The sequence below is a fragment of the Podarcis erhardii genome (assembly GCF_964252035.2).
Source record: "Podarcis erhardii genome assembly, chromosome: 11".
Classification (NCBI taxonomy): domain Eukaryota; kingdom Metazoa; phylum Chordata; class Lepidosauria; order Squamata; family Lacertidae; genus Podarcis; species Podarcis erhardii.
In genome coordinates, this window is record NC_138501.1 from 25,678,338 (window position 1) to 25,822,516 (window position 144,179).

Here is a 144,179-nt window from a genome sequence, read left to right on the forward strand (position 1 = left end):
AAACAGAGGGATCGATAGCTGACCCCACGGTTTGGCCAGTGCTTTATTTATCTGCCCGAGCAATGATATTATCAGCCTTAAACGTTATATACAGCAAATGTCTTCCTAAATCAACACACAAGGATATCTCCCAGCAGCCAAGCTGCTCTGCCTTCAAGAAGTTCGCTCTGCCTCTTGCCCTCTCCTCCGCTTTCCACAACAACCGGGGCCCGTTTTACACCCCGTAGTTTTCAACGGGATCCTCTATTTGAAGCTTGATGGTGGGCTCTGCAGCCAAGAGCTTGTAGATACACGATTGTACAACCCCGCTTGCTGTTTCTTCCAGGGATTCGCTTGTCAGCCTGGCTGGGCTGCTTAAAGGCTGCTCAACGCTATCCCTTTTTTTGTAATGGGGGTGGGGAGGAGATCTAATTTCCCACTGTCCTCTCTGTTAATTGCTTTCTTTCCTTGCAATTATATGTATAAACCGATTTGCTCCTTTCCATGTTATGGCTTTGTGATTCTAATGCAAACCACTTGAGGGGGTTTGGGGGTGGGGAGAGAAGAGACCAGCCATCTCCCCCCACCACACACAGGCAAAATGCATCCCACCCCTTCTTAGTCGTGAGAAGATGCGGCGGTCCTTAGGGCTGCAGTGCATCTCTGTCTTACTTGGGAGTAGATCCCACGGCATTTAGCAGGATGTGCTTCTGAGCAAGGCGGGCAACACTTATTTTCAAATGTATGGCAGCCAACCAGATCGGGGCCTTCCGGTGAAATTCACCATACCCCAAAATTTGACCCAACACCGAATTGCGCCGGCATGGTCAGACAAAGGATGGGGACCCTCAGGGCAGCTCATCTGCCAGTCCTACTCCCCATTCACATTCATCTCCCTTGGCTCCCTCTACAGGTGGCTGCCCTTGGCACCAGAGGAACAGAGGTGCCCATGCGGGCGCCCCTAGTTGATCTATCAAATCGCTCCTTCCTTTACCCGTTCTGCCAGCATGGCCCACTGGACAATCCCAGCCCATTTTATTCCACTTGTTTCTGCAACCTTGACAAGGGTGCAACGCTAGGTGCGCGTTTGAAGCCCTAAGTAGTAGGCAAAATGACTGGCAAAGCCATCCCCACCGAGCTCAATGGAGCTCATTCGGAGTGCTCGCGATTGCCGACTCCGTGGGAAGGCAGCGGGGTAAAAGAGGCTGAGAGTCCGGCTGAAGTCCTTGGAGGGGCTTCCGCCAACTTCCAAGCCTCAGAGTGGGTGGAAGGCGAGAGGGGAGCGGAGAACGTGACGCAGCTCGGGAGAGAGAGAGAGAGTCACCTTGCCTTCCTTTCAGCTTCTCTGCAAATTTCTCCTTCCTTTCCAGCTGTTTTGTGCTGACTCTTCTATGTGATGTGCTCGCGGGGTGGGGAGAAAAGAATTGGGAGGAGGGCATTGAGGGAGCATATTTTAAGTCCAGAATCCTCAATGGTTTCTTCTCTCTCTCTCTCTCTCTCTCTCTCTCTCTCTCTCTCTCTCTCTCTTAAAAGCCACACAACCCAACTTTGAAAATGGATTCGCTGACAAGTAAGGATAATAAATTAGAGGCGCTTTCAGATAGATATCTCAGACGTGAAATTGCGCCCAGCTGGTTGTGTAAGCAAACAAATAGCCGCGGTGTTCGAGGGCTCGCGGCTTGATGAATAGAACACGACAGAGGTAAATGGCTCTTTAACTCATTTAGGAATAAAACTCTCCGGCTCCCCGAGTCAAAGAGCCCCGGAACGGCGTGGATCCTGAGCGAGCCCTTTTAAACAAGAGTTTTATTGGTTTCCACTTGTGAGCCCTCATCTTTCCCCAATTCCTCCCTCCCACCCCCGCAGGGAGGCCTCGTCAAGGCACCAACTGACTAGTTTAAAAAAAAAAAAAAGGAAGAAGAAGACAAAAACTTGTCAGGTTCCGAAAGGTGTAGTAGCCACATGGCAAACTTGAAAATCTGCCAGAATTATCAGGGCTGGCTCTGGCTGCCTGGCTGCCTGCCTTTCCCGCTAGAAACTCAATAGAAAATATGAACCGACTGTATTATTATTTTTCTTTTAAAAAAGATTTCTTCCCTAGCATCAGGACGATATTGCATTTTCTTTCTTTCTTTTTAATTACACCCATTTATGTAAACTGGAGGGGGAAGAGGGACAGAATCCATTTCTCCAAAGGTATTGAGTCTCCCCTACCTCGTCTAGAAGCCCAACCAGCAGAGAAGCCCCTTCTCTTTTACTCAGACTTCACTCTGGGGAAGGGACACCGCAATCTCACGCCACAAATCAGTGAGACTTACTAGTTTCAGGCAAATCTGCTTCGGGCCGAAGCTTTAGCTCCAAAAGGTCTTCTCATTACTAGGGAGGAGCTGGTGTAGGTCTGTCTGTTCTCTGTTTGTTTGTTTGTTTGTTTGTCTGCCTGTCTCTCTCAAGATTCACGAGGCGGGGAAGGGATCTCTCTCTCTTTTTCTCTCTCACGCCACCCGTAATTCCTGGGGGAAACTTCTGTCCGACCCCCATCCTCTGCCTTTTAAAAAAAAATTTGGCTGGCGGAGGGTTCTAAAAGCAGCTTGAATCTACAACACTTTGCAACCACTTCAAAGAAATATTAAGCTCTCCCTCTCCCCGAGAACGTTTTGCTTGCAAAAAACGAACCCTTTGACTTGCACATCACGCACGCATGCACATTTAAAAGAGAGGGATCTATGCCAAAAAGAGTGACTTCGGATTAAAGCATTCAGATCTATGTTCTTATTGATGTCTAGAACGAAAAGGAGTTAACCCAAGTTGCCTTTTCCCAAGGAGAATGGCCCACAACCTCAAGCTTTCGACCAAAATGCTTTCTCGGTATTATCGATCTCTGCCAGAGCATCCTTACATGGAGAGCTGCGTTTGAAATAAATTTATTAACCGTTCCCCCTCCCTTCCATGACGTTAAACGTGACTCAACAAAGCTCTCTCTCTCTCTCTCTCTCTCTCTCTCTCTCTCTCTCTCTCTCTCCTTTCTTCATTCCTTCCTTCCTTCTTCTCTCACCTAATTTGGTAGACATCCACATGTGGCTCCTAGATTCTTATAATAGGAACAAATCTGTTATTCGTTGGCAGGTGAACCAGAGCGCTGTGAAGCCCTGAGACACATTCCCTCTTCCCTTGTAAAAAAAACCTGTCAGGGCTCTGTCGTCTGCCCAGTTGGGCTGAAGTCATTTCATAAAGCCGACCCATAAACACCTTACGTTTAAATCAAGCCTCACAGATGATGGGAGTGGAACTCGCTTGCCAGATCCCTTTTCCTTTCCGGGCGAGCGATCATGATCCACACACAAGACACTTCCAAGTACATCGTTTTAGGCCACTACATTCCGCTCTTATATATGAACATTCCTGACCAAATGCGCAGTCCCATTAACATCAGTGGTGGGTCTAAATCCGTCTCACACCAGGGCACCTCCGCTTTTGGGGGGTTGTTCTCGTTAAATGCGACTGAAGACTTCAAGGCAGCCACATGTCCACATTGCAGAACTAGTTGTTTATTATTATTATTATTATTATTATTTCACAATTATTATGTACATTAGGAACTCTGCAATTCTCAAGCTCCATCGCCAAGGGAGCCCCAAAATTAGATTGACTAGAAAAGACTTAGCTGGGATGTGGGAGAAAAGGAGGTCAGCCACCCTGAGAGTAGGCAAAAGGCGATGCTTATTGTGGCCTAACGCTTTCGAAAAGCGAGTGAGGTTTGCTTAGGATGCCTGTGTGAGAGAGTGTGCGTATGAGACAAGGGAAAGAGGGAGAGACCTAGCCAGTTTATTATTATTATTATTATTATTATTATTATTATTATTATTATTATTATTATTGAAGGTCTTGTAACTGCAGCAAAGAGGAGCAGATGAATCATGACAAAGCAGTAGGCAGATAGTATTCTGGTCTTAAACAGGCTCTAGAAGAAGGCGTATCCCAACAGAGCATCCATTTCTGTAGAAGGGCAACGGATTCGTGACTGGTCTAATGGAGAGAACGCCATGTGAGAAAGGATTGGTTTTTAGTCTCAGATTGACTAACAGATTCATCGTAATATGTAGGGTAGGGTCCAACAACATCAGTTAGTTCTTTAGCGCTTTATACAGCCTAATTCGTGTTAAATCGTTGGGCCAAACTAACGGAAAATCTCCACCAAGCATCATCTGAATAGTGAACACCCTTCTCAAAGGAAACGGTCAGGATTTGTTGCGCTCGTCAGTAAGGAAAATGCGTCCAGAATATCAACTTCCTTTTCTACACCTTGTCTAGAACTGGAAAGATTTCTCCACTCCCGGCATTATTGTGTTACAAAATATTATTTAATATCATCGTTCCCCAGAAGGTCGAAAATGAATGTGGGGTGGGAAAGACGAAGCATTACTCGGGTTTCACCAGGGGTGCATGACATACCAGCGCTTAGATTTACTTCTGGTGCGAAGAGGACACTTTCTGCGGCCTTTTCGCAAGGATCCTAATCCTATCCGGGTCTAAATCTTCAAGGGCTGTCTGGTCTTCAGGGCGTTGAGGTGACCTTTCCCTACCCGGTCTATGCAAAAACAGGGCTACCTCCGGCTTTGGCAGCTACATCGGTTTTTTCAGAGCTCGTCCTGGCTAGTTAAGAGCCAAAATGTGCATTCTTACAGCCTGCCTATTGAAACTGACTAGTCCATAGACTGTAGCTGCTGGCAATGTTATTATGCAGCTGTAAGTGACCGCCATATAGAAAATGCGTTCTCTCTCTCTCTCTCTCTCTCTCTCTCTCTCTCTCTCTCTCTCTCCAGGGACCTACTGCGTCTAGAATATTAAAAAACCCCAAGCGGGTTAGGCTGAAGGATCTTGTTAATGCAAAATAAAAAAGTAAAAAAAAATATGGGGAGTGTAGACAGCAAATTAACAGAAAAAACACTGCCAGTGACTCCTCCAATTGAAAATCCTGCCTCATCCTGGATGTGTTTGGAGGGCGAGGGAGAAACTGGAGAATGTGAGGCGGGGGGCGGAGGGGGGGGAGACACACACGAATGTTATTTTTAAAGATCCGGCTTTATTAATACGCTAAGAAAGAGCTCCCTTGGCAGTGTGTGTTCTTACAGCTCCGTCTCAGATCCTATAAAACATTAATGCACTGAAAGCTGTTACAGAGATCTGCAGCGACTAGCTCCAAGCTCTGGGAAAATCTTTACCTTCAAAAGGGGCTCCACTCGGAGAACGAATGGTACGTTGGGGGGGGGGAATGTGTGCGTGTGAGAGTGTGTGGGGGTGTGTGGGGGGGTGTTTTTGGAAAGCTGCTCCGACAGTCATTTGAAGGAGACTAACAGCTTTAGGATTCCATGAGCCCACGGGAATAGGGGTGCACGCGTGTCCTTGGATCAGTACACACGACCAGACATATGCACCTCCCTCTCTCTGAGGGTGGCTTTAGAACTCAGGGGAAACTCACCAGCCCGGAGGAAAGACCTGCACCAGGAGGAAATTGCCCGCACCTGACACAGAGACCTTTACAAAGTGTAAGGGGTGGGGAAGGGAAATAAGAGCTTCAGTCCAGACGTGACAACACAGTGCTCCAGAGGAGTGGAAATTTACTTTCAGGACAGGCCAAAGACATTTCGCCACCCGAGGCAGAATAGTTCACTTCGCCTTACCTTTATTAGGCATTACAGGCAGAACAGCAAATGGATCTCCTCTCAATTAATCCAAGGTGCAAACCCAACGAGAAAAACAAAAAGCCAACTAGCACAAACGCCTCTCGCTGGGAGCAAAAATATAATACTAATAAATTAAAAACAACAGCAACTATTCACTGAGGTCCTTTCAAGGCACCTCAGAATCAGCTGCCTGAGTCACCCTCCTTTCTCTATCTAGTGGTAGGGCTGGCCCTGTTTTCTATTCCGGATTATTCTCATAGAAGGCCAGTAGGCTCACGCAGAAGTTTAATGGGACTCCCTCCCAGTTAAATGAACGTAGGGTTGCAGCCTAAGGGAATTCCTCTTAACTGTCCCCCCACCTCCATTTCGTCAGCATCAGTCACCAGAATCGCATTAAAACCAGGCAGCTTGGGAATACTGAGAGGTGTGTGCACCTTACCAGCAGCATGACCACTGTATTTATTTGTTTTTGAACAAAGACCCCACACCTTGGACCTCTTATATAAGGCACAAAGCCTTGGGGGGCGGGAAAGAAACCCACCACCCGCAAACCCAAACTTTAGGTCTGCTTCAAGGAACAAGAACTCATGGATTGGCGTGGGAATCTGTGTTGGATGTTGCGCTTGGGTTGCCTTTGTAATTATTATTTTTTCTAAATTCTTTTATTTTTGTTTAAATTCTCACTTCAATTTTAATTCTTGAAGAACAGCTTCGACAACATATATCGCACTCAATATAAGAAGCAAAGGGTTATATAAAAAATTATTAGTATAGAATCACAGGAAGCCTGGTTTGGAACCAGAAAGAAATACAAAACAGATATAGATACATACACACAGAACAATTCCTTGTTGTTTTTTTAATAATTATTTGGAAAATGTTATTTTTTCCCCTCCCCTAATTCTTGTTTGTTTCTTGTGGTGTTTTTTCCCCCTCCCCTCTCGCCTCCTTTATGCGCATACGATGTTTTAAATTTTACAAAAAAAGTGAAAATAAAGACTAATATCTTACAAAATGAAGAACAATGTTCGTGGAAAGTGTTTCGCCTTTGGGTCCCCCTCCCTCTTTCCCTCACCCCGTCCACCAGTTCAATTCGGCTCCAGGTTTTTGTTTGTTTGTTCTGTCTCTTAAACTGTGTGTTTTGTTTTGCTGTACAGACGATAGATCCACCTCAGTCCATCCATCATAAATCCAGGGAAATCCGTTCTAGTCTTCTTTTTTTAGGGGGGAGTTTTTGTTTTAATCTCTTCGGTCCTTTTTTTAAAATGGTTTTTGTTTAAAGTTTCCCATCTCAGTGTCAATTGTTTGTTCCACAAAATACGAGGTGTCCATTTCGCCTTCATCATCATCATCATCATCACCGCCTCTCTCAGCCGGGGTCTGATCCTAAGCGAGTCTTTCGTGCAGTGTCTGAGGGGTCTGCTCCTATCTCTCTCTCTCTCTGTCCTCCTCCCCCCTTTCTTTCTGCTTCTCTCTCTCCCCGGATCCCCCCACCCGGCTGCGTGCGCCCCCAAGGTGGTGGTTGTCTGGGCCGGTCTCTGGCTGGGCTGGAGGCCTTCCTCCTCCTCCTCCTCCTCCTCCTCCTCCTCCTCTCAGGGTCTCTAAGCGGGGGAGCCCAGGAGGTGCTCTATGAACACTGGATGGACATGTAAGGCCAGTTGAAGCTGCTGCCGGAGAGCAGCATGTCTCGAATGAGCGTCTCGATGGGGGTTTTACCTACCAAGCGGACGAAGAAGAGCTGCTCGATGACCGACGACGAGACGGTGCGCAGCGAAGGCAGCCGGAGGAGCAGTTTGCCGAAGCGGCTGGGCTGGTTGGGGTACTGGCTCCGCACGTATTCCTCCAGGGCGCACTGAGACTTCTCTTGCAGGCTCTCGATGTGCGCCGCGTCCGAGAGGCCACAGGCATCTGCCACGCAGCGCCGGGGGGGGGGGACAAGGAGGAGGAGGAGGAGGAGGAGGAGAAGAAGAAGAAGAAGAGACACCGTTAGCCAGGGAGGTACCAAGGCCCACAAATCTCCCCCCCCCCAAAGCGCAGCAGCAACAGCAATAACCAGGCAGCAGGAGCAGCAGCAACCCGGTCTCCGCGACCCCGGACGCCCCCTCCGCCCCCCTCTCTTTGTGCAGCTTCCTCCACCTTGCAAATAAATAATGGAAGACGCGGAAAGGCAGCCGGGAGGGGAGCCGGAGCCATCTTTCCCCAGCCAGCCAGCCAGCCAGCCAGCAACCTGCCCCCCCCCCCCACATCAGCCAGGAAAGGACGGAGGCCTCGGCTGCTGAATCCTATTGTTACATCCCATTGACATATACCATCTCCCAAGACAGACAGACACACAGATACAGCTAGCCGGGAGGGATTCCGTTTCTCCCAAGTACTTTCTCTTTCTCTCCCCTCCCTCCAACCTCCCCACCCCCACCCCGCCCAAGACAAGCACACGCAGCCTCGTCCTCAGCTAAAGGAAAAGGGCTTCGGGGTGCAAGAAACCGGGCCAGGCGCGCGCGTGCGAGAAAGCCAGGCGAGGATTTGGAGTCGCTCGCACGAAAGGCGGCCGCGCTTCCATTTCCGATCGTGGGGGGGGGGGAGAGAGAGAGGGAGAAGGGGAGGCCCTGCTTTGTCTGGGGATCTCCCGGATCGAGTAATTGAAAATTGGTCACATCTCTGTAAGCTATATAATCATCGCCGGGAAGACGGCTCGGTCCGGGCTGCCTCTTCCAGCCCCGCCAAACTGCCCCCCTCCCGCACCCCAAGCCTGCGCGCTAAGCAGTCTGTCTGCAGCTGCTCTCGCCCTCGCTCGCACGCACAAAGCTGCTGCGCCGGCTGCGTCGCTGGAGCTGCTGCCGCTGCTGCTAAGGCTCGATCAAGCTCGCCAGAGAGCAAGGCAGGAGGCCCAGCTCTGGCGCTCAGGACCCCGAGATCCCGGGCATCTGGCTCAGCCAGCAAAAGGCGCAGTAAGAGGAAGGACACCCAACTCCCTCGCCAGATATTTCTCCTTCTGTCATAGAAGTCCTAGCAGAAAGTGTTAAGGACTATTCAGACCCCCTCTCCCCTGCCTAAACGCACACACAGACACCACATAGTATTTTGGGGGAGGGAGAGAGGAAGTCCCCCCCCCACCGAGGCGGTGGGTTCTTTGAGCTCAAGCATACGCAGGCCGCCTCCTCCTCCTCCCACCCCCGGCCTGTTTTTCTTATATTAATAATAAATATTTCAAAACACCCGGATCACAAGGCGGCCGTCAGCTAGCAGGACGGTTTAGCGCAGATCAAAGGCGGCCTCTGCTAATATAGAAATCTATATAAGAATTAATCGCAGAGTAATGGCCCCCACAAGGAATTCACGAAATTGCCCATGTAAAATAAGGATGACCCTGCAAAGGCGCTCCAGATTTATTCCTCATAGCAATCCATTAAAAAGGGGAAACTGTGGCAAGTGGACTTCGTTGTTGTTGTTGTTGTTGTTGAACTTGCGGGGTGGGGTAACCCTCTCCCTAGTTTCCAAAAGTGGCTTGTAAAAAAAGCATGTCAAACACCTTCATCTCCATGCCTCTGGCCTCCAGCGAAAACAGAGAGCAACCAAGCTGTAATTCTGGCTCTTCTGAGGAAAAGACCCCCATGACCCCAGCCACGGCCTAAGGAGCGCTTAGATCTGCAATTACCTACGCCTGACTGTTGTGCTAATTTCTACTTTTGCCTTAAATGCAGTGATCATTTGCAACATCTAACGGGTGGGCGAGGAGGGAGCCAGCTTGCAACCCACACGCGCCCAACAGCGGAGGCCTGCCCTTCTTCGTGGTCCATAGCCGAGAGAGTCCCTGGCCTCCTCCGACGGGGATTGCTAGAGATCACCAGCTAACTTCTCCTTTGCTATTTGCCTTGTATTGCTACTCGTCCACTCAGGCGAAAGGTTTCTACCCAACTTTTAAACACGGCAGGACTTCAGGGCCTGACTGCCTCTTCCTCACATTTATCTGGGAGGTCCCATTCCTTAGGGAGGGGGTGAAATATTTATCCCGTCTTTCACCTCCGGCGCAAAGACCACCACCGGATCTTTGAGAAAAGGCACAGACCAGATAGAACGGAGATTCTCCTGTCGTATTTCCAGTGCATCTTCTATCAGCTAGCTTCTTCAGCCTGTCTCTCATTTTATATTATAAAAAAGAAAGAAAGGTCCCCTCAGGTATATATGAGAGGCACGCTTGGATTTTATTCCGCACCCCCTTACTCGAAACACCATCTCCCCCCCCTCTACATTTCAAACAAATAGCGCTAGGATCAGGGGATGCTTTCAATCTCCACAGCGAAGCAAGAGGATCTGAAAATTAATTAAACAATCTATGCTATCTGATCGATTAGCTGATTGAGTTAAGATGAAATAGACCAAAGAAGGGAAAGCGATGCATATTCACCTTCTGTGAATTACATCTCAGCAAGGATGAAGTGGGCGGGCGGGGACGGGAGAAGGGTGGGTTTGGGTGGAAATTGTGCGTGTCCCACTTTTTAAGATGATCATATTTCTTCCTGCAGTCATTATTTCTCAATATTTCTTCCTCCAGTCTATGGCGAAGAAATGATGTAAATAAATAATCATTACTGTTCAGCACACGCCAACCTGGGCCTTTGTAGTACAGGGAATGTATTTCATGTAACGCATCCAGGAGAGTTTAGTGCTCAGAAAATATAGACGTAATCAGCTCGCATATAACGAGAAATCAAAGTTCTTATGGCGCAGGAGATAGATTTATTGAGCTGATCTTATCTAACCTGGCCCCTCCGTGGGAGATTTTATATATCGAAGTGCGGGGCGGTGTCAGAATTAGAAAGGCAATTCTTTAATGGAGTTTGCATATCTCTCTGTGTGGGAAAACAACAAATCAACCAGCGCTACTTTCAACACAATGCTCCTTCCTGGGACAGGCTCCAAACTTTTGTGGATGGAAAATAATATCCGGAACCCAAATGGGCAGGAGGTGGTAGAGGAAGAAGAAGAAGAGGCAAGCAAGAAACTAGAATAACTTCCAAGCCAGTGACCCCTGCTGATCTTAAACACCAGTGATCTGGAAGCATTTTACGTTTGGGATCAGGTTGTTGAGTTAAAGCCCCTGGGACCAGGTGGCTAAAAATGTCTTTTCCATCCATCAAAGTTTCCTTAAAAAGTTGGAGGACTTGGCGAAAGCTGGGCCATCAATTACCTTCTGGCTAGCAATCAAAACAAGATCAGGCCCAAGTGGAAATGGGTGTAGGGGGTAGAAGTGGCGGCGTTTGAGAGAGGAGGAGGAGGAGGAGGAGGAGGTGGTGGAGGAGGAGAAAGACAGAACATAACTAGAGTGGGAATTCTGTGTCTCCGCCATGGGGGCTTCCACCCCATCCGAGTGCTAGAAAATGCTATTATTATTATTTCAGCTTATATTGGGATGTCGCCAATTTGCACTGCCTCGATTAAAAAAATAATGTTGCATTGTGTACCATCAAAATATATGGACACACATAAATATAGCAGATGCAGCTAGCAGTATTCTAAGCCATCCTGGATTTGAGAAAAGAGGAAGAAAGCGCCTTTCGAGAGGGCGGAGGGGGGGGGGTCAAACCTTTTAGGCAAGGGCTTTTGGCGGTGAAGTCAATAAAGCAGGCCGCCCTCTTTCTTTAACGCTGCGGCCTAAAAGCTGCATTTTCCAAATGGCCGGGCTATTCCCGCCCAGTTTAGATCTAACCGCCCCCCCAATGAATAAACGAGTTAACAAAAAAGCACGAGGGGCTGCGGGAGGACCCTCCAGTTAAATCACCCTGAAAAATGCCACCAGGGTCTCTTTTTGTCAGTTCTGAAAAACACGTTTCCGTCAGGCAAGGCTCCTGAAGATAAAACGCACCCTAACGTCTCTGCGGCTGTTCAGTAAATCTCCCCCACTTGTTTTAAGACCTGTACTTGATTCTCTGCGAAAAAAGAGCCCGGCCTTTTTCCACCCTCGCTCTGGCCTGCATTTGCAGCCAGAAGAACAAGGGGGGGCAGTCACAGTCCATGTCTACCAGCACCACGCATACCAATGAGATCCCCCTGTCTAAATAAATTATCCGATGTTCAAATCGATATTAATACTACATTTGCTACATTACAATATTGTGCAAATTTAAGAGTCATTTGACTACAATGTAAATACTATTTCTCATGCATGAAAGGCAACAAATATTGATGGGTTTCTCCCCTCCAGCCAGACCCTCGGAAACAGCTTTGTTTTCCAAAAAGCTTTGTATATCTTTTCGGGCCACTTTTAAACGGGGTTAGCGGTGGGTGGCGGATTTAATGGTATAAGATTCTGAAGGATACACACACACACACACACATATATGTGTATATATATATATATACATATACACATGAGAAAAGTTTTGCAAAAAGTGCTCGGTGAACAGACCAGCGCCGCACCCCTCCACCCTCGCAAACACAACGCCCCCCCCGTCCCAAACGGCTCCGCCAAGTTCCCCCTTGTCTTTGTTCCTTATTCCTTGCAGGTTGATGTGTATATATGTCTCTCCCACAGGTTACAATAATAAAGGATGTCTTGTATTCTTATAGGCTCCAACCGGAGCACTTCAAAGGCGACGTTAATGCACTCTCCTGCAAAGTTAATTTGAACCATCTATCATAAGCAAAATTGCTAACATGCACGTTACCCCCGCCTACCCTTAATTTGATATTTTTGCAGGCAATCTGTTACATTTCCCAGTGTTTGCGTGGTTTTGCATTGTTTAAAAAAAAAGAAGAAGGGAGGGAGGAAATGCATCTGCAGGTTGGTACTCTAAAGCCTCAGGCTGGGTCTTATTTCCTTTATTTTGAAGGAGGGAAGTAAGTCCTTTTCTGGCGCTAGAATCCAGTTTTACGAGCGTCACTAACCACAGCAAGTGCAAATATGAATGGCTTCCGATAAGGGTGGGGGTGGGGGGATCAGGCAGCAATAAAGCAGTATTATTTATGATTTATTTGTGCTCCTGCCTGCCTTATTGGAACAAGATCTGGCGAGAAGCCCTTTCAGCAAGGCCTAACCACTCTCTCCTCCCTTCCACAAACAAATAAACACACAAACGCACGAGGAAAGGGTGTGGGGAATTTATGCTCCTACCGCACCCCCCTCTCCCCCACCTGAGGCCGAATACCACCTTCTACAATGAACACAACGCTACACCTTCGAGTTAGTCGATTTCACCCAAGGCCTACCGGAAGCTGCCAAAGCCACCCGCCTGCCTAAGGGGAACAATCCCACGAATGCTTAAGAAGACTGAGAGCGCAGGAGGAAGCTGCAACCGGGCTGCGGGGAAGGCAGGGATTCGTTTTCCCAACACAAAGTGAATTTGGATGAGGCTCTGGTGCGTCTACTGCACAAACCTTCTGCAGTAGGCTGGCAGGTTTGGCCTCAGCAGGCCCTGCGCGCCTTTCATTGCTCCAGACTATCCCGGGGGACTATCCCCAAACCAGGAGAGGAAGGTGCCTGGGCTTGCGTAGCCACGCTCCCCTGGTGTTGCTGCTCACCCCCCCCCAACACCCCCGTTCCCTCCCGCCACTCCACTGACCTGACGTGAAGAGGACGATGGCTTTGAGGCAGCTGTACTCGGCCGAGTCGACGTGCAGGGCCTTGAGCTTCTCCACTTGCTCCTGGAAGATGCGGATGTGGTCCATGAAGGCCACCACTCGGTCTGCGGACATGGGCGAGGCGTGGAGGCCTGCGGCGGCCAAGAGGGGCGCCACGTGCAGGGGCATGGAGCACTGGGCCGCGTTGAGGACGAAGAGCTCGCTCCAGGTGAGGCGCAGCAGGGCCACCTGGTCGGTGATCTGCAGGTCCGGGAAGAAGGGGATGTTGCGGGCCCACTCGACGGCGCTGAAGAGCAGCCGCGCCGCCAGCTCGCAGATGTTCTCGATGCCCATGATGTTGTTGGGCTGCATGCACTGGCTGCCGTAGCGGGACGTCGGGTAAGGCTCGGCGCGCAGAAGCAGCGAGATGTAGCCCGACAGGTAGCAGTGGCCGTTCAGCGGGTCGCCGTTGGTCAGCGCGTACTGGCCCGGGTTCGGCTGGCTCGGAGGCATCCTTCCTCGCTGAACCGCTGACGAAAAGAGGGAGAGAGAGAGAAAAGGAGAGGAAATGTGCATCCAGCAGCCTTGGCGAAACCCAGCCCGCTAGCCGCCGCCGCCGCCGCCGCGCAACAAAGCGGAGCCTTCTTCCCACAGCAACGCGCGCACACAGCGCGTACACAGGCGCACAGACACACACACAGGCGTCGGCTCCTTCTCTCACACAGACACACACAAATCCGGCCGGGAGGGTGGCAAACACGCACAATGCAAGCCTGTTCCCCCCACCCACCTCAGCTTGCATTGTTGTGCAAATGGAGACATGTATACTGCCTTACAAGACTGCCATTCTCTCTGTGTAGTAATAGTGATAATAAGAGGAATGATGAAAATAGTGGTGATGATGATGATGAGGCAGTCCCCGAAAGAACTCTCCAAAGTCAGGGCCCACCTCCAAGTTGCTCCCTCCTAGCCTTGCCTGATAGCCAGGTAGCCATCCTTGGTCACCTCTCGGCCGATTTAGCGCTCCGAGGATTGGGAATCCGGAAAGGCCATCCCGCGCAGGCTACCCGCTTTATTTGCCATTCCGGAGTCCCACTCAGCAAATAGGCTTGCAAAAGTGCTTGGAGTGGGGGTGGGGTGGGGTGGGGTGAGGTGAGGTGAGGGGTGGGAGAGCTACCCCCGCGCCGTCTCCCTAAACAGTTCCCAGGTTCAGCTGAGGAAGCTTCTCTCCTCTTTGCAGCAGAGTTCTTTCTCCGTGGTTGGAGGAGGACGGGGGGGGGGGGAGAGGAAAGGTTTGACTGCTGTTATTGTTATTAAAAAAGAGGTCAAAATGAAGATTTCGATTTACGGAAGCCAAACATGAGTGTGAGGAGAAGGGCGAATTATTCTCTGCGTGGTTCCAGATGCATGAAAATGAAAATTAAAGGAGGGTGGGAAATATATGCCCACGATCTGGCCAGTGAAAACACACGTTTGCAACTGTGCAAAAAGAGACGCGCCGGGCACACAAACTCACGGAATTCATTAACCACCCCAGCCCCAAACGCGAGCATGCTTGGAGTTTCCGAAGCTGAGCAAAGTTTGTGTGTGTGCGCGTATGTGTGTCCGGGTCTGCTTAATCTGGGTCAGCAATTCACACTCCTGGCATGTAAACAAAGGTAACTTAGAGCAAAGAGAGGACAACTGAGAGTTATTTCTTAGGCGCCGAAAATTAATATTTTCTGTTTCACAGGAAGAGTTATTTTCTTCAGGGTTTCCTGTTGTTAATCATACTTTTGATGGGGGGAAAAAAATCTAATATTCCCATCGAGCTGTCAGAATCCCCCTTTCCTCCCTCCTCCCTCTGCAAATTATACTTCCAAACCTGGCAGTTCTGTGTTTCAATTAAATGCAAACACAGTTCAAAGACTGTGAGAGGGCTGTTAGCTGCTATACATATATATCCCTGTGCTCCCTCTCTCTCTCGATATATACATTTTTCCCGAGACCCCTATCCTGACAACAGCTCTCCGAAACTCCTAAATGAAGTCATCAGTGGCCCGTTTTAAAAGGATTTCCATTCTTTCCTTGTGGCACACGGGAGAGATGTGCTTTATTTTTTATTTTTTCTATTATTTTCAAGCCATTTCCATTGCCGAAAGTGTTTGGCTCATTTGACTCCTAAGGACCTCTTTAAATAGGGTCACGAGGCTGAATTTTCAGCATCAAACAGCTAAATAGTGTGTGTGTGTATATATCTATACAAGTATGTGTGTGGAGACCAAAAACACCGCCGCAGTAAATCGCTCCTTACTAATATATACACAAGCACACACGTACACCCCCACACACATACAAATACATATAATAACTATTCCTTTCATTCATATAAATATAGATCTCTCTCTCGGAATTAACACACACACACAAACACACAGAAAGTACCATCATAACACTGGAGGTATTCCTTTTCAAATAAGTACCACATTCCAAAGGCAAGCTATGCTTAAAAATAATAAGACTAATAAGAACCAGTATTATTGGGATGCAGTATAAAGCGACGATGGCGTCTGATGGAGAAATAAAACAAGCAGCATGCATACGGGGTGGGAAATGACAGAACTGTAAAAGCAGTGATCGTTCACAAACTTGCTTTGAAAGCACGAGGGAGCCCAAACAAGGCCGGATTTGGCGAGGTGGGATCGCCTAGCAGAGAGCGAAGGTGCAAGGAAGCAGCCACACAAACAGCGCAATTTAAACATCACTGGCCCTCCAGTTTTTTTAAAAAATATATATATTATTATGATTTTAAAACAAACAAACAAACTTACACACAACACACGTCTCTTTCAGCTTTGAGGCTAGGGTTGTGGTGGGGGAAGGATCTAACGTGAACTGTTGTGCTTTCTCTTTCCTCGCTCCCCCCATCTTTCTAATGGGGCGAAATAATGAAGAGAGGAAGGGTCTCTCTCTCCCTCTCTCTGCCTGCCCCCACCAGCTCCGAGCCAAGAAAGGAGAGAGCCCCCAACCCAGGAATAGACACCATTGAATCGGTGGTGGAGTAAGAGTAATAGCAACATTACGCATCTCTAAAGGAAGCAAGTGTAGTGGTTGCGAAAGTGTGTCTGTTTGTCTGGTGGGGAGGGGAGGGGGATGCTCGGAGGAGAGGGAGGGGGTACCAGCCTTCTCTCCCTCCTCCTCCTCCCAAGCTGCCCTGGACACACACACACACAATCCGGATCCGAATAGGGAAGAAATAATATTCACCTTCCCGCCTCATGCCCACTTTGAGGCACTTCTTGAGGCGGCAGTACTGGCACTGGTTGCGGTGGTGCTGGTCGATGGGACAGTTCCGGTTGGCCCGGCAAGTGTACGTTAAGTTCCTGCGGACGCTTCGCTTGAAGAAACTTTTGCAGCCCTCGCAGGTGAACTGCCCATAGTGCTTGCCGCTGGACTTGTCGCCGCAAACCACGCACTCGATGTGCTGCTGCTGCTGCTGGCTCTGGCCGGATCCCTGCTGCTGCTGCCCCTTGTCGCCCGGCGTGGACGGCGCGCCCGGCTGGCTGGGCGTCTGCGGCGTGTGGGGGGCCGCCGAGGCCCCTTGCTGCGGGTCCCGGCCCGGCTGAGCTGCTCCGGTGGGGCCGCCCCCGGCCACGTCCTCTTGCGCATCTCGCCAGCTGCTAACTACCATTGCCATATCTCGGGCCCACGGAGGAAAAAAAAGAGGGGGGTGCCTGGTGGTGATGGTGGGCTGCCGGAGAAGAGGCCGGGAGAGGAGGAGGGGTGGGGGTCGGGGTGGGGAAGGGGGGTGGGGTAGGGTAAGGGGGGAAAGAAGGGCGGCTGCCTGGGTTTGTCGCGGGGGGGGGGCAGAGGCGAGGGATCGGGGCTCCTCCCGCCTCTCCGCGGCTGTTGCTGCTGTGGCTGCCGCCGCCGCCTCTCCGCTGCTCCCGCTGCCGATCTTTTTCTGCTTCTTTCTGCTGCCCTGCCCCCTCCTTCCTTCCCTCCTTCCTTCCTTCCTTCCTTCTTCCCTTCCTCTCTCTCTCTTTCCCTCTCTCTAATGTGGAGTGGCTTCTTTTTCTTTTCTTTTGTTTTGGCAAGGGGGGAGACAATGGAATTCCAGAGGGTTTAACCCCCACCCCCCCGTCTAGCAGGACGGTGTCCCCCGCTCTTCTTCTTCTCTTCCTCCTCCTCCTCCTGCTTCTTCTCTCAGTCCCTTCCCTCCCTCCCCCCCAGAAACGTGTCCCTTTTCAAGTTGCAAAAGCAGCCAGGGCGAAGCGGGCTGTCGGGAGAGGCATTCAGGAGGGTGACCCTGGGGAGGAGAGGGAGGAGAGGGCGACGGGGGGAAGAAGCAGGAGGAGGAGGAGGAGGAGGAAAGGGAGGAAGAGGAGGCGACCGGCTCGCCGGACACCCTGCCGGGCCAGCCAGCCCCACACCGTCCGCGGCGGGCTAGCGGCGCGCCCGGCCGGCCGGCCGACTCGAAAGAGGCAGCAGCAGCAAGGAAGGAGCCCGGAGCCGCGCGATGCTGCTGCTGCTGCTGCCGCCGCCGCCGCCGCCGCCGCTGCTGCTGGTGAAGAAGCTGGTCTCTCTGCCGGGGCTGCGGCCGCCTCCGTCGCCGCCACTGCTCGCCGCCGAAGCCGCTGGGGCCCGGCCGGGAGAGCCGCCGCTGGATCGCGCCCGTCGGCGCGCAGGGAGGCCGGCAAAAGCGCACGGGGAGCCGAGGCGCGGCTGCCGCTCAGGGCGCGCGGGTGTCCGGGGGCCAAGTCCGAGGCAGCGCGTCAGCCATGCAGGAAAGGCGCTTCGGGAAGCTCCGCCGACCAGCCCGAGGGCGACGACGCCGAGGAGGACGCGAGAGGAGACTGGACGAGACACTTTGGGGGTCTCTCGCCGCCGACGCCGCCGTTGTTCTGGGCTCCGGCTCCGGCCGCCGCCGCTGCTTTGCCGCCGGGCTCCCTCTCTATTTAGCTGTGTCTCTCTTTCTCCGTGCGCGCCGCTTTCTCTCTTTCTCTCTGCCTCTCTCCCTCGTCAATTTCGCTGGGGAAGATACAAAGGAGAAGCCCCAGCAGCGCCCTCGACTTCGCCCAGGCGCGGCAGACCGAGGATCCCCAGCCAAGTGGCGGAGCGAAAGGCGAACATGGAGAGAGCAGAAGCGGAGCGAATGTCAGCCGCGCGCCGAGGGGAGGGGAAAAGCCGAAAGGCGAGCGAGAGATCCAAAGTAGGTCGAATAAATAAAAGCCCCTTCTCCTGCTTCTCCGGCTTGCTCTCCTCCTGGCGCCTTCCTCGCTCGCTCGCGCGGCAGCTCCTTCTCTCCTCGCCTTCTTTCTTCTTCCGTGCTGCTGACAATAATCACTGGAGATCGCCCAAGAGGAAGGGGAAGGAAAGGAGGAAAAAAAAAACACCTTCTTATTTTTTTTCTTCTTTTTTTCTTTTCTTTTTAAAGTAAATTTCGGAGGAGAAAAAGAAAAAGAAAACAAACCTCCGCAGCCAAGAACAAAACCCTCCCCCAAAATAACAATAAAAAAGTGTTTAAAAATTGAAGATATGAAGATGTTCAAAAGGCGCCCCTCTCTCTTTCTTTTTTCTTTCTTTCTTTCTTTTTGCTCTTTTTCTTTTGCGGTCTTTCCCCTTTCTTTTAAGTTTTCCCTCTCTCTGGTCTCATGAAGGAAGGAAGCGAGAGGCACCAGGAAAAGGAGAAAAGGAGTGGAGAGAGAAGGAGATAAAGAGAAAAAAAAACCAGCCTTCAACTAATAGAATATGCAAGAAAGGAGAGAGAGAGAGAGAGAGAGGGAGAGAGAGAGAGGGAGAGAGAGAGAGAGAGAACCAAAAAATGAATGCGTTTAAACGGGAAGACTAGCAGAGCAATGTTTCCGAAAGGGGGATCTGCGCGAATGTCTGTATATAGTGAACTTTGACACTACTATTGAAACTGACACGTTTCTATGGAGATCGCTGCCTTATATGGAGCTCATGTCAAGGAGCCAAGAGAGGGGCTGCTGGCAACTGATAATCAAAGGCGACTGACTGGTCAGAGCCCTGAATTGGGGGGAGAGAAAATGGGAGGCTAAGGTTAGCCAAGCCTCCTTCACTCCATTGGCTGAGATCTCCTCTCTCTCTCTCTCTCTCTCGCTCCCCCCCTCCGCCTTTATTCTTTGCTACCTACTGACTGAGATGGGAAGGAGGAAGGGGGGAGGAAAGGAGAGGGAAGGGAGGGGGCGAGAGAGAGAGAGAGAGAGAGAGAGAGAGAGAGAAAGGGAGGGGGATTCTTCTGACAAGCACAATTTACATTGAGATCGCCCTGCTCTGCTATTTACTTTGAGACCTGATTAGTATGGGTCGTCTATGGTCACACACACAGACACACACGCACGACAAAAGAAAGGGGGCGGGCGGGGAAGAGATGCATTGCGATAGGGGGAAAGGGGAATTTAAAGGAAATTATTTTGGCTCATTCTGAAAAGTTTTTTTTTTTTTAAAATGATCAGATTTCTCTTTGGGATATTTCGCCCCCCCCTCCGGTCTTCCTTCCTTCCAAAAATAACCCTGATTAGGAATTACGATACTTGGACTGGATTCCATTGTTTAATGGCTGCAAGGAGATGGCTAAGGAGAGTCCATAAGGACTGTGAGTATTTAAAAAATACATTTATGGTCCCATATGTTCCAGTTCATCAGCAGCCCCCTGTCTCCCCCTCCCACCTCGCTGCCTGTTCCCCCTCACTTTAAATATTCTCCAGGATTTCGTATTTTTTTTTAGAATAGATTTCATTCCCGTCGCAATATGACCGGTCAGAAATCGACAACCCCATTTCACATGGAGGTTCCACTCCAACTCCCATTATTTTTATTTATTGTTTACTATTAATATATAGATACATATATTAAATTAACTTGTCCGTCCTCCTTGTGTTTTGCTTTCGCGAATGTTTTTAAACAGCCTCAGTAATGATTAATGGATAACGTAAGTAAGTGATCGGTTTTGCCGTCTTTATGAAAGGATCAATGCCTGTAAAGGAAAGTTCAAGTGAGTGAGAGAGAGAGAGAGAGAGAGAGAGAGAGAGAGAGAATGTGAGTTTGGAGAAGTGTATTCTGGGAACCGGGTAGGGGGGGGGGGCGCGACGACGACACAAATTCCCCTTCGCCAGTCCTAGAAGAATCGCTGGTTCGTACTGCCATCTAGCGGACAGGAAGAAAGCGGTGAAACTACAGTTTGTTTAGCTCCCCCCTTCCTTGTGTAGTTAAAAAATAAATAAAAAGCTTGCGCCTCCGATGAAGGAGCAGAAAGGGACGCGAGAATATCTGAATGGCTCTTTCCCTTAATATTTGTCCCCTGCTTGCATGTTTCTATGGGGAGTAATCCTTCCCATTGGAATATTTCTCCATTAGCTTCTAGATCTTCTGCCCCTCCTGACTTCTCCTTATTTTCCTTGTTTTCTCAACTTCCATCAAAGTTTCCACACCGGCAGAGAGCCGGGGTTGGCGGGCGGGCGGGGGCTATTCCAAAACACCGCGGGGCACTAGAGCCTCGGGCGAGAAAGAGAGAGTTGTGTGCGTCCTTTCTCAGGTTGTAAAAATATTAGGCACCAGTCAGAGAGGAGAGTCCCGCACTCGAAGACACGGTTTGCGATTTGGTGGTGAAATAATGAAGGGTGGTTTTCTCCCTCCCTCCCCCCCACCCTCCGCATCAGTTTTTCCTGCCAAGCCGTCCCTATTGTAGATTGCATTGATAAAAAGGATGTTATTGACTATGCAACAGTGGGCTCTCTCTCGCCTGCCTCCTCGCCTCTCTTTTCTTTCCCAATAAACTCTGGTCCTGTCTTCTGGTGGTCACTGAAAAGGTGAAACGAATAAGATTAAATCACACACACACACACCCCAGCTCTGTATGTATATCATCTAAGGTTTTACTCTCCGGACTATGGAGAGACAGGGAGGGAGAGAGGGGGAAAAAAGAGGCAGAGCAAAAGAGAGAGAGAGAGAGAGAGAAGAGGGAGGGAGAAGGGGAGAGAGAAAGAAAGCCCGGGAGAAGGTGCACAGAGAAGCACCAGCCTCTTGACAAGGTTTCGTCGGAGTCCGGATCGCTTCCACCAGCAACTAGCAGAACCTCCGCTGGCCAAGGCAAGTAGCTTTTGCTTTCTGTAACGTGTGTTTCTGGTGGGTTTTTAGACGCTGTGAAGCAGCATCCGGCAGCAGGGAGTTGGGATCTCTCATCCTCACCCCATCCTCTTCTGATAAGAGTTCCACTTGGGCAATGTAACTTTTTAAAATAAAAATAAACAACCCCCCCCCCACCTACGCTCCTTCTCCGCTTTCCTCCACCATCTCGCCTGCTTTGTCGGAGACCCTGAAAAGGCACCCAGTTCAGGCCTGGCTGGGATTTCCCCGCCAGATTTCATCTGAAGGAGAGGCGGCAGGGATGGGGGCGGGGGGGGGGGCGGAGAAGAGGGAGAGAGAGAGAGAGATGTAAGAAGCTAGGAAGCAGAAGCAGAGGTAGCAAAAAATAATATTTTTTGTTTGAACAATGTTGTGGAACCCCCCATCCCCAGTCCTCAAGATCATGGGACCAGCTGCCTCCGGGAACAATCTCAGATGGGAATGAGCAGGGATCGACTTGTCCAGATCCAGAGCTGAATCCCATAGTCCTCCTATTGCCTAGGTAGGCTTAAGGAAGAGGTGAACAGATCCATTCAGTGGGGCTGAGTGTTTATGCCAGGACTTTTCATCCCCTAAAGAGGGATTGCAGACGAGTGTCCGCGTGCTAATGCTGTTGTCTTTCACCTGCTCTGTTTGTTATTTGATCACCTAATGAAAAGATCGATGGCAGCCTGTTTATCTAGGGTGGTGGTGGGGAGTGTCAACAGATTAAAGGGACAACAGGGAGATCCACCGAACGAGAGAGAGGGGGAGACAGAAAGACCTTTATGACAAGGAAAGGCCCATTAAAAATAATTACAAAACCCACCCTTAATTCCGATTATGTTCTGTCTCCCCCACTCCAAGATTGCCTTTGCTGTCCCTAAGGATACCACATTTCTCTTAGAATAGGTATAAAACAGAACCCACTCAATCTCTGCTTTTATTCAGCGAAAATAGAGCGAAGCCTAGCCAATTTTATGAGTCCTTCAGGAAATCCCATCTTTTAGGGATCTGGCTGGGTCTTTGAATGGGAAATGGATAAGAATTCAGGCCGCGAGAAATGAATGGATCCTTCATTGCAAGCGGGGATCCTTAACCTCACCAAAAGAAGCTGGCTCAAATATAGAAATCCTTTGTCAATTTCTCCCTCCCTCTCAAACGCTCACTTTCCTCTCTCTCCGAGAGCAAAAGGAAATAAAGAAAAGTAATGTGGCCACAATGTAATTAATTGGGAAAATCCGGCTTTCCCCGCCAGCTTCTTGCGGTGCCTAAAGTATGCCCCGAAAAATAGAAGCGAGCTCTAACTTCCTCAAGACTGCCAACCCCAATGTTGCCCTAACCATATTTACATGGAAATCGCATAGGTTTTCCGCGTCTCTTATCTGTGTTTAGAATCCCATCTTGGGCCGCAATGGGCAAATTGGTTAAGCAGAGGGGAGTTGCTAAACCGGTTGAACTTCAAATATCAGGACAGCCGAATGGCATTTTCAGATGCAAACCAGCGAGGGTTTAAAATAAGGCGCATCCATGGTGTTCAATAGGCGTGCGAACTGGGATGGTGGTAGAATAAAGCAGATCAGTTATGTTCAACGAGGTTGTAATATTCTGGAAGTAATGCACGGGCTCCGCTTAAGGGGTTTTGTTTTTTCCTGCGTGGGGCCAACCAGGATTCCTCTTTCGATGTTTCAGCCAAGGCTTTGTAATCTGATAAGGTCATTTTATGGGAGAACAGAGATGCAGACAGGCTGCGCTTAAGACCACGAGCCACAGCACACTTACATAGAAGTAACCTCTGTTCATTTGAAATGGTGGGACTTACAGTCACTTTGTGGGTTCAGAAAAGAAATGCTGTCCTCTCTGGGGTTGTTTTCGGAGACACCCATCTAAACTGGACCAGAGGAAAACGTTGTGTCTGTCAGAACTTTTCCTGGAAGGGGGGGGGGCGCATTTAAAAAACGAAAAACACCCAAACCAAATATGGGCTGAAGAGAAGGTACAGTAATAGCAAAGCCTAGCTGGGGGGTGGAAATGATCTGTACCCAGAAATATTTATCCGCTTGCTGTAACCTTTGCTTTTTTAAATTCAAAGGCCCGATTCCTTTGCAAAAATCAAGTGTATGGCGTATGTGTGGTTTTTCAATGCAGTACTGTATAATATATATTAACTGTGTGTTTGTGCCTGGCTGTGTATTCGAGAATCCTTATAGGGGAAAACAGCACAGGAGGGATCTTCACTCTCTCTCCCAAGTGGAGGAAAAAAAATCTGTTACATTCTTTTAGCAACTTTGAGCAACTCACTCCCCGTTCTGGTAAGAGATCCAGCTGCATTTTGTTAGGACATGACATTTGGGAAGTGCTTTTTAAAGCACACATATGCCATCCCCGTTCTACATAGATAAACTTAAAACAGACCCAGAAAGCCATACGGAAGGCGTGCTTTGAATGCTGTTCTCTCACTTTCACACGCTACCAGCATGCTGGGCCGCTTGCCCCACAAATCAGCGAGCTCGCGCTTTCGACGAACTCTTGACAAGCTCTGCCTTCCAGCTTTTGGATGCCTGATCCATCAGAGAAGCCAGCCTGTCGAGGGGCATCCCTCCCCTCGAGGACTATTTCCAGTCCTCGTCAAATATTAATTGCAGTGTAAACATTGCTGACCCACCTCTTTCCCTCCCCCCACCTCCCCCCAAAAGCCCCCTCCTCAAGCAAAGTGCGTAGTGGCGGCGGCCTTGCTGGTTCCTCCCTCTGCCTTCCGTTGGCGAGGGCTTGGTGTCCAGCAGGGCAAGACTGTCAGCGAGCCAGGCCTTGGCAGGGAAGCCTGCCCAGCAACGCCGCTGCCACGACTAGCGGAAGTAGGCCGCATTCACCGTCTGCACCAGGGCCGGGTCACAGGCTTCCAACGCAATGGAACTCCTGCCCGGGTGGAAAAACGAGGCGCGCCTGCCCCTTACTCAACCGTCGTTTGTTATCTGCACAAATCTGCAGATTTCACCCCCCCCTCCATCCCAATCTTATACACAATTGGCCATTCCCAGAATCCCAGCCAAAGTAGACCCAGTGGATTACAGCGCCCGTTTGTAAATAAATAGCCACTGGCCACCTAATATTTCGGGGGGCCCCTTCTCTCTAGACAAAGCCTGATGTACTCACACGGATGCTCAGATTCGTGTGCATGGGAGAGAGGGAGGATTTCACCAGTGCCCGGATGGATCCCTGAGAGTTCTCAACTGATCTGTACTCGCTTTCCTTTATGTCCTTACTCACTTCAGGGGACTAAGTGCGAGATGATTCCTATTTTAAAGCCTGTTTGGAAACAAACAAACACGCACACATGCGCATGAGATATTCCAGCAAATCCTCCCTCAATAATAATAATAATAATAATAATAATAATAATAATAAATAATCATAATTTATTATTTATACCCTGCCCATTTGGAAGAGTTTTCCCAACCACTCTGGGCGGCTTCCAGCAAAATATTAAAATTACATAAATGTAAATGAAGCTGGCTTGTGTTGTGCACATGTGATATAAGTTCTAGTTAACTTACTTCCAACATCTTAATCAGACCTACTTTTTAAAGCAGTCCTTTCTTGGAATCCCATGTCTGCACAACCCATTGGGGCTTGAAAGTAAATTCTACTGAATTCCATGAAACTTACTTCCAATAAAATATGTGGATACCATTTCTTCTAGGCTTTCTTACAAAAGAGAAAACGCTGCGTGTTTACTATAAAGGCAGCTGGGCCAAGGGAGGAGGAGAGCGTCTGGAGGAAACAGGGGCTCTAACCTGGGCAAAGGTTCCCGGTTAGGCACCCGCCAGTGGTCGAAGGCTAAAATGAAAGCTGTAAAATAGGCTGCCGAGAGTCTGACTTTATGCTTTTGCTGTGGAGTTGTAAGAGAAGCAAGGCAAAGGAGCAAAATACCTTTCCCAAAGGCCTCCCGCCCACCCCCGCGGGCCTCACTAGGAGCCATCAGGCCGTATTCTGGGCTCGACCTGGCCATTTGGCACCTAGCGAAATGTCGCGCTGAGTTACCAGGTGCTTTCAGAGCGCGGCGGTCTCCTCTCAACCAGACGGCGGCAGCTGGCCACTGAAATCGTGGATTTGCCGACACATCAGCCAGGAAACCCAAACAAGTTGAAAACTGTGCAGAGGTCAGGGGCAGCGCGATCCCACACCAGCTCTTTCTTTGGAACGAAGTCCCACGGAGCTGAGTGGGGGACTTGTTCCCAAGAAAGAGGGGGGGCAGGATTGCAGGTTTACAGTACAGCCCTTACTCAGGAGTAAATCCCTCTAATGTTCCCTGGAGAATATTTCCAGGAAAGAGTCCTTTGGGCCTTTTAAACCAGGCGCCGTAGTCGAGTGGCCTCGAGGGGCGCAGGAATCTCCCCGCCAACAGAGGGACCCATATTGGCCAGCTTTTATAGTGTGCCTTGTTTCACGGCCGAGATGGATCCGGACGATCCTAGCTGGACACAGGAAACTGGTGGTCAGCAAGCTCTGCAGCCTTCCTGCGTCAGAGCTGTCTTCTCCCATGCGCTCCCCACCCTGTTCCCTGCGCAAAATGGCGAATTCTCACAACCAGATATTGACCTTCCGCACAAATAAAGCTGCGGGGATCTTAATGCGGGGAGCGAAGCGACATAAGTGTGTGCGGATGCCATGAAGGGAGCGGGGTGGGGAGTGAGGATTTTCCATGAGTGTAGATGGCAGCGCTGGAGAGTCTCCCTTTGGCTTCTCTGAGGATCTACCCTTCGCTTGGAGACCAGTCTTGTCATCCGCGCATCACGTAAGGCCCAGGCAAGCTGATGCCCAGATCTAGTAGGTGTGGGTGTGGGTGTGCGCGCGCGTGTGTAGATATTAATATCTGGCTATGCTGGGGATGAAAAGGGGGCACACTTGCGAGAGAAGTCCCCCCCCCGTGTCTTGACAATACGATCTCCTGGCTTGTAGAATCATTTCCCATAATAGTCACCTGTCACAGCTCCCATTTCTTTTATCATAGGCATTAGCCCATCAGGAGATGACTTCTCTTTTCCAGGCTAAAAATTAAAAGAACTCTCTGTCTCTGTGTAAGTAAATAAAAGATTTGCCCCACCGATTGTTCAGCTATCGCTTAGAGGCGCCCGAGAGGGTGTCAAGGGTGGGGATGGGGTGGGGGAGGGAATCCAGGCTTGGCTGCTGGTGTGAGCATCACCCTGAGCTCCTCCTAAACTTGATATAACTAATAAATCTGACTTTTCCCTTAAACTGTCAGGGTCGAGATGTGTTTATTACAGGCCTGTTCAGGCAGCTAAGGAGATGGGGCGGGAGGACTTTTCAGTTGGGCTTAAAAAAAAAAAGTCAATGAAACAGCTCAAGCAGACCATAAAGAATCGCGCCACACTGAAGCAGGCTATGGGGAGCGGGGGGGGCGAGAGAGAGAGTAGCGATTGTGGGGGGGCTCATAAAAAGTATCCTGGAAGACATGGGGCTGGCCAAGCTGTGGGGGTGGTGTGTGTGTGTGTGTGTGTGTGTGTGTGTGTGGTGGGGGAAGAGAAATCTGCTTTATTGTTAACCCCTTGCGCGGAGGCTTCTGAAGCTGAAAGGGCAAAGGAGGGGACGCTCTTTTGTCCCAGCTGATCCTCGGCTATTCTGGGGACTCAGGTTGGTGTGAAAAGGACGAAGAGGTCACTTGAAATCGCCTTTTATCTACTCCTCTTTTCTCTCTGGATCAGCAGCTTTGAATAGGCGCCATCTAATCGCTCTTCATAGAAAGAAAGTGGGGCAAGGCTCGAAAATGCCTTCACTCTAGGAAGGAGGGGACTGGCTTGCATGATTGCGCCTAGGCCTCAAGCCAGGCGGCGGAGGCGGCGAGCGGAGGAATGCCTCGATCCCCACCGCGTGCGCCTCGGTTGGAGACGCGGAAGGTGGCGAGAGGGCCGCGCTGCCTGCTCTCCTTGCCTGCATTTCGCCCTGGCAGCAAGCAGGGTTGGGATGGAAGGAGTCCCTCGGCCACATTGATGGACTCGTTCCATAAATAAAATAAAATGTCCCCTCCAACCACCACTCCCCATTGGCAAACAGATACAAAGGAAACCAGAGCAGGGAACAAACCTCGAAGAGGCTTCCCGCCTCTCCCGTTTTTGCAAAGTCCCTGGAAGCCGAAACAATTTTCTCAAGGCTAGGACGGAACTGTTGGTCTGGCGAGTAAAAAAAAAAGAGAACGTCCATCCGCACTCCAGATCCCGGACTTGTTTTGTAGGCTTCGCACGAGGCCCTGCTTCGTCCACTGCTGCTGAGGACACCCAGTGAATCCGAAATATACTGATAAGGGGGCGGGCGGAGAGAGAGCGATCTCTTCCTTCCCAAATAGCTGTCATGCTAAGCTAAAGTTGGACCCACAAGACACGAAAGCCAAGTCCCTGTTTGTTCAAAACCGATTTTTTAAAATCCCCCCCCCAACCCTTGTGTGGGAGATGAGTATGTGTCTTTTTTGGCAAAAAAGAAAAGAAAAAAGAACCTGGTTAGACAGAATTATTTGTTCCTTTGCATCAAAAGACAAGGCCTTCCTATTAATAGCCTAATGGCTTTGGCTGCAAGGAACCAAGAGCATTTCAGAGGCAGCTTCCAAATCCCTTTGCCAGAGAGTGGGCGGGAAATACCTCTCTACCACTGCTGCTGCCCCTCCGACTAGAAAGAGCCACCTTTGCTGTCTGAAGAGTCCAGGGATGCTTGGAAGCTGGAAATACTTCCGAATGGTGGCATGGTTGCTAGGGGCTGCCCGTTCCCACCCATGAATCTCTCCTACCTCCCAGGGCCAACCGGGCTTCCCTGAAGGCCACCTCCTGGCCACCACGCTCTTTGGAGCGCCTTCACGTTTAAACGCCTCCTAAAGGCTGCAGGTCAGAGCAAGAGCTCCCCATTTGACTTCGACCTTAGGGCTTCGGAGAGGCGGGGCGGGAAGCCCCAACTCATCTCCCGGCCCAGTGCCACGAAGATTAAATTAAGTGGCGGAGAAATCTGGCGGATCTTCAGTGTGAAGCTCCGCTGGCGCGTCCAGGCGTCACTTTTAACGCCTTGCTTCCCCCCACTGTGCACAAGTCTTCATCAGGAAGACCCTCTTAATTCCCCCCTCCCCATCTTCAGCAGAAAGGAGCGGGGAGGTCGGCTCTTCGCCTGTTCTCTCACCTACCCCCGGCCTCATTTTCTTCACTCAAAAGTAAACATAAACGTTGCTAACTGATCCGGAATTCCTGGCTGAATGCATGCGTGTGTGTGTGTGTGTGTGTGTGTGTGTGAGAGAGAGAGAGAGAGAGAGAGAGAGAGAGCGCGCGCGCGCGCGCGCGAGCTGGGGTTCCAATCATCCCATTTGTCACAAAGAAAATGACCGGCGGTGTATTAAGCAGAACATCTGATTTATTTGATTTAGTGCTCTGGGGCCACAGCGAAGACCCCCTAAGCAATCCCCCAATGCAGAGTTAAAATGGAAAAGGAGAAGGGCGAAGAAGGAAAAAAAATCAAACAAAACTTAGAAGCAGCATTTAAGCCTCCTCCATTTGGCAACACTGATCACCATTCCCGAGTGGCTGGGGAAATATTGTTTTTACAAACCGCCGCAGCAGAAGGAACAAATGTTTGGGAACCACTGAACCTCTCGGTATCGATGGGAAGGGGCAGAAATGGCAGAGAGAGACAGAGAATCAAGGCAGTCGAAGAGAATCTGCAAAGCTGATCTAAGCTCTGGAAAAGTTTGAGCCTGGTGCGATGACCGCTTGCAAATGCAAATGAATAAATAAACCTCAAACCGGCTAGTTTGGGGTGCAGTAGTTTAGCAAGACTAATTGCAGACAATGGAGCTGAAATGACTTTTCCAATTAGCTGCTGGTTGGAGTTTAGTTGGAAGAACTGTCAGCTCCACCGATGGGTAATTGCTTTATTGCTCACAAAACTATCATCTATTTAGAACATATGTGCTAATTACTGTGGATGGGCGTTGGGGAAAAAAAAAGGGAGACCATAAATCTATTAGCACTTGAAAAAAAGTCCATGGGGCTTGTAAGCAGCACGAACTCCTTTTCCACATTATGATTTGAGGGGAAGAATGGTGTGAGTGATAAGCGGCTCTCTTCCCCAATGCAACCTCTGAATTAAACCCATCCGGGAAGACAATGCAAACAAGCGGCCCGACCCACAAGCCGGAGTAGGGGATTTATACCGGGTTTGTGCCACTGGAGTGAGGACGGGTACAAATCAATCTTCAAAGCATACTGCTTTGGGTTAATTGAATTTTGGGAGGGAGGGTTGTCTGACATTGGTCAATTTCAGATGCGAGCGCTTAGTTTTAAGAGAGCCGCAGAAGGAGCCGTCCGGTCTTCTCAATCAACCACGGCCATAAATCACTTTCCTTCCTTTCCCCCATCCCAGCCTGTTTCCCCACCCCAAAAGATTAGTTTAGAAATCTTTTAATTGGATTATTCTAGAAAATTAATCTCCTTTCGGCTGGCTAAATTTTGTGTACCAAATATTGAAAATTAAATCCGCCTCATTTAAGGGTGGGGGTAGGCGGGAAGGGTGAGGGCTCCCGTTGCCTTTCGATGGGTTAGTTGTTGGGGTCTTTTTTAGAACGAGGACACGAGTAAGAGAAATGCCATAGGGGGCAAAAAAGAGCAACATAAGGTGTTCAGAGCTCCCAAAAAAGCAATATCAACCCACCCAACAGCAGAAAGTTGGTTTTCTAGTTCATATAAGAGTGCTATTATAAGGCGATAGCACAGAGTTGGTAAGTATCCGGGATAGAAGCCGAAGACTCAGATGAGGATTGTTGTTGTTACTATTTTAAAGAAAAGAAAAGCTTGCCAGCATCGGGGGGAGTTTTTTAAACTGGAACCTCATGGGTTACTCAGAAGAGGAAACAGAGGCAAAGTGGCAGGGAATAGACCCTCTGCCTTCGAACACGCTGCTGACCGGCAACATTCTGTTCCGGGCATTTCCCCACACTTTCTCTTTCGCGCGCGCGCGTGTGTGTAAGTGAGCGAGCTAGGAGAGAGAGAAAGAGATTCCCCCCGTCTCTTTCAAGACAAATTCTGGGTAGAGTTGCTGGAGAAGATCAAGGAGGGTTTCTGCTTTCTTCCTCAAGCTCTCCGAGTTTCCCCATCACGTCTTCTGTTACTCCCCGCCAACCCACCTGTGACACCTGGAAGTCACACCCACACCGAAAATTAATGGGGTTTTATTCCTGTTTTGTGTGATGAGAAAGAGAGCGAGATAAGAAATCGGATGTCACAAAACCAATTTAGGAGCAGTGGATAGTTCTCAGAGTCACAAACGTGTGCACGTGCATTTATTTGCCTTTTAATCAGCGCTTGCTGCTAATTTACAAATCAGTTGTAGTTGCTTTTTTTTTTTTTTTTTTAGACAAACGATCTCCTCCCAATCTGCAATTTCACCTGAAATTCTTTCTCCTTTATTTCAAGCTGTTCCGCAAGTTCTTCCAGGACCCTTCCCGCTCCAACCTTCTACTTCTGAACTTTCTAGCCTTCAGATTTTCCCCTAGTATATTTAATTCTCCCCTTATCGGAGTGGTGTTTTTTATTTTATTTTAAAGACCTGTTAAGGCAGAGATCAGGAGTCAGAGCTCCATTTTTGGCTGCCTGCTGGGATTTCCTGAGCGAGATCACGACATCTCTCTGAAATGGGATACCTCACTTTTAAGCTCAATGTAGCTGTTAATAGCAGCCCTCTGAGGTGTGGTTAATTGGTGGGGATAAAGGCGTAATGACTTCACAGGGAGACTGCCATGATCCTTTAATGTACCTTAAAGAAGCACACGCACACGGGTGACATGGCATCGCTTTGCAGAGGAGCGTTTTAAAAGTGGAGTCTTCGTAGGAAACAAATTTGTCCCTGGAACAAACTGCGCAAACAAGGGGAGAGAGAGGGAGGGAGCGAGTTTGTGTTTGTGTATTTAAAGGCAATGAATTTAAGATTGAGTAAATAAACTTATTGGGGAAGTGCGAACCAAGAAAGTAAATGGTAGGAGAATGATAGGGTGGGTATAAAGGCCCGAGAAGCTCTTTGGTCTTGGGAAATGACGGTCTTTCAAGCCGGCCTACCTCTCAGGGTTGTCGTACTATACTGAGCTCCACCGGAGGAAGGCGAGATACAAAGAAGCAACGTTAAGCAGGGGTCCGCTCATCCTTCTTTCCCAAACTCAAAGGTGGTGAGTGATTCTCTCTCTCCTACGCTCGGCCTCTCCCCCCAGCAGCCGACCTTTAGGCCATGCTAGCTGGGCGTGAAGTCAAGGTTGCGACTGCAGAGCCGGATCAGATCTCACTCCTTTCAAGCGGTGGCGTGGAGTTTTCAGTGCCAGCCGACTGTCCTTCGGTTGGGGAAAAGACAAAGTGAATTGGGATGTTGTTCCACGGGAGGGAGTCGCCCTGTGGCTTGGATACCGAGCAAGCATGCAATAGGATCCTCCGGCACTTCGTCCTATCCTGAACGTCTTACGGTCATATGCAAGAGTAAAGAGTGCAGCGTAAGTAAGGAGAAACTGATACAGATTTGGCAGAGCGGAAGACTGCGATGTGCTCGCAGTCCAAATCCAACCTTCGCCTGTTAGTATACGATCAGTGACAATGAAAGCTCTATATACATACATGTGTGCCTGCATTTCTTGGCATCTGAGAAACGCAACAGCCACAGAAACGAACAGAACGCGTGTTTGTAAAACCGAAGTTCTCTCTTCGCTCTGGTTGCAATTCTCCTCAGGGCTCCACTTAGATCAATGGAACTTTCTCCCAACCAAGGGAGCAGAAGATTGCAGCTGTCTCTAGTGTGTTGTGTCCAATACTTTTGTAGGGCGTTTACTCGCTTGTGTTGTGTACTTATTTATCTCTCTGTCTACATACCACAGGAGCCAATATGAGTCCCCCATAAAAGATTTGAGGGGGCCGGGCCACCCCAAAGTTGATGGGCATTGCCATTCAAATGCTGTTTGTGCACCGCATCTTGTGATCGATTCTGTGATGCGGGGATTGCCTGACCCCCCACCCCGCAATATTTTAACCCCTTTGACACCACTGCGACGTACATTCCTACCGGAGCCCCTATATACTGTGCACACGGGTCTGCTTTGACATGCACAGGAGGTAACTTTGCACAGATGCACATCTTGCTATATAGACACACCGCATGCAGTACCTCTGCCCTATTTTAGTGAACGCATTGCTCTCTCTCACACACATAGGTAAAAGTGTACATGTATGTGAAAAGTGTGCATGTGTGTCCATGCAGATCGTCCAAATGTCGCCCCAGGGGTTACAGCGGTAGAATAAAGGAAGGTAAACACTCCGGCGCGAGGTCATCGCTCTTCGCCGTGCTTCTGCTACTTTCCCACATCTCGCAAGGAAAATGAAGTGAAACTTAACACCTTCCCTTTCCTGTGTGCTTTGTTAAACTCTTCCTTTTGCCTCAGTCCAGTTTCTTCTCTCCCCGCGCTCCCGCGGATGAAATGTTGACGTCCTGACTCTTTAGTAACCAGATCTTCAAGACTTACTAGGAAACCAGAGCTATTGGAATTTGGAATCGATGTTATTGCTTCCAAGTGAATTTGTCCAGCCCTATATCGTTAGACGCACCCAAACTCACCGAAAATCAATGGGAGCTTAACTCTGCATAGGATCGGGCTGAAAGTATTTTGGCTGGGGATGTTAAGAATCACCGTCTAATATATGTTAAAGGCGCCCAACGTGTCCTGGGATCAGGGCCTCCAGGAAAGTCACGCACAAACTCGACCTTTCCCTCCCTGTTGTCCGTTTGCTTTTGCTTCGGGAGCTGCGGAAGCGATTTATGCTTCCAATGGATCCGAACCTTCATCTCCCAGGTTCGAGTTCTTTCTGAAAGCAGAGAGAGGGAGTTAAAGTCGACCGCAGGTGTTTTAGCTCCAACTGTCGCACTTTCATCTGCATCTCTCAGATCCCCGAAGCAGAAAGACCCCGTATCACACGCCCCGGCACCCGGGGCAGGGATCTAGTTCAGCTTCCCACAACCTGGAGCTTCCCCAATCAGCTTTAGACTACAACTCCCATCCTCTCAGCCTATGGGGTTTAATAGGGAAACCAGTTTAGTGGTGCACAATCCAGGTTGAGCCAGTTTAGATCCCTACCTAGGGACGTGTCAGCTCTGCCCACATAAAGCCGGGCGTTTAAGGTCGAGTTCTGGCTCGCTTCTCACGTTATACGGGGGTGGGAGGAAGGGAGACGGGAAAACCCCCCCAAAACCAAACCTCTTTAAATTATAGCAAGGTAGCATTTCTCTGCTTTTCGACATCAGAAATGCAGACCTTGGCTCTCGCCCTCCCTTGCCCCATCTCGTTGCTTTTGGCCTTATAGTTGCTTGGATTTGTTTCAGACTGACCAGACCTCTGTCCTGAGAGAGTCACGTTAACTGGACAGCTTCCGTGCCCGCTTACATGGAAGGAAGCCTCCTAACATAAAAGGGAGCTGACTTCTGAGTAAGATTAAAGGAAGGCCGTAAGGTTGGATTTTGGAGAAATTGTCCGCACTCCCTGTTCATTCTCGCACCTTTCGCCAGCACTCTAAGCGTGCGATCCCACACTCCAAATGTTGGAATCCATTTCCTATTCATGTGCTCTGTCCATCCCTGGATTCTAGAGTGTTTGACTGCATGTGTCAGAAAGGAGGGATCCCCGTCTCCCTTTCATGTACATTAAAATATCCATTGTGTGGATTTTTTCTCTGCCCCAGAACCAAGGTTGCTATGATTTCAACAACAAAAAAGGAGGCGGCTATATTTGTATATGTCCCGCGTGCACAACTAGAATCGTATCGATTTAATTCATTTCAGTTTCTCATTAGTGTAGTGATCCTCCGTATCTGGAATCGTCTCGACTTTGGGTGCAGGAAAGCAATCCTGGCAATAAAGTTGTGCAGCCCTTGTAAACCAGCGAAGTCCTGGTTTAATTTCGACCCCGTAAAGACTCAGGCCTGGTCAGAACCCCTGCTCTGAAGCAGTGAAACCAGAAAGGTCGACTTTGAAGTCCTCCTTTTGATTCAAGTTCTCCGACATAACGGCTTCGTGGACCAGGCTGAGCGGGGACGTGAGTGGCAGCTTTCGTCCCGATCCTATGCACTGTTTACTCAGAAGCAAGGTTCACCGAGGGCAAGAGCGGGTAATGCTAGACTTAATGGTATTAAGGGGCTCCCCCCGCCAAATTAGATGGCAACGTGTATCATTTTAGGTCAAAATGTGGGATGTCTTTGGGGTTCCTCTTGCTCATTCTCCTGCCTGCGGGTGGGAATTCCTGCGGCGATCGTTGTAGCTTTGAGAACTTCTCTCTGGGCTCTTCCTCGGGAGTAAGCCCCATTCAGTTCCATGGAACTTGCTTCTGAGCCGGCCCGCTGTTAAGTCTCTGGCCTTTGGGGCAGGAGAAGGAGAACGGCAAGCAACTTGGAACAGAAGCGAATCTCCCGCACCTGCCTCCCTGCGCGTCGGAGCAGAGAAGCGCAGCTTCGCATTAAACGCGATGCACCCGTAACCGGCGCGCCTGGGTGACGGATCTGCGCCTGTCCAGGTGTATATTGGGACATAGATCTGGAGAACACCGGCTGGTAAGGAGAGGCGAAGAGCGCTCTCTGTTATGATTAGGCTTTCTGGGCTGTTTTGCAGCTCATAAGGCACAATTAGATTGGAACCTGTAAAACAGACTGCAGGAGCAGGGGAAGAAAGGGGAAAAAGACGGAGAGCCGGCGAACGGAGACCTTTATGAAACTAATAAAGCATATTCTCCACCTGGGGGAAAGGACAGCTCTTTAGGCACAGCGTGCTAGCAACTAGAGAGGGGGGGGGGGGGAGGCTGGGATCCATAAACCACGAAGCAAGAGAGCAGGCAGGGCAAGGCCGCCTTCTGGGAGCCTGTCTGAGGACATTCCTTGGCCTTCTGCCCTACTAACCACACGCACCATTCCTCGGGAGTAAATCCCCTGGAACTCATTGGCACTTGATTCCGAGGAGACGCGCGTGGGGAATCGGGTCGCGTGGCTGCGACCTCTGAAGCTGGCTTCCTACTAGAAAAGGAAGGGACTTCCAAGCAAACTTCCGCAGCCTCTTTTGGAAGAGCGTTACAGAGACTGGCAGGCAGCAGGCACATCATGTCGCTGCGGAGCCTCCAGGCCTTGGCCGAGAGGTCAACGGGGCCGGGGGCAGAGCAGCTTTAGGGGCGGTGAGAGCAGAGCGGGGCCCAAGCTTTTGTTCCTTCCAGCAGGGGAAAGCCTCTAGAGTCTCCGTCAAAGGGGAAGGGGCGCGTGCTGGGAACCCGACCTCGGAGGTTTGCGCAGCCCCAAGGAGGAGGATCACCCGGGAAATGCCCATCGACGCCTTGTCGGCTTCTCCTTGCATTCAGTGGGAGCTTTCTTTCTGGATTGCACCCTGGCGGCCCCCGCTCCCCTTGACGCTGAACTTCGAAATCGGCCCCTTGAGCTCCATGAGATTGTCTCTAAGGCGTGGAGGAGGCTCAGCTGTGTAGGAAAGCGCGCTTCAGACCCGGGATAGGGAGCGGCGAATGCCCGTAGGCGCGTGCAGAGCGCGCTACCCCCTCCTCACAAAGTAAACTCAAAGGACAGGGCTTAATGCTGGGGATACCACTTCTCTTTTCGAAAACCAACAACTGGCTGTGTCTAACCCTGCCAGCCTAATAAAGAACCACACTCCGTTTTCTTCCCCTTCCCCATCCTCTTTCCTTCTCCCTCGCCTTTTCTTCTTATTTCTCTAGCCTGCGGGGATAGACTGTGCGACGTTCCAATTTTTGAGGCATTTAATTCTCACCCGCCCCCACTTTTTTTCCTGGGAGGCCCCCTTTGTGAGAAAGTTAAGGAAGGTAGGAGAGGATATATTGTTTTGATATTATTCCTCCTCACTCACGCTAGTGAGTAAACAGCAGAGCACATTCCCTTTGCAACTTATTGGAAGCAAATTGATGATTCGTTAGAATCCTTTAATTAAGCAATCCAGTCTGGCTTGTTCCTGGTAACTTTCCCTTTTTATTTCCCTCTTAAAATAATAACACAACATAGTCTTCTTTAAGAATAAAGTTTGACTCATATTCAGTTCACAGCAGTAATCTGAAGGCCGGCATTATCTTGTGGTTCCAGTGAGAAGAAGCCTGAGCTACATCTCAGACTTTCTGCTTGTGGAGTCCATCCTATGTGAAGGTTGAGCCATGCATTGGCTAAGAGCCAGGAGAGTGAGAGTCCAAGAGTCCATGAGAGAGATGGTTGCATGGCCAGCCCTTTTATCTGGTCAGCTAGGGTCACACCCATCTACCCTGGTCACACACAGGAGGAGGAAGCTCCAGAGCAGGTATGGCAGGAAGTCATCCCTGTCTGGAGCCGCATTCCCCTGTGTGTCCATTCTAGGGAACAGGAAAATGTTGTACTTGACTGCTCTAGTAATAATATATCCCACACCCTTTGCCTTCAACAATTACCTAAGTGGCAGAAATTCAGCAGGTGGAGCTTTTCCAGACACAGAGATGGAGCGATAGAAACAGTTTCACCTGTTTATTTTTTGCCTCTGGGTCATTACGAAAGAGCTATGCTAGAAAAAAAAAGTTGGCAGCCCTACTTGGATTCCTTAGCAGACTCTTTGTGTCCTTCCTCTCTGGGATGGCCACTCTTATCTGCCAGCTCCTAGGCCTGAAGCATAGAGATTTTTCAGGTGTGTGTGTGTACAGATTATAAATGTGTGTGTTACACACACTCCTGTTTCTGGCTTTAACCTCTATTATGTTGTACCTGGTGGATTGTAAGACTCTTGAGATTTGAGAGTTGGCCTGTTTGAGGCCTCCTTGAAGATTATTGAGGCTTTCTGTGAAATCCCAGGAACATCTAATTGGAAGTAATTCCCACTGGATTCAGTGGGACTTACTGCTGGGCAAGGATTGCAACCTGAAAACATCTTCTTTGCAATTAACAGACAATAAGTATGCAAGACATATATATATGTATATAACTGAGCACAACACTAAATAGTTCTGCAAAAAGTGTTTTAATTTGCTGACTGAGTATGTTGATTGAGTTTATCTGGAGAAGGGATTGAAAACTGTATATTTTTTTGGTATTGTCATATTATAAATGTTTACTGTTGTAAACTACCTTGGCTGGGCACTGTCCAGGAAGGTAGATTAGATTTTTTAAAAAATGAAAACCACCCCCCAAAATGCTGGTGCTTTTTTATGGACAACTTGCAATACTGTACATAGTCTTAATTTTTAAATGCACAATCTCTTCCTCCCTACCTTGAACAGCTAGTGTCTACACAGGAGAATCTGCCATAAATCTTGCTTAGAAAGGTTATAATCCATAATTTGGCCTACCAAGCATTTTGAGCTACCTGTCACCAGACTTTCATACACACAGCAAAGTAGGAAATATTTTGAGTCATTCAACTTATCATGCTTTTAACCGATTAACTAGGTAGGTCACTCTACAAGAGATGTCATTTTATCTCTCTATGCAATATGCAGCAATATTGAAAGAGCATTTTTAATGTAGAGTAGATAGGCTACCAAACTCCAAAAAGAAATCATGGCTATTATTTTATTGACTAGGAGGACACCCTCCCCACAACAGAAAGGATTGTCCAGAGCAGGAAATGGTTTATAACAGTGTCCTGTTTGGCAGGTTTTTATTCTCTATTATTTTGCTTTATAGATTAAAATCCCATTTAAATAGCTATGGGTGCAATCCACTCCATACTGATTTGAAAAAGCTTGGACTGCTCAGAGTATTTTCAACCTGTTCTTATTAAGCTTTTTGGGTCATCATACCGATTAACTGACCGCTTCTAACCTCTGCAATCTGTTTGACATTAGCTTAGGTTGACATAATAATATTGTTGACATAATATATTCTGTGCTATTTATAGATGCCAGCCAATACAGCAGAGTAATATCTCCTTAAGCTTGCATCCCAGTGTTTAAACAGACTACTCAGAAAAGTTCAGGTCTTTTCCAGATCAAGGATTCTAGGACTGAAATACTGTGCACCCTTGCTTTGGAGTTAGTCCAATCGAAATGAGCAGGGCTTACTTTTAAGTAAACATGAATAGGACTGGGCTGCCCCAATGAAGGGCTTCAGTCTTGTGGATATGGCATAAAGATGTATAGGTCTAACACATGCAAAAGCATGTTTACTCAGAATAGGCTTCAGGGCGTTTCAGTGGGCCTTACTCCTTAGTAGGGCTGTATGGGATTTCAGCCTCAGTCTGAATTGACTGCTCCTTAAACCAGCCTTTAAAGGCAGTCCGGGAACCAGTGGTCCTCCAGAAACTGCTGGACTGCAACTCCCATCATCCCTGATCATTGACCATGCTGGCTGGGGCTGATGGGAGTTGAAGTTCAACAACACCTGGAGGCTGCAGGTTGCCCATCACTGCCCTTATTATTTTGATAACTCAAGTGTGCCCCCCCCCCGCCACCATGATTATAGGTGAAACCATTATTCTTTCTTTTCCAAGCTATGCTAGTGATTGTGAACATAGGCTGAAGAGTTAAATGTTGTTTCAAAACACTTAATTCAGAGTTAAGCTGTGCAGCTTCTGTTCGTGTTGCACCACTCAAAAGACAGTGGCTGTGTTACCAGCAAGCCCAGGGTTCTTTCTGGCAACGCTGCCAAGAGATTTTGAAACCTGCTTCTATCAAAAACGATCGGAATATCTCCTTCCTTGTAATAAAAGCAAAGTGCTGAGCCAGATGTTGTAATAAGTCCGGTTGATGTGTGAGCAGGTAATATAGGCAGGAGTGACACTGTTAACAAAAAACATCTAATTAACAGTGACTTCATTTGATTGGGAGGATGAAAAAGCCTTTTTAAATCAATCCAGATTTACTGGCCTCGGCACAGCCAATTTATGACTCTGGAGGATGAACAGAGTCTGCTTTCCCTCAAGATGTCATCTGAGGGGGGAATAAGGGGCTAGGTGAAGTCATTTGGTTCGCCTGTGGAAACTCCAGGAGTCCTCCTGCTTTTGGGATTGAAGTCCGTGCTGCTTCTTCATTTTATTAGGAACAGGCCAAGCCCATCAATGAGGCTCTCCGGAATATCTTGAAGCAATTAGGCCCTCCCAATTAGCATACTTCTCCCGACCCCAAGAGCTTCTCCAGGTCCTTGCATTAGGCAGCTCTTTAAAGATGAAAAACTTGAACACAGCATGGACTTGAAGGGGTGAGACCACATTCTTCAACAAGCCTATCCCCAGTGGGAAGAAAACAGTTGTTGTGGATCATGGCTAAAACACCATTATCTCATCTGCCCCAACAATAGGATTTCCTCTAGGCCTTGAAAGGGGTCCCAAAACTATTGTTTATAAGTCTTTAAGGTCCTGGGGCGCCTTAAAGATTTATTCATTTATTTGGCTATTGGATTGTGATAAGCAAGGGAGGAATAGTTTGCTGAACACAGTTAGCTTCTCTTATTGTGGTGTCATGATATGCAATTTTTAAAGGCATCCTGGAAACTTACTCAGGCTCAGTGACTAGCTGATCTTGTGAATGGCAAGTCCTGTATTTTAAGGCTAGGGGCGGGGGGGGGGGCTGACAACAGTGAGTTTAGATACTCAATGATGAGGGAAATGCACTTTGCACATATTTAGAAGCATTCTTGTTTGTGACTGGTTTGGAGCCTTAGGGTGGATAGGTTCTGGAGATCGACCTCTATGAACACTGGTTGAGTTAAGCCCCGCCTTGCAATTAAGACAGGGATTTGAACCCAAAGCTAAGTTCTGAGCTTTGCACAGAGTCATAGGTAAGCCAGGTAAGGATTGTAAGGCCAACATTCAAGGGCAGCTATATCAATGACGCTACTGCTAGTCCAAGGGGACAAATATGCTCAAATTGCCTGCAACATATCTTACAAACAGCATAGGGGTGTATGGGGGAGGAAGAGTGGATTTTAGGGACTCATTTGTGTGTTTCTGTTTTTCTCCTATGGAGCCCCTTGTCAGCAGACAGCATCCCTCTTGCTCCCTGCAGTACTTAAAGCTATTGCTGAAGAAATTAAGTGGAAGCTCTATTTCCCCTTTGCTTTTCAAGGCAAGATCTATAATAATGCCACTGCTGAGGTAAGAGGAAAGGGAAAGGGAAAGGGGTAGGTTGGGAGAGTAAGGGAGGAAGGCTGAGGGGCTCAGAGAGCTTGCATTGCTTTCAAGTAAAAAAAAGGTAAAGGACCCCTGGTCGGTTAAGTCCAGTAAAAGGCGACTATGGGGTTGCGGCGCTCTTCTCACTTTCAGGCTGAGGGAGCCGGCATTTGTCCACAGACAGATTTCTGGGTCATGTGGCCAGCATGACCAAACCGCTTCTGGCACAACAGGACACGGTGATGGAAACCAGAGAGTGCACGGAAACACCATTTGCCTTCCCGCCACCTATTTATTTACTTGCACTGGCATGCTTTCGAACTGCTAGGTTGGCAGGAGCTGGGACAGAGCAACGGGAGCTCACCCCGTTGCGGGGATTCGAACCGCCAACCTTCCAATCGGTAAGCCCAAGAGGCTCAGTGGCTTAGACCACAGTGCCACCCACATCCCTGCATTATGCATTTCATAATACATTATGCTTTCAGCCATAATGGAAGACACTCTTGGTTGATATTAGATGGGGTGGCTGTATGCTGGAATCAGATCACTTAAGGCTTTCATGAAAAAAAACAGTACCTTAACTTTTTATTGGCATGGTATAAACTTTATGCTTGGAAGGGTTAGAGAGCTTTAGGATCATGAGGAGCATTTGCTTTCCTCATGACCTTGTGGTGTGACCTAGGTCAAAGTTCTTTGGTAGCAGAGAGACTATTACTGGTCCCAAGTAAGCTTGGGCAGGGATTTGATTCCAGGTTCAGAATCTTACTTGTCCGTGCCTATGGAACCTTTTAGGTCACATTGCATAAAAGGTCTCAGCTTGTGTAGAACTGTTCTGGAAACTTGTCTCTCTCCCAACAGGGTTAGGTTGGTGGGTCACCGGCAGCATAATGATAATGTTGCTGTTCCAGTATCACAGGCTTCCTCAAACTTGGCCCTCCAGATGTTTTTGGCCTACAACTCCCATGCTCCCTAGCTAGCAGGACCAGTGGTCAGGAATGATGGGAATTGTAATCTCAAAACATCTGGAGGGCCGAGTTTGAGAAAGCCTCCAGTATTAGCTCTGCATTCCTACTGTGTCCAAGGCAGAATTCAAGGTCAATGTTTTTAAGTTAACCCTAAGTGATTTGGATCCACTATGCCACCGCACAGTGGAGGCTGCTTCTATTAGGTTGTATGAAGCACTGCCCAACCAGCCTCAATCTGTCTTCCTGTTGACCTGTCTTCTTATTTACAATCAATCCAGGGGATAGCACGGCCTATCAGTTTCCTCCTCCTTGGTCTCAGTGTTGCAAGAGGAGCGAACACCCAGCAGAGAGAAGGATGAGGACTAGAGTAGAAGTTGTTTGCTCTGTTTGTTTGCTCTGGCTCTGATTCCACATACTGTTTGATCTCCCCCCCCCCCCCTTCTGCACTACCAGTCTGAATGAGCACCAGCCACCACAATATGTTCTGTCAACTAAGCAGAGGCACATTTAGGGCAATGCAACAGGCTTTACTGCACTGGGCGCTGAGTCTAGGGGGTGCCGCAGGGTGTCCCAACTATGAAAGTTGAACAAAATGGAAGGCAAGGGGCAGGGGCTGCCAAGTGTTGGCCTCACACAGGGAGCCACTGAAATTTTATTTTTTTTAAAAAAATATTTATTAACAGTTTTTATTTTAATTACAGTACCAATAAACAATACAATATAACACATCTCTTAGCATAATTTTCTTAACTTCTTTGGACTCCCTCGCATCTCCCGCTCCTGCATTCCTGACTATAAAATTTTATCCAGCAAATTTATCCCCTTGTTTCTATTCTTATTATCTAATTTTCCAATGTTGTATCTCTAATTTAGATATCCTTTATTCAGATCTTAAAAATTTAAATATAACCTTAAATTTCCGAAACTTTATCTTTTCTTAAATTTAGCTTATCTTCATATTTCACTTCATCTAGCTTAATGGTGCCAAGTTGTTTATACTCTAGCATCCTTCTTAACATTCATACAATTTACAATATTTTTGTAAATAAGTCTTGAATTTCTTCCAATCTTCTTCCACCGTCTCTTCTCCCAGGTCTCGGATTCTGCCAGTCATCTCAGCCAGTTCCATATAGTCTATCAGTTGCATCTGCCATTCTTCCAGTGTGGGTAAATCTTGAGTTTTCCAATGCTTAGCGACAAGTATCCTTGCTGCTGTTGTTGCATACATAAAAAATGTTCGGTCCTTCTTTAGCACCTTCTGGCCGACAATGCCCAGAAGGAAGGCCTCTGGTTTCTTAGGAAAGGTATACTTGAATACCTTTTTCAGCTCATTATATATCATTTCCCAGAAAGCCTTCACTCTAGGGCAAGTCCACCAGAGGTGAAAGAATGTTCCTTCATTTTCTTTACATTTCCAACATTTGTTATCAGACAAGTGGTATATTTTTGCAAGTTTGACTGGGGTCATATACCATCTATATATCATTTTCATAACATTTTCTTTCAAAGCATTACATGCAGTAAAATTCAGCCCAGTAGTCCACAACCTCTCCCAGTCCTCAAACATGATGTTATATCCAATGTCCTGTGCCCACTTTATCATAGCCGATTTAACCGTTTCATCTTGCGTATTCCATTTTAACAGCAAGTTATACATTCTTGAAAGTACCTTAGTCTTAGGCTCTAACAATTCCGTTTCTAGCTTCGATTTTTCCACCTGGAATCCTAACTTTTTGTCAAGTTTAAAAACTTCTTTAATCTGAGCGTAGTGTAACCAATCTCGCACTTTGTCTTTCATTTTCTCCTGACTCTGCAATTTCCAGTTATCTCCATCTGTTTCTAATATTTCCCAATACTTCGGCCATTTGGCCTCCATACTGAGTCTTTTCCGGGCCTTAGCTTCCAATGGTGAAAGCCACCTCGGAGTTTTATTTTCCAATAAGTCTTTGTATTTTATCCAGACATTAAACACTGCTTTTCTGACAATATGGTTCTTGAAAGCCTTATGAATCTTAACCTTGTCATACCATAAATATGCATGCCAACCAAAAACATTGTTAAAACCTTCCAAATCCAATACATCAGTGTTTTTGAGAAGCAGCCAATCTTTTAGCCAGCAGAAAGCTGCTGATTCGTAATACAACCTTAAGTCTGGCAGGGCAGGGAGCCACTGAAATTTTAAAGGCTAAAGACCATCCCTGAAGTAAGGCTGCAATCTAGGCCCCATTAAACTCAATGGGACTTACCTCTAAGTAGACCTGAGATAGAATTAACTAAGAGTGTCTCAGACTAGACCTATTGAAATTAATGGACCATAGCTTCTGTTTACAAATTTCATTGGGTCTACTCTGAGTAACACTTAGTTGAATACCACTCATAAAAAACAGGATTTGCACTGTAAGAGCTCCATCTTACTGACAGTCTCCGTGCCCAGTTAGGACATCACATGCACACAGACAGAAGGCTTGTGCAATACATTTGCTATTTAGATCTACCAAAGCTTAGGCATTTTTTGCTTGTCTGGCTTTTGGTGATATATATTATGCTGGCTGGGATCGGGTTTTAATCTGATTTTTAAAGTGTTTGTTTGATGTGTAAGGAAAATATTTTTTCAAAAATGATTATTTCTGCCACAGTGCAATATTGCTGCTTAGAGTGCACTGAAGGGTAAAAAGGTGGAGGAGGTTACTAATAAGAGCAAGAATGAGGTGGTAGCAGCTTTATGCTACATTTAACATTAAGCTTTGTCAGAAAGTGGCATTATTTTCCATTGTCTTATACATGAGAGCTTAATCATTAGTGGGAAATGTTTGGCTCAGACTGAGTTATGAGCTCACAGAGGTATGCTACTAGGAAGTATGTGCCACTGAACTTAATGGGACTTACATCAGAGTAAATATGTATAGAATTGTGCTGTCAGAGCTCACTTTCTCTCCCCCCTGCCGTCCCTCTCTCAAATATAAATATAGATGGCTTTATGAGCTATAATAAATGAGAGGAAACTTCGGGAATTTAGGAACAGGATAGAAATTTGAACGAAGGGACTAGCCGTGAAGCTGATTTTGAATCCTAGGAATGGTTCTGCTTCAGATCACGTGAAATGATAGGTTAAAAACAGAGAACGTCCTTGGACAGAATATGGAGTGCACTTTGCTCACGAGAAAGCTGCTGTAAACAGCCCCGTACACACACATTTGGGAGAAACTTCCAGATGGGTGTGAATTGATGTGAGTTCTGAGCCCTATCAGGTGAGGTCCTCTTTCTTTCTTTTTCTTATATAAGGAAAGAAAGAAAAGAAAATAAGACCTGACCACGAAGCGCTTTGGTTCACAAGCTGGATATGTGATAAGAGCTCTAACTGACAGAGGAAGTTAAGAGACAGGTTTTGCTTCTATTTGCTATTCCAGTAGTGAATTATTCACTGTCTTTTGACCCTTGCAGTTTCCTTCTATGTGTGACCTCCCCTCCTTTCCCAAGCAGTGTCTGCTAGAAGAGATCTGCCTCCTGGATGTTTTGACAGATACTGGATCAGATACTGAAGGGGCCTTTTCTATGCTTAGCATAGCGTGAAGTCCATCACACTCCCCTCCTCACACTGGGATATATTTCCCCCTACTTTGCCCTCCCTAGGGAAGTGGACATTCACACCAGCTTTGCACCCAAACCAGCCAAGCCTCTTGAGACAAAGTGTTTGTTTGAACACTAATGGATTTTAGTTTGCTTCAGACTTTCAATCTCAAGAGAAGTTATAGCGCAGTGCATTGTTTTGACGTAGACCACGGAAAGAGCATTGTTTGTCCTACACACACACACACACACACACACACACACACACACGTATATATATATATATATATATATAACAGGACGCAGGGGAGAGGCCTTTCAAGTTCTGTCTGAAAAATAATAGGCATACTTACAAGGACTGAACTGATACTAGGTGAGGCTTTTGAGCAGACAGACAAAGGTCAAGGAGGAGTGTAGCTAACACATCACTACAGGGAGGGAGAAGTGGATTATGGTTCCTTATTACATTACCACTACAGCTGGCTGTTGTCAAACAAAAGCTTCTGACCACAACCAATTATTTACCTAATCTGGAGAAGCCCCATTGACTTTGGTAGGAAAGTGTGAGTTTTGAGTGCCTGCCTTTCTCTGTCAGAACTTTCCAGTAATACCAGAAGTCTAGAGAAGAGAAGAGAAGAGAAGAGAAGAGAAGAGAAGAGAAGAGAAGGGCCTTGGAGCCACCATCGTTGTATAGGTGAAGGAGCATGTTTCAGGGACAATTTGCTTCATTCTTGCAGTACTTTGTCACCAAGTGGAGACACTTACGCCATTCCCCCTTGGATGCAGCCATTAAAGGTCTGGGGCCTCAGCTGCTACTACATTTGAGCATTACCTCCCTTTATTGCAAAGATAGCAAATTATTAAGCAGCATTAATGCAGTTATTTTCCCTCTTTTATTTATTTTACAAGATTCATATTCCAACTTAATTAACAAGAACCTCTAAGTGGTTCACATAAAAAAATCCATAAAAATATCCATAAACTCAAATGTTAAAAACATATTGAAATTAAAATTCATCAAAATATAATAAAGTCATTAGTTTTCAAACAAACACACACTAAAATTACATGTTGAAATTATGTGTCTGGGTAGGCTTGCTAAAACAAAAATGTTCTTAGCAGGCACAGGAAACAGTGAAGGTGGCTGCCTAATTTTAGTGGGCAGGTGTTACACAGGCAAAAATAATCAGGTCCCTGCCTCCCAGGAGCTTACATTAACAAATAAGCAATGGAGGAAACAACAGAGGGAGGGAAGCAAGAGACAAAATTAGGAAGAATGTGGGCAAATGGTATAAAGCTTGGTTAAGATGCAAATAAATCCTAGGTGAACTAACTTGGGAAGAAAGCCTTATAGCACATCCTTACTTCTGAGTTAACATGCACAGTATCAGACTGCAAAACACAAACAATGACATTTGACAGGATTACAGGCAGCCTAGTGATTGCAGCTAGGGAATCTGAAGAGATGTGGTAAATGGAACAATTCTCCCATGCATTCTCATAATGTATCTGGCCACATGCCTCTCTCTTTTTCATGTTTAATAGTTTGAAACTGTATGTATACTAGAGGCAAAGTCATTCTGTATGTAAAAAAGACAGAGTCTTTTTTGACACAGAGTCAAACAAAGGGGCAGATTCCACCATAGAATCACTATGGTTGGCAATATGACCCCACAAAAATCAGTTTCTTGGAGATGTAAGATTGCCTGCCTGAACAAAATACTCAAGGTGATCTTGAGATGGAGGATCAGTTCAGGAAGGTATCCAAAGAAGAAAGTGTTGCATTAACAAGTGACTGATTATACATACATTAGGTAAATGCATGTTCTAGTTCACAACAAAGAGGTAATCACCCAGAGCACTTGGTGTCAGTCATGGAACCAACTAGAGAGGTGGTGACTTTTAAGTGGCATCCAGGACCTGGTGTGAGGCATGTTATTGAACGAACTGGAAATAATGGTCAAATTCAGTTAATATGTAAGTGGAGAAATGCCAAGAAAGTCCAACATAGCTTGGACATCAAAAGAGGAAATTTCTGAAAAAGGAGGAGGTGACTGGTGGAAAAGTTGAACAAGGAAGCCAAATCATTCAAATTTCTTCAGAACACTTGAGAGAAACATTCAAAACTGCAGTAAATGGATGCTCAGTTAAAACATATACTGCAGATCAGGAAAGGTACCATCAAGTCCAACAGAACACCTGTGTGGTTAATGAGCAGAAGCTCACTAGAGACCCTGCAGTGCCCCCTAGGCTTGGCGCACATTGCAGCAGATTCACAGCCTGATTTACAGATGACAACAAATTATTCGAGGTTGTAAAAGCAAAAAGCATTTGTGAAGATCTCCAAAAGGAGATTGCCAAACTGGGTGAGTGGGTGATAGAATGGCAAATGTGATTAAATTTATGTATAAAGTGATACACATTAGGCTAATAATGAATAATGATTATAATAAGACTGATAACTCTTAACTTCACATATACATGGATGAGGGCTGAGCTGGCAGTGATTGACCAGGAAAGGGATCTTGAGGTCATGGTGAAATATGCAGCAGCAGCAGCAGCTGTGAAAAAGGCAAATTCCATGTTGGTGATCATTAGGAAAGCGATCAAAAATAAAAGTACCAGTATGCATTTATTATACAAAGTTATGGTGTGACCCATGCATGGAATACTGCATAGAGTTCTGGATGCTGTGCCTCAAAAATGGCATGGGAAAAGGAACAGCAAAGAAGCAAAGTTATCAGTGCAGAGTGACTTCTCTATGAGGCAAGGGCTTTATTGTACAGGAAAAAGACAACTAATATGGGCAGGGAGAATGGAAAGTAGACAGAGATGTTTTTCTTCTTTCTCATAAATATGAGAACCCGGGGCCATGCAATTAAGCTGAATGGTGGGACATACAGAACTTTCCCCTCACACAGGGCGTAATTAAAGTATGGAGCTTGCTATCCCAAAATATGAAAGCAACCACTAATTTAGGTAAAGGGTAAAGGGACCCCTGACCATTAGGTCCAGTTGTGGCCGACTCTGGGGTTGCGGCACTCATCTCACTTTATTGGCTGAGGGAGCCGGCGTACAGCTTCTGGGTCATGTGGCCAGCATGACTAAGCCACTTCTGGCGAACCAGAGCAGTGCACGGAAACGCCGTTTACCTTTCTGCCGGAGCGGTACCTATTTATCTACTTGCACTTTGACATGCTTTTGAACTGCTAGGTTGGCAGGAGCAGGGACCGAGCAATGGGAGCTCACCCCATCACAGGGATTCAAACCGCCGACCTTCTGATCAGCAAGTCCTAGGCTCTGTGGTTTAACCCACATCGCCACCCGCGTCCCCAACCACTAATTTAGGTAGCTGTACAGGGGGATTGAACAAATCCATTGATTTCAAGCTTCTCAGTGGCTCCTATTCATGATGTTATCTCCAAGATTAGAGGCAGTATACTCATGAGTTACCAGTTACCAGGGAACAACACTGGGAGAGGGCTATTACTCTCATGTCTTGCTTCCCACAGGCCTTCAGCTGACCATTGTGAAAACAAGATGCTGGACTTGGCAAGTCCCTGGTCTGATCCAGTAGGGTTCTTGTAATGTGGATAATATAATTTCAGGATTTGTCACTTCTCCCTGAACAGAAATGTGGATTTCACTGGAAGATATGTCTAGCTTTGGATTACAGATGAAACTTGTGGCTTCTGGAGCTAGACACTGGGTCCTGTGAAGAAAGCTAGTGTTGTACTGTATAAAAAGAAAGGCACCTTTGCTTGGCTTATGCTTTCCTGGAAAATAACATTCAGCTCTGTGAACCATTTCTGGCTAATTCTTCTTGGAAGTGCAACTCAGCTTGTACTGCAGACTAAGTGGGTTTGCGCAGGAGAAAGTAAAGAGAGAGAGGAACCTCTAAACCTCCCAGACTATCCTTTAACCTGTGATGAGCTTTCCTCGGGTGCTAGACTGATGCTCTCAGGGCTGTTTTCTTAATTCTCTTACTTCTCCTTCTTCCTCTTCACCTTTGAGGAGGAGACATATTTGTATGTTACTCTTGCTGAGATCAAAGAGCTGGCATGAGTCTTTGTATCTCCACCATAGTTAGACAGATCAAAGAACTTTCCTATCAAGTATGCTTTTCCTTTGCTTTCCTAAACTCAGTCACAGTTTATAACCAAGGGTAAAGAAGAAATTCAAGCACTTAGCTCGGCTTCCAAGCTGTGTGTTAAATCTGCACACGTATTCCAAGAATTCTAGAGGGGCGATGGCTCAAGTGGTGAGAGAGATCAGACATCATCTTCATCATCACAACCTGAAGGCTCCTTGGCCGAGCCCTAGCATTGAAAACAGGTTCCTCAGCACAAATTCAGTCCTCACAGGGGATGTGGGTTGAACCCTCAAATTAAACTATCACCTGGGGGTGGGGATGACATATATCCTGTTGCGAAGTCAGTGTTAAAATATGAAAGGTTCTGATCTATGCATGCATAGTGTTGGACACCCAACACTAACTTCAGTGGATTTCAGGTCTGGGGAAGTACTAAAGAACTCAGCAGCTGACTGTTCCAAATCTGAGACCCTACCTGCCTTCTCCAGAACCAGCAGAATTGGACCCTTACTAGAAAAAGCCCTCAGCCTACTGTGTTTTTGTTCTGCTCCATGAAGGACCCAATCCTGCCTATTAGGCGATACAGCAGGGATCACTTTGTCAATCCTGTTAGCATGAGGCCCCGCCTGTAGGGATTGCTTTCCCACTCTTGCAGATCAGTTCTCCTATCCCCCTCAGCAACGCATCAATCCCTCTTTGCTTGTTATGCGAGGAGTGTGAAATAACAAGCCACGGAGGGCTTAGAGAGGCACTTTCAGAGGGGGTGGGCCCTGGTTTCCCCACAGCTCGGAGCAACGTCTGGTTCCTACAAGGGGTCGCTTTCAAATTCACCAGCAAAGCGCTAAGAAGAAGAAAAGGTGGGTCTGTAAAATGGAAGAACCAGGCGTCCCAGCGGCACCTTGAAGGCTAATGTGTTTATCTGCAGCCTCGGACATCGCCTGCATTTTGGAAGGAGCCGCAGGACTCTGGGATGCTTCTGCCCCAGTCCCTCCGCAGCCCCAGAGGCGGAGCTGGCCACTTGAAACGGGGCTAGCTGTAAGGGGGTCGCTTTGGTGACTAGGCCGCTTGTTTGTGCTCTTGCGAAGCGGGAGGGCTGCAGAAGAAGCTCCATCGGTTCAGGCGGGCGAGCGGGCGGGTAGCCCCGACGTGGCCGCCTACTGCAAGAGCCACCCACTTTGAATCCTGCCGCTCCGATTGTGGGTTCAGAACAGCAGCAGATGCTCCTCTCTCTTTCAGCCCCCTGAACGCTTAAGGCAGGCCTTAGCCGACTCCTCCAGCCTCTGTGACAGCAAAACTCTTCGGCTGTTTTTAATCCCTGCTGCCCCATGAAAGCTGGGTGGATTCTGGCCTCTTGCTCGCTGTTGATGGTGGAGACAGCACGCAAAGAAAGGCCCCGATTCCGAGTCAGCCCAGTGGAGTTTTATGGGGCTCTCTCCAGCACATATCTGGAGAAGGATTGGACGCAAGGTAAAGATTGCTTACAGAGCAATACTATGCACGTATATTCCGAAGAAAGTCCCACTGAGTTAGGTGGGAACTTACTGCCCAGTCAGTCGATATAGGACTGCAGTCAAAGGCTTACCCGGGAGTTATGCCCGACTGAGTTCAACGGGGCTTTCCTTCTGAGTAGACGCGCAGAGGATCCTGCTTGTTAATACGGATTAGTGATCTTTTAGCCATCCTGAGCGCTCTCCGATAGCTGGCTGTGACTGAAAGGCGATAGCCCCCCCCCCCTCTTTTCGGTGCACACTTATTTGTGGAGCTGGGATTCTAATCTAAAACCAGCGGCAGTGAGTGCAGATGGTGGCGGGGCAGTTAACTCCGGATTGATTAATGTGATGCAGAGCAGAAGAGTGTGATCTTGTGGATGTGGCGTTGAAACAGCAACTGCTCCAGGCCTCAGGTGGCGAAGAGTCTGTTCAGATGCTGAGGATGCAGACCGGGTGGGTTGGGTTGGGAACACTTGGGAAATATAGTCATTCGCCCATTGGTTTCTCAGCAGTCGGGGAAGGGGTAAAAAAAAAAAAATCTTTATAGGGTGAAACAGGCAATCAAGTGAAATCTATCCTCTTTAAATAAACGGATTCCTCTGTATTTTCCCAGTGTTGGTGAAAGTTGTTGTCTCTGACATTCCCCTGGGCTTTTCCCTCTGCACTCTGATTTGGTGTATAAAAGCAGTCCTGAATGATGGATTACTGTGTCATTGCAGCCTGCGAAGGATTAATTTGTTTCATTGATTTCTCTTTAGGCAGATTGCCAGAATCCGCCGCTTCCCACCTTTCCCCGAGACTTCCAGCAGTAATAGACAGTAATAGCCTAAGACAAATCAGCCAGTTTTGTGTAAAAATAGAAAACGCAGAACCCCTTTACGCTGAGCTCTCTCCGGGAGAAGTTGGTCGCCTGCGCTTCTGTGCTCAGAAAGTAAACGGGTCTGTGAATATCTTAAAAGAAGATCTTTAACAACAAGGGGGGGCGGGAAGGGAATATTGAATTGGAATGACTGACAGTTGTGTGCTCCGGCTCCACCCCGGAGTCTCCTGCTAGTGTTGGTCTCATTGCCAAGGTTGGCAGTATACCCCCAGTCGGATCATAGAACTGCAGAGTGGAAAGGTACCATAAGGGTCATCTAGTCCAACCCTCTGCAATGCGGGAATAAAGTCGAGTAACTCGGAGCATGTGCATTTTTCTTTCGTAGCACTTGGGGCTTGCAGGTCAGCTTCTGTGTGGGAAAGACCCCCTTTAAGAAATACGGGTGTGAAACGCAACCATTTCCATCCATGAGATTAGCCACTGATGTCAATGAGTGGCGTCTACTTTGGAGGCAACAGTTCTTAAGAAGGGCGAGTAGCAACAGCGCCGACGCAGCCGCCCCAGCCCTTACGGGCCCATAATGAGAAGCCATTGGAAAACCATTAAAGGGCATTTCGTGGCTGCTCAACCCCGGTTCAGTCCAATAGAAGAAAACAAGGCAAAGCAAGAGTTCATTCTTTTTATATTAGGCGTCGGCCTATAGCTAATCTGTTATCGATCTGTCTCTCCGTATGTCCGTCTGCGATATTGCCAAGACACGTCAGGCTTCAGAGTCCCCTCCCGAGTGCAATGTAGGGAGGAAACCGTCTGATCAATTTGTCTGGAAGCGTTAAGAGGGTCATTTGATTGGAAAAACGAAAGACACTCAAGCTAGACGGGCAGATGGGGAATCATGCGACGTTCAGACATAGAGAAAAGTCACGCCCATTGTTACATAAGGAGATCGCCAGAGTATGTGCGCTTGCAGACTTGAGTCAAGTTGCGATCCTATGCGTGCGCTTACATAGGAGTAAGCCCCATCGAACTCACTGGGGCTTACTTCTAAGTAGACCAGCACAGGATTGCACCTCAAGACTAAATACTTCGGCTTAAGTGAGCTATGAATATGACTAATAATTTTACTCTTGGATGGAGTGAGCCCGGGTTCCAAATTCGCATCTGCACCTTTGATCTATTCGGAAACAATGTACTTTCCCCCCCTTTCCAAAAAAAGAGCAGTTGCTGAGCAAATAATACTCAACTACAACAACCAACTTACAGCGTTCGGGAGAGTCAGAAGTGATTTTTTTCCGGAGCTGGAAACTGTTCTGATTTAGTGATATCAACTTTTATTTACGGGTAATGAGTAAACTGTCAATCAGTTAAAGGCTTATTTTTTAAAAAGGTTGATGAGCTGTCTGGCTTTTAACTTATACGTCGATGAATTGACCGGCTGCCTAGATTTGGAAGTCGGTTAAGAGAGGCAACGGAGGAGGTTAGATTTATGATTGAGAAAGAACCACATATTGCCTGGATGGAGATGCTGCCCCACCCAAGATGTTGCTGGACTATAGCTGGTATCATCCCTAACCATTGGTCATGCTGGCTAGGGCTGATGGGGATTGGAGCCTAGCATCATCTGGAGGGCCACAGGTTCCCCATTCCTGAAACATTCGGCTGTTGCCAGTAGACCTATCGGCTCTGAGCAATTTTCTTGCTTTTCTAATCTAAATCAAACTCGGGAAACCAGATTTCCCTGATGCCGACGTAGTTAAAAAAAAAAGCTATGGTTAAAACCAGTTAAAACCATGGTTAAAGCCAGTGCCCAGCCCAGGCCTACAAGTTCCTGAAGTTCAGTCTCGGCGTAACTTCGACGTGGACTGTGAGTCAGCTTGTTAAGTTTACCAGCCGGGGGAAGAAACCAGCATCCCTTGAAGTCGCGTCGGAGGAGAAGCCTTTAGATCTCTCTGGGATATGCATCTGAATGTGAGCTGGCCAATCGCTGCTTTCCTCTGGCGGAACTCTGATCCTACCCCAGGAGCGTCTTCCAGATTCTCATGGGACGCCGGAGCAGCCCAGAGCCATCGTGGGAGGTATATGCTCAGTTCCAAAGAAACATTAGTTTTGTTAAGTCGGCTGAAAGAAAACCCTTTGACAAGATCCAGTCGCCTTGAATAAGATCCTGATAACGCTTCTGTGAAAACCATCCCTTGATGTCCAACTCTGAGAGCGCTGTCTTTAATTAATTACTTGATCATTGAAAATGTGCTCAGTGCGGCAGAATTTATTATTGTGGCTCTTGCAACAATTCTGGTATTATTTCCATTTTATACACAGGAAAAACACAGACAGTCTTATGGCAGAGGTGGGACTTGAAACAGGGAGGGGAGCCTATGGCCCCTTTCAGTGTTACTAGACAACTCCCATGGTAGCATGTTGACCATGCTTCCTGGAGCTGATGGAAGTTGTGGTCCAGAAACATCTGGTTGGAGCCACCAGCTTCCCTATCTAGGGAGCAAGCTTAATTCCCTATCTAGGGAGTAAGTTGGACATACTTCTGAGTAAATATGCTTAGGATCACTCTGGAACTGTGCAATCCTATGCACATTTACTTGGGAGTAAGTCAGTGTGTTCAGTGAGCCTTAGTTCATAGTAAGTGTGTTTTGGATTGCAACCTGAGTCTTCCAGATCTAAAGGAAGATGGACCAAAATAGCAAGCGATTGAGTTCTGCAGAACTCTTCATCAGGCTGGCTGCTGAGCAAAAGTGTGTGTGGTAGGGATGAACAGAAAGCTGGTATAAAGATAAAGCCATAAAGTCTGTAGCTGAAACAGTCTAAGATGGAGTCCTGGAGGGATTTTTTCATAGTGAATTTGATTAGCATATGCTAGGTGCTAATAGATTTTAGGTGCGATTCTGGGACAATGAAACACTTATATGTCTCAACAGGGCTCCCTATGATTTTTGTATGTTCCAGATCTGGAATTGCCACCATTTTATCCCTTGGCAATGACCATATGCTCTTAACAGCAGCACCACAGGCAGAAATTGAACAGATGTAGAATGGGAGATATGCTGGTGGAAAAGCCATATCTGTTTAACTTCTGCCTATTCAGCTATTTGTGCACCCAGCTAATTATCTTTCAACTGAAGCACATTGGTTAGCCATACGATGTAGCCCTTCACCCTGTTCTGAATATCTGCAGGTTCTCTTGCATAAGTCCTATTGAAAGGCCTGGGGTTAGGGAACTGTGCAAAATTTAATACACAGTGGAAATTGCTTCTTCTGAGTAAACATGCATTGGATCAGGCTACACATATAAAGTACATTTGTTGAATATGTGGCTTGAGAAATCCTGTTATGAAACTGTTCTGTAAGATTTGCCACAACATGCTTAGCTGTCCAGTTATCTATGCAACAGAAAATACAGAAGTGGGACAAAGGAGTCCCAGTGAACTCCACAACTAGCTCAGTGGGAGAAAGTGCTTTGTGGACTGAGGTAAATGACTGCAATTCTGTACATTTTTATCTGGAGGTAAGCCCTATTGAATTCTATAGGGTTTACTTCTGAGTAAATATACATGGTGAAACATGTATTTCATAGATCTGTTTCCATGCACAAATTCAGAAAGATACACATTGACAGTTGACGCGTGTCATCTTTGTCACGGTAAACAAAACTGTGTGTACAGGAACAAAAATACCACTCTTTGAACATGCATGAAACATATCATTGTGATATTAATTGCATTGACACAACCTTCCAGAACCAAATTCAACACTGTGCAAGGCCATTAGCACACAAAAGATGAGCAAACCAAACCAAACCAAACCAAACCAAACCACACACACACACACACATACAGAGAGAGAGAGAGAGAGAGAGAGAGAGAGAGAGAGAGACTGGAGGTGCAAATCTAATGCATACTTTTATAGGAATCAGACCTATTAAATTTTGTGGGACTTCCAAGTAAACATGCATAGCTTGAATTTGCACAAGAAATATGTGCAAGCAAGGAAGATATCTATTTGTTACTCTTTAACGGGCTTCTTGAAACCACTTCACTGTTACTTAGAAGCCTGCAGTATTCTTCAACCAACAGAAGGCTTTCTAAGGCAAGACTTCAACTTGTCTGTTCGGTCTTCAGTAATTAGTAGCCAAGACAATATAATAATGCAGAACACTGATGAAATAAACCACTTCTAAAATGGCTCCCACTTGGGACCACTTTATGGTCACGTTTGCTAATTCCTCAAATGTTTTATTATCCCTCTTCCACTCAGCATGGCAAATCAGAGCCCAAACAGTCAATGTATCCTCCTGGCCCTTTCTTGTTCTTTTGCCACCTACAAAAAGCAGTAAGATGAATTTCAGTGAAATCCAAATCTGAAACTCTAAAACAAGGCTGCAGCCTTTCATCCCCACAGAACCGGACAGAAACAAGAGCCAGCTAGATTAGCAAACATTAACCCCTCGAACAGGAGTGCACGCCTATTGAAGTGACAGATGTACGCTCCTCACAGATTTACTTACTGTACCTTTTAACACTCATCAGTTCTAAGAGCTGCGTATAATAGCAACTTTATCCTTGTCAGGAAAAGGCTTAATGTTACATTACAATGTGTTTTCTCAAATTTATATTGTTTGAAAACTTAATTCTCAGTTATTGTATTCAAAGTGCACATGAGATTAACACTTAGCACCAGATCTAATATAGCATTGGGCAAGACCACCCACAGTATTTCCAGCTGTGACCTTAGGATCAGTTTGTCTTTGGGCAAAATTGAGCCCTCCCTGCTCATGCCAGTGCTGGATTTACACATAGTTAAAGCTTAGTTGCTGCCCACATGGTGTCCTATAGGTTTCTTAGTACTTGTACATTATTAACATCTTTATTTTCATGATCTATGGGAAATTTGCCTTTTATCTGAATAAGCCTTTCTTAAGGAGCTGGACCCCTAGAAATGGCATTTTTTTGAAGTTGCATATATGAAACTCTTAGTGACTAAAATAAAGCAAAGTATTTTTAAAATAAAAAAGATTTTTTTTTTTTTTTTGGCAGGGGGGATCTGATAAAAGATATTTCAGCTTTCAAAACAAATTCATATCTCTTTTGCATCAGTTGAAGCCCTGTGTTCCCTACTGGGAACATTTAAAAAGAAAGGCAATTCTATTTTCTGATGAAGTTTTATTTAAGTAAATGAATTAAGGCATTGCTTTACTTTTTATGTGAACATAAAGAGTCTCTTGAAAGGCCTGTTGATCCCTTGACCACTAATAAAGACAGATCCATGATGTGCAGTGAAAATACTGGCTCTATTGAACCAAACTGAGCAACCTAACCCCAGGCATGGATGAACTTGTAGAACAGACACAGACCAGTGACCAGCATGTACTTGAATCAGGCATGACTGTGGGAAATACATTGTACTCAAAGCCAACTGGGGAGACTGATGATAAGGCTACTTCAATAGTTTTGCTGACTATGATAGGCCCACAGGGGGCATCCTTGGTAAGTTATAGATGGCAAAGCTTTCCCTTGTGGGCTTTGGTACACTCTGGTATTGTTCTCAAAGGGCATTTGGAAACTTTTCCTGTGCAAATTCCGTTGAAATGAAAGGGACTGTCATGTGAGCAGAAATGTTAAATTTCAATCAGTTTGCTGAGGAGACGGTTCTCAGGGTGCCTGTACCCTTGGCCAGACATGGTCCATGGTTTCCATTTTTATGTTAAAATGGGTTTTAAAGGAACTTGTGAAACCAACTTTTATGAATATATTACTCCATGGCATTTCCAGTTACATTAGGTCTCCAAATCTAGAAGAAAGTTTTCCCCCAATTCACTTCTAGGCTTGAATATATTCCAAGAGCATAACCAGAACTAAGTTAAAAAGGTTGTTGTTGCCACAGAAACTCCACTCACAATTGCATAAGGTCTTCAGATTATGGCAGCAACCTGCTCCAGTGTAGATAAGATGATTCTTGAGGAGAGGGACTAATATCAGTACCCCTCCTGTTCTTGGAAATCTAGCACTTGACGCTCACAAGAACTGTAGGTGAACGTTTCAGAACAACCATAACCCTAGTTCCCCAAAGGGTGTGAGTTCACCAGAGAGACAGGCATTCTAAGTACAGAGAAAACAAATTTAGTTGGTATCTTGCCTTTGCCAACTGTCAGAAGTCGGCATTCTAGGTAGATCTGTACAAAGTTGCTTCCTAAGTTTGTGGAATCATTAATTCCTTCTCTGCAAATTATTCTGATTTGAGTTTTCCCTGCAATGATTTATAACAACAAGATGAACAGCAGCATATTAGTTTTAATGTGTTGTGAAAAGCCAATAGCCTGATGGGTCTTAATTATTATTATTTTTTTGCAGTACAGTATCTTTTATTATTCACCTAGAAGTTTAATGGGCTTGATTTACAAGAGGAAGGGGTGTTCAACTGGCTAATACACAAACACTTCTGAAGGATATTTAGAGAGGTTACAGAGTCTCTTGCCCAACCATTAACCTCTGCTGTTGCAAGGGCTTTTATACTAATGACAGTAAAATCCATTTCCCTGTTCTTTGTGTTGTTATACCAAAGATTAAAGTGATGTTATTTGCCAAAGCAAGCAAAGTCCACCAGTTTAGTTAAAAACTAGAATTCTTAATGAACAATAATTTTCTACTAATCCAAAGGCAGATGTGCACCATGAGGGGGAGAAAAAGAGGAAATGTTTAGTATTGTTATAGGCATCTGTTTTATTAAAAATGCATTTGACAGGGTGCTAAAAAGTTACTCTGTGAATGCTTTGTTCTGTACGGTCCCTTTTGTTCCATGTGGTGGGATCTTGCAAATGTATATTCTTATGTTTGACCAAGCTATCAGAATTAGTTATATCCAATTGTCTCTGTAACTCTACACTGCATTAAACATCTTAGCAGCTTTTTAGTTTTACTACATTTCAGGGTATTGAGAAAATTGCTACCATTAACAAAAGTGGCTCTGAGGAGTCTGGAGGACTTCAGGAATGTTAATGTGTTGTAGAGACTTAAACATGTTAGTTCCAATTTGTTCCAGATAGATAGGAAAGCAACCCATCTGATTGCAGTTTGGTAACCTTTGCATGAGTTCATCCATTACATTTCCTAGCTGTATTTTCATGGGGTTTCTCGCATAAAGGAGGGGAACAGATTTTGATAGTTTGGGATTCAGCTAGCAACCTGAATTTAAGCTGTCTCCCTCGCAATGTGCATAAATGTTAAATATGAGGCTGCAATCCTATACTCAAGTACCTGGGAGTAAGTCTCATTTCACTCAATGGGACTTATTTCTGAGTAATCATGTGTAGGCGTGCACTGATAATATGCTTATATGTCAATTCTAAAGACATTTATGTGAAAGCAACATTTCAATAGAACTTACTTCAAAGTGCTTAGAATCGTGGTAGCTACGATCATGACTAACACTTTATGTTAAACACATTTACTTGGGAGTACATCTCATTGATTTTGATGGTATATACTTGTAAGTAAATGGAGTCAATAAGGCACATAAATAAATTATTATTTTTATTCCTTTTTAGTAAAATGAATCACAGACCTCAATGGGAACTATGAGCCTGTTCAAAGCATGCATCAAAGAATGCAATGACTTAAATCCATGATAAATCAATTTTCAAACTTGTGCAATATTGTACGTATAGTCCTTGACAATATACTGTGACATAGGGCTACAGATTTTTCATGTTCTGTGTTCTTTTATTTTCCCTGTATTTACACACTAATCTTATGTTAACTGTAAAACGTCTAGGTTATGATCTAGGCACATTGTAAATATGAAAAATACTGTTTTTACTTACAGCCAACAGAAGTTTTAAAAGAATAAATAGTTCAGGGTGTTCTATGACAATTTATAGCAAACCAAATATCAATTAAAATCCATCAAAATAGAATTATGAATTCAGAGCTCAATGAAGGATTATTATATATTTTTTTGCTTTGTTTTATTCTTTGTCTGATGAATGCACAATGTATTTGTCAATTTAATTCTTCATTAATATATCCATTGTGCTTCCTCAGCACAATGCTCACATTGGGCACATGCAGATTCCTATTATTATTATTGCTTAAAAAAACTACTATATCAAAATGTGCTTTTTAGGTTTCCTTTTCACATGCAGCTGTAAATCACATACTGTACTTTTAAAAGTGATTCCGGTTTATAGAAGATGTGCAAAAACACTGACAATAATCAAGTATATTTTGTAAATGAATATGAAGAAGTCTAAATATATATTTTAAATTAAATTAACTGTGCATTCTAAATATCCCCCTCATTATATCTCTCTGGAGAGAGAATTCTTGTTCTGCGCTGAAATGTGATCTCACATTGGTGCATTGTTAGTGCCACATTTCACATACAAGTTCTGGAGCTGGTAACATTTCATTGCAGGAGGAAGTTAACCATCATATTTTGGATCAATTTTATGGGAATCTGCAATTAGTTTTAATAGGAAGTTTGTTTCACACACAAGGATTGCTGAAAGAAGGCTGATAAAGCAACTGCAGACTTTACGGTCCTCCTGTCTAAAAGAACAGCAATGCCACTGTAAAAATATATCATTGAATATGTCAGTCATGTCCTTTTAAAAGCTTTTTTTTAAAAAAGGCAAGGCAAGGAGAAAAAGATTTCAGACTCGCAACATCCATTGCAGGGAGTGTAAAAATGTTATAGGGGGCCAATCTACCTTAACCATATCTGATTATATTTGGATCAGTTATGTTTGGTTCAAACACCAGCATACCTAAGTCATTATGAAAGTGTTGTACAGTAAATGTAAAACGGGGGGGGGGGGGGGAGTCTGGATGCTACTGAGCATGGCAAACAGCATGTCTAAAAATTTATTACATAATAAATAAATTTCTGTGAAGGTCTTCCTGTGTAGTGGCAGGAGTCTGTTTTATTTTATTCTTATATGAAAAGAAATCAAATGAATGCAAAATGTATTTAGGGAGACATGTGTCAAATGTAGCTTAGTTTTTCTGTTTCCATATCTTTAGCTGGATCGCAGTTTTTGCAGAAATCTACATTTGGCGATCACATGTTATTTAGTGCTAACATGTTAATAGGTTGATAATCTGTAAAGATTAAGAGGCAGGGGAAGGGATGCTGCTGTTAAACAGATGGCGTGCTATATGAATTATGTCATTTCTATAGTTATAAAATAACTTGAGAAAATGTACTGTAACAGTATGCTAAGATTCATTACCCCCAAAATGCTTTCAGGAGGAAATGGGGATGGGAGCATAGACTCTTTCTCCACAAGCTTTACATCATAAAAAGGTTCAGCTTTCATGAAGAAAAGAAATCTAGCTTTGTCTGTTACTCCAGTGGTCATTCTCTCTTTGTATGCGCATTAAATAGCCGAATAGATTCATGCAAATAACTGTGGGGTGTTTAATTTGTTCTACTGAAGTAGAGACAACTACCAGCAAGAGCAATAAAAGTCGCATAATGAAATAAGAATACTACGAAATCCAAGGATTTTAGTGTGGCCCGTTATTCATTCAATTCCTGGCAGCCTTTATGATTACAAATCACTTGATTGACTAACTAGACATTCTCAGAGTGAATTATGAATCAGATTCATTTTTCCTGGTTGATAGTTGGTACATGTTGTAACTCTTCCTCTCTGTGATATATCAAGTTCTTGTAACAGTAATAAGAGATATAATCAACTCTTTATTTCAGGACAAATAAATTGCCTTTTCAAAAAATGAAATGTGGTTGCTAACATTTTAACAGGGCAGCAATGTAATTCCTGCCTGCTATTCCAAGGCGGAAGCTGATGTGATGAAATAGCTTTTAAGTATTTGACTTTGCTGAAATTATTTGAAGAGTAATATACCTTCTGTCCATACATGGAACTCCCATAGACTTCAGTGGAAATTATCAGCACTGATATGGGGAAATAGTGGACCATTTCTTGTTTTGGAAATAAAAGAAATCCCTGAAACAATAGAATCAAAAAATAACCAGTGACTTTTGTAGGAATATGTGAAGAATATCCCTGAATGACAACGCTGACACTGGAAAAACCCACAAGATTTAAGAACAGATTACTAATTGACCATTGTCAGACTGTCTATTTATTGTACAGTTTCATCAGACTATTTAATATGAGCCATATGGTGAAAGAGAAAAAGCGTAAGAATGAATGCACAAGGCACATTTCAAATATGATTTTAAAATACTGCAAATCCGAATTACTGGTGTAATTTCACATAGTCTGAATCAGCCCAAATTGGGCCAACATGGGGTAGCTGATAGAAACCCTTCCTAAGGACACTTCACCACATGGTCAGTATGAAGTCACTTCAAGGAGGGAATGGATTTGGTAGATGTCTAGTAGTTTGAGGGAAATTTCTCTTTGAATTTCAATGTACCATGGGCACTCCTTATTTTCAGGTCAGTGTAAATTTCACGACAACCAGAAAATGTGATGGATATACACCATCTAGATGAGTCACAACACCATTCAGATAAGTGAGAGCACAACATCAGGCAATATTGTTTTGGCTCTCTGGCTACCGAGATGGAGAGACGTATGAGCAAGTGAGCCATTGCAGAGCAAAGAAGGAAAAGTGGCACAATGTTTAGAAATGAAACCTAACAAGAGGTGCTTTTTGCAATTAAGCACACTTGGTGAATGATGCTATTGCAAAGCTTTTGTAACTCTGCCCGTGGAATGCTTTAACCATTGCAATCTTAATGGAGGGGCTGGATTTAGCTGGAGACAATCATTTTTATAGAAACTGAAAGTGACAAGTGCACCTGCAACAAAATGCTACGGTGTGTATTCCTACTAAGTACCAGCCAGCCAGATCTCCAGCCAGATCCTCTTTAAGTACACTCCATTCCATTCCTCTTCCCCTATCCTACTTCCTCTGCACCCTACAACACTGAGCTACTGAGCAAGTTCAGTCCTCTTTGGGTTGTTTTTAGGCTCCCCACAAGTTTTTTTTGTTTTTTTTTACTTAAGCAAGACTTTGGGTTCCCTCAAGCCTGCTAACACCTCTCTCTTGTGTACAGATGGTGGTGCTGTTTCGGCTACAAAATAAGAACCAAGGTCACCCAGTGAGCTGGGTGGAAATTTGAACCCAGATTTGCCTCCCATTTTTGTCAGACTTTCTAACCATTACATCTTAACCCTAACCCACACACACTCTAATCACTAACCATTCCATTATGGTGACTCTTTGAGAAGACAGCATGGTGGCCTGCAATCACATTTTTGCTTTGCTTTATGAAATATGGAAAAGAACAACTGGGAATACTAACTGACTGAATCTGAACACTGGACTATATTTTTTTGGGGGGGAAACGAACGAATTCCTATACCCCTCAAATAACCCAGAGATGCATTTCAAATAAAAGGATACATTCTACTCATGTAAAAACATGCTGATTTCCAGACTGTCCATGGGCTGGATTGAGAAGGCGATTGGGCCACATCTGGCCCCGGGGCCCTAGGTTGCCTCCCCCTGGATTAGACTGACATGAGTCAGATGTTTGGATTTTGGATGAAGAGAACAAAGTAGAAAGGTATAATGCTTTGGTCAAGTCCTGGTAAGAATTTGGGGATCAGGCCACAGATAAAGGGGTAAGGAGAAAGTGATACCCACGTAGCATTTATACGCATTTTAATATCAGGCATACTTTGAAAGGATAGCATTAAGCATAAGCCACCACAGCATATTATATTCCACGTCTTATCCTCTCTGCATCTCTTTAACTCTTATGAAAGGTTTTAATTTCTAAATTAAAACAGCCTATATAATCAGCCTCAGAAGCTCAGATTTGTAAGACATCCTGTTATAAAAAATGTGTACTGTGATCCAGTCTTAAGACAGGCACTTTTAAAGTATCACTGATTCCAATAGGAGAGAGTTATGTCATGCTTTCCCACTGATAATCAAGAGGACTAAAATACTCTTACTTTTGCTTGGATCATGATCTGGATCCAATAATTATCTAACCTGCTCTCCATAGCCTCCGAAGAATCTCAAAATCTCCACACACTACAGAAGGGTACAATTCAATGTTATTGGGCTGAACTAAAGTTGTTATAAATGATCTTATAAACCCCTGCACAGCACAGTATTTGTCAGTGTCCTCTCCCTTTGTCAGCTGATGAGGGTGCTGAGGTCACTGTATGTGAGTGTGAATGTTTTCTCATTGTTCCATTGCTGGCTGTTGCATGCTGGGTCATCTTTGCATTGGCACCTTGGCTATGGAATTGTCTCCTTCTGGAGGTTTGGAATGCCCCAACCTTGATGGTATTCTGCTGTCTGATTAAAATACATCTGTTCTTAGCAATTGGCAAATCAAATTAAGGCTATTCAAGGTTTTAAGAGGTGTTGAATAGCTGCTATTATATGTGATTGTTTTACCACTGAGTGATAAGTTTAGTTGCTTTGTGAGTTTTCTTTTTGCATACTATGTTGTTTTATGGCATTTTGTAATGAAGAGTGGCCTAAAAGTTTAATAGATACATAAATAAATTGGAAGCATTAAATTTATGAATGATATGTTTCGTGCAATATTGTTTGGATCCCATCCCACAAGTTTTAAGACCAGTTTTAGAAAGTATTGATAGGAATGCATTAATCATTAATATGAATGGAACAAAAACTTACGGATCTGATGGAATTCATACCAAGAATGTACAAAAGCAGATTCTTAATTCCATTATGCTTGCCCATTCAGAGATTTTTAAGGCTGTTAAAAGAAAAATCCCACACTTCTAGGGCTGTCATTTATCAGACATGTGAACTTTGCCAAGTGTGGCAAATCTCAGATACCAGAATACCTTTCAGAGATGTAAATCATAGTTTCTGATCTGTTTCTAAACAATTATACTCCTAGTAAACAGCTCAGCCTTGAATATAATCATAAGACAATCATTTGGTTAATATTCAGTAAAAATGTATGCACCTCCATGACAAGATTCCTCAATCTAATGGGGTTTACTTCTTTATTTCTCCAGATGGGGAAAAAAGTATCAGAGTGGTGTGAAGATATGATTTATGCTGATTCCCCCCCCCCCCATAGTTCTAGGTGGTATTGCATTTGAAAATGTTCAGCAGCTTATCATGCCCAGTACTGAGCTGGTGTAGCATTGTAGCTAACAGTACAATCCTATACATTTCTGTACAGGGACGCGGGTGGCGCTGTGGTCTAAATCACTGAGCCTCTTGGGCTTGCTGATCAGAAGGTCAGCAGTTTGAATCCTCCTGACGGGTCAGCTCCCATTGCTCTGTCCCAGCTTCTGCCAACCTTGCAGTTCAAAATCACACCAGTGCAAGTAGATAAATAGGTACCACTGTGCAGGTAAGGGAAATGGTGCTTCCATGCACTCTGGTTTCCATCACGGTGTTCTGTTGCATCAGAAGCGATTTAGTCATGATAGCCACATGACCTGAAAAGCTGTCTGTAGACAAATTCTTGCTCCCTTGGCCTGAAGTGAAATTAGTGCCACACCCCATAGTTGCCTTTGACTGGACTGAACTGTCCAGGGGTCCTTTACCTTTACACATTTTTGTATACATACCTATAATCTGAGCTATGTATTATGAAGGGCAGTATAATTGCCCTAAATCAGGGGCAGCAATCTGTAGCTCTAGGCTATGTGTAGCATCTGGATGGATGTCAAAAGACTTCTGCAAGCTGTCATTTCAGACCTTTAGTTTGCAGGGAGAAAGGAAGCCCCTCTCGTCTCTGCCATGTGGCTCCCAACAGATTATCTCTGAGCAAATTTGGCCCTCAACTGATAAAATCTTGTTCACTCTGTCCCAAATGAATAAGCCTAGAACTGGCTATCAAGTGAAGGTGCACAGCTTGTATGAATGAAGTAGGAATTCGATGCTCTGCGTTGTGGACCAGTGAAAGCGTAAATGTTGATTGGCGCTCAGGGTGAGAAACTTGAATCTCTCATGGTCTGAATCTCCCAAGAGAGGCAAGTCTAGTGCTTTGAGAACCTTTGTGTTCTATTATTCAATATATCTATATTAAAAAATAAATAAAGATGAGGGGTCGCTTAAGGAAGTTTGATCATTGTTTAACATACAAGATGATCTGTATTCATTTTCATCATTTCATGGCTCCCACTTGGCAGCTTCCTCATGACACTCGTCTTTTACTGATGCTTTGAAGTGTCTCTTGCTTTACTTTGAGTTCCTTGAACTCACCTGCAGTAAGCAGTTCATTTTCAAGTTAACTTTCCTATCCTCCTGATGTCAGGTTTTTCTTTTCTTTTTCAACATTACTTTTTTTCTGAATAAATCTCACAGAGTTCAGTATCCTATATATAGCGAGTCTCCTATTTTAAGGAAGGGAGGACTGATAAGTATTTCAAATTGACCAACTTCATTTCACAGGTAACGATTGATCTTGGAAAGCAGGCATTGTGTGAAGTCATTTGCATGTGCTTCCCCTGTAGAATTGCCTTTGTCATGTGGAATAGCGGGATGTATACATTCTGATGTGAATAATATCTCTCTGTCTTTTTGTAGCGTTTTCAGCGTACCTCGTACAGTATTGCTGGACATGATGTTTTAAGTTCAAGACTGTAGATCCACAGAGCAATGGGCAATGTTTGCCGCAATCGTGAAGAAGAGTCTTGCAGGACCTTAAAGATCAGCAGGTATTGACTCATACTTTTTTTTTTACCACTTTGCTTTTAAACACTATGGTTCACAATTATTATTGTCATTCAGGCACATAAGGATTCAAGCCTATCTTAGAGGCAGTGATGGCCACAGACCTGGATGGCTTTTAAAGGCAAAGTCACGCAGGAGAAGGCAATAAGTGGCTATGGACCCTGATGGTTATGTTCTACCTCCACCATCAGAGGCAGAGAACACTTCTCAATGCTGGTTGACGGAAACCAAAGAAGAGGAGAGTGCTGTGGATCTCCAGTTTTCCTTGAGATCAATTTGTGGCATAGGAGGTGGTTGTGGCTTAGGGGGCTATATGTATGGCGTTGATTGGGTAGTTTGAGGTGGGCCAACTGAATCCAGCTAACCACGTTCCATTCCTTTAAGCAGATAATAGGCATTGTCAAGGCTGACAGTGCTGACTAGCTGATAAGGCAGAGTCATGAATGCTGAAGGATGTAGGAGGAATCGGTTTTGCATACTTTTATTTATTTATTTGTTTAATTCATGAACTGCTTCTCGAGAAACATCCCCAAATAGTTAACAACAACAATGCACATAAGCACTGGAACAGTAATCACCACTTAATTGCCACTTAAAAGGCTTGTTGGAAGAGAAAGGTGTGGAAAAGACAATAAAGATGGCATGTATCTGATATATAATGGGAGGGAGCTCCAAACAGCAGATGCCACCATGCTAACTTCAGGATGAGATGATATCTGCAGGAGGCCCTTTCCTGTAGAGCCCAGTGATCTGCTGGGTATATAAAAAGTGAAGCGGTCTTTCAGGTATCCTAGTTGCAAGCTTTGTACACAAGCACCTTAGAATTATATATGGAATCCAGTGGTTCTGACCCAGTTAGCTTTGTACTACTTCCTGTATTGAGTCCCCACTTATCTCTGAGCCACTTATGTATTATCAGGTTTTTTAAAAAACAAACCTAATTCCATGCAAATTTATATGCAAAAATTACATATATTATGCAGGCAGAGGGCCTTCTCGGTAGTGGCACCCACCCTGTGGAATGCCCTCCCATCAGATGTCAAGGAAATAAACAACTATCTGACTTTTAGAAGAGAAGTTTTTTAAGTTTGATGTTTTATCGCTTTTTTATTCTGTTGGGAGCTGCCCAGAGTGGCTGGGGAAACCCAGCCACATGGGCAGGGAATAAATAATAAATTTTATTATTATTATTATTATTATTATTATTATTATTATTATTATTATTATATAATGAGCCAAGTCCTATGCAGTATTATATTTATGTAGTATAATTGTATAAGTATATGCATTTCTATACAATTATATTTGTTGGTTACCTTGGAAACCTGGAGTGTATAGGTGTATAATAATGCATACAATAATGCATATAATATGCAAATATTGTTTGTATTACAAACAGAACTGGGGTAAGGGGGACAAACACTCTCTTTTCACTGAGATTACAGAGCAAGACAGGAATTAGAAAAAATCTATGTGAATAAGCTTGACATCAAGATCTTCAGAAAAACCCATCCCTATGCCTATGCACATTGTTCACTACTGTGTACACAACTTTGTATTGTGGACAGAGTGAGAAAATTGTGCCTGTGAAATAGCTATTAAACAGGCACAATCTGAAGGCGTGGAATTCTGCATTCAAGTTATTCATTGATTTTCACCTTATACAACCCTAGTGAAGTCAGAGATGTGTCAAGAATGTAGGTCAGTACTGGAAATAGCTCACTAGAATATATCAATGAATTTTAAAAGAGATTGTGGGAGTTCAGTGTTGACCTGAAACTGAACTGAGGGGTCCAATCTGATCAAACTACCAGCTGCATCAGCTTATTGTTCCCAATTGTGAATTTATTTCTATTTCCTGCCCCCAAACCACAACCTACATGACAGAAACATGATGAAATTTCCTCTTGGCAACCACACCTTTTGACTACCGGATAAAATGAACTAAAACACAATACTCATTTCAATTACAGTAATTTGTTTTAGTCTTGAGAGCAGGATTAATAAGGCAAAGAATGCTTATAAAGGTGTGGGTAAAATCATTCACCACAGAAAAATAAGAAAGTGGAATTACTGCCATGTGTGAAACTGGGGTAAACAGAAACCCCTTTCTCTTTACAAGATGAGGCTGGATTCATGTCTCCTGACACTTGTGGTTTTCATGTAGGACCTCCAGGCTGCAGTCCTCTATCAACTTACCTAGAAGTAAGCCCACTGAATATAATGGAACTTACTTTTGCTGGAGTAAACATGCATGGGAATGTACTGTTAAAGCATTACCTCATGACTCTTAGGTAAAAGAATGGCTTCCTCAGGCCACAGTGGCCAACCAGATCCTGAAGTTGCATATAGTCATCATTATTAGTAGCCAGTGATGATTGAAGACACAGGCTGCACATAGAATGTAGAATGTAGAAATGTGGAGGACTAATCCTAAGACTGGAAATATCAAAAACGCTAGAGAAATTCAAATGAACATATTCCCCCCTCCCTAGCCACAACACACACACACAGCATGCACCACACAACATTCTCACATGTCTACATGCATGCACACCCCCATTAGGGCTACATTCTCCTCCAAGCTGATCTTCCAGGAGGTTGCAACTAGAGAGGGCTGGGCTAACTCTTCCCCTCCCTTTCCATTGCTCTCTCCAAGATGATTACCAAGCCCTCCACAGCAATTAAGTTTGAAAAAAGTCTTCCAATGGAACCAGGAGTTGGTGCCCCCCCCCAAGCTTAAGTGTGGTATGTGTGATGTTTTCGGTTTCAGGGCATGTCACAGTGTATGAGAAGGGGTTGGGCCACTGAAAGACATTTTGTTGTTTGAACTTCCGGCGGGAGACAAGCCTAGCTGAGTCATCTTTTACTAGTGGGCTCGCTAGTAGGATGATTAAAACAAGACATTTTGCTGTCCGAAGTGAAGGACAGGATGGACTCCTAGGGGCCAAGTCCTTCCGCCCCTCCGCAATAAAATATTTGAGGAATCTGACCCACCCCCCAAACTGATGGGCACTGTCATTCAAATGGTGTGTGTGCACAGCCTCTTGTGGGGCAGGGTTTACCTGCCCCCCCCTATTTTATTCAAGTTGGCACCTTTGATGTCTGCCCTTTTTAGATACAGAAGCTGGTCTGGCAATTGAATCGTAGTTCAATGTCCTTTGCTGCCTTTGAGTATAGCAGGCTATGCTAGCTAAGGGGCACAGAATATGCTACATAGCAGTGTACACACAGCTCTGTCCCAGAGACCTGTCTATGGCTTTCTGCCCTCCTGCACTGGCTGCCTTTGTCAGCCACCTCACTCTGCCCTTGAGTGGGGCGCCAGCTCCATGCAGGGTATATCTTTGCCACCCAGCTACTAGTACAAGCAGTGACATGTGGCTCTTTGACTTAATTAGGGGACTGTTTTGTAGCTTGTGACCTAGATACGTCCTTCCAGGCTGTTTCTGAAGAAGGCAAAGGCTGTTTATAAACAGGGCAGCCAAGTATTCCTTCAGAGGTTCACTAAGCATGAGGTAACAGGAGGATGAAGTGTCAGAAGTCAAAGGTGCGGAACCATCTTGGGCTTGCTCTTCTGAAGAGCCTGTAACTGCTGTTCAGGCTGAGGACTTGGAAACAGTCCACTGAGAGGTTTCCTGCCAGGGGATTTGTTAGCTGCAAGAGCTTGACTGAGACAGGATTGCATTACAAAAATGGTCTTTATTCCTCTGCTGCCTTGCAAACTCCTCTATATCAAATATATAACTTCTTGGCAAAACTTACAAATTGCTATTTCAAAGAAATAATGCATACATTATGTATTGCCTCTTAGGGATGGAGGCTAAACGTGAGCATTTATTAAGCCAATTATTTATTGCAGATGACACCAGCAAATAGCAAGCTAGATAAAATGATACTCAGATAACAGAAGGATTTTAGAAGACTGAAAACTACCTGGTAACAATTGCAAATACTTGAGCTAGATGCACATTATAAGAGCAAGGCCATTAACAAAATATATTACCTACTAAGCCGTTTGCTTTTGACCTATGGCCTGGTCGGTACACACAGCAGAATGGATTGTACCACTTTTGACTGCAGATGGAAGAATTACATTTTAAAATATTTGTGGGAAGAAGAAAAGTCCCTGAAGTCTGACTGCAAAGAGCTTGTTATATGAGTAAACATGTCACCTGTAGTCTGAAGTGGTACAGTCCAGTGACACCTGCTGAAATTCCTTTTTCTATGCAATGAGAAAAGGCAGAAATGTTTGGTCCTCCTTTATATCTGGTTACTTACTGTTCTGGGAAGTAGGGTGCATGGGGAAAAGGGTATTTGATCTACAGATATGCTGGAGAAAGCTAGTAGATGGAAAGGGACATTACCCACCTCTGCTCCCCCTTCTCCTAAGGATTGGGGAAAACTTCTGAATGAGGGGGGCTGTAGCATGGGGGTGGGAGGGAAAGGAAGAAAGCCTGAAAATCATGCAGAAACATTTTCTGGGAATGGGAGCTCCATCTGGCTGCCTTTTGTTTTTAGGTCCTTGCAGATTTTATTCATGCTCTTGTACTCTGGAATCTGATGAAGGACAGCTAAGAAATATTTCAAACAAACAAAACACCCAAGTTTGACTCCTGCCAGTGGCTGTTTCTTTACATTTCTTTCTCTGGCAAGGGACACTGAACATAAAGGAAATGTAATCTTTGTGTGTGGTACAAAATTCATTCTTCCACTTAATTCATTTTTGTGTTCCCTCATGTGTTGGGGCCTGATGGTCGGAGCTCCACAGCTTTTTTGTGTTTGATCAAAGGAGAATGAAGTAGCACCACACTTGCCTCACACCACAGCAAGAAAAGGAGGTTTGTTCACCCACCTTCTGGCACTTAGCATCATTCCAGAGTTGGGTACAAAGCCCTAAGGCCTTAGTTTAGGGTTGTAAATTGTGGTGGCCTTTCAGTGTGCCCAGCTCAATGTCAGAGCTCCTTGGCTTCCTTCTTCCTCTGGTGCCGCTGCATTCTTCTTTCTATGGGCACCTGGTTTATTTGGCCACCCCTGCATCCAGAAGGTTGCACCTCTTGGCAGACTGATGCCATGAGAACCAGTCTTTCCTTAGCCCTCTGCTGGATTTTGCTCGCTCTTCTTCTCTCAATTATCTGACATCATCCGTCTCTCCTCTTTCCTTCTTCCCTCCCCCTGTATTGAGCCTAACTCTTTTTCTTATTTCTCAGAGTCAAGGGCTCCACCCTTCTATCGGCCCCCTACCTCCTTTGACCTTTTGTCCTCTCCATCTGTTTCCTGGGGCCATGCCAACCAGGCTCCTTCATCCCTTTCTCTTCTGGGGTAACTTCTCTTGGATTTCTGTGTGCCCTGTATTAAACAATCACGTGAAAAGTATCTAAGTATGTTGTGAATGGAGAAGACAGTTGGAACATGGGAGACAGGTTGAGATTTTCCAGCACTTGTGAACCTTGACAGGTCCATCATACCTCTCAAAGTAGTTGTGAGGATAAATACATGAGGCTGAAATATTCTTGAGAAAAAGACATTCATAAAAATGTTACACTGTGATGTAGAGGCAGATCATTTGAAAGGTAAGAAGAAGCTTAGCTCGGCTATGTGCACTATCAATGCTGAAAGCCTTTTTCTGTTCTTTACTGATGGAGCTTCATTTTTATTTTCAGACTGTGCTTTGCCAATTTCCTGCTCACACTGACTATCTGCAGGGAACCCAAGCAAATGGCTAGCAGGAAGGTCACTTGCATCCTTTTCTTTGTTTTCGTGGAACCATTGCCTAATGTAAATACAGGTAAAACTATGAATTTATTCTCTCACTGTGATTCATTGAACAATGGCAAGCTCTTCTGATGCTGTTGTGTAAGTCACACTTTTTACAACTTACTCAGGGGAAAAAATATTATTTGTATTATTCTTCCTCCCACCAACTACAACTGAATAAACAGAACTGTCCTTTTAAGTAATAGCTGTCTTCTATCAAGCAACCCCCAGTGTTTCTACATATGGTTCTGCTAAACTGGGTATACAAAAACCTGTTGCATGCATGGACATCCATTCATCTTATTTGTTTCCCCATGAGGCAAGCATGAGACAATGTAGAAATAAGCATGGCTTTTCTTGTCATTGGTCTCTATTTTGCAAATGGTACTTTAAAAAAGAGCAATTACAAATACATGTTTATTTGGAAGTACCACTGAGGTCAATGGGGCTTTCTCCCAGGTAAGTGTGCATAGGTGTGTCTTTAACATAGTGGTGCACCAAGTATTATTTTGCCAAATTGAATTTTGTTGAATAGGGTATTAATGTTATACTCATGTTAGTTTGCACTGCCTGCAGCCAGGAGAATGAAACTGATTGATAATGTTCAAATTTTCCTTAAAAAACCCAATCAGTTTCTGTAAAGGCTGACCCAAGTGAAAATATTGCAAGTAAAAGCTTAATGGGTATTAAATAAACCATTTAGCATTGTTAATAGGTGTAAACTAACATGACAATAATTTATTTGCTAATTTATAGTCATAATACCCAACAATGCTCAACTAGGCTCCTTTTGTCTATAACTGGAGTGGCTAAATTCCCTATTTGCTTTGAACAAGGTAATACCTAGAGTCTTATGATAATATTTTATTTTCCATATTTTCCCCAAGTTCAAGTTTGGAAAGATACACATTATTTCAGCCCCCACTATTTTATGTTAGTTTTATTTTAAAAGAAGTAAAATGGGAACAATTGGAGGCCCACCTACCAGTTCACCATGCAAAAAGTATGACCAAGGCTAGATTTGTTGTGATAAAATATGTCAGGTTTCAAGTGAAAACTCTAGGTGAGCTATTTATTAGGACACAATAGCTTCTTAATCTGTAAAAAAAACACATATAACTAATAGACCTCAAATCATTTCCTTGGATTTAGTACCTCCAAATCTGTAGAAACCTCTAAGGACATATCATAATAATGGGAGTCATATTTTTTGCTTTAATAACTAAAAAGTGTGCTTTGAAGTAATGTGGTCTCACTGTAATCTACCATCAAGCACCTAAACTAACAGAAAAGGTAGAACCATCACAATGGAGATTGTGGAGACGGAAGTGTGTAATCAGATAAATGAAAATAAAGTTTGGAAAAGGATTGCAGAGGAGTAACAAGAGATATTACTGGTGTGTTTCTTAGTTCATTGTTGTTTTTCTTTCAGTAAAAGTTCTATCAGCTGGGGAGACTTGTTCCCTTCTTTGAAGCTAGCTCTTGTTTCTCTGAAGTCAGATTCCTTATTCCCAGGGCTCCACTCTGCAATGCCAGCACAAACATACATCAGCAGCTGCACAGCACTTTCCAGAGTTAGCAAGAAGCTATCAAGCAATTACTTATTCCACTTTAGATCCATGACCGTGATTTTACACCACAGGTCTGAGAAAATCAAAGACAATGAGTAAAGTCAACAGTCGCAGAAAGCAAGGTCATGTGGACAAAGAAATGGACTACACCTGACTGTATTTAATTTGAACGATAATATTTGATAAGATGCCACACTATATCCCCAGTGATAATGTTGTGTTGAATAGTTTGGGTAAGGCATTCTCTTAATTTTTCAACCTTGGCTACTATTGTGGTCTCCAGTTTGGGGGGGGAAGCATCTATAGTGGTGTGGCGGCCTTTGTATGTGCCTACCACATAGATGAGTGATGTAATATGAAAGTAACATGTGCTTACATTGGTATGTACATGCATGCACCCAAGTTTTGTAATCCGTCCATCTAAAAAGTGAACTGCTGGGCTTTGGGAAGGGGAAATGCATGCATAGGAATGTGCATACAGTACTGCAATAAATATGTTATATTGTGCATGTAGTGATGATGTCAAGCAAGTGCACAGATCTTAGCCACCTTCAAAGAGGAGCCAGAGAGGAAATATGATAGCCATCTTCAAATATCTAAAGGGCTGTCATATGGAGGATGGAACAAACTTGTTTTCACCTGTTCCAGAGGCTAGGACCCAAACCAATGAATTCTAGTTACAAGAAGGGAGATTCCGACTAAACATCAGGAAGAACTTTCTAACAATAACAGTTGTTTGGCAGTGGAACAGACTCCCATGGGAGGTGGTGAACTCTCCTTCCTTGGAGGTTTTTAAGCAAAGGATGGATGACCATCTGTCATGGATGCTTTAGCTGAGATTCCTGCATTGCAGGGGGTTGGACTAGATGGCCCTTGGGGTTACTTCAACTCTGCAAGTCTGTGATTCTATGAACATTACAGTGGTACCACAGGTTACATACGCTTCAGGTTACAGATTCCGCTAACCCAGAAATAGTACCACGGGTTAAGAACTTTGCTTCAGGATGAGAACAGAAATCGTGCAGCGGTGGTGCAGCGGCAGCAGGAGGCCCCATTAGCTAAAGTGGTGCTTCAGGTTAAGAACAGTTTCAGGTTAAGAACAAACCTCCGGAACGAATTAAGTACTTAACCCAAGGTACCACTGTATTATTACATCAGAAATTGTGTGAGCTACCCTTAGGTTTCGACAGCAGCACACTCCTCTTATATCAAATGCACATATTACGGATTTCTGCTCATGTTGGAAAAACATTGTAGAGTACTAGGGCATTTTCACACATGTCATAAAGAGCACTTTTGAGTCCCTTTCACGTTGCTTATTTGTACCATGTGTGAATGTTGTTAATGTGTGAAAGAAAGCAGAAAATAGCCATTTTAAAATCAAATGTACATTCTGGTCACTGTAAGCTTTACATTTGCAATACAGATCAATTGAAACAAAAATCAATTTAAGCCTTATGTGTGAAAACATCCTTAAATAGCAATATGGCATTGTAAATACAAGCAGAATATTCGACAGCGACACATGAACTCAAGAGAAGAGAAAAGGAGCTTTATTAGCTATTCAGTTCTTAATTGTATATGACCCTTGTGACACGGAGAAGTGTGTCAGCTGTCATTTTCTGGCTGTGCCACTATGTGGATTTTAGGAGGGAAATGTGACCCCAAGAGTGTCCATAACAGGTTTGAAAGATGTTAATGATGGTTACTGTATGTGGACCGTTAAGCTGGTAATGGTAATATACCAAAAATGGCACAAGGTGGTGTCCAGCATTCTCTGCTCACTAGCACAAAGGCTCTTACAGTACTGGGTAGGTGAGTTTTAATGTTGCTGAACAGAGGACCAGGTAACAATTGTGCTAGCCGATTTTTGGGGGCAACAGATTGCCCAATTTTGTTTCACAATAAGGTGCAACCTTAAGTTCAGTTCATAAGAGATTTGGAACAAAACTTGGTCTGGTTCTTTGACATTCTGCTTCCAGCAACTAGTATCTTCCAGCTTCATTCCCCAGTCACCCTCTTAAGATGACACTTCTAGTTTTTTCAGTTTCTCAACATCTGGTGATTTTAAAAAAATATATATAATAATAAGTCTTGATGAAAACCCATCAGCATTTTGGTGCACATTTCTCCTAATTTACAGGTGGGACTTTTCCCCAATTTTGCCTAATAGACACATTTTTGCAAGCATTTTTTTAAACCAATATATTGAATTTTCATCTGTTATTCTTACTAAACTATATATTTTTGTGTGTGTGCACATCTTCCCCTAATATTTGCATATTTTTTTTACACATCCTTTAGGTAGGAGAAATGAATTGCAAAATTTGAATTCAGTTCATGTATGTGCGGAAGGCCAAATTAGGCAGGTTTGCCTTAAAATATGAATCGAACAAAATTTCTCTACATCCCTAATATGAATGCAATACGGATTACTTCCCCGAGCTATTTTGATGTCTGAAATCAGACCCAAATTGTTCTCCCTCACTGTTGAGGACCACCACTTTTCAAAGGACTTGACCCATTCAGACACCATTCTCTGCTTTCCTCTATTCTTTCCTCAGCTCCACCCTGCCTGGACAGGATCACCTGAAGTGTATTGCCTCCTCTGCTTCATGGCAAAGCCAGCTCCAGCAAAAAATGAATCTTCAAAAGAGTAAGAACATCTTTTGCATAATGCACCCCTGTCCACTGGTCTATGAATTCCTTTTGGACGGAGATTTGATTGCCACCCCAAACAATGACATTTAGATGGCAACCTAAAAATGTTTTTATTTCTCTAGGCTTTTGGTGGTTTGCCACATCTTGCAAAAGAAATGGCCTACGGTCAACTGTATCGTTGTTGATTCATTGATGACTCCTAATTACTGTCTTAAATACATTTATTTCGTTTTAAACATTGTTCTTAGACTCCCTGAGCTCCAGTGGGAAGAGCAGGGTGATAAGTACAGTAAATAAATAAGTATATAATGAACAAACTTTTAAAATTCCACAGTAACTGGAGATCCTTGTAGAGCCTGAAGACACATGTGGCAAAGACCATGGAAAGAGCAAAGGTTTCCCCCCTTTGGAGGAACGTTTTATCCCCAGCTTCCTTCCAAACCTGCACACTTGCTAAGTAAAAGGTTGTCAGCTAGCTGAAAATAAAGAACACCTTCCCCTTTATTGTGGGCAGGCAATGTTTTAATTGCATTTGCATTGATGAAAGTGCTGAGAGGATTCCCTGTCACACACAAACTTAAAGAGAATGATGCTTCATTCCCAGCAATTTGTGGCTTCAGTGTTCCTGTTATCCTCATAGCACACTCTTGTGTACTAAAGCATAGCCGGTCTTGAAACATTTGTGTCATTTTACACCATTAAACCTTCAAAACACACTCATTCGGAGTTGCATAGCGACACTCCTCATCAAAGAAAAGACTTTTTCAACCCAGTGAATTGTAACTATTCTACTGAATATATTTACGTGGAAAAAATAAAATAAAAGCCTATATGAATTTTTAAATGTCCACTTATTCAATTATTGCCATATATCAAGGGCAGGCTCCTACATTTCAGAAAGCACAATGTACAATGTATCCATCCCCCCCCCCCTTAGAGATTTATTCTCCGAAAATCAGCCTCATTTATTGCAAATTCTCTCACATGCCTGGCTGGAAAAGCATATCTGCAGTGTGATGCATCTATATGTCTTTCTATACAGTCATTAGGCTGAAAAACATTTTAGAAGGTATGTGAAAATCCTGCATAAATGGTATCTATTTTCTGCCTATCAGATGCTTCTCAGTAAAATTACACTGCAATTCAAAACTCAAATTTATATTAGACATCAAAACTCAACCTGTGAAGCCTTTGCTTCTACTTGTGAGCAATTACTTATACTATTATACCAGGCTTCCTCAACCTCGGCCCTCCAGATGCTTTGAGACTACAATTCCCATCATCCCTGACAACTGGTCCTGCTAGCTAGGGATCATGGGAGTTGTAGGCCAAAAACTTCTGGAGGGTCAAGGTTGAGGAAGCCTGCACTCTCCATCAAAGTGAGCTGATGGTTCACCATATTTTTTGCCTTTTGCTAAGAGCTGCCGTGTATGACCAGTGAATAACCAAGTTGCATGATGATGTCACACTGAAGCTCTTTCTTTCATTAACAGCTAGAACCTCCACATCACAAAAGGCCAAAAATGTAGAGCTGATATTCACACAACCTTGAGTGATGTCTCAGCTGATATCTTAGCCTATAGAAGCTTGTAGCTCCATTAAGTATTGTGTTTGAGGTTCCCTTTACCTTTGAGGTGATAAAGCTTTATCTGTGGTAATTGATCTGTGATGTATCCAGATTTGTATACACTAATTATGCGGGGCATTATACAACATCACTTGTTTATTGAGCTTTTATTCTGATTTGTTTGCCAGGAGGTTATACAACCGCCTTAAGCAGTTGTTACTATGCCACATTTTCTGGTGCCTATTGCCCATCACTTTCTTTACAGCAAAAAATCCATTGGTGAGCTGTGCAAGAGTTCCAAATCCATTTTCACTGTGCACTTACCATTTGCTGGTTTGCTGCTGAATCCCATCTGCAAAATAACAACAGTCTGGAAACAGCCTGGATCTTATTTTTTACACATAGTTTGGAAAACTTCAGAAGGTTCTAGAAAATTAAGAAACAGGAACTTGGAACTTTAATAAAAAATAAAGCTGGTAAGAACACATGTTAAAAGCAGTCAGTCTGATACAGCCACTGATACCTAAAAGGAGTTTTCCTTTCTTTTCCCAGGCAACGAAGAGAGCAACTTCAATGGTGTTTCATGTTCATCATAACAACCACAATAATTAAAAATTGATGCTGCAACACACATTGGAATGTGGAAAACAAACAGGGGCCAGAATCAGCTGACCTAAGGTATGAAATATTCAATTAAAAAAACCAAACAAAGGGGGTGGGGAGGGGAAGGGGAAGCACAGTGCCTGGTGTGTAAAGAAAGGCTGCCGGAGGCCAAGATCTTGGGATAGCAAAGCCAATAAGATATTAAAACCACCCCATATTACTTTGTTTTCTATCTGCTGAACAAATAAATATTGAAAATACGTTTATCTGTTCTGTTTTAGCAGTGAAAACAGTTTCCAGAATGTATATATTAAGAGAGGATGTATAGTTATTTCACAGAACTCAAGGGCAGGCAAATGTGACTGGTGTGGGGGGAGTGAGGAGGAGAGATGGGGGACAGATACTTGAGCAGAAACAGGCTTTAGTAACAGGGGGTCTTGCCTGGGCCATGGCATACCATGTCCCACATGCTGATTACTTGAACAGACCCACTGCCAAGAAAAATTTTCCTTGGACTGGAGCGTTTTTTAGGATGTGCTTGCCTCGCCTTGCCAACACAGCAGTTTCTTCCTCACACAAACAGTTCTGCTTTTGCTAGTTGGGATATAAACAGAAAGGATGCCGGGTTAATTATTTGTATAAAGGCAAATATAGCTGGAATCTGGAAATTGTATAAGGACTGAGATGGCTCTTCTCTGGTGCATCTGTGCGAGCGATCATGGTTGCATCAGCGATGTCCAAAGCCTACAAGCCACAAAACATTCCCATCTGCCATCTGCCAACAATGAGATTAAAACCAGAACAAGCCAAGAACTGGAGAGCCAAGCCTTGCACACGTGTGTGCAAGCCGAAAAGGAAATCCCAACCTTTGCACCATTTTGAAATCACCAGAAAGTCAGAAAGCCTTTCTTCCAAATAGCTTTAAAGCACCAGACCCTTCACGAATAGCCTTGCACCATCAAACTGTATATAGAATTTCAAGATGTTTAGCTGAAATGACTTTAATTTAAAGAAAGGTGTACTGCCTAAGGTGACCATGATCTCAACCTGCATGCCTGTTTTGTTTGCTTATTTATTTTATACACCACAAATCAAGAAAAACCAATCAGAGTGGTGTATGTAATAAAACCAGTGTGTCATCATGAAATTGGATTTTTATGTATTTATTTATTTCTGCTTCTCACCTCCCTGCACAACAGGGTCCTAGTGTGGGTTGCAACGCTAACATATTACAATCTTAAAATAAAAAAAATATTAAAAAGAGTTATAGCCATAAAAGAAGTCTAAAAACAATTAAAAACAATTCCATATATAAAATAATACAAACATTTAAAAACAATTTCACTTACAAAGGCAGTTAAAAATAGTTCCAGTTTAAAACTCTTTCTGATTTAAAGCCATGAAAATCAGAGAAACGTAAGAACTGGGTCATAATAATAAATCATCACACTTCCTCTGTTTATATAGCAGCAGTAATGTATTGTCTAGTCAGAAAGAGGAAAGTGGCATGCATGTACTTCCTAGTCTAAGGGTGTGCTGGCTCTCCAGGGACCTGTCCTCCAGAGGTTTGGATGAGGGGCTTTGGGACTGGGAAGCAGCCTAAAAAACATGCCAATTGTACCTTTTTTTAAAAAAGTGCTTATTTGATTTGATTTTTACAGCTTTTTTAAAAATATGAATTTTCTGTAAGCCACCTTGAGCATTACATAATTGAAAGGCAGGACAGAATGTCTGTATTCTTGTCTGCACTCTCCCACTTTAATCTTGTAGAAGGGTTATGATAATCAGTAGCCATAGAAAGAGGAGCAAAATGGTGCAGATGAATTATTGCCAATGCACAAATCGTTCCTTTAAGGCAGCCTTTCCCAACCCTGGGACCCCAGGTAATGCTGGACTATGTCTCCCATCAGCCTCAGCCAGCGTGGGCCGATTTGTCAAGGATGATGGGAATTGAAGTCTAATGAACTGGGAAATAAAAACAAACATAAGTCATTGCTAAACAAATCTGAGGGGGCAATCCTCCGGATATAGGGCAGCATATAAATTCAATAAATCATAATAATAGTCCAATGAGTACTGGACAAACTCAGTAGCTACACAATGTGGAGCAATGGTTGGAAGATGAAAAATGGAATTGTGAGGTGGTGGTGGGAAAACAAGTATTGCTTGGAGGTAGGATCCCATATTTCAAAAAGTGAAAATTCAGGCAAGTTGTTGATCTTTTATTTTTGATTTTTTTGGGGCAGCGGCGGGGACGACGACTTGTTTTTCCCCTGCAAAATCTCCAAAGAAAATGAAGTTTTTAACCTATTTTTAAATGCAAATTGCCAAAAAACAACACTTCCAATATAGGCTGTCAAAGACCCCGGGTTTCCCCGGACATTTCAGATGCTTTTAGGAACGAGGATGCACTGCAATATTTTGCTGCAGTTCTCACTTGCCCTGTTCTCACCATAAAAATCCTGCTAATCTAGTGACTTAATAAAAACACATATTTACTGTAGTACAGTTAGGAAAAAAAATCCATGTCAGATGAAGTTTATTTCAAAAGGCAAAACAAATAAATAAATCAGTTGGTAATGCTGATATTAACAATGCACATGTTATTGAACTTTAATCATCCTGGTTTGGATCCTATAGCTGCTTTTTGAATATATCTCATTTTAATAAGCTGAAATATGTACAAATCTGTTGCGTTTGCAAAGGCCCCTCTTGCCTCTCCCCACAGTGTGAAACAATTAAACCAGAAGTGTTTAATTAACTACAATTTCCCATTTTATTTGAACCAAGGTTACCAGGTTCAAAGCAAGCCAGGCTTTTAAACCATGGTTTGAAGTAGATTTAAGATCTTGGTTTGTTAGGGTTGCCATATTTCAAAAAGTAAAAACCAGGACACCCCGAAATTGTTGAGCTTGTTAAAGGAAAAACCAAAAGTTGGTGAGACAAAGCGTTACCTTTCAGAACTTTCCCCAGGACACCAATTCCGCCTTTGACATTGCGGTAATATGGCAGCCCTAGGTTTGTTCTTATTAAGACGTGATTGTTTGAACCAGGCCTATATATGACGCTTTTAAATATGACGCTTCATAAATGTGCTTGCTATAATCTTCAAGTTGTTTGTTTACATGGTCCTGAGGCTGTAATCCAGATTTGTTAGCTTGAATCAACAACTTCATTTGGAGGTGGTTTATATAAGCAGGGGATACACGAATGATTTCGCCCCTGTTCCTACTTGCTTCTGTTCTGGAGTTTGCTTCCTGCGAATTGTGAGTAAGAATGTGGTGCAGAAGTTATTCTTAGGGAAAATGTTGGATCTGTTGGAAGTAAAGAGGGGTTATCGGTAATAGCCTGGAAGCTCTTCCCTGTATACATCCAAAGGACTGAGCTATAAGCATAGGACACCATCTTGATGCATTGGTCCACTTCAGATGTAATGCTGAACCCTGGCTTAGGGCTACATGAGCAAGCCTCAGCCATGTGCTTCCTCCCACTCTGCTCCAGGGCCAGTCCAGTCACAGGGCAAAATGAAAAAATGGTCTCAAGCAATGGGCAGACGTAGTAGTAAATTTGTGGTCTCTCTGCTGGACCACTCCTCAAGCTCTTGTTGCTGCCCATATGATGCTACTGCAGGGCTTTCCTCCTCCACCCTGCCTCATTCTTAGAGGGAGGGCCAAAAATTCTAGTCACTGTGGCAAAGTAGTGGTGGTACAGGCAGTCTCCTGGCCACCTTGCCCAGGAGGTCTCACGCTGATGGAGGACCCGTATGGCCTTTTTTCGGGTTGTGTACACATTTCCTCTGGCTCCAGTGCACTCATACCACTGATGCCTGAAGCAATGTACACCTGATGTTAGAAGACACCCCCCCTTCCAAAGGTACATTTTCCAGAACTGTTTACAAATTCGCAGGGAACTTTGGGAACTGTAAGGGGACTAGAGGTCTTCCAACAACTCTCAGAACCTTTAACAAACTACAGCTTCCTGGATACTTTGGGCAAAGCCTTGACTGTTTTAAGCGGTATCACAGTGCTTCAAATTTATGGTATGAATGTGGCCATGGATTCTCTTCATGTCTTTTAGGATGAGAACTTATACCAAAGTTCTTATTTTAAAAAAGGGAGAGAGTGGCAGAACATGTGTTTTCCATGCAGAAGGCCTCAAGTTCAATCCTTGGCATTGCCAGCTATGTTTGGGGCAGATGGGGGGGGGCGGAAACATATTTTCCCCTTCCCTTCCCTTGGCCTGGCCCTCACATCCTCTCCAGCAGTGATGTAGGGTGGTAGTGGAGGAATTGGTTGGCACAATTCACCTCCCCCCCCCAAATGCCCCATCTAGAAATGTGGTTGCCCATCTCCATAAGGACAACTGGCTACATGGCTGGTTAGGAAGAATCCCTCGGGTTAAGTACTTAATTCGTTCCGGAGGTCCGTTCTTAACCTGAAACTGTTCTTAACCTGAAGCACCACTTTAGTTAATGGGGCATCCTGCTGCTGCTGCGCTGCCGGAGCACAATTTCTGTTCTCATCCTGAAGTAAAGTTCGTAACCTGAAGCACTATTTCTGGGTTAGCGGAGTCTGTAACCCGAAGCATATGTAACCTGAAGCGTATGTAACCTGAGGTACCACTGTACTGAGCTAGATAGATTAGTAGTTTGACTCAATATAAGGCAGTTTTCCACGTTCAATTAAACTGTACGCTGTTTAGAAGGGAATAGTGACTCCAAAATTAACATAATTATGTTCGTTGTAAACAATTGAAACAGACAGAAACCAAAGTTAGACCATATATTTTATGTAAGGAAATCATTTGAATTTTAATAGTCTACCATATATTGCAGCTGCTTAAATGTATCAGTGCTGGTATTGAAGAAAGGGCAAAGGAATATTATCAATCAGCACAGCTGTTAGCATTAAAGTATTGAGAATATATATTTGATTTAATATTGTGGTTGATAAACAGCACTTCGTTATCATCGCTTATAGTAAAGGGGCAGCTTCCAGCACATTGGGCTGAATCCAGACATGTGGGGTGGTATTCAACAAAGTTTTACTCACCGGTTGAAAGTAATAGACCTAACTTAGTCATGCTCATTAATTTCAATGGGTATACTCTGAGTAAAATTTACCACCTATAGACATCAGGATGTTGCCTTCTTCTCCTTCACTCTGCAGCCATCAAAATCTGTTCTGGAGAGTTGGGTGACCCACTAGAGCAGATTTTGGGGGTACACAGGGGCTATAAGAGAGAGGGAAAGTGAAATCCTGCTGCATGAGTGGTGTTCCACTTGCTCAATATTGAATTCTCCCTTTACCTACCAAGCAATCATATTTTTCATTTTTATATAAATCAAAAAGTATTTATTGAGAGCATCTCCTTTCAAGCTGATAAAAAGAATATAATGGGGGAAAGTCAGTTTTCTTGGGCACATGTCTCATATGAATTTATTTTATATTTGGTTCAAATCTTGAAAATGGGCCAGCCTTCTGATTAGTAGTAGGAGCAATGTCAGAAGGTTTTCCTAGAATAACTTTTGTAACCAAAGTTTGCAGCATAATAAGAATACCTCCTTACCTTAACTGTCAAGAAACGTGGTTTTACCTTCAATCATCCTTGCACTTTGGGTCTTCAAAAATGAGAGCAAAATCCAGCTTTCTCCTTGTGGAAGGGGATTCATATATGGTTGGTGCTCTTTTGGAGTAATAAGACTTTGCAACCAAACAGTGGAAGATATATGTCAGATGGCTCTCCAATAACATTAAGGCTGCTGATATATGGGATATTGAAGGCAGATTAAGTTGTTAATGTATATTAGTATATTCTTAATTTCCTTTTAATTGAAAAAGACATATTGACTTTAATTAGAACCATTTCACAGGAACTGTCAATTAGCACATGTCAAACTAGTTAATTCAGAACAGAATTCTTTTAATTAGGGTCTGCTTTCCTTTAACTGTGGGGCCAATGAAATCAGCCTTTCCCTATCAAGATTTTAAATGTCTCTAAGACATACAATACAAATGTAGTCTCTTATCTATTATTAGAAGCCCATATGGACAACATTAAAATGATGATGCTGGCATTGTTCATAAAGCATAAATTGAAGCTTCCATTATAACTGGGCTTCCCCCCTCCTTTTTTTTCCTTTTTGGAGCAGGGGAGAAAGAATAAAATAAAGTCAGAAGGCTTTAAACAAAGACTATTCCAAATATAAGGCTCTATCTTACTATGGAAATGCATGACTGTGTGAGATAGATGTTCATGTTCATATTTATACTGACTATGTCTGCTCATATAAATGAGTTCAAACAGCCTAAGGCATGTGAAATTGTCCAAGCAGCGAAGCAGTAAATTGAACCCCAATCAAATAGAGAAACACACCCAGCACCTTCTTTTGGGAAGATGCACACATATCCACAATAACTGCATTATATTCATTTATTTTCAAGATATATATGCTACCTCTCAGGTCATGTTCTCCAAGGGTGACTCTCTTACATGATTTAAAACATTATATAAAGGTAAAGGGACCCCTAACCATTAGGTCCAGTCGTGACCAACTCTGGGGTTGCGTGCTCATCTCGCTTTATTGGCCGAGGGAGCCGACGTACAGCTTCCAGGTCATGTGGCCAGCATGACTAAGTTGCTTCTGTCGAACCAGAGTAGCGCACAGAAACAGCGTTTACCTTCCCGCTAGAGTGGTACCTATTTATCTACTTGCACTGCATGCTTTCAAACTGCTAGGTTGGCAGGAGCAGGGACCGAGCAACGGGAGCTCACCCCATCGCGGGGATTCAAACTGCCGACCTTCTGATTGGCAAACCCAAGAGCCTCAGTGGTTTAACCCACAGCGCCACTCACTAAAACAGCTGTCTGAAATAGTTTCTAGCAGGGGTAGCCAATGTGCTGCCTTCCAGATGTTGGTGACTACAGCTTCTACCATTCATGACCTTTGGCCATGCTGGCGGGAGCTGATGGGTGCTATAGTTCAAAACAGTGTTATTTTTCTAGAAAAAGAGGCACCCACCTGAACTCACCATGAATGCCTCCCTCTTTCTCTTATAATGGCAATGGCGCCCACCTGACAGGTTCTGGAACTGAGTTCTGGCTGAAACAAATCCCTGGTCCAAAACATCTGGAGGGCACTGTGGGCCAGATTCAGGTAACTGGTGTCACTAGCAGAAACCCACACAATGTCTTCCATTAATGCAATGAGGTTTTTCCCATCTCATCCCCCTGCACTCTTGCCCGTATGAGAGAGAGAGAGAGAGAGAAAGAAAGAAAGAAAGAAAGAAAGAAAGAAAGAAAGAAAGAAAGACAACCCCCAGCCACACATCCCTGAAAGTCGGCACTTTGTCCCTGGATCGAAGGCAAGTCAATCAACTTTGGGTTTTACTTTTTGAAATATGGCAACCCTACCAGAAACGTACATGTGGGGAGGAGAGGGAAGATTGTTCTAATGGGCAAACAGAAATGCTTGCACTGGTGGAGCACAACATTGAACTCCTCCCAAATTTGGGAGGGACTTCCACAAGCAGAGGGACACCACCAAAAAAAAAAAAAAAAAAAGGACTTGTGCCCATCTATCTAATTGATCTTGCTGGCAGGCCTGTGAACAGAGCCTAAGGCTGTAGTTGCAGGTAGTCCTTCAAATAACTTGTCCCAAACCAGATTGCATGCAGAAGTTTAACAACTATTGCTGTTATGCAGATGGAAAATCCTTATAAACTGATGCCGTGTTCCTTTGAAACCTGGGGGTTTATGCATATGTAACTGAAGATGGTGTTGCAGGGAAGTAGGTATAGGATTACAGCTTCAGTCTTTCCCATTGAAATGAACGGAAGTTAAAAATCCCAAACTTTGACATTGTTCTCAAAATAAAATAACAAAAAATGCAGAAAGAATTAACAAGAAATCCACACTTAGTTTTATCAAATGAAGCTTAGTTTTAATGTTTTCCTGACCTATATCAACTAAGGATTAGAGAGATTAGAGAGAGGAATACTTATTAGCTGAACTGTGGATTCCAAAGAGGATTACCTTGTAAGATATTGTATGTATCTTGGTACATTGTTTAACATATTATGGGACCGATTAACTGAACAATAACACCAGTATCATTTACCAAGAAAGAGTCTATGATAATATCCAAGTCTTTTGTACGCATGTTTGAGTGCTTAACATTTGTGGACTATGAATCATTCTTTACTAAGTCAGTAACTGGGGTATTCACAATGTAAAAAGTCTAAATGAACCATTGATCAGGTTGCTAAGCATGTTGCTTTTTTTCAAGTGACCAAGCATTTTGGTATAGAATTGACTTTTATGTAATAGTTTCTGTGAAGTGCAAATACTGATTTCCTCAAAATATGAGTTTACATGACGTGATTAAACTTTTGCTTAGTAGCCTCTTAAAGTGCATAAAATGAATTCTACTGAACCAATAAATTTCAAGAGATCACTTCTACTTAATATTGCTATGTGTTGCTTTCTGTTCTGTATGAGGGATGGCACAACACACATTCCCACTCTAAGTATGTTTACATAGCATCCATCTAAACACAATGAGACATTTTCAGGTAAATATTCTTAGGACTGTTGCCATAACTGCATTAACAGCCACAATCCTATACATGTCTACTCAGAAATAAGCCTTATTGAGTTAAATGGGGCTTACTTCTAGGTGAGGGAAGTGAACAGAAGGGAGTACGCCCCATGGAACTTAGAAGGATTTATTCCTAACATGTTTAGGATTTTAGTGCATTGTTTTCCATATCACTTTTACATTTTATAATGAAGCATCATAAACCTTTACTTAGAATCTTAAATGCTTTAAGATAAATTAAAATGTTTCTATAAGCAGATCTAACACACTGAATTGCATGATTCAATATCTCTTATGCCTTAGCTGTAATCCTTAAATATGCAACGTTTCTTTAACCATATTAGTGATTTTGAAAAGTAACTAACAAATCTCCATGATTGTTTTGTGAAATGTGGAGAAGAACCATTCCCAACCCCCACAGACACTTATTCCAGGGTGCTGCAAGAGGAAACTCCACTTTGAATTAAGCACCAGGTGCCTGAGATCAATTTCAATCTAGCACTCAGAACACAGAGGCAGCATTTGTTGGGTAAACTTTGGTCCGCTAAAACTTTGTGCAGATGTACCCAGCCCAACATTTTAGTAATAAAGTTTTCATATAGCACTGTCCTGAAGTGTTTGGAGTTTCACAAACATTAATTTAGTTATCCTTCCAACAACTTAGACATGTACCTTTTATTCTTATGTTAGATAGGTACTGGGAATTGACAAATATGGCTCGTCTTAATAAAGGTGTACCTAGGCTCCCTTGCGTTCCTCGCAAGCAGCTGTATCAGCACTCTCCATCCACTGTACCCTTGAAAAGGAGATGTATTTCCTTCCCTGTCCCTTCGTCTGGCTGCCCAGAACAGCGGAGGAGCAGCTCAGGGAGTGTGCAGATGGACAGGTGGGTTCCTAGCCACTCCGAGCCAAAGTGGAGAGGTGTGATTTTTGTGCCCCCAAAGGCCTGCCCCCTTGGCAGGGGGCCAACCCAATCAACCCGTAGGTATGCCTTTGCTTGCCTGTGACCAGCCAGAAAGCTTATTGAAGAGATGAGATTTGAATCAGGGCCACCACAGCTCATTTTCTTAACCAGTTTAGCTCCCAGTTGTCTTGTGTTCCCTGAATTCCCAAGGTAAATGCAAGCTAATTCCACACCTTTGCACATATTTGCAAATATGTACTTTTATGTAATTGTTATGAGTACATGGTCAATCTAGCAACTCCTATTTATCATATTGATTAAGCGAACACATGCTGTCTCAATAGCAGGGCTAGAATGCATTTGTCTCATTGAACGTTTCCATGTATTCATAACTAAGTAGCCACTGCCATTTACATTTGTACACACCTCTAATGACTGTGCAATGAGCTCTGATTACAATAAAATTTGAGATGCACTGATAGCTCAATGTCTTTACAAAGCTTCAATTGCACTTGAACTGGAGCACAATTTTCACAATTATCTGCGCCACATCTTCCCTCTCCTTTGGGCTCCTTGATCTTCTCTACCAATTCTAACTTTTCTGCCAACTTTGGTTCATGAAAAGTTGACCCTTGAGGCATAACCATTTGAAAAATTGTGTTGAAATGCTACAAGATGCAATGGATTTCACCCCCATATGATATCAGTTTCCTGAAGAGGCTCTTAATAAAAATTGCATTTTTGCTAAGTGATTGGTCACATGAATCATGTACTGGCCGTGTATTGTTCATGAATCAAATTGAGAGCCATTTAAAAATGACTAGGCATTAGGGAAACCTAATAGCTTTTTAACAGATTATTTAAATGACTGGAGTGATGATTTCCAATCATTTTTATCCAAACAGAAGAGCTGCAGAAAGCTGGGGTGGAATTCTCTTCAGAGAGGACGTAACTTCCCCATTAAATTCCTTTGTTGCTGGATTTAAAGTTTTGCAGAGAAAAAAGAAGGAATTTCTCAGATATATATTCATATTTTGGCACCTGGAGCTTAGAAGTGTAATAGTTTGACCAAACCCAGATGAAAGAAATGGTGGCTTGAGGGATTCATTCCACTCTGAATCATAGCCAATAAAGCAGAAAAGTACTTTCTGAACCAGGACTTCATGCAGATTGTCCAGTTCAGAGACAGGTTTTTAAGACACCTCTGGCCTAACAATCTGGTATGTTGCCATGCATTTTGAGAGTGGTTTGACAGCATTCCAGCAACATATGTAGCTTTAATGGGAATTCTTTCATGCTGATCAGTAACTCTTCTAACGCTTTGATTTATGGTATGTCAGTACTGCAAATACAGATGTTTGCATTGCACAATGATGGTTACACTCATGGACAACTCCTTGAATTTTTGCTCATATTAATTCCAATCCAATTTTGTTAATGATTACCTGATCTTTAATTACTCCCTTAATGTTCAGTGTGTTTTAGAATTAATATTGGTAACTTGCAGCCCAGTCCTATGCAAAATTATTTGAAATAGGTTTCCTAAGCTCAGTGGGAATACTGCCATGAAAGTTTATATGGTAGTGCAACTGACATTTAACAATTTCCAAGAGTAGTTGTAGGAAGCATGACATTATGTGACCAAATAGACAATAAACCGCAAGACTTGACTACCTTATGCAAATCGTACTTTGTAAAGCTGGATCTTCCTTTCATTCCTGGATCAAGAAATCCACTGAACAGTGCTCTTGGAGCAGGCTGATCATGTAAATATGATTTGGATATATGTGTGCAAATATGCCTGGCAAATATGGCAGTGTGGCCATTGCACCATACACTCTATAGCATTTGCTAGAAAGAAAGCATTAAATTCAAGATTGCACTGGACTTAGTGTCATTATGGTAGCCAAATGTCTGTGAGAATGTTGTATAGAAATGCTGTTGGTGAGTCTTGACACGTCTCCACTTGCATCTGCATTGTACCCTTAATTATTCTCGTGCAACACTGCTGGGTTTGGTTGGGAATTCTACTACAGAACAATTTGTAAGAATAGCAGTATTAATCATTGTTGCTGGGCTAGTGCTAGTCCTGGAGTTGCATCTAGCAGCAGAATGCCAAAAAGCTGTGTCACCAACACAGCATGATATAGGACTGTAGCCCAATTTCAGATGATCTGGTAAGTGTGTGCTAGAATCATAGATTCGTAGATTCGTAGAAGGCCTTAATTCAAATTCAGATATCAGTTTTGCATTCCTGTCACCTTTGTTATGAGGAACATGTCTGAAAGCGTTAACGGATCCCCTTTATCACTCTTTTTGCATGGAAAACTCAAAGGAAAGCACCAGTTTTAGCTAAATAATTTCCAGCAGGTATTACTAATCTCTAGAGCTAGATTTTCCTAATGTTAATAGCAAGTGTCATGCTGCTGTTTGGGGGCACCTTTCAAGAGTCATTGATAAGCGATTTCCTTTTTTGCATCACCAGCAACAATAGTTCTGTTAGGAAAACAATTGAGACACTTTGATTTGGCACACTGGAAGCATGTGATGTGCAATCTGTAGATGCTAAATCTAAAATTTGCCAATAACTTCCTTGCTCTCCTGGTCATCAGTGGCACACCTTGGGGTCTCAAATTTCAGTAGTGCCCTGTGCAATGCCAAAATTTAGTGCCCCCACCTCTCATGTTCCATTCTAAAGCATAGTTGTGACACCCTCAAGGCTCCATGCCCAGTGCAGCCGAACTGGTTGTGCTCCCCTAATTCTACCTCTGTGGTCATTTTGCCCCCTGCTACAGGAATGTTGGGGCACACAGAAGTAATACAAACTTTAGGTATGAGCAGGTGATGCCTAGTACCTCACCCCATTGCACCGTTTCAAACATGCTATTGATGTCAGTTCATGGTGCTTGCCCAGCATGTCGAAGAACTGATGGCACCTATGCTTTGTACAGTGATTTGAATAAAAAGGAGGACTATTTGCATACATTGGCCACAGTTCAGTTAAATGGTCTTCTGCCCATTGGGAGCAAGCATACTTGAAGCTGTATCTGATTGCAGCTGTTGCTATCTATGGCAGCCTATATCGGACCAATAGTTCTCACATCTACACATGTATACTTAATATATTTGCGGCTCTTATTGCACTTTTGAAATTGCAGCTGGGATCTGAGAAGAGCTGGTGTAACACATATAGGACTTTTGGTTCACATGATGGTCTTGGTATAATTAATCCTCAGGATTCTTACTACTCATTGTAAAACAATGAAACAATCCCCCCAAACACAGTTTAAAGATTTCAAAACATATATTTTAAGGAGGTTACAAATCAGCACATTGTATTTTGCAGCAACGTCATAAAAATAAACTAACATGATAACATCTAATGAGGGAAATGTTGCATGCAGATGTCTGCTTGCCTATTATCCTATAAAATGATTGTATATTTTATTTTTATGAGAAATTTCGCTGTAAACATTTAAATAAAAACATTCATTTTGTTAAAAGTATAAACACAATAAGAGTGTAGTATATGAAAACCCTCTTTTAAAACCTGGTTTTTAATGCTTGAATAGTGGTTTTAAAATAACTAGCAGTGAAGATTTTAGCTGTTCTCACTTCTCATAAGTGATATTCTGTGATCAGAATTGCATCTCCTTGCATGATGCAAAACAGCGGGGTTTTATTTGCCTTTCTTTCTTGGCACTTTGACCACCAGTTTTACTTTTATTGTGGTGTGCTGAGAGCCAACCCTCATATTCTCAAGTAAATACAAAGAGCAAAGGAAAGGAAAGGAAAGAGGACATATAATTTTTGTTGTCGCTGTTGTCATTGAGATTTTCATGGTGTCTATGCACATTGGGCACCATTTCATTTTTATTGCGCTGCACTGATAGGAGTGTCACATACCATTAAGTTAATACCAAGTAAGTGAAAAAGAAGTAGAAAAGCAAAACTGATTTCCCTCCCTTCTACTATTACGGTTGTTGGACATTTATGCATTTAATGTATACAACCTTTATGGGGAGGAAGGCTCAGCACCTCATAAAGAGTCTATGTTGGTTTATTTTGGTTGTGTTTCTCCATAAGCAAGCACAAGTACTTGCTATCCATGGGATGAAATTACTGGAGAGTTTATGAACAATTTGCAGATCTGAGGCGTATTGTATCCAGCTCTGTTCAGACAAAAATATCCTAGTCTATTTGAAATAGTATAGTTAGTCTGCACATCTGTCATAGGAGCCAGTTCTGACGATTGTTTTCATACCTGGGCAAAGTGAGAGCTTCCCAACCTCTTTCCAGATATATGTATAGTCAGATGGACAATAATAATTGGCCGTGGTCAGTGCTTTATTTCTAAAAAAAATGTTTAGGGGTACCCTCATTTTCCTACTCATATTGAAATACTGCCCCTCTCAATGAGGCCAAACTTAGATTCACAAAATGTTTAGGGGTATACATTCCCCCAGAAAAAAAAAGCACCGGCTATAGTGTATATTAGAATTCCAGTTTCTCTTGAAGCATCCTCCTTCTTTAACATGTTTAAATTATTCACAAATCCATAGCCCAGTTCAAACATTGTTTAGTGGGGCAGAACTGAATTGTGCTTATGGGGGCTGCCCCTTAGTGCATTTACCATCACTTTTGAACAGAGTCAACATGCATACAACTTGTACATGGACAGACTTGTACACAACTCAACTTGTGCTGAGTATCCATGGGGAAGAGAGCACGTGTAATTCTGCTCTCTCTGTTGATGTTGGGTCAACAGGGATATGTTGTCTAAGCAGGGATCATGCTTCTGTGACTTCATCAGAAGCCTTTGTTTGAATACCCAGAACACCGAACATCCCCTGAACTGACAGTGTGGAATATCCATGCTATTCAAAACATGCAGATGTGGCCTACATAATCTCCCGTTTTTTTTCTCCAGGTTAATATCCGAAAATGTTCACCAGCATTTTCAGAGGGAGAAACCTAAGTGTATGGCACACATACAAAAATGGAAATCATGTAATATATTACAGCTTTTGGGGCGAGGTCAGAACTGGGGATTAAACAGCCTCCTCCAATACTCTGTCAGGCTCTTGCTGTCAGGGTGGAAGTGAGGGTGGACAAGTAATTGTGTGCTTTTCCATCCTTTTCTCATTATTATTCCTCCTCCCCCATTGGAAAAAAACCAGGAGGGAAATAAACTATGCCAGCACCAAGGCTGGCACCATTTAATTCCTGGTATCATTCAATTACCCATGTAGTTTGTTTAGTTCTTATATGGAATGGGGGCAGAAAAATGACTTGAGCGGCCATGTGTGCCTGCCTGTTGAACCCATTGCAAAACAGATAGATATATGTACACAATCATGCTGTTTTAATCCACTGATTCTTATATAAATATTGAACATTTGGTAGATTCTTATATAAATATGACACAATGTATCTCAGTATAGGAAGTGTTGCAAATTAGATCATAAACAAATTTAATTTAGCTGGCATTTACATATTTATACAGGCTGTGTGTTTGAGGCTTAGAAAAACAGACTTTTTCTAGTTGGAACCATAAGCTACTTGAGTACAAGAACAAAAATCAGTTTTCAAAATGTTAGGTATTTTTTTTTAAAGGAAGTGGTTATATCCACTCCTAAGGACAAAATCATTAACTGCTATGCGAATCTAAGTTTGGCCAGTTATGGGCTTTTCCATGTAATGAGCATCTCTTTGAAACAACAACCCCCCAAAATCCCTAGCCCAAGACCACACGATGGCCGTTATGTTTTGAACCATCAGTCATTCTCTTGAATTTAGAACTGATGTCACCTGCTTGTTTATTCTCTTTCCTTATTCACCTTAGGGAGAGGAGGGAGAAGATGAGAGAGTGCTAGCTAGAATGGGCAGAAGATTATTTCTTCTGGAAAGGAATTCTGGATTTGGAATACTGTGATAAAAATTAAATAACTGCAAAAGAAGATTCTCATTGATTTATCATAAACAGAGAAGAGCCCTTCTAGATCAAAACCAAAGGACCATCTAGTCCAGCAGCATCCTGCTCATCATGGTGGCCAACCAGAAATTTCTTGGAAACCCCAAAGCAGGATATGAAGGTACCACTCTCATGTTTTTTGTCTGAATCTTAGTGGTGGTTATTTCGAGACATATTGCCTCTGAACATAGAAGTTCCATTTAGCTGTCATAGCTAAGAGCTTAGCATCAGTTATCACTTCTAGATCATTTTCTGAAAAAATGCCTTTTACATAACAAAGTAGGAGCACCTTAGGTTCCAAAGCTATATGGCATCCTAACATATCTTTTCTGGTAGCTTGTATGGCTTTCCAACTTTTCCTTTCCAATGCTAATTTGCACTTTTAGATTTCCATTTATGGCTAACAAAACACTGATGAGATGAAAGACTGTTATTAATATACAATTTAGGAAATCGTCCTCAGCTTTTAAAGAACAGGATTGGTTTTTTTTAAAAAAACACAACCTCTAATAAGTTTTTAGGAAAATAGACACAACAACAGAAGTTGAAGACAGCATGCCATCCTGGCATTCTGACCTCCCTTTGGGTTTCCTCTTTTGTGGCTTTAAGTGAGACCGATATTACTTGTCTAGAAACTTCCTGTGTTTCAGACTGCTTTCATTAATAATGTCATGAATCCCCTTGTGAAATTCAGAGAAAAAGCTTGCAACTGAACATGGTCTTGAACCAAACCAAGTATTTTCCTTTATATTAGTCAGAACAGAAAATAGGATTCATATTGGATTCCTTTTATTTTATGTGGTTAGCTTTAATCACACATTAATTCATATGGTTATACCACATTCCGCTGCTCTTAAATTTACTAATAAGATACAAAGTTTGAACACTACACATTTTGTCAGTAGGGTTTTTTTAAACTTATTGTAATAAAGGGAATAATACCTGTGATCTACAAGCATTCCATAAATTTGCAGCTAAAGTTGATATTGCTTCCCCCCCCCCCATCGAAACAAACCCTTCTACTACCAAATCATGACTTTGGGGGAAAATTACCAGATGTCTTCACTATGTGCCAACTGGGGGCATGAGAGAGAGAGAGAGCGCGCGATTCATCCCATCTGTATTTTGCAGTAAGAGTGAGTATCCAAGAGATAATCAGATTCAACAGCCCTGGCCATACTTTTTAAAGGAGGAAGTTTCAGAGACCTCCAAGTTCAATGCTGGGCAGATCATATTTTGGCAAGTTATATTTTAAACATATTTGGGTCTGGTCCTGGGTTTTATACTCCTCATTGTGGCAGGAAGTGATGGTGGCTGATCTTAAAAGAAAATTATGGGAGCAAAAGCTGTTTTTGAAAACTGCCATACTGCTGACAGTTACGGTGGACATTTACTTCAATCTTGTTAAACATATTAATTGAGCTTCCACCGGAAGCTGTGCTCTAAAGTGGCTTACTGTTTCTTTTAAAAGAAATATTTCACCAAAGACTTAACTCCATGTAGGCTATCGTTACCATTCAATTTATAATTTCATTTATCCCAAACGTGCAGAGACTGTCCTTCACACAGCTTAAGGAAGCTTGAAGCAGCATCTGCAGAGATACGTTTATTGTGAAACTGTAAAAGTCCTGAGCACTGCTCATTGAGCTCAGACAAACAGCTGAAAATACAGCCTGCCTTTGCAAACTTCAGTGTATGACATGGAGAGCTGGCAGACTGCCTGGTTTCTACTTAAAGGATTGTCATTCAGGGAAAAATAAATTTCTCTAACTAGACAAAAGTCAATGTTTTCATGTTTTACTACAATCAGACTGATATGGCTGATAATTTAGTCTCAACACTTATAATATCTGCGGCTAATCAGTTACCTCAATCAATCATAACTACAGGATTCCTCTATTTTTTGAGTCTGTATAAATATGACTAAGATGTTTAACATTTCAGATCCCCCTCCCACTAATATTTTATGACATTTTATTGAGCAACAGAGAGCTTTTGCATGTATTAGCAGATGCATTTGGAAACTGCCTTTTTTAAATACAAAATTACAACAAGCCTGAATGTAATCAGAAGTGCAAACCTTTCTTTTAACATTCCATTCCATTCTATTTTAATTTTATGTATATCTTCTAGTCTGTTCGCCTGTCAAGGAGATGTGGAAATGTGCTGGCATTCCAGCTGAAGACATCATTATGAGTGAGAAAATGCTCAAGGCCTTTTTTCAAAGTGGGTGCTGAAAGAGGCGCTTTCCTTCTTTGACTCCAGGGGATGCTGATAGCTACCCCGCCAGACAGGTATTGTGGGGTCAGAGGTTAGCAATGGTGTGTGTGTGTGTGTGTATGCATGCTTGTGTGTACCCTCAGGATTTTATTGGAAGACAGGTAAGCAAATTTAATAAATATATTAATAAGGATGCGCCACACAGAAGGAAGACATTGACAACAAAGGAAAAGCAACCTGCAAAGAGTGAATGAATTCTGGGCAGCCCAGCGCTTGGCAGAAGTGATTTTAATATCTGACAGGTTGAGTTCCCTAATCTTTGCTATTGATATTGACGGGAAGCTTCATATGGTTTTAGAGATTTGTATCTATTAAGACATGCTGCGGTGTTCCTACAACATGGGAACAAGTTTGCTGGAGATCACTGCTCTTCTTTCTCTGTGATAAAAATTGATATGAACTGTTTTAAACTGCTAGCAGATAATTACTCTGAACACTCAATAAGGAAAGCTATATCTTTAGAGCCTTCCTTTATCTTAAAAAAAAAAAAAAATCCACTCCCCCCCTCTTTTGTTTCTTTGATTACTTGGAGCCTTGTAATCAAACTAAGCTTAGTTTCAGGACCCTTGGGGCAGTATCTCTTAGTTCCCTGTCAAGCTGCGTTGCAAAACAATCAATCTTGCTCTTGCACTCTCTTGGCGGAAGTGCCAGGACACGAAGAGTGCAATGCTTTGCTCTTGCCGTGAAGCCTCAATGACAAAAGTTTTTATAAGAAGCTGACTGTATTTAGGGTTATGAATATGCAATGACTCTCATTAGTATTGAAGCACAGGAGCAGGGGCTGACATCCCCCCGCCACTTTGAGCTGCTGCAGAATTGTCTAATGAATTGTCTTGCTCTTTCCCTTGCACAGGCTTTTTCTGTTGTGGCTCCCAGTTCCAAGGGGAGTTGCCCAGTTTGAGAATACTATTGACTGCAGAAATTAATTGCCAAGAACTGCTCTTGATTTTGCTAAACAATCTTGAGACAGTGTTCAAATTGTCAAAACAGAAAGCCATTCAACTCTACATGGGATAAAATCAACACGAGGGAGGGGACCTATGTGCCAATTAATGTGGACACACACTTTGTCCATGTGCACATATGTATAGTACCAAATGTTGCATGTGTGTCTATGATAACACATGCATGAACATGCCAGGATGCAAGATTGAAACTGGGTCAAAGCAAGTCATAGATATCTGACATTCTATTGGTTTGGCACTTTGTCTTCTCAGTAGAACAAAGAGGGATGACTGAAGGATCTCAGAATGAAAGCTATTCACATAGCACAAAGCTATTTTGTGAACCTTTTAGGACTCTTTCTCACACTCCCTCGCTTTCCATCAGAGCCCCCACCCAACATTTTGTGGTTCACGCATACACCGTCTACCATGAATGTTTCCAGTAACAGATATTTTTAAAAAGTAATATTTATTACTTTTAAAAAGAAAAAAGACAGAAGAGAAAAAACAAAAGAGAAAAGAAGAAAAAAAAACAATACAATACAATATATAAACAATACAAAACACAACCTAAACCCATTAGACTAAACACATTAAATTAAACTAAACTAAACCAAACCAAACCCACTCCCTAACCCTAACCCTAAATAAAACAAAACAAAAACTATTTAAGAAAAAAAAATACATCCCCCCTTTTCGATACTCTTTCTTTCATTTCCTTGTTTCCTCGACCTCCTCTCACCTCCCTTTTTGTATTCCACTTCTACTAGTTATTTCAGCAAATCCTTTCCATCTTTCTCTATTCTCTATCATATTATAAATAACATTTTTTTTACCCTTATTTTAACATTAAAACTAAAATACTTATATATGCTTAACTCCTTATAACATTTCTGCTAAATCCATAAAATATCAATCCACCATTTTTCTATCACTCATTAATTTTGCGATATTTCTATATATAAACTTTAAATTTTCCAATCTTCTTCCATCAACTCCTCTCCCTGGTTTTGGATTCTGCCAGTCCTTTCCGTCAATTCCATATAGTCCATCAACCTGGAGATCTTATGTCCGAGGCCCTTAACTCTTTTCCAGGTCCCTTCTGCAGATCTTCTTCATATTCTTTAATGCTAGAGAGCAAATCTCGAGAGAACTCCATCCTAACAATACTTTTATTCCTTCTGGACAGTTCAGCCAAATTTCCATAGTTGAAGCTAGGGTCTATACAGTGTTTCAGGACGTATTTCAAGATTCCTCCAAATCCAAAGGCCCCCAAAACTTCAATCTCCTCCAAATCCAAGTCCATGTCCCAAAAGTCAATTAATCCCTGGATAGAGGGATCTTTCCAACTTTCCTTCTTCAGTCCAAGCCGGGATCCAATCCTCAAAATCTGGCTTTTTCTAGATTCAATCATAAAAGGCCTCAATTTATAGTCCTCAATTTGCTTCTGTAGAACTAAGGATCCCGCTTGTGTTATTTTAGGTTCAAAAACAACGACTTTCTCCTTTTCCTCCACCATTTGTTCTGCCAAAGTAGGTTCCTGTGCCAGGTCCTGAATTATTTCTGTGTTGGTGCTCGCTTTTTGTCTCAAATTAGTCACTTTCTGTTCCAAATTGTCAATTTTAAAAGTCATGTCATCCGTCTTTTTATGAAGCTCTTCCAGCAAATAGTTTATCTTACATAATGCAGTCACAATAACTTCTCCTATCAACATTTTGAATGCTCCAAGGTCAATCTCTGGTTCTCAGAATCCTTATCTTGCAGCTGGAGACCTCCCAGTTACACTCCTATAACAATTTCAAAGGCTCCCTCTAGAGGGAAACAGTCTCCACTTGTATCAGTTCTTTCAAGCACAACTCAAGCAATAAACATAGTTTCGATTTTCAGTTACTTTTTCCTCCATTTTAAATGCAGAAGAGGACAATGGAAACAGTATCTTACTCTTATTTTAGCTAGCTGTCAAATCCGTTTTGTCAATAAACTTTCCCCAAACGTCATCTGGCAGCCCGTTCCCAGGTTCAGAGCTGTGGTAATTTGATTTTCCCCTCAATCCTGCAGGCTTACTAAGTTCAAAATTTCCCCCCTCTTCACCTGCTTCCAAGGGGTTTTTTGTATTTTTAACCGATGGAGATTTAATCCTTTGTCAAAAGCTTTCAAAGACTTTAGCTTGTAATGTCTTTGCTTCAGTCTATTTACAAAAGCGGAAGGTGGACTTCCTGTTTATGACCTTCCCGCTTCGGCGCCAAATTAAGGTACTTAAAGATCCAATATTCCGTTCTACTCACGGGTAGTTGTTTAAAATCCAATTGTCCACAGGAAAAAGTCAGCGCTCTCCAGCAACAGCAATGCGGCTTTACTCCGTGAAAGAATCAGTTGATTCAAAGCACCGCGCCACTCACCCCACGTCGCTCCGGATCCCCAAAACAGGGTTTCCCCGCGAGTAGGGGAGGCGCAAAAGGTGCCAGCCGAATCCCAGGTTCACAAGCTTCTCCCGCTTGTGATTTCAATGGGTCTCCGCCTTCGCCGTGGCAGTCAGACCCTGTTTTTCACGGAGTAAGTTCCTCCCGATCGGAGGAGCTCAGCCATTGCCGGAGGCGCCAACCCGGAAGTAACAGATTAAGATATCCATCTGGGGGCGTAGTATATGAGATGCTGATAAACATGCTTGCCTACATGCTTCTGCCTGATAAATTAAATTCTGTCCATGTTATAGTTCACTCTTTAAAAACAACAACGACATCATAAAGGGAATTTGGTGCTCCTTTGCAAATTGCAAAAGATAGGAATGAACGGAATCTGATAAGCTCTTTCAAAGAGGCCTAAGTAGGCTGAAAAGAGGTACATATAGATGGCTTCATACACTCAGTTCATTTAATTTATATCAAAAGCAGCTGCACTGAAAGGAGAAAAAAGTTGTTAATGTTTGATCAATTTTGGGGGACGTTGACCACCTCCACCTGTGTCCAGATTCATGTTTCCATTTTCTGTGGAATCTCTCTCTATAGGAGTACAGTGTAAGAATAAATGCAGTTCTGACAAAAGTGGCGCAAGTATCATACATCAAACACTTGTTACCTCTCTTGGCCTTAGTGATTGCACATGACTAAGAACAAGTCAGTGATAAAATCTGAAGAAAGATGAAACCAATCTGGGCCTTTTTAAAGACCATCAATCACTCTGTGCAACCATGATATTATTAGCTCAAGTAAGCCTTGTTCTCCCATTTAATGGACATCATAAACCCCCCATCCTCTTCCTATCCTGAGACCAATGCTACCATGGGAAATCATTTTTATGGGCAATATCTTAGTAGGGAACCAATCAGATCTAATCACATAACAAGCTACTGAATTATTCAACATTCTCCCTAAATTTGCATTCTAGCTCTTCTTTACTGTCAGCCTATACTTCTAAAAATATGTGGATTTTATTTTTAAAAAAACAGCCCGCAATATTATATTAAGAAGTCAATGCTATGTGGGGATTTAAAAAATAATAATAATCTGTGCATCTTCTGGTTATCATTGGTTTCTACTGATTTCTACCACATGTGAATTGCCATGTAAGAATATTTCGTTCTTGTTTTTTTTGCCCTTCAAAATTACATCACCACTAAATCCTAACCACTCCCAGCTGTAAAAACAGCAGGCCCAAGGACAGAAAAAGTGAAACAATGGTTTTGGAAAACAGAAAATGTTTGACTGTACTAAGCAAATAATAACTGGTACATCTCATTGATGTTGTTACGAACTCTGGAATTGTATTATATGAAAATATTTCAGTTTTAATTGCAAATCTGGATAGAGATGATTTGGGGTCTGTAATTAGCACATAAATTCCAGAGTTTGTGACTGCTGTGAAAACACGCAGTATTTATGGAATGATTATTTAAATATAATTCAGTGTTTCTTGCTTTCAGCAAATACTGCAAAATCTGATTTAATAAAGAGAAAATGGTTAGTTCATGGATTTCTAATATCACACCATCAGCTCATTTCACCTACTACAGGTTTTAATCTGTGTTGTTTTGAACTTTGTTTCCATTGCAAAGTTTCTGCACCGGCATAAAAAGTAGAAATGCATTTCTGTTAAAAGATTAAGAGTGTGGCAGTGCTGCAAATGTTGTACATGTGCAAAGCCATAACAGGAGTTCAAGGGATGGGTATCTGTCATGCACCTGCCAATCCCATAATTAATTGTTTAAAAGAGAACCTCTATTACTCCAGTCAGATAATTGGCTCTCAACCATTCAGGGCTACCTGAAATTGCCAGGTACTCTCTGGGATCAGAGTCTTGATGAAAGTAGCATACCGTCAACATGCTGAGATAAAGTAGGTCATCCCATCCTGAATGTGACGAGTGGTATATCCCTTATGCCCTCTCCCACACTTCATTACATATTTGTACTTGTGTGTAAAGTTTTTCACACTATGCACACCTGTCATGATTTTCAAGAAATTAGTTATGAACTGACACTAGAAATAGAGCATTTACTTCATGGAACAATGCTTTGATTGTATATTGGAAGTTTATTTAAAAATAAATAAATAAATAAAAGCCAACATGTACATTCAGGTCTGAATTAAATGATTCGGCTGCTCTTTTTAGAACCATTGGTTGGATCTAGACCAAGGCTGCGATCCTAAAACCGCTTGCCTGGGAGTAAGCCCCATAGAACTCAATGAAATTTATTGTACTTAGTTCCCATTTTAATTAATAGGATGTTTAGCTTTAATCCAATTTCAATGGGAACAATGTGCAATTAAGTTATTCCTCATCTAACTCCATATTTTTGGGCAACATGCCTATTACATTTTCCCATAGGCCACCTTCTTTTTTCACATACTGGAACAGGTACATGTATGGGCATGCTGTCTCTTCTTCACACATGTCGCTGTATAAAGAAGTTGGTGATTTTCTGCTTCAACTGAGCAGCTGATTGATACTTTATACATGATTTCCCCACACAGCATGAAACATGCCAGCCATTTATATTTCACAGCAAAATGTACACAATTGTAAACCTATCAATAAAGTGTAAACTACAAAGAATTTTGAAAGTTTGAAAGCACCAGATATATGCAAGGTCACCATATTTTGGGAGTGCCAAAATTACCGTATTTTTCATCTATAAGACGCCCCATATATAAAACACTCCCTATTTTTGGGGACTCAGTTTTAAGAAAATAGGGGGAGATAGCCCAGAGTATAAGATGCCCCCTAATTTTTGACATTATTTTTTAGGAAAAAAATCTAGTCTTATACACGGAAAAAATACGGTATACAGAATCAGCATCAATGAGGCCTATTACATAGCATACCAGTGATATCATAGATGGTTTCATTCCATTTCTTAGCTGAGCATGGAGGACCACTGGATGTGTGAACAGGCATACAGAAAGTGAGCATGTCAGGGAGAAGAGAGAACAATCCCCTGAAATGCAACTTTTCTACATCCAGTCTCCCCCCTCCTCCAAGAGTGGAACATTCAGACATGCAATACCCATACTCCACCAACCCATGCTTGTATACTTGCTACCTGAAGTAAGAGTCCAGGGAAAAGTTTTAGCATTTGAATGTGTTGATTGAATAAACTGTCCCGCACACTGGCTCCCAGAAGCATTTGCTGCAGGACTGCATTACTCATTGCTCAGCACTTTGAGAAACAGGTGGCTACATCTTAGGAAATGACATCCTTTCTTTTTGTCCCTCTGATGTTCAGTGCAAGGGCACACCATCCAGCCCTGCTGTCAATTTCGAATTTAGACGTGAATTGTGATATCGATGTCATGGTGCACATGCTTTGAGAAAGTAGTTATGAAGAATAATAGAGAGATTCAGTGGGAAGCCACTGAAAGCTGTAATTTAAGGTTCCAGAAACCTCAGTGTTACGATTACCATTAAAATTTACAGTGACAGAAGCCCAATTACATATGGTTATTTTCTTTTCTTAAATCAAACCATATTTCTGCCGTACATGAAAGATTCATTTCCTCCTACCAATCACTGTCACGGGAACCTATCTTTGTAGCTTCTGGTGTCAGAAGAGATGGGTTAGCCTTATCCCTCTGACAATGAAAGGATCAATGGGGGTAGCAAAGCTGGGAGCCTCTTTGGAGCCAGCAGAGGAGTCTGATTTGCATGATAATCAGCAGTGGATCCGCTCAGTGCAAGCCTCCACACTTAGCAAAGTGCAGCTCAAACTTTAATAGCAGCAGTGAAACCGAAGGGAAGTGGGAGCTTTGACGCGAACTCCAGAAAAGCTGGCAGGTAAACCTGAAAAGTCTAGTGAAACAGCTCCAGCAGCAGCTCTAATGACCAGGCAGGATAAAAGAGGCTGGAGATACTCTTTGAAAAGGCTGCCAGCTCAGGCCCATTTGTTTGTTCAGTTGAATTGGGTTAGCTTAACCAACTGACTGACCAACACATTTATTATAATTAATATTGTTGGTTAGTATATAATCTCTATCTATCTTTTGAGGGATATCTATTTACACAGAATTGCACTTTCTTCTGCCCGGGGCTGATGCAGTTCTACACATGCAATATTCCTTGGTGAGTTAATCTGTGGATTCAGTGACATGCGGGTCTCATTTATTCTGTATGTATCCTCCTCTTTCTCCCAAGAGCCTGAGAGTTTCAGTGGCACTGCCCTTCCCCCACCCGATATCCTCTTCACAACAAACCTATAAAGTAGATCAGGTGGAGATATCTAAAATGGCTTATGGCCAGCCAATGAGCATCATGGATGAAGAAGAATTTTAAACTATTCTTACACTTTGGGTTGCATTCAGCTATGCCACTGCATAAGTGGAATGACCCCTGCTCATACAACTGAGCCTTCTCTTCCCCTCCTCCTGCCACCCCCCCTGCACCTCCCCAATCTGCTCTGGGTTTTTCCCCAGTGCCCCAGAACAGATTTTGATGCAGCATGGGGGATGCCCAGTGGAGGGAGAGGATGTTCCTCTGGCTACTTAGGGGTGTGGCATATAAGGAAAGGCATTGTGATGAATCATAGAAAGAGGCTCATTAATATAGAAGCTTATTATAGAAGGGATGACTGAGCTTTTCCAAACAAATGATTCTCAGCATCTGGCTACTGTACTGCAATCTAGATGAGTCTTTCCTTGAAGGATTTAGGACCACAGGGGTGGAACAGTTGTACCCCAAACCTCCTAATGTTCAGGATACAACTGCTCTCCTCCTGTGGTCAGTTTCCAGTTCAGCCACCATTTTCACACTTCTTTCCATTTCATTCCTATTTCTCTACTGCTATAGTCTCAGATATAATTCAAAAGTCTGTCTTGGAGTCTAAGTACCTTTTCTATTCTGCTACATCATAGTCAAGAAAATGCTTACTGATCCAAACACGACTGAGGTCCCTGCACCCTGAAATCTCACTTGAGGGGCTGTCACATAGAAAAGAGCAAAGACTTGTTCTTTGCTTCCCCCAAGAGCAGGAATGTAATTCTAGATGTTGTTGGACTACAGTTCCCATTGTCCCTGACCATTGCCATGATGGCTGGGGCTGATGGGAATTGTAGTCCAAAACATCTGGAGGGCAACAGGCTCATGATGGTTTATGTAGAATATATCAAAGAAGATTAAGTGAGCATAAAGCTTATCAACAGGCCAATTAAGATCCAAATGTAGCTCGATAGCTAATGCTAGGAAGTACATAGCTAGCAACTTTCCTGCAACCATTACACCTAGACTCAAGAGTCCAGAACCCCCTCACAGTTCATTTGGCAGCTGTTCCTGCCAAAGGCTCCTAGGTGGAAGAGAGTGGGACATGGCAGGTAGAAGCAGCTGTGCCTTGATGGCAAACAGTCTTCTCTCCCTTGTTTCAAGTGGTATGAGTATCACTTGTTGAAAAGCTAAAGGACAGAGGCAGAGTTTGTTATATCTTTAGCTTGCCACCAAGAACAACTGCAGCCAAAGCCAATGAACTGCCATTAGATCCTGTAGTCTTCTAGGTGTTGCTGGGCTCCATCTTCTATCAGCCATAGCCAGCATAACCAACTGTCAGGCATGATGGAAGCTGTAGTCCAACAACAACTGAAGGACCATAAGTTTTCAACCCTTCATATATAGATATATATATTTGATTTGATTTTTTCATATAAATATATCATCAAAGTCCCCAGAGCAAGATGAATGCTGTGTGAACTCAGAAGGCACACACAAGTAGTAGAACGATGCTCTGTCATTGCCCTTTGATTTTTCCATAAAGTGAATGGAATTCTAATTAAGTGGATGGCGGAGTTCATGCACCCTCATGTTGACTGCTCAAATTCTGTGCAAAGCTATAATGTGTATACGAGCCATTGGTGAGGATAAACAGGAATATTTACAGAGGTCAATTCCTGAAGTCACTTTGTGACTTACGTAAAATCTATTTTTTTTAACTTCAGTGTGGAAAGCTCATATCTTTACAGACAGCAGTATTATGAACAATAAAACAGTCCTAACAACCAAACAGCACCTGTAAATGAATGACATTTACACAGTTCTTTTGAACTCAAGCTTAGATGCTATCAATCTTATAAAGCACAGAGCCGTTAATTCAATGTTTAACTAACCTTACTTTCATCTTCTCATAGTCTTTCCTTGTGCTAGTCTATTCATTGTGTAGTAAATAATAAAGACTACTGAGCAATGACTACAACCCATCTTCCCCATAATGACATGTTTATGGGGTTTGTCAAAACTCATAATCTGAGTCGCCTGGACGGAATGACTTGAGGAGGAGGTGGGGTGCAGGCACTCATGTCACAGGAAATAAATGCCTGATGGTTGCTTTCCAGCAGAAGAACTGTGAGCCTTGTGGAAACTTTCACGGAGGCTGTTTCTCTGGAGGCAGGAAGAACACCCTCAAGTGAAAAACAGAAACATTTGCAGCGGTCAGATCACACCTCCTTCTATGCTAAAGGCATCAAAGTTCCATAATAACTAGGAAATGTTTTTTTAAGAGCCAAAAAGTATTTGGGACAAGATTTTTGATTCATCCTGGCAGTAGACTTGAAAGAACTCCACACCAGCTGTTTCCTGTTGTTTCGAAGCACAGGGTCTGATACTGGCCTTTACTCATCCACATAGCTAATAAGTGTGGACTATGTAGTCCATGTGGCTGGTTTCCCACATAATCTGCATGAAAGTTTCAAAGGAAAGAGGTATCTTCCTTTACCTGGGTTGTCTTCCATCATTTCAGTTGTATGCTACTCTGCTGTCCAAACGGCAGAGTGAAAGGTACTTTGGACAGGCTGCCAAATTATTATGGTTATATATTACATTTTAATCTTACTGATCCTCCAAAAAGCTCAAGGTGAGATCTTTATTGATACAACAACCTTTTCCATAATAAACTGTTGTTGCTGTTTCACAGGTGAGATTCAGATGCAGACCGGGTTGAGCAGTTAAAGTGGATTTGGCACACTTGAGCTTCCATAATCGGCTTCCAATTTTGGAGGGACTTTTTTGTGGTAAGGAAAGTGATGGGAAATGCATTGGAAAGCATACAATAGAAATGGCTTGATGTGAAGCCATATAACATGTGCCACCCCACCCCCCGGGTCAAATACAAATGAATGCTCAGTAAACACTTGATCAAGATGAGTTCTTACTAAACAGGTCATCTGGAAGCAAACCAAGTGCCAGGCAAGCATGCTGAGGAAGTGAAATCTGGAGAAGGATCTCTGAATATTATCTTAATCTATGGACAGGTTTCTGCTGGAGATGGTGGTCCTCAGCTAGCACTTTGGAAAAAAGCTAGGTGCTAGTAAAAAGTTTTAAAAACCTTGTCATGATATGTTCACAGTAGTCAGATCCAGTAAACAATCTGAACAATCTGGCCATAGCATCCAGTATCAGTTGTAGCTTCCAGATGCTGTTCAAGGCTGGCCCCACAGCCAACCCAAGAGTGGAAATGGCAGGTAAGGGGTTCACAAGATCCCAGTATGTTGCCTCATTCAGGATTTAATGACAGTGTTCTGCACAATTTAAAGTTTCTGAGTGGTTTTCAATGCCAGTCCCTCACAGAGAGTGTTGTTAGATATAGAGGAATTAAAAGTACCAGGCATGTTTTTCATTTCCCCTGTATCAATGACACATCTGAAGCCACAGTAACTGTAATCCTATTAAATTAAACATATGTATTACATGTACAGTTGAAAATTCTTATGTTTGATTTTATTAAATGTTCAGCACTGGATTTAAGCCCCATTCCCATAAATTAATGGGAGTTGGGGCTGTCAACTTAATAAATTATTTTAATCAATTAACTGTCTGGCTTTTAAGTGATTGTTCCAAACTCTCAGAGAAGGTGCTCTTGTGAGGTTCCTGAAGGAAGATCAAGTACAATTTCAAATGATCTGCTAGCTTTGGATGGCAACCAGAAGCGAAAATGATCTTTAAGACCTTCAAATTTGGCAAAGAAAGGCAGATTATTTCAGCAATTGCATGTGAACTCAGGCACACATCCTACTGAATACAGCAGGGTTTACTACCATGTAAGTAGTAATGACCATGTAAGTAGTAATGACGCTGCGCTGGCTCGCCAGATGCAGCTTGTCACGCTGGCCATGTGACCCGGAAGTGTCTTCGGACAGCGCTGGCCCCCGGCCTCTTAAGCGAGATGGGCGCGCAACCCCAGAGTCGGACACGACTGGCCCGTACGGGCAGGGGTACCTTTACCTTTACCTAAGTAGTAATGAAGCTGAATGTTGGAAAATTCAGGCAAATAAAGGAAAAGGCTTCTTATAGTTAAACAATGTAACTCACTCCCACAAGAGATAGTGACGGCCATCAACTTGGATGATTTCAAAAGAGGATTAGATAGATTGATGGAGGATGAGGCTATCAATGGCTACTAGACATGATGACCATTATCTGCCTTCATGGTTGGAGGCAGCAATGCATCTGAATACCTGTTGCTGGACACTGCAGTAAGGTGGAGTGGTCTTGTGCTCAGGTCCTCCTAACAGGTTTCCCACAGGCATCTGGTTGGCCACTGCAAGAACATAATGCTGGACTAGGTAGGCCATTAGCCTGATTCAAAAGCTCTTATGTTCTTAAGTGGGTACAGAATTGCAGTGTTAGGATGCAATTCTCTACTCCAGGGCTGTGGAAACTGTGGCCCTCCATATGTTCTTGGACTACAATTGCCATCACCCTGACCATTGGCCATGCTGGCTGGGGCTGATGTGAGCCTGAGCCCAACAATATCTGGAAGACCACAAGTTCACCATTCCTGCAATATTCACCTTCATGGGAGCATCAAACTCAATGGGACTTACTTCTGTGGAAATGTATAAACTTTCACAGTTACACAACTTTCTTCAAATGTCCTGAATCCTGAATCCTGGATTATTATTATTATTATTATTTGCAGATTACTGACATTTTAAACTGTCATTAAATGTTTAGTTGATTATGTGATGATTAATTGAGGAAAATCTAAGCCTGAAGTGCTTCAGTATTTTAGCTTCACAGGCCATATGGAATAATATTGGGCAGCTGGAGGGGGAGTGGGGCTGGTGGAGGCAGGGAAAGGTGGAGGAGAAATGCAATTTCCTTTCCTCTACTCCAGAAAACTCATCATAACTTGAAGGAAGTCAAGCAAGTCAGCATTTTACACCAGCCACCAATGTTGACATGACAGGCATGGAATTTTCATACCTACAGAATTGCTGAGGAAATCCTTCCTAGCAAAAAGTTGTGTGTGTGTCTCTCTCTGTGTCCCCCCCCCCTTCCATGAGGAGAATTGTATAAAGCAATTGATGGGTAGGCAAGGCTTGAAATGAACACATTTGAAACAAAGTCCCCAACGCAATGTGGACTGTGGACTGCACCACCCCTTCCCTACCCCATGGATGTTTTTAAAACCGGATTGATAGGGTTTTTCCTGTGCTACCGATGACCAAGATTTGATCCATAAAGGTTGGCAGCTTTGTGAGCAATGGGAACAGATTTCTTTTTTTTTATTTTAACTCTAGCCATTGAATCTGAAGAGTAATTGCCACCCTGGAAAGGTAATTACATATGCTATTGTTTATACACATAATAGGCCCTGGAATGCATGTTCTGCAGATAGAAAAAAAGAAAATCCTGCTTTCACATTGGGGCGGTACGCAATGTATAGTGACAGAATGCCACAAATAGCATTCATACTCCTGCATGTTAATGGGTGATTTCTCTTGGTGTGTGTGTTTAAGGGAAGGGGGAAGGGATTTGGAAGGGGAGGGGAGGAGAGGGAGGCTTTTTTAAAAACAGTACCATGTAAATACAAGTGATTTCCGTCTCTCTCTCTCCCTCTCTCTTTTAAAGAATCACGAGAAATGTTTTTGAAGCTTCAAAGGGACTGCACTGCTCTCTTACCCCATGGGAATATTAATTACTCCCAAACTTTTATAATTCGTTGAACAATACCATATGTGTTAGTAAAAGAAATTACAGGCAAAGCTGTGCTAAAGGGGTCTTGACTTGAATTGCCCTGAAATTGGACCAAACAGTTTGACAGAATATTGGATAGCACTTTGAAGCATCCCACTGTGCCTGGAGTGGAAGACATACAAAAAAAAGAAAAAAAAGAAAGAATTTTGAGTTACAAAAGTGTCTCTCGCTCTTTAACTCTTTGTATCAATTTCTCTTTTCACCATTCAAAAACATATGTTAGAAATAACAACCATGTAAGGCTTGGTTACCATGATATTCTTTCTGGGCAGTAGGTATGCATTTCTGAAGAGAGACAGAGAGAGAGAGGGAAAAAAAGATTTGCGTGTGTGTGCATAGAATATTTCAAAATATTGCAAGGATCAGGACGACACAAAGCCAAAGAATACTTCTGTATTCTAATATTGAACTGAGCATTGTTTGAGGTTGAAGCAATTCATCGTGGGTTATTCTCTGCCGCGGTGTCCAGCAAATTGCGTGACCAGCTTGTTAGGCTTGACAACAGCCCTTTACCTAACAATGGCCTCAGCAGCTCGCAGCAACAGAGGAATGTCAAAATGAGCACATTTCACACACAAATGTGTGACTATTATGGGTATAAGAAGATGCATATGGTGGGGAGAAGAGGAGGGAGGCTGGGGTGGCGGCTAACAGTTAGCAGTGGGGACATGGCCTCACTGACCATTTTTAATCAGCCCTTCTGTAAACAATTCAACATTTTCATTGTTCTCCAAAAACTAATAAAGAGAAACAAGCACTTTTCATTCATCTTGAAGTAATTTTCTGTCAGGTTCAAGCCCCTCGTGGCCTACAGCTTGTGCACAGCTAGCTGTGTGATACAACAACTATTTCAATTTATTTTACAAACTCCGACCATTCAAATGTCAGTTAGTGTTCACCAAGCCGGCATCTGAAATTGTGCAGTTAACGAGTTTTACAACATTTCTATCAAGAGAAACTGTTTAGCATAACTGACTCTTAAGGAGTTATTATACCTCTAAAAATCCATTTTAAGGGGCATTATTTAAATAAAATAGAAAAACGGTTCACTGCCTTTTAAAGGGGCTACAAAAAAAGTCCATCAGATCCAGTGCAGTAATCCTCAGCTTAAAGCACTCTCGAGAGCACTTCTGGGAATTATCAGCATAATGAAATGTTTTGTGAAATGTCCAGATAGATTCCTCTACTCAACAATTTTACGGCACCATATTTATTTTCCACCTTTAAAAAAGAAAAAAAAGAAGAAGTGAATTACTTTTCGAGGGGATGACTCTACACTGCAGATTAACTGAACACATTATTATCAAGGTTATAGTAGAAGAAAAAGCTCAGTTTGCAGCATCGTCTACGTAAAACTGTAAGGAAAAGATCAGCCTTTTATGCTGTCCTGCACTCCAAATGGGTTAAATGACAATGAGGCTTATGCATATTTGCATTCCCCTTATACTTCATTTTCCATTCTCTTAAACAACTCTGTTACACACTTGCACCTGTAAAAAAGAAAAGAAAAAAGAAAGAAAATCCATTGTGCAATTTGTTCAGAACTCTCTCTGTGGATTAATTAAATGAACAAATAACAACAACAATAACAAGATGTAACAAAACTGTAGCAATTAAAGAAGCAGATATTTCTGGATAGTGAAATGAACAAGGAATAGATTTCACAAAAATACTGTACTGTAACCATAATGACCAATGACCCAAAACTGCTTTAATGGTGGCAGTGTATAATGGGGGCAGGGTGCGGCAAAAGAGTAAGTTGATCTTACCTATTAAATTACCTAATGGGGGTAAAAGCCACACTTGCGGCAAAAGGACTTCAAAGGCATCTATAAAATGTACGTTGGAAAAGTTAAACTGTTCTGAATTACATTCAAAGGTAATATACAGTATTTATATTTTTGAACACAAACTGGTACTTCTACTATCCCAAGTTTGAGCATGGTGCTAGTTTAATATTTCTTGCCACCTATTCCCCTTTAATGTGTCCCTTACAATGCCCTATTGGAGATATTAAACTGCTTTGGCAGGGACTTATTTATTGTATATTTTAAGAAAGTACTTAATAGTATTAGGGTGGTATATAAGTAATAATAATATATACTTATTCCCTCAGCTCTTATTCAAATAACTAGTTACAATAATGGAGGAGGAAATGTGGGTTCATTAAAAATAATAATGTAACACTGGAATAGCCTTTACATCAGATATACCCCCTATTTGAGACATTATCATCCAATCAAGAGGGAGTTGGGTTAAAAGATAGAACCTGACAAACTGTGAGATAGGGCTTGAACTGGGCTTAGCCAGGGTTTAGATAGGTGGTTAGTGGTTTGCTAGGCAGGACACCCAATATCGTCTCCCTGAGGAAAACGAAAAGCTCCAGAAGGGGTTGAAAGTGTTTTACTGGCTTAGTAGTACAAACAGCCATTCTAGGAAGACTTAGCTTAAGCAGAACAGGTTTAAATTGAAGTTTTAAGCAAAATTCTTAATTTCTTTGGTAAAGTGATCTGACTGAAACAAAGTGGTGTGCCTTATGAAAGTAACCATTAAGCTTTAATCCTCATCAAGTGTATTTAAATAAAATTCCAGTTTTGTTTCAAACATGCCTCAGGCTTACGTTGATCCTCTGGTTGAGTGATACATGGCCACAGGTTTTCCTTCCACATTATTAAAAGTCCTTGCTGCTGGATATTAATAAACACTGTTAAGTACTGAGAGACTTCTCAAGTGTTACTGACAGGGAGTGCTTCAGTTTTAAAAGACCCCAAACCTGGTCACATTACTGCACTCTCATCTTTACTGAGAGAGTTTATGGCACCATCATACTCTCAAACATCTGCTCCACTCCATCCTGTTCAATCTCTTGTTTGCTTCCTCTGCACTGTCTCCTTTTTGCTGCCTCTAATCCTGTTCCTACTCCAGCAGCCCATGGCAACAACACCACTTCCCCAAATTCTGCTTCACCTCACTCTTTATATCTCTCCAGTCCTTATCCCTCTATTATTTCCTCTTTCATTGTATGGTTCATCCATTCACCATTTTTGGGGGTATGCTGCCTTTCCTCAAAGGCAGCTTACAATGTGAAAAATTACATACTTACAAATCTAACAAAAGTAGTCATAAACAATAAAGAAAACATATAAAAAGTATACAAGTAGAAAAAGTAAAAATTACCTATAGACATGGTCTGATGTCCTCTGTCATGGAAAAAGCAGAGCGCATTTAGCCATTGTGATTCATGCCTTGATAACTTCACGACTGAACGACAGTAATGCATTCTATGTGGGGCTTCCCTTGGGATTGGTTGGAAGCTGATGGTGGTACAGAATGCTATAACCTGGGCATATTACACCTGTGCCGAGAGATCTGCTTTGGCTTCCAGTTTCATGACGTTCTTCTTGTCCCCAAAATCAACGTAATTTTTCATTATCCAAAAGACATGCCATAGAAAGTGAGAAATGGAGCCCATGCACTCTAGGTCCATTCCAACAAGAAGCAGCTGACATACCTGCAAGGTGACAATCAATCTTCCAAAGCACAGCGAAAGTCTTTGAAGACATCTCAGGTAACCTGCTAAAACTCTGGAGCATCCTATCCCCCCAGAGATAATTGCCCACCCATAAATTTGGAAAGAGAAATAACTACTCAAGTTTCTGCATTTCATGACAGTTTGCACCACACAGTTACAGCCAAAAGCAAGCAAATGATTTTCAGACTGAAGCTCCACATGAAGAGGACAAATATGTTTACATTGTGTGCTGCAAGCAAACAACTGCTTCCAAACAGAACTTTCTGACACACTGCCACATTTTCATACAGGGGCATAAGACTGAAGTTTTCACTGACACTGTAAATATGAGGGCTCAGTGTGCATATGATGCATCCCCTCAGAAGCTACCACTAGTCCAGAACCACTATCAGCATGTGGCATGTTCTGAGCCCACCTTCAGAGACATTATCTGTTACAAGTTCAGTGAGGGAACCACCAGAAGGCCCTCGGAGCTGAACCTCAGTTCTGGGCTGAACAATGGGGGTGTAGACGCTCCTTCAGGTACGGTATATTCCTAACTTGACTGCACAGCTGACCATCATCAGTTGGAGCTCCATCCAGAATCTAGGCACGTAACAAACTTTTCAACTCTGTCTCCATCACTACAAGCACCTCCATTTTGGAATTGCTTCTGCTGCAGAAACATTTCAGAATGTCACACATGGATTTCTAGCTGAGAATTCCCAGGAATTCTTAATCTAAGTGATGACATTTTGGTATTTGGAATCACATCAGTGGACCATGATAATTGACTTGAAGCAGTCTTAAAGCGGTTGGATGAGGAGAACCTAACACTAAACCAAAGCAAATGTGAGTTCAAAGAAAACATTTTGGATTTTGTTGGTTACATGTTCTCCTAAGAGGGTATTTCGGTTGACCCCCCCTAAAGTAATGGCTATACATGATGCTTAATAATAATTAGCATGGACATTATTGAAGATTTTCCATAGCAGGGTGAACTCTATGATAACATAAACTGGAACCACTTTGGACACCATTAAAGGATGCTTTAAGGTGATGGTAGTGAGGGGGAAACAAGAAAGCAGGTCAACACTCTTAACTTACATACTATCAAGCTCAAACTGGCAGGGCAGAAGTGAAGATGAAGGAAAAGGGAGGGAAGGGGGGAAATGCCATTTTGAGGTCCACCTCAGGTGCCAAAATGTCTTGGGCAAGCCCTGGATAGGAAGCACCATTTGGATGATGATGATGATGATACAAAACAAATTCCTTCCAGTAGCACCTTAAAGACCAACTAAGTCAGTTCTTGGTATGAGCTTTCGTGTGCATGCACACTTCTTCAGATACACAGATCAACAGTGTATCTGAAGAAATGTGCATGCACACGAAAGCTCATACCAAGAACTGACTTAGTTGGTCTTTAAGGTGCTACTGGAAGGAATTTGTTTTGTTTTGACTATGGCAGACCAACACGGCTACCTATCTGTAACTGGATGATCATGATGATGATGATGATTGCTATATATATGTCTTGGGCTTGCTCTCTTCTAGATTTTAAGAAGTTATGGAGGTATAAGTATAAATAAATATGGGTAGATAGCAACAGAAGATGCCATTTCTCTTCTTATTGATGGCTGTCTTTAAATAAAAATCTACCTCAAGAACTTAAACTCATGGCCTCTAAACCATTTACTCTTATCACTTCCTTAAAAGTTGGAAGGTAACTTTCCCAAATTGTCAAATAATTTCTTCATAAACTCTGAAGAATAAAACAAATAATGTGTCAATGGTTACTACACAAAGAGGTTAAACATTACAGCTAATTTCCTCACTGAAATCCAATCCAGGGATTAGCAACAATGGAGAATCTGTTTTATTTGCATTTAATTTGTACCTTCACACTATTATCTCCTATGTTTTAGTTCCAGGAAATGTGGTCTCGGGCTATTATAACCACATTTCATGCTGCTGTTGCACTGTTATTTGAGCTCCAGGGCTGGAAACAACATTCTGAAAAAAAAGCTAGCCTACTTTATTTTAATTAGCCAGGGTTGTATCTAAACAAAAATTAATAATATTGAGTATATCTATCATACAGAGCACAAAATAATTGTTTTTGAGAGATAGCAATGATATAATTTTCTATTTATAAATCTGTTATATCGCTTTCAACTCATCCCTATAGAAACTGGCAATCATATGGACAATTAGTAACATGTTAATTGACTTGAATTGTTCATTTTTTTACTTTTAAGAAAAGTACATTTATCTCCATGGCTTTATCTGAACCATGATCTGTTCAAGTCTCTCCCCCCCCCCCTTTTGGCTTTATATTGCAAATCTTATCTAGGGAAAAGGGTGAACAGAGAAGTGCTTCTGGAAAAAAAGCATCCGTTTAAAAGCTTTTAACTGAGGCAAGAGTGACTTCACAGTTTTTACACTTTGTCTTCTTGTAAAAAAGACGTGGGGGCAGGAGGAGAGGAAAAGTGGGGCTAGCATGAAGTTGCTACCCGGTCCATGCTCCAGCAGTTCTTTCCTCTTGGGTGGTTTGGCGATAGTGACAAACACTGCCCCCCCCAACAAGATAGGATTGAGCATTCACTGGGAAATGTTTTGTTCTTCCTAAAGGTTTTGGTGGATGACTCCCCCCCCCGCCCCCTGCTGCTAGGAGGATAGCAGGAAGGAATGGGTAGGGAAGCTTGGATGGGACACGAACAAAACTCTGAGTCAGATCTTCCTTTGAAAACACATTTGTGCACAAGCAGGCCTTGCTAGCTTTCCACAAAACACTGCAGCTCACTTTGTACATTTGCCTCGCTGTGCATTTGAGAACTTACAAACTTAATCATTCTGAGCCAAGCTGTTTGGCAGAGAACCCAACCCTTTTCTAATACATAGGTGTTCGTAGCTGAAGTCAGCATTGCAAGAAGAAAGAAATCTATCAATGACCCTCTTGTTGCTTTTTTTTTAAAATGTTGCTGGAAGTGTCACCCTGGTGACACTGCTTGGTTGTTTGGCTTAGCAGGGTTGTTAGGAATCAGGTCTTGCTCTTCTCCTCCCGAGGCTGCTGATGGGGGTGTTTGTGAGTGGCCTTGTTGTTTCATAACTCCTGCTTTTGTAACACAATTTTATAAAGTTGCTCAAACAACCAAAAGCCCTTCTGGTGTAAACGTAGCTGCTTTGAAAACCAGTAATGGCATTTTTTTTTTTGGGGGGGGGGAATATATTCTGGAGAACACATTTGTATTTGACATAATTAGTGGTCTGCAAAATCTAAGTCTATCCAGGGGAAAACTCTCAAGACAACTGCTTTGCAGGTTATTAGTGCTCAATTTCTGAACGTCAAACCCTGCACATCTTAATTTCTAGAGAATAAGCTCAATTGAACTTGCTCCCCAGTTATGCAAAAATTGCTCAGATAAAAAACCAAGTGGACACCAATGTAATGAATGTGGTTATTAAATTGTTTCAATTGAAAGAACTCTATTCTTACACCGTCATAATGGGAACTATTTATCCCTACTGATCGGCCTGTCTCTTTCTACTGAGCTCTCTTTGATCTTGAAGCATATTGCAGTAGTGTGTCCTATTGAAAAGCAAAACTGGGGCAATTTTAATGCTTTTGTACCTTACCAGTGCTCTATTTTTTCACTGTTTAAAAATAGCTGTTAATTATAAGTGCAGTTTAAATGTCTCAAGTGACCCAGAAATGCAGGTTGGAATAAGACAGATTGCGTGTCTCATATAAAACAGATGTACTCTCGCCAAACAGACCCAAGTCCTCAAAACGCGGCTTCCTTTCAGGTTATTTCAATCAAGTAGTGAACAGGTCTGGGCTATAGAGCTGCCTACATTCTAAACTGGCAAGAGACAACTAGACCTATATTTATCCATAAATGAATTCCCAACACATGGGTGTATGTTGTCATGGGTAATATATTGGCTGAGGGCTCTTGCCTTCTGCTTTTGAGGCCCAAGGGGCTAGATGCTTCATTTATTCTCGACCTCTCATACCTCTTCTTGACACAGTCAATCTCTGTTTTTTTTTAATGGAATATTCAGTGGTAATAATGATTCTGGAACTGTCAGCCTGTTTTTCCTTAAATTTTCAAATTATGAAAATACGAATAGCAGCAGATGAGCAGATAGTGGCTCAGATCCAAGTTCTAGCTGGATGCAACTACTTGCGTGCAACAGTCCATGGTCCCTATGAGATTGCACATCTTCTGCATCAAAATCCACATCTGGACAGCTGCATGGGGCTTACACAGATAAGGATCTGCATGCCCTTCCACATCAGTTATGCAACTGCATGTAATATTTTGCTTTCAGATTTGCCTTGCTGGCTAGGGGCAAATATGTGGACCTAGAACTGTATTCAAATCAATTACAGGCAAGGACTGATTTACGTGTATCCAATCGACATGCGATTGTGCATGGCACTGAACCCGGAGTTGACCCAAAAATGTCGGTAAAAGAGTGGAATGGGGGCAGGGTGGAACAATACGGGTCCCACTGATGAGTGGAGGTCTGGAACGTAACCCCCATGCAAAATGTGAATTGTCTGTATCTCACTGGGAGTCTCAGGCAAATAATCTCAGTTCCTTATTTGTAAAATGGGAAAACTGAAGGACAAAGATTGTAGAACTTTTCACACCTGAAACATGTTTTCCTTTCCTCCCTTTGCTCATATTTTTAAACACTTTTCTTAAGTTAAATGGGAGATTGCTGGAGTTATAATTACATTTCCTTGTGCACTTTAAGATCTCTTCCCACACAAGAGTTTGCCTACAGAGGGAAGTTTAAAACCTACTTCTTTAGTACATTTTTTTAAAAAAAGTGATGTGTTATCTGAAGAACTCACACCTGAACAAACTTTTACTCATAGACATTTTTGGAAATGCAATATTAGCTGTCTTGAGGCACTAAAAACTTGGAGTGATAGAACAATAAATTAATATTTGAGAGGATACATCTGTTTTCCTGAATATGTTTGATGATACAGATGCTACCATTCCATATCCTGTAAGGCCATGTTCATCACAGAGTAGTAATAATAATAGTAAAATGTTTAGGCATGCAATTCTAAAATTCCCTTCTTTTGAAGTTGTCACCCATTACAGGCAATTTTGTTTGAGAATAGGCATGTCACCCAATTTAAGAACACTTACAGCAGGAATAGTGATTGTATAGGTCTCCAAATGATGTTGGACACCAACTTCCATAATCTCATACCATTGGCTGTGCTGGCTGGGATTGATGGGGTTTTTAGTTCAACAATGTATGGAGGACTCCATATTGACTACCACTGTGTTAAACCATTTGCTGCAAACCACTTATTATAGAGAACTTGGTGGAAGTAAAGCTCTTTCAATGCTAGGGTTAGCATCTGTCCCAAGAGCCAGTGCAGCAACTCATATGCTTGGTCTGATATGTTGCTGCTTTATTTAATGAGCTACTTAATATTGTTACTTATTAACAATTGTTCAGGCTGGACACTGAGGTCCAGCTCCAAGGGACTTCTGGTGGCTCCCTCACTGCGAGAAGTGAGGTTACAGGGAACCAGGTAGAGAGCCTTCTCGGTGGTGGCATCTGCCCTGTGGAATGCCCTCCCATCAGATGTTAAGGAAATAAACAACTCTCTGACTTTTAGAAGACATCTGAAAGCAGCCCTGTTTAGGGAAGTTTTTAATGTTTGATCTTTTATCGTGTTTTGAGTATTCTGTTGGGAGCCACCCAGAGTGGCTAGGGAAACCCAGCCAGATGGGTGGGGTATGTATCTATGTATCTATGTATCTATGTATGTATGTATGTATAAATAAATAAATAAATAAATACTAATAATAAAAACAAGAAATCAATACCAAACTGCTTAAAATAATTTATAGACTTCCCCAGGACTACATGAATTCTGTGTCCACTTATCTGGGAGTAAGCCTTTTGCACTCAATGGGACCTTGAAATTCTGATTAAACATGCATAGGATTGCTTTACTGATGTGTTCACCTGTTCACTTTCAAGAGTTAACAAGTCCTGTTTGTTTTGACTCAGTTAAACTGATTTCCAGAAAAAAGCTTAGCTTCGTTAAAGATGGTAACAACATATAGTCAACTGAAAATTCATTGAGGGCAAATAAATATAACAGATTCAGCTGGGGCAACCCAGTGCAATAGGCTTCTTGTGGATCAAAACTAAGCTCCATGGAGCATATCACCAGTGGGGATAAGCTCACCAATCCTATCACCATTGTCCATGGCAATGCACATGATTTACATACTCAGAACTACCCAGGATTTCAGAGTAAAATGCCTAGGTTGATGAAACCCATCTGGAAGGTTGTTCACTGGAAACACAAGGGTAGAACGGGCATAATTTATGTCAGAGCTATTTGGGAACAAGTCCAAAAATATCTTCTGAGAGAGGAAATAGCTTGTTACTCAAAAAGGAGAGCAGAGAGAGGCCACGTTCACACTGTAGATTTTAGGCACTGTGAAACCACTTTAAACAGTCTTGGTTTCCCCCAAATAATTCTGGGAGTTGTAGGGTGCTGAGAGTTAGGAGACTCCTATTCCTCTCACAGTGCTACACAGTGGTTTAAAAATGAATCCCTCTTCACAGGGTATTGTGGGAATTGTTGCTCTGTGAGAGGAATTTGGGGTGTGTGTCTCCAAACAACTCTAAGCACCCTTAGCCAACTACAACTCTTAGAATTATTTGAGGGGAAGCCATGGTTCTTTATAGTGGTAGCATACTACTTTAAAGATATGGTATAAATGTGGTGAGAGAGAGGGAGAGAGAGAAGTGAGCTGTGAAGGTGAGGATATGGCTGACGAGAGGCTAATGTTCCTACACAGCATTTGGGGAGGAAGAGAGTTGTTGGAACAGGAAATATCAATAAGCCAATGAAGATAAGAAGGAGAGAGGCCTTTTTGGAAGGTAAACATTTCAAGATGGAAAGTGCAGCCTTGCCAAAAACAACAATGTACGGATAATTAAAGGAAAAAGCTAGCAGACATGCAAGGAAAAACTACAAGGCCTACAGAACAGATGAAAAACCCATAAGTACATGACTCAGCATATTATTAATGACAACGGACAGGAAAAGGAAAAGAAAAGAAAATCTTCCACACATTTTTGCAGTGAGCAAATCAGTCTTGATTTGTTAAATTTAAGGAAACAGCATGTTAACCATGGCTCTAAGTAGATATTTTACTTCAGCGCAGGACACAGAGCATGTAGTGCATTTAAAAGCTTAACAACAACAGCTATACCAGCAGCGACAGGACTACTGCTGCCCGTGTTGCTAGCAGTACTACCAAATGTGCACCACAGAGAGTTTGTCTTATCAAAATTTGATCTTGATGCCGGAAATTGAGCATCCTGGAATAACAGAAGTATCACTCAAAACTGGCTAAGGTTGCGAGGAAGAAGGGGGTTGACGGTATCTACTAGAGATAGCTTCCAGATTTTGTTCCACTTCAGTCTTTTACAGCTTGATCAACATGTATTTCAGATCCAATTTGAGGGTTTATTTGTTTGTTTTACAATCAAGTGGTGTATAAATTTTATGAAATAAATAAATAATAGAATACCCTCCACCTGGAAACACGAAGTATCTGCTTTCTCCTTGTGTGTTTGTGAAGAGAGGCTACGTCCTAAATACATGTGTTTTATTGCGCTACTCATTGCTGGTATCAAATGTGCCAATTTTACTATTACAATGTGACCAGTCTAGCTTTAGTAACTCTTACTTCACAGCTTTGAACTTATGGCTCTTTTGCTGCACCCAAAAGGAGTTACATAATGACAAAGATTGTGCAGATTTGTGATACTGGTCTGTGTGGACATCGGGTACCTTCATAATGTATGGTCTGGCTTGAAGGAAAAGATTCTGAAGGTAATATTTTATTGAGTGAGTCACCAGTGGCTCACATTGTGTTTGCTCAGAAATATGTAAAGCCATTTCCTCTAAAACTGGGAAATGGCTTGGCTAATTAATTTTTGAGCAAATCAGAATTCCACCTCCACCCCATATTTGACAGGCAGGAATCACTTGTAAGTCCCAGTCCCTGGCTATGAACTGACAGCTTCTGTGGCCAGGAGAGATATTTCTTGGACATTCCAAGGAAGTTTGGAATGGACTGAGAAGCCTTACTCCATCCCACTTCAGTTTCACTTCTGTTCAATCATAGTTCCATCCTATTTTGTGTGGGTTTTTTTTTATAGAACACATTCAAACCCTGCCTTTTAATTGCATGCACCTTTAATGCAAAGCACACATTTTTCAATGCTTTATGCTACATGTTTTATGTTACACCTTACACTGTTTATGCCCACTCAGCTGCTTTGATTTATGGAACTGATTTCCCTTGTTGTTGTATCTGTTTAGAAAAGGACTGTTTTTCATCTTTAAATAGTGATCTATAAGTTGCTCTGGAAGCCATGATGGAAATCATTCAAATAAATAATAAATAAATAAATGGGCAAGCACATATTTAAAAGCACAGACAGAACTTTTGCATCTCTGCCACAGAGCTTTTCAATGAAGTCCGTTCACACATTCAGCCTTTATCTGTGTTTTCTGCCTTCTACATGCTAACCTAGCTACTCCTCTGGTGTTTGACACTTCTACAAAGTGGAACGAAGGATAATAAAGGAGGCTGAAAGAATATTGGCAGTATTCCTGCTGTTCAGAATCAGCAGATAAATATACGTTAGGGCTTTATTCTGTTTGGCCTGATTTCTCACCCTTTCACACAGGCACCATTGCTCGTGATATATGGCAGAGAAATGTATTCGATTTCACAAAACAGGGATTTCATTAAAACAATTTGAAAGATGCTGAAAGGAAAGGGTGCAGCATGTGTAAGTTGAACTTGCTTTATATGCCTCTTCTTGGCTATACTGGAGGGGAGGGATGCTGTTACTTTAGCAACTGCAATAAAATATGGTACTTGTGCTCACAGCTGCCTCTGCATCATTGCCCGGTGCCCAATCCCCTTCTATTCACATCTAGAATGTCTCCCAGAAGAAATAAATATTATCATGCAGAATTCCTTTAGGACAACCTGACAGAAGTTAAATAGAATCCTTTGCCTTTCCAGAAGCAGAATCTTCATGTTGCCATCATTTCGTTGTTCACTAAAATATCAAGAGAATGAGCAATCTTACAGCATTTTAACAGGAAATACCCAGAAAGGCAATTTCTTTTAGAATTTCAATGAGCTTCAGGCTAACATAATCTGCAGAGGTTGGGGGGCTGAATATAAACGGAATATATCGGTATTTTAAAAAACACAATTTCTCAAAGAGAAAATAGAAAATATACTATCTGTAACACCCCCATCCTCACCCACAATACCAGATTTTGCTGCTGCTTAAAGCAAATTCTAATTCTTTTCTCTATGGGGGCTATATTAAAAATACAGTCAGATAATGGTACAGTGTCTTGACGAGACAGACAGATACTTTTATTAATATGCCTCACAGCTCTATTCAGGTGAACCTGAACAGATATATATTATTTGGCACAGAATAGGAATTTCAGGTACCAGAGACTATAATTACAAGGTTTCCCCTTATAACTCTGCCTCATTTGGGGCCCATCAGTTACATGGCCTGCATACGCAAACCTAGGGAGCTGCCATATAACCCATCAGGCAATTGGTCTATCTAGCTTAGTATTGTCTGTGCTGATTGGTTCATCCTGGAGTTTTTAGGGGCTGAATCTGTGACCTTCCACATGCAAAGCAATCATTCCAATACAATGCAGCAGTCACAAAATGCAGTAGGGTGGGTGAAGCCAACTTGCGTGCTTCTTAAACAAACATCATTCTCATATACTGCAGTCATAGACTCAGTACCAGTACTCTGTGATTAGAAGTATCAAGATCGCCAGGAAGATCTAACATTATCAGGATGATGCAATTACTATCTAAGTGAAGATTTTTACTGTAATACTGTATGTACAGCCTGAGTGACAAATCTAAGTTGAAAGTCAGGATAGCATATGTTCAATGTGAAAATAGTAGGATCTAGATGCCAAATGACACAGAATGACCAGCCATTCCAGAAACTTTTCCAGAAAGAAAAAGGGATGTTAGCTGATCAGGGAGACAAGTGGAGTTTCCCCCCTAAAAGCCTTCATGTTTGTTGAAACAGTTGATTTTGCTTTGATGACTAACTATGGTTTGGCTGTAATAACAAAGAACAGTATATGCTGATAGGAAGGACTGTGTAGGTGGAAAGCTAATTCACAGCAGCAAAAGTGGGCTCTGTCCTTAGTGTTAGAAGCAGGCCTAATTGTCTGCTTCCTATTTCGCTCCTTTGTAAACCAGGCAGAGCTGTGCTTGTGAATCAGAGGAAGAGAAATCTTGCTTCAAGGGGAGTAAGTCAGCCTGCTGTTCCATATTTCAGCAATGCTATTGACAGATCAACCATCAAGGTCAGTGGCTATACTCTAGAAGATGAGCAATCCACAAGAGTTTGGGGTCTACACCTCGATGATCAGTCCACCTCCTCTGTTTGTCCAAATAAAGGCTGCATTTATATTGATGCTCTGTGCTAATTTTGAATATCATTTCTTCCAGGAAAGGGCAAAATTCTCAAATTTATGATGGGCACAGCTATTTTATAGAATGCATGGAGGACAACCAAAAAGAAAAGGAATTAAATTACTGTACTGATTTTCATATTATGTGGAAGTCTTTCTGAACAATGGGTCTAGTTGCATCAGCATGATGCTGGAGTACAGCTAATCAAAATCCAGGAGTCTGTTGTACAGTACAGTGTAGCAATAAGCTATCTAACTGAATCCCATTTCATTCCCAAGTATCGTTGGAAACATTTGTGCTACTCTTTTGTCAACATACAGAGTAGAAAGTCTGGATAGAAGCAAAGTAAACAAGTGTGGCAAATGTTTGAATAAATGTTGATTTCTCACATTCCTCTCTGATCCTGAATCAGAATGATATGAAGTCCTAAGTATACTTTATTGAGAATAGGACAGCTTTTCAGCTCCCCAATACTAGGAGCATAGAAACAAACAAAAATGCCTCCTGGCTCCATCCTTAAGTTCATTTAGGCAGTGCTTTTTTTCTGGGGGGACGGAGGGGTACGCATACCACAAAGCATTTTGTGAAGCTAATGGGAGAAGAAAGTTTTTTTTAAAAAAATAGTTTCTTCTCTAGCAGGGTGAATCATCAGTTCCATTGCTACCCCTGATGGCAGCCACATTTGCTGTCATGGTATTTCCTGAGTCTCAGATGGAAGCAAGCGATTAATGTGTGAAGCAGGAGTTGCAATCTAGCATGGTGATTGGTCAGTTTCCTTGTTACCACCTCCGATGAGAGCTTCATTTCCTTTCCCGGTGATTTTCTTGAGTCAAAATGAGAGTACAGTGGTACATCAGTTTATGAACTTAATCTGTTCCTGAAGTCCGTTCTTAAACCGAATCCATTCTTAAACCGAGCACGCTTTCCTTAATGAGGCCTCCTGCCGCTGGTGCCCTTCCACCATTTGGCTTCCATTTGTAGACCGAGGTAAAGTTTGCAAACCGGAACATTACTTCCAGTTTTGTGGAGTTTGTAAACCGAAACTGAGGTACCACTGTATCCCTAAACATTTTTTAAGAAAAAAAGCACTGCTACTAGGCATTCAATACTACTGTAAGGTTGCTGAAAAGCTGGTAGTATACAAATAATCCAGAGTTTTGTCTGATAAAAGTTCAAATGTTAGCCTCTCTCTTGCCCAGAGTATGAATAAATTACATTAGGGATCTTTTGGAGAGGAATTTGATTTGCAAAGGGTATGTTTCTTCTATGAATTAATTATTTCTAAAAGTTTTTAACCCCTGTGGGGTTTTGTAGCAGCATTTTAACATATGTCGCCAAAAGAGTTCTTTCACTAAGGAGCTTTCTCCACACTAATCTGCTTAGTCAAAATCTCAGGGTTCTGCATATGTATGTTAAGTTTGTAATTTCATCTTTAAACATGCAAAAATGTATTCCAGAGCTGCTATCATTGTATTCCTCTTGATTTGTCAATGGAGTGACTACTGTAGGTGACTACTGCTGGGGCAAACAGTGATAAGAGCAACTGCTGCTGAGCTTCTCCTGCAGAAAGCATCTGTAAGACTTAGTATCATTGAACAGCTGCTCACATGGACCAAGACCGCTGACTCAAACAACCAAACTTGGAACATGATAATGAGGCTAGACTGTCTGAGAGCTGACAGCACCGTATTTGCAAATCTGTGATAGAATACACTGGACTGGGTTTTTCCCTCAACAGCCAACTTCTTTAATTCTAGACTTCCAATACCATTGCTAAGATATTGTAACACATTATTTAAATTGGGCTAGCCAGTGGTTGTGCCCTCCAAATGTTGTTGGACTCCCATTTCCATCCCTGACTTTTTTCTGGCAATGCTGGCTGGGGCTGATGGGAGCTGGAGTTCAGCAACATCTGGAAGGCACCAAGGTAGCTACTCCTGACTTAAGTAAACATCACTTTCAAGACTGCTACTCTTCAACATGGCAAAATTTCTTTTTGACTAATTTGGACACTTGTTAAATCCCCCAATGTAGGAGGAATGCTGGTAGGTAGTTTTCAGTTTGTTTTACAATGATTTCCATGCATACCCAATAATGATCTATCATAGTGCTTTAAGAAGAAGAACCAGGATGCACAATTCATAAGCAGCAAAAGGCCTCAGGATATGCCAGTGACTTGCTAGCCATACAATCTGGAAACTCCAAGAGGATTCAGTTGATAGAAACTGAACTGCCTTTGAGTATTAAGAATTTGCTCAACAGCAACAGGAAAACAGAAGTTACATCAATGGTGACAATGCAACCCAGATTTTGATGCCTTTTTAAAAAATGAAATGATTAAAAAAGAAAAACATTAAGAAGAAAGAGTATCCAGCTCTACTTGCTTACAACCCCAAAATCACTATGTAATCTCTATCCCATCTTTTTCTTTTCCACATTTTTTTACTTGTTGCTAGTTTAAGTTATTATGTATATAGAACAACTGACATTGCCAAAGGTTAGATACAATATTCATACTTAGAAAATAAAACTAGTCTGATTTCTGTAAGTGTTTGTGAAAATGACTCCTCTTTATTGACGAACACATTATTCAGAACTTCTGGGAAGTTCATCTGCAGAAACTCCATTGAAATTAATAGGTGGTGCCTCTATGCGAAGAGGATTCAGTTGCCCTCACGCACACACTTCTCTTGTTATTAAAATCACTACACACATATTTTGTATGTGGTTAGGAGAGGCCTTGGTTTCAACAAATGGGTCTACCACCCTCACATGTGGCTTCAGCAAGCTTTATAATAATTTTACCTATCCTTTCTACTTCTAACTTTCCCTCAGAAGGAGATTCCTTCATGAGCTTTCCAACTGTTATTCAGTACGGAGGGGAATACCATCTTCCTTTCAATCACCAACTGGGCCCACATAAAATGCACTAAGAAGTCTTTATACATACATGGCGCGCGCGCACACACGATTTAGTTACATTCCACAAGGTCAAAAATCAACATCAAAAGCACAAACACTTACTGGATTCACGCCTTACTTATCGGAAATCACCACACACAGTCAAATAGTGGGTGACTCATACCTGCTGTTTCTTGACTCTGGGTTAACCCAGGAACATAAATAATGTCAATCCACTCAAGTAAATTTTACACAGATTACATCTGAATTGAGTTATATGGCATGCTTTATTTTACCCAACAACTGAAATCAAGTCATCTGTCAGAAAGATTTTTTTAAGGGTGAAGAGTAAAATAAGGAAACAGACAATGTCTTCATGGTTATAGTGTGTCTTCTCTTTTTTGGTTTTGCCTTAAAGGGCACATGATTATTAAAGATGAAATGATAACTTAATTCATATAATGCCACCACTCTGCTGGAGTAAAGGAATCAGCTTCTTCAAGGCAGCATTTATAGCCCTGGCACCTTCCTTTAATGTTCCTTATTTCTAACATTTATTTCCTCCTCAGAACCAGTGTATTGCAAAATATCTGACCATAATGCTGGAGTTCCTTAATCTACACACTGATAGGATCCGGCAAGAAGCAGCAGCATGAAGATGGTTGAGTTAACCATGACTGCTTCTTCTGTTTCCCATAGTGCGCTCGCAAAAGTTGCATGAACAGGTTTATCTAGTTTTGGTGTGCTGGATCCACTTCATCCTGACTGATACACATGGGACAATGCACTTCATTCCATATGATGTAAATTATGACTAACTTGTACTATTGATTTTAAAAGGTAAAGGTACCCCTGACCGTTAGGTCCAGTCGCAGACGACTCTGGGGTTGCGGCACTCATCTCACTCTATAGGCCGAGGGAGCCAGCGTTTGTCCACAGACAGCTTCCAGGTCATGTGGCCAGCATGACTAAGCCGCTTCTGGTGAACCAAAGCAGTGCACGGAAACGCTGTTTACCTTCCTGCTGGAGCGGTACCTATTTATTTACTTGCACTTTGATGTGCTGTCAAACTGCTAGGTTGGCAGGAGCAGGGACCGAGGAAAGGGAGCTCACACCGTCGTGGGGATTTGAACTGCCGACCTTCCGATCGGCAAGCCCTAGGCTCAGTGGTTTACACCACAGTGCCACCCGCGTCCCTACTATTGATTTTAGTGAGACCTAAATTCAACAAACTTTGTTGGGATCCAACCCTATGAATTTATGTGTGTTGCTGGTCTTCAGTGATGCAGATATTTAGTGTTAATTAACAGGATTCACTTGTGTCTCTTGCTTCAGCACATGCCTAGGCATGTTTCATCCTTGCAGCCAGCACATTACCCTTGGGTAATGCTTAACTTGAGAAGAAACAGCTCATATAATTTATAGCAGCAGCTTCTCATTGGGGTTTTCTCATTGGGGTTTTCCCCTACCTATTCTTTGAATGATCAGCATCACTTTGAATCCTACGGATAGCTCTCATATATGTGTGCATGTGTGCATGTGTGCATGCGCTGATAGGCTTCAGTCAGTTACTAATATGCTGTTTGAATGTCTACACTGCATCTTTGCCAATAAGGTATTAAAACCACGGCACCTAGCAGATCATCTACAGCCAAGTTCGAAATGCAGATCGAAAGCTAAATGCTCCCACATTGTGCACGATGTGTATTATTTACTGGTATTCTCTGGACTAAGAATTAGCCTAGGTGTTAGCCTGTGCAAAATGCTTTTCTGAAGTTAGATTTTCATTTGTTCATTTTCCAATAATTTTTTACAATGCACAGGCCATACGAATCTCAGATAATGGCCGAAAACTTAAATCTGTGCCTACAACACCTGAAAAAGAAATCTAATTCTGATTTGTGAGTGTGGTTCAGGTACCTGACATTCAGAAATGGGTTCATACAAGAGCGCTGGCATTTTTTTTTATTATTCTCTGTTCCAGAGTTCCTTTTAATGCTTTTGAAAATAAAGTTTAAATACAATCAATTGACATGCAGAGATGTTTGTTCCCGTTTTTGAAGATAAAGAGCTCCTTCTCTTAAAAGAAATTGTAGCAACCAAATACAAAATGCTATTTTTATTTCACAAAATGAAATGTAATTGTTTAGAGCTCCCCCCCTTACAAGAGCACTTTGTAACCAAAGGGAAGAAATATAGTGCAATCTGCTATGTTTAATGATGACACAATATCTTTAGATTGTATCTGGTTTTGAGCATTGCCACCTCCACCTCCACTGAATATCATGTCCTGTAGATGCAGCCTCCAGACAGGTGAGATTCACATTCCCGTAATGTGCTGTCCTGTGGCTGTGGGTAGATTGTGTGCCTCCCCCGATAGAATGGTCAAGCTAATTCTAGGAAACATGACAATGAGTCCATGGGAAAAAGCCTTGCAATTGGCCCCACCCATGTGGATGCATCATTGACACATAGCTTCCATCCATGTGGGAAGGCATCAAAGATGATTGACTCTCAGATGGTTGGCTGCTGCATCAGTAGAGCACTGAATGCTAAGGAGTGATGGGGAGCTCACTCCCTTGGACCACCAAAAGTTTCGAAGCATGTGAGAAGCAAGATACCTTGCTCAATTCTCTCTCCTTTATGCCAGTTTTGGATACAAATGAAAGCAACGAGGGCAATGAAATCTCATTGGGGTAAATGCCATTTTAGATACCAGAAACTGAACAAAATTGACCAAATATAATATTGGTGGGATCCCTCCACTGCATCCAAAATTTAGTTCCAAATCCCCTTTTTTTGTAGCAGTTCTAAACATGTGGCAGTAAATTACAGTTTTTGTGTTTCAGCTTATTACTTTTCAATGTTTCTGCCAAGTGCATAAAAGTAAGTAGTGAAGCATCACACACATCTGAGGGACACCACGAGTCCCTGCATGAAGTGCACATTGATCCTCTGTGCTAAAAAGCTGCATTTTCATACAGAACTAATGAAGAAGTTTCTAACTTAGCCACTTTCTGATATGCTCTTTTTTGTGAGCATGGAGGAGGTGTTTTTTTAAACAAACAAACAAACAAACAAATAAATATGAGGTCAGGAGTGCAGACAGCCCTGTAGTTTGAGAAGCAACTCCTCAAATATCTTCCTATTATGAACTTCAAGTGTGGGGCACTCCCATACCTTTCAACATTTCTCTGATGAAAACAGTGACACCCTAAACAACAACAGCAAAAACAACAACATCCCACCCATCTGACTGGGTTGCCCCAGTCACTCTGAGTGGCTTCCAACATACATAAAAAATAATAAAACATTAAACATTAAAAAAAACTTCCCTATACCTTCAGATGTCTTCTAAAGGTTGTATAGTTATTTATCTCCTTGGCTTGGATGTTGCATAACCTGCAACATTTCTCCAATGAAAATAAGGATGTCCTACCATACCCAGGAAACAGGTGGCACTGTGATCTAAACCACAGAGCCTAGGGCTTGCTGATCAGAAGGTCGGTGGTTCGAACCCCGCAACAGGGTGAGCTCCCGTTCTTCGGTCCCAGCTCCTGCCAACCTAGCAGTTCAAAAGCACATCGAAGTGCTAGTAGATAAATAGATACCGCTCTGGCGGGAAGGTAAATGGCGTTTCCGTATGCTGCTCTGGTTCGCCAGAAGTGGCTTAGTAATGACCTGGAAGCTGTATGCCGGCTCCCTCGGCTAATAAAGCGAGATGAGCGCCGCAACCCCAGAGTCGTTTGCGACTGGACCTAATGGTCTAGGGTCCCTTTACCTTTACCTTACCGTACCCTCCAGCATTTATCTGATGAAAATAGGGATGTCTTAAGGAAAAGCAGGATATTTCGTGATCAAATCAGAAACTGGGATGGCTTCTGTAAATCTGGGACTGTCCCTGGAAGATAGGGACACTTGGAGGGTCTGCCCTCCACCCCACATTTAGATTGGGACTGTGCTGGGAGCAAAGGGTTAAAGCTCCCCCTCCATGGCCTTGATCTGGCTTAAGCTCCTATTTGTTAAATAAAATCATGCTAGCTGCCATAGTGCAAAGCTAAATGATGAGAATAATGCCATGTCTAGTTTGGTCCCAAGAGAAGATCTGCACTGGCTTTGTAAAATGTATTTTACACCTACACTTCCCATCTTCCTTTAAGTACGTTAGAAAATGTTTTATTTGCAGACTTGGGAACATCAGTCGTTCATATTGAGATTTTTCTCCACCTCTGCCTAAGTTCAGTCCTTCTATTTACTTTCTGTGTTTCACAGCACATGCTGTTGTTTCAACATTTCATTTGCGGAATCGAAATGGAGGAACAAATAAAGGTACAAATTGTGAAGTATAGCCAGAAGGCTTTGACAGAAAGAACAGCAGGACTACTTCATCTTTATAGCATTTGATTCAGTGACACTGCAACTGACAAGGTTTCTGCTCTGAGCATTTAATTCTGCAATTTAAAGTACTATTCAACAAAACATAAAAGGAAGTATGTCTGATTCAGTGGTCATACACATTCTTCGCAAAATATAATGTGACATAAACCCTATTGAATATGATTTTACTGTTAATGTTGCTATTTTGCTACCTGTCCAACTGCTATGCATATGTATGAAATACAGCTATTATTGCAGTTTGCAGGTGCTGGGGCCTCAATCTTTATCAGTGAGCAATTAACAATCCATTATCTGCAATAGGAAGTGAGCTCCGGGGTTTTAAATTCACCACACAGTTGTCCATAAACTGTGTTTATGTTGCGCAAATGAAAGAAAAAGTAACAGCACAAGGAGTAGATTATTCTGAAACCAACCAATATTGTTTGGTCATCACATTCTTTTCCCATTCCATTATATTCTGCTAACTACCTCTTGCCTCATCAGGTTGGGGGAGAATGAAAAGCTTTTGTAGACCGATATGAATCCATAGAAAAGCTGCCGAGACTTTGAATGAGGACCGTTATAGCTTTCATAATGGCTTTTGTAATTGTGTTTTAATATTTTGTCCTACTCAACCTTTTTAGATAAGGTAAAGAAAGGTAAATGAGTATGCCAAAATCAAACAGCAGGCCACCCATTTATTTGTATTTAAGAAGGTTTCTGGGTTATTATATAAAGATTTACACTGCACTGCTTTTATAATTTTGGAGTAAATAATGGGAGAGAAACTACACAGCAACAGTTAAAGAGGAAGAAATTGCTTAGGTTGCAATCATGTGAGTGCTTATGGAGAAAAGCTCCAATAAATGACCAATCAATTACGCGTCACTTCCAAAAAATCAGCTCCCATGGTTGGACTTGCTTCTGTGTAATTATGGATAGGATAGGGGAAAATAAAAGTCATGGCATCAATTATCTTGGTAATCATAAGATTCCTAAAAACATGCCAGAATCAACCAAAAAGTTGGTCATGCAGGAGCAACTTCATTGCATTTTTGCATGAACACTAACTCATAGAGTAATTATGTGTCTCTGCGTGCAGGGGAGCCCCTAACTCACAGGAGGTTTGAGACCCATCAACTACCCTCATCTGGATTAGGCAACCTGTTAAAGCCATTCCCAGGGTGTGGCCGCTGTCACATGCTGACAGCTTCTAGGAGCCACAGGTGGGAGCTGAATGGAGGGAGGGGACCAGAGGTGGACAAACAGCCCCAGAAGGAGCACAATGTGTCCCCCACCAGAGGCACTACTCCTCCCCTAACACCCCAACCCCCACAAACATGCCCATTCATTGTTTTTAATGGAGCTACAGATTTATGTTATTGACTGAGGCCAGCAGAGGCAACGGGTGTCTGGAGAGGCAACCAGGAAGAGAACCACTCCAATGAGACTGTCTGTGGACACACAATACCCTGATTAGTCCATATTATGAGATTGGCTGGCCTCCCTGCCATTCTCTTAGGCTGGTCCACCAGAGCACCCGGACAACTTTTCCCCATGCATCACTATCAGTCACCACTGAAGTGTTCCCTCTTAAGACCAGCTCTTTTCTTGCAGCAGCACAGCACCTATTTGCTGTTTTCAACATCTGGGTATACATGATAGTTTCTGAGGTGTAAAGCAATACAGTGGTACCTCGGGTTAAGTACTTAATTCATTCCAGAGGTCCGTTCTTAACCTGAAACTGTTCTTAACCTGAAGCACCACTTTAGCTAATGGGGCCTCCTGCTGCTGCTGCACCACCGGAGCACGATTTCTGTTCTTATCCTGAAGCAAAGTTCTTAACCCGAGGTAATATTTCCGTGTTAGCGGAGTCTGTAACCTGAAGCGTATGTAACCCGAGGTACCACTGTACATGTGTTTCGTTATTTATCTGTTCGAAACATTTATATCTTACCTGCCCAAGGCTCAAGTCAGCTTTCAACAGTTCATAAACATTAAAAGTAACATTAATAGCAATAATAAATAAATAAATACCATAGAATCAACAGTGGCAGAAACACAGGGCCTCAAATAATGCCCACATAGCAGCCCCAGGCCTTTCAGAGGATGTACATCGTGCATTGTCTCTGAAAAGCTGAACAAACAGACCTGTTTCAAGCTCCACCAATGGAGTCATTCCACAGCCTGTGAGCAGCTATGGTAAAGATCCTTACCACAGACAGCATTTCTAGCAGTCTGGATGCATGGAGCAAGATGTAAAGAGTATCTGGGCTCGTATAAGGAGAGGTGGTATCTGAGGAAATGGGGGTCTCAGGCCATAAAGAGCTTTAACAGTAGGCGCCATGTGGAAATGTCACCTAGCCTGTCCTACTCTTCCTAAACTAGCCTTCAGCCTTGAGGTGAGGTGGAAAATGCTGTCCCATTACCAGTGTTGAAGTAAGATTCAACTGTCAGCCTAGTTGGCCTTTGTATAAGTCCACTTACCCCCTTTTAGGGGTGCGGCGACTTTGTGGAATGGCCAGCGCCTCTCCTCCTGCTGATGATGCAAGGCTATGTGTCAGGGTCTGATCCTTGCTAGAGCACGAGCTTCGGCTCTTGTTCCCGACAGCCTGCTGAATTGGCAAATGGCAGGCTGGCTTGGAGGGCTGGGCTATCGGGGGTGGACTTGAGGTCCTTCAGGTCCACTCCTGGGGGGATTTAAAACAGCCCGCTTCAGCCCCCGACACCCAGCTCTTGTTTGTCAGATCAAGATTGCTGGACTTTGTTGGATCAAGTTCAGCGCAAGACCAGGGGATTTTTCTGGATAGCAAGCGTGGGATCTACGAGTGCGGCCAGTGTTGAAGTAAAATTCAACTGTCAGCCTGGTTGGCCTTTGTACAAGAATTTGGGGAAAGGTGCTTTCTTCTCCATTGCCTCAGGTGGCAAAATGTCTTGGGCTGGTCCTGCACTTTACAAAACATGAAAAGAATTAATTTCATGTACTACATATATCTTGTCTTCTTCTTTCTAGATAAGATTAGCATTAAGTGTCTAATAATCACGAGAGAGACTGTACAACAAACACACAAATTGCTTGGATACAAAATAACTAGCAGATGCGAGCTGAAACAAGCTGAGGCCAAATGTGCACAATTGACTCTGTGTTAGTCCTTGATCCACCTACACAGCCACAACACCTCCTGCCAATTATTTGACTTAAGGTTTTAATCATCTCTTCTCCTCTTTGCTGTCCTTCATATTGACATGAATAGCTTTCACAGATGCCTGTGCAGTGGGCAATATTAACATTCAGCAGTGTATTATCAACATCACTGCTGCATCTTTGAATTTTTTGGACATTCACACATATGCGTGGGATTGCCAGCATTTGCATGCTTGACAGCCACCAAATCTGAGACATTAATAGTCACACACACACACACACACACACACACACACACACACACACACACCAGGTTCTGAATTTGTTCTACAAACAAGATAGAAAAGGTAATTTAAGTAACTTCAAAGCTACCTAGGCCAATTTGTGTGTGGTACATGCTCCCCCCAGCCCCCCAGTAAAGATTGCTTATTACTTGTACAATCTCCATTTAATTTTTGGTTGTTTTGGCATCCTGTTGCAATCTGTGCTCAGCTTCCAGACTGTGTTGTAGGAAAATGGGTGTTTTGCCAACCTCGCCACTATGTTCCTTAGCACTAGCACTAAATGCTTTGTGGGGATCATGAATAATTTTGGAAATCCCCATCTGAGTTGTTGACACAATCAGCACCTTTCAGTTCCATCTGATTTTTTTTTAAAAAAAACCCCGTATATCTGAAGTTGTACATTGTTTAGGTATTTAGCCATTTCTGAGAACACCCTGCATTATACTGCAGAAGGATAGCACATGCTGTGTGCAAAAATAAATAAATAAATCACACATTTTCCTCACTTGAATAAAAAGAAAGCGGGTGACTACAACTCCCATCAGCCAAAGCCATCATGGATTATGCAATGTTAGAAGTTCAAAGTTGAAGACATGTTGAAAGCATGAGAGAATACACTGAAACACTGGGCGTATTCCAGCCAAAGTTAATAACTTTTAAATCTCATTTATTTCATGGGAGACATTTGGGAACATGCTGAACTGACTTTCTGAGATGAATGGGACTTTATGCTGCTTAACATTGGCTGGATTGAGCCCACAATATCAGGAAATGAAAACTGAAAATAATTATAAGAAAGATATGCCAGCACAGATGTAGTCTTTAAAGGAGGTCTTTTCATGTTTTGACTTATGCTGCTCCATACACCCACTCACCCCAGCTGATTTTTGTCACACTTTTCAAGAGGGTTTCTAAACCAGAACTTAATTAATGTTTAATAAGACCACCATTTTTACTTATACTCTGCCATTAGCTATCTAAACTGACTGTACCTCATTAGGCTGAAATCTTGTGGATAAAAACCAGCTTTAAAAATGTAAAAAAAGTAAATTCAAAGAAAACATGCACCATTAATAATCAGTAGATTACATTCAACCAACAAAATTATTATAATATTTTATTTTAAAAAGCCAAGTTTGGTTGCAGTTGACAGTTAAATCTCAAAGTGTACCTCTGGTGTATAGTTAATGGGACTGTAAAAATAGTGTTTTAATGGGACTGACAGACATACATTCTTCCAACTGCAAAGAATAGACATGCTGCTTACCCAAGACCCAATAATATCCTAAGCCAGCTTCGGATGAATCATACATTCAATTTAAACAGAGACACCATTTTACAAATGTGAAAGAATTCAGTGCCCTGATTTTCTACTGATCAAAACTTCACTGCTTTTTGTCAGAGGAAGACAGGGGATCCAAATAAAAGAAACACACATAAAAGTAAATCAGGCAGAGAGAATACATAAAACAACCGGTATTTTACCTGAGCATGGTTCCTCAAAATGGATTAAGGGATCAGGTCACCCATTGCCTGAAGACAATTTCTTAAAACTGAATTACTCTGGAACTTCTGTTGGTAAATGTCCTCCTGGTGGAGCTTTCTTAAAAATGGGAAGCCTATCTGATTATGCCCTCTGGACAGCTGCATAAAAGTCACTGAAAGTTTAAAATACTGCTACCCTACTACCAGAAGAATAGGCTATTTACAAGTCAGTCTTTGACCAAAGGCCAAATCCCCATCTACCACTGCAGTGTACGGTAGTTCTTTAAACCTTAGGCTGGCATGTTGCTGTGTTCCCAGGCTTAAAATATCTTGCTTTGAACTGAAGAGCTAAAGTATGCAATGCACAGCCTTCCTGAAGAAATCCAAATGTGAGTTGCTTCTCCTACAAAGTCTTTTGCATTATGCACCTGGGGCATACTGCACATGAATAAAAAACCCCCCTCCACATGGCTCCCCCCCCCGCCCAACCTCATATATTTTTAAATCGTTCCACTTAGCAAGAACAGAAAGATTGCTTGTGAAGATCTTCGGTAAAATAGATTTTTAAAAAAATAAAAAATTGGCATTTTATTGCTTTAGGAGTAAACAAGATACGGAGTCGTGCCTGATTGTTTATCTGAAATATTACGCCAGCTCTGCCTTGGGCTAATTCACAGATTAGACCCCACCAGAGAGCCTCTGTTTCTGCAAGCATTATGTCTCTTAAGTGGTCCTTAGGATTGCCTGTCAACGACAGAGTCCCAGCATTCATAAGCACTGGCAGATTGCATAGGAAAGAAGATAAAAAGAAGCGCCATTAGATGGTGAGAGTGCAATGGTGCAATGGTGAGGTGCAATCGTTTCAATAAGCAGGTCATTTTTCATAAAATTCACAGTGTGAGAAGCTTAACAACGCTTAAATGAAAAAAACCCTACAAAATGAACGCACATTACTGTAGAACTGTTCATATATCTACTGTACAGATTGAAAGTAAACTTCAGAGGCATTGCTTTGGAAGATGGGAATTTTCAGAGGCTTTGAGAGGCTGGGTCTCTTCAGATAAATACCCCCTCCCCCGTTGCCCCAAACAGTTCCTTGTGCTGGGCAATCACTTGCAGTCTGTTAAGTACTGCAAGCAAATAGGCTCCATCTCCAGGCCATTCTTCTTCAGTGATGTGTGAAGATGTTAGCTGGAGAAGAAATTTGGGCACTGGGGTGAAGGATCAGGGAAGAGAAGAGTCATCGGACAATCTGCTGCTGCACTTTTAATGTCAGCACTACATGGGGATCATCTATCTTGGGTGTGGTCCTTTACTAATGGGGAGGAACTGATTGGCGAAGTGAACATGAGCCAACAGTGTGATGAAGCAGCAAAAATGCTACTTTAGGTTGCATCAACCGAAGTATACTGTCCAAATTAAGGGAAGCAATTGTACCACTCTATTTTTGCTTGGTTAGACCTCAGCTGGAGTACTGTATCCAGATCTGTGCGCCACAATTTAAGAAGGATATTGATGAGCTGGAAAGTGTGCAGAGGAGGGCAACCAAGATTATCAAGGTTTTGGAAACCAAGCCTTATAAGGAACTGTTGAGGGAGTTGGGAATGTTTAGCCTGGGAAAGAGGAAACTGAGATGAGATAGAAGATGGAGCAAGCTTGTTTTCTCTGGCTTCAGAGGGCAGGACCCAAACCAATGGATTCAATTTACAAGAATGGAGATTCCGACTAATCAGGAAGAACTTCCTGACAGCAAGAGCTATATGACAGTGGAGAGGTGGTAGACTCTCCGTCTTTGAAGGTTTTTAAGCAGAGGTTGGGTGGCCACCTGTCATGTATGATCTAGTAGAGATTCCTGTATTGCAGGGGGTTAGACTATATGACTATATGACTCTCAGCGTCTCTTCCAACTCTACAATTCTATGATTCTATGGTAAAAATGTAAATAAAAATAAAGATATTTGTGAAAATAACATAGAAATGCACTTACATTAGGAGAAATTGCTTGAAAAATGCATACGTTAATCAAAATTGCATACCAAAATTGTTCCTGTTAGGAGAAATTCATAGTAAAATGCTGAAGAATTTTATTGAGCATTTTTTTAAAAAAACCTTTTTGCAAATTGTTGCAGAAATGTGAAAAACTGCAGAGCCACTGTGGGCAGAGTGGATGAAAAGGGAGGGGCACATCTGCCACCCTGCACTCATTGGAAGGAGGGTGGGATGAAAAGGCAGCTACACAAATAAATCCTTAAGTGGCTTTACCACAACAAAGAAATACTGATTTTCGGGAGTGGCTGGTGTGGTAGCAACACAGAATTGACCTCTCGTACCAGTGTCATTGCCTCTTATGAGGACAGTGTAGGGGATGGGGCAGGGCGATGGTGAGGTTAAACAAGGGTAGTGGAGAGGTTAGGATGGTGCAGGCTCCTGCTGCTATGACTCCCCCCCCCCCAAATTGCTTCTGCTTTGTCCTGCTCCCATACTACCCTCCTAAACAGCTGTGATACCACTGTTGGGAGGCTGCCTCTGTGGCACCACCCCAGGGGCTGCTTTTGCTTTTTAAACCTTGGCTGTGCAGTTAGCATTTATACTACACAAGCATGCTCTCTCTCTCTCTCTCTCTCTCTCTCTCTCTCTCTCTCTCTCTCTCTCTCTTATTATTTATTTAGTGTACAGAGCATGCATATTCACTTGGTGTTGCTTGCAAACATGGTACAAATGACTGCATCAACATATGCCTCTATTTAAACATGTGTATTTACAATGATATTGTACCTTGAAATAATCTTATATTTATGTGTTATGCTGTTGTACTGTATGCTGCCTCTGAATCAGAAATATGCACACATGGCGGTAGGCTGCCAGAGTGCCGCTGCATGCGTCTATATCTGTATCATCTATATCTATATTTCTGCTGCCTGAGTATAAGCATAGCTGCCCAAGAGGTGGCTGGCACTCTTAATTTGGAGGGGCCTGGCCAGCTGTTTATAGAGGAATGGCCAAAATCCACCCAAACCATTGAGTAGTTCAGTCAAAGCTAAATCCAGAAATCCAGCGTTAAGACTCATATGCACAGCACCTTGCGCATGCATTGTCTTCACTCTGGTAGGGGGACAGACATGTGAACTGTTGCCTCCACGCACACTTCAGCCATGACAGATCAAGACCAATGTGTTTCTAAAACTCACTACTCCTGCTGAGCCCACATGGAAATGATAGATTATACTTAAATCAACCAATTAAGGTTATGTACACATTGTTGGCTTAAAATGCAGCTAGGTTGTTCGTTTTCTCAATTCAGATTGAACCTGGTTTGGGGGGGAAATGCCTCAAAATGCAGTATTCCATAAGAAATGACAGGATACATATGGGATACAGATTGTGGCTAATGTCGTGCATATACTGCTTCCCAAACCAGTTCTGGGAGCCCACTGGATGCAGAGTAAATGGGAGTGTGTACACAGCCTAAAATGTGCTGCAGTGGGATTTAAGCATGTATCTGAGATTCTTTGTAAATGAGGGTTTGGTTTAGAAATGAGAACAGTGTCTTTTATTAGAGCACTTTTCTTTTGTTGAGCTAAAGAATGTCTTTATAAACAGATGCAATTTCAGCTTGAAGATTCCATAAAATGAAAAAAATGTCCCAAGATTCTGCTATCTGCCTCAATAGTTAATTAAATTTGACATGGAAGCATGTGGATTTTAATCATTTGAACTTGGCCCTTATAGAGTGAGTCGTTAACTTGTTGGCAATCATGGTTTTGTCACACAACTACGAAAATTCAAACAGTTTTCTTTGAAGAAATATGTAGGAGGGAATAGCAATCTTTTGGGTGTTGCCATATAATATCTTTCAGTGAATTAATAATACTTTGGACTTGTACAGCCTCTGCTACTGGTGGTTCTGAAATAAGGAAAAGAATGACAGATTCAAGATTTTAACTGAGATACCCATGAGAATTCAACAGGCGCCATAAAAAAGAGACAAGAAAGTGAGAAGATATTTTTCAGGGGTGTTTTTTGCATCTCAGTGAAAATAGAAGTTCTCTAGGGGACTTCTCTGCAACTTGCCAAGGAGCTGAGATTTAGTCATCCTAACCTAATGACAGCCATCAATGGAACTTGGTATCTTTCAGCTGTCAGCTTGAAGAAAGAGCCAAAAGTGAAAATGGAAAGAGAGTCTTTTTTATGTTATTTTATTTTTAGGTTGTTGAGTTATCGTTATCTGACAATTATCATTTTACAGAAAATAACAACTTGATGCCAAAACAAAATTGCCACAGTGATGTACTGCTGCCATGTTCATTCCTAAGGGGGGGGGGGATATGTATAATGGCATAAAAGCAAAATAGTAAGAATTTAGATGTCAGTTCCAAAGATGTATGGGGGGGGGGGACTTGAATTCCTGGGTGTTGTCCAATTATAGCATTTTTAACCTCCCAAACTGTGATTTTAATTTAGCTCATGTGTTAATATGCAGATATCTGGGGCTGCCCTTGATTTCTGTGTGAAATGACAGTTCCTTGAGAACACAGCAATATAACAGAGGTTTCCTGTGGAGTGGGGTGCATATTATTTTCATCCTAAAGCTGCACACAATTCAGCGTGCTGATTTAAATCCCCGTCTGCAATCCTAAACATACTCATGTGGGAGAAAGCAACATTGAACTCAGTGGGACTTACTTCTGAGCAAACCTGGAGAGGATTACGTTGCAAATGGCCTGAAGCCTAGCCCCAGTCCTATATTCAAATGTCATGCCATGGGTGCTGAAACAAGGAAAAGGAACCTCCAAGTTACAGGTGGGGAACCTCAGGCCCAGGAACTATATGGGGTCTTCCTGGCCTCTTCAATCCTTTGGACTCTCTCCAGGATTTCCCCCTCACTGGCTCAGCTTCAGCACCCTGCTGGAGTGCTTCTAACTGGTTAGAATGTGTCACGTCCTCTTCAGCTGCAATGATGCTTCTTGTTTCTCTACCACTTGTAGTCTGCTGTACAAAGGAGGGAGTCACATTTGTTCCTCTGCCCACATTTTGTCTCTAGCCATGCTCCTGGAAGGTTGCTCACAAGAGAGTGTTATCCTCAGGTTGAAAAAGTTCCCCCACCTCTAAGCTCTAAGTATCATATATGCTTCTTTTGCTAAGAGTATCTGGAAAACACAGACCATAGTGCTTTGTTTGAGACTGCCTATCCTCCTTTTCTTCTTTCCTGCTATGTGAGTACCCCCAGTCTCCAAAGTATGGTAGGCACAGGATCTAGAGCCTTCTCAGATGTGTTGCTCCATCCATAAAAAATCATGCAGCAAGAACCACCTGGCCATCTTTTCCTTCTTTTGCAACATGATGACGCTCTTCTAAATCTTCAGTCCCAGGCTATATTTCCCCATACTTTGCCTGGGCTCTGAAATCTTCGAAGGAGGCCCTTCTCTCAGTCCTGTCACCCTCATAGGCACAGTTGGTGGGGACACAGGAGAGCATCTTCTCAGTAGCTTCTCACGGAATCTGGAACTCCCTAGAGAAGCTAGACTGGTTCCCTCCTTGTTGTCATTCTGCCAGCAAACAGGTGATGACTGTTTTAGTATAACAGATTTTTGTGAACTTTTTTAAAAAAGGAAAAAGCTTTTAATGGTGCTGTGCTGTTTTTACTATCTGTATTTTAATAGATTCATTTTTATATTTTAATTCTATTATAGCTTAATTACTTTTTGACTATTACCTTTTATATGTTTTTATCTTTTGTGTTTTATGTGTGTTGCTTTAATTTATGTAAGCCACCTTGAGTCCCGGTCTGGGAAAATGGTGGGATATAAATAAATATAATGATGATGATGATGATGATGATGATGCCCTTCCAAAGTTAAGTTGATCAGGTTTTGCTTTTGCAGGTTATTGTTTGTGTGTTATGGTTGTTATGGGTTGGATTTTAGATGTGTTTTTATTATTTGATTTTTCTGCATGCTGATTATATATGATAAACTACATTAGATATAAGGGCAATGAAAAGCAACTCTTTATTTATTGACATTTTAGTCCACCCTATTCATCTCTTAATGTTCAGTGAGTGTAATATTTAGACAAATATAATTACACATGGGGAGGAACCCAAGTGAAATACATAGAGCAACCCAACCCTCTACAAGTGAAATATGAGGACATACCAAAATCCATCCATGGGCTTGGCAGCTTCTGAGGTGTACTCAGACTACAGAAATGTGTAAACTCCTCTGGTGTACTGATGTAGCTTGATGACAGCTTCATGCAGTGATGTAGCCTGATGACAGCATCAACGTCTGCAAGCTGCATGCACAGAGAAGCTTAACGCAGCTTAAGAAGATGTAATAATACAAAATTGGTGCTTTAAAAGGGGGAGTTATACAAATTCATATTTTAATTATTATCATTTATTATTATTTATTAAAAGTCTATAATGCCCTTCATCCGAGGATCACAGGGTAGTTTACAATATAAAAACACAAAATACATAATAACAAACAAAAACAACAGGTGATGATGGCTGTGTACCACCTCTGAGTACTAGTTGCTGTGGCTTATAAAAGGAGAAGGTTATTGCACTCATTCCCCATTCATGGGCTTCCCATAGGCATCTGATTCATCGCGATGAGTATAGAATGCTGGACTAAAAAGGCCTTTGGTCTGATCCCCCAGGGCTCTGACATTCTTTGGCTTCTGCACCTATGTAAGTAAAAACAACAGCCCTTTTAACAGCCCCTTCAGGTTTTGAGAGTCTTAAAATAGCCATTTAGAAATCTAGTGTGGACATAACCAGTGGTGGACCTACATTTTGGAGGCCCTAAAGCTTGAACTGTTACGGGGGCCCCTTCACAACCAGCAATGAGGTCTGGGTAACCACTGTTATCTTCCTCAGTAGGGTCATCCATGACAGATCATGACAAATTTTCCGGGACTTTATATTTTTGGTATCCACTTAAGTACTTTTGTGAACTCCTCTAGGGTCTTGGCCTCTAGCAAAAAGGGAGAAAAATACATTTGCCACATAACGGCTAACTTACCATGGCACTCCACCTTTATAACACCCATGGGCGTAGCCAAGAGGGGGTGTGGTAGATAGCTGCCCCACTTAGCTCAAGTAAAGCAATAGAAATACTTAACTAATTGACCAATCATGTCAGCTTGGCCCCCCGCAGCAAAAATCCTGGCTACATCTATGACTGTGCTACTGACTCTCAGACTTTAGGGTTGTTGAAACATATACAGCAAAAAATTAATCAGTTTGAGTTGCGCAACTCAAATTGGGTCTACAAGAACCAAAAATTTTAAGCAATGAAAACTAAAGTCACTTTCGGGGTCCCACAGGGATTAGGGGCCCTCTGGACATAACAGTGGAATCTGAACCTAGATATATGGCTTTCAAACCTTTCTGAGGCACAACCAAGCAGCATTCTGTTCATCTCAATGTTCAAACTATTTCCACATCCCACAATATTTTCCGAAACAGTAGCATTTCTAAATATAAGTTTAATGTATTTGTATTTAGAGTAGGAAAATGCAAATCATATTCATATAACAGAGGAAGCCCCTTTTTCTTCCAAAAACATTGAATAGCTTATAGGCAAAGAAAAGCACTTAATCCATTTTAATATTGAGGCGTGTTGGAAAAACAAAATAGATAAGAGTATTCTTACAGGTCTCTAATTAAAATTTATGCTACTCCTAATTTCTTTGTTTATAATTTATTTAATGTCACTGCTTTTTAACAGATGTCATAATTCAGACAATTTCTATAAACAGGAATAATCAACCATTTAAAATTGGTCCATATTCTGGACCAGCTGGCTTTATGTACACATGTGTTTTACTGGAAATTACAGCACACATTCTGTGGTATGTAGAAACAAATGATCAGTTTGAGCTTATGAGTCACCATTTCCATTTTTCAAGTTAAAATATTTTATTTCCCTGTAATAATTGGGCTGTGCCCAAATGCAAAAGCTAGATAAATGGTTACCAAAATGTGCACCAAAGGCAGAGATGCAAAAATGAGGCTACATTTTCCTGGTAATAGATTCTAAAGTTTGATGACACACAGAAATAAATATTTATTGTTACGTACTAGTTTTCAGCATTTTTATTTTTAAAATTTCTATGCCGCCTCCCCAGCTTTAATACCTGCTCTAGAAGAGTAGTGAAAATTATAAACAAATTAAATAAGCACCTAAGGACATTGGGACATACCAACCTATAGGCAGCAAAAACAAGCAAAGGCATATAAAAGCATGTGTTATATTTTGCTTTGTTTTTATCCACTACCTTCTACCCTCAAAGCATCAATATATTCTTACATCAGAGTTTACTGGGTGGGCTCATTGGCACAAGAGCTCAGACCCCAACTTGAATAAAATTAGGGGGGCAGGTAAGACTTGCATAAGCAGTCACAATATCAAAGGTAAAGGACCCCTGGATGGTTAAGTCTAGTCAAAGGCAACTATAGGGTTGTGGCACTCATCTCGCTTCAGGCCAAGGGAGCTGGCGTTTGTCCACAGACAGCTTTCTGG

At 42.8% G+C, this 144,179-nt stretch overlaps 2 protein-coding genes and 1 long non-coding RNA gene across 5 annotated transcripts; 2 read left to right on the forward strand and 1 right to left on the reverse strand.

Annotated features, from left to right (window-relative positions):
- Positions 1 to 6,766: 6,766 nt before the first annotated feature.
- NR2F1 (nuclear receptor subfamily 2 group F member 1) lies at positions 6,767 to 16,893 on the reverse strand (the record flags this gene model as incomplete). 2 transcript variants are annotated; one of them, XM_081880541.1, is made up of 3 exons in its annotated part: positions 6,767 to 7,568; positions 13,220 to 13,747; positions 16,464 to 16,893. In XM_081880541.1, the coding sequence occupies 3 exons, from the start codon at positions 16,891 to 16,893 to the stop codon at positions 7,288 to 7,290; spliced, it is 1,239 nt and encodes a 412-aa protein (XP_081736667.1). In that variant the 3' UTR covers positions 6,767 to 7,287. The 2 variants fall into 2 exon arrangements, with proteins under 2 accessions (XP_081736667.1, XP_081736668.1); XM_081880542.1 differs by lacking the exon at positions 16,464 to 16,893 and adding an exon at positions 14,167 to 16,134.
- Positions 16,894 to 17,715: 822 nt separating this feature from the next.
- Positions 17,716 to 107,219, forward strand: LOC309352170 (uncharacterized protein; the record flags this gene model as incomplete). Of its 2 annotated transcripts, XM_081880569.1 has the most annotated exons (9): positions 17,716 to 21,308; positions 45,588 to 45,787; positions 65,936 to 66,066; positions 71,743 to 73,640; positions 75,972 to 76,063; positions 78,188 to 78,313; positions 93,587 to 93,836; positions 94,690 to 96,009; positions 105,750 to 107,219. In XM_081880569.1, the coding sequence occupies one exon, from the start codon at positions 17,716 to 17,718 to the stop codon at positions 18,634 to 18,636; it is 921 nt and encodes a 306-aa protein (XP_081736695.1). In that variant the 3' UTR covers positions 18,637 to 21,308; positions 45,588 to 45,787; positions 65,936 to 66,066; positions 71,743 to 73,640; positions 75,972 to 76,063; positions 78,188 to 78,313; positions 93,587 to 93,836; positions 94,690 to 96,009; positions 105,750 to 107,219. The 2 variants fall into 2 exon arrangements, with proteins under 2 accessions (XP_081736695.1, XP_081736694.1); XM_081880568.1 differs by lacking the exon at positions 45,588 to 45,787.
- Positions 107,220 to 128,857: 21,638 nt separating this feature from the next.
- LOC309352590 lies at positions 128,858 to 130,857 on the forward strand. Its single transcript, XR_014161388.1, has 2 exons — positions 128,858 to 129,053; positions 130,630 to 130,857. It is a non-coding gene; the product is annotated as an uncharacterized lncRNA (long non-coding RNA).
- The last annotated feature ends 13,322 nt before the right edge of the window (positions 130,858 to 144,179 follow it).